Raw genomic sequence first — 143,020 nt, forward strand, 5'->3', positions numbered from 1 at the left:
GTGACAAGGTCAGATTTATTTTTTAGAGAGAGCATTCCAGATACTCTGTGCAGAATGGATTGAGGGGAACAAGATCGGGGATGGAGAGACCAATTCCATATTTTGTCTTCAAATAGTGATAGGGAGAGAGGGAAATGGTAGAGGAACTAGAAGAGGAACTTGACACCAAAGGCACACTTGGCCCTGATGATGCACCTGAAACACGCTGAGAGGAAAAGCAGGGCTGGGTTCAGGCTCTGAGGGGTCCCTAAAGGGAAAAGACCACACAGTTAGTTAGGAAGTTGACTACTGGCATACCTTCTTTTATTGAGCTTTGCTTAATCCAACTTCACAGGTTTTATATTTTTATAATCTGAAGGTAAGACCCTCCAGCCGCAAAAAGATTGGCGGCTGGTCTGAGACCGAACTCTTTTTATTGCGGTGGTCTGAGACCAAACCCGCATTATCTTCAAGGTCGGCCTGTATTAATTTAAGAGATTAAATCACAAGAAATTAGTGCAGCCTTGAAGAATGCGGTCCCTTTCTTCTATTTACCAGAACTGCTCGCCTAGAAATGCCTCCGGAGGCAGCTCGGCGTCCCCTCCTCGTGCAGAGCGCTCTACATCACAGGCACCCCCAGGATAAGGCCTTGGGGCGTAAATTTAGACAATTTCACCGCCTGGGCGGGTTGGGTTGTAATGGGAGGCAGGACCGGTGATCGGTGCCACTTCCCTCGGAAGTCCTGAGGCTGCGGTCGCTGACGCCGTGCGCTCCTGGGGCACCCACTGCACAGCGGGGAGGTGAGGGACTAGAGGTGCGAGGCGCAGCGTCCCCCGGCGCGCACTGTGTGCTGGAGCGCACTGCGTGAGGCGCGCGGTGCGGGCCGCCACCGGGACCACTCTTTTCTTCCGAGTTCACAAACTTGACCTCAAAAACACAAACCCTGTCTTTAGCATTTCTGGTTTTAGAAATAAACACCATCCAAGCATAAGCGGCCACAAAGTCGTAAAGTTTTATTTTTAAAAGAATAAGAGACTTGTAAAATTTGTTGCTTTTGAAGTAAAATAATTAACTTATGCAAAACAACATTAATTATACGAAAGCGCGAGGCGTGGAATTCTGTCCCCGAGGGGAAGGCTGTCTTGGAGACTTCTGGAGCGGGGAGAGCGGCACCTGGGGCTTCGGGGCACGCGGGGCGGGGACACAAGGGCAAGGGACGCGGCACCTGGCGGCGCGCGAGGCGGAAACACGCAGTGCGGGAGGCGGGGCGCGGCATGTGGGGGCGCGCGGGTGGAGACGCGCTTCTTGGGGACGATGGGTGCCCCAGGCGGGAGTGCCGGGCGCTCTAGTGGGCGAACCGAGCTGGACGTGGGGCGGGCCGTGCGTAGCACGCGCGAGGCGGGAGCGCGCAGTGCGTGCGGGGGCGCGCGGAGCGGGGGTGAGGCGTCGCCAATCCCAGACAAAGGGCGCCGCGTAAATCATGTGGTACCGGGAGGAAGTCGGCTTGTTGTCTTTCCTCCCGCAGCGATCCGGGGTGAAGCTATGCGCGGAGAGCCCCGCGGGGGCGGCCAGCACCGATGAGACCAGAGGCCCCGGCAGCGCCGCAGCGCCTCCGGCCCAATGGCGCCTCCGCACTGGGACCCCCTCCGAAACGACTCGCTGCCGCCCACGCTGACCCCCGCTGTGTCCCCATACGTGAAGCTCGGCCTCACTAGCGTCTATACTGCGTTCTACTCGCTCCTCTTCGTGTTCATCTACTTGCAGCTCTGGCGGGTGTTGCGCTATGGCCACAAGCGGCTCAGCTACCAGAGCGTCTTCCTCTTCCTTTGCCTCTTCTGGGCCTCCCTGCGGACTGTCCTCTTCTCCTTCTACTTCAGGGACTTCGTGGCAGCCAACGCACTCAGTCCCTTCGTTTTCTGGCTGCTCTACTGCTTCCCTGTGTGCCTGCAATTCTTCACCCTCACACTGATGAATTTGTATTTCACGCAGGTGAGTTGGACGGGCAGCAGGCACCCGGAGAGGGCTCACCTGGCAGGTGGCCCCGCGCAGCGCTTGGGGCGGAGGCGATGGCGGTGCGAGGCCGGTCGCGGAATCCTGGTAATAAGAGTGAGGGAAAATGGCACTGATTCTGGGGTCTTGTGAGCCTGTCCTACCCCGTCTGCAGGCATTTCTCTCAGGTAATGCCTTGCCATCCCCAGAAGAGGTGGAGGACAGTGAGGCTTGGAGGCCACCAGTGAGTTTCTGCCCGCCCAACACGAACCAGTGACTATGGGGCCTCCTCTGCGCCGGGCGCGCAGCATCTTCCTGCTCCGGTCTGGATAGGTACTGACGGCACGTGTGCCCACTGGGAGACTTGAACCATAGGACCCTTAACCTCTCCCCCTAGTCTGTAAAGGTCATCCATCGCACGTTTGAACGAGACTGACTTTTTTGAGTGGTGTCAGGTGGGACTGTCATTATTGGGGTGAGACGTTTGGAACCTCCCGCCGCCGCGGAGCCCCACTGAGGTACAATTTACTAACTCACCAGGAGTGCTAAAGAGTTGTTCTGGGTGACACCCAGCTCCCTGAATTGCTGCAGCAGGGGTCAGGCCCCAAGCACAAGCCTAACGGTTATTGGGGCACTTTTACAGGAATCATTTTATGGGGAGTACTGTTAATAAGCCAATGGGGGAACATGCATTAATAAAAATAGAGTAATTATAAAGTACTTTGCAAATACTGTGGTAAACACTTCTGATTCGCGTTAGCTTTCCAAGCATTAGAATATCCGTTTTTACTAGGTGTTTGCCCGAGAGAAAGGTATCAAGCATGTCACCTGCTGATGGTAATTTAAGAGCTGTCTCATGGGCAGAGGCTTGGTGCAGGCAGGCATTCCATTTCTTTTAACAGAGCCTATTTCTCTAGAGAAAATGTCATCGATTGTGAAAAAGGATCCATTGCCCTGGAGTAGTGGGAGCCGCTAACTAAAAATACTTGTGGCTAAAAAATAGCATGGGTACTGTTTAGTAGAATGGATCCACACTAAAGTGTTCTTATTAGTCACATGTATCAGCATATTTTCCAGGCCTCGAATAATGTGTATTATCTTTCCAAATAACTACTTTTGAGCCTAAAGACCTGTTCAGGCAACCAGCTGCTCTACAGAGACTCCAGCCTTTTAATTGGATGAAAAGAGGTGGTTCTAGCATGACACAGGTAACAGGTGGGCTGATGTTACTTCAAGAACTGTAACAGCGCTCATATTGCACATTGAGCTCTTTATCTGTGTCCCTTTGTGAGGCTGCCATGGCTCTGGTAGTCACATGCAAATTCCACTGGATTGGGACAGGCTGTATGTTTTTTTGTGTGTGTGTGTGTGTTTGTTTTTTGCACCATCTGCTGGTTGGATAGTAAATGCTGAGCTCGGTAAGAGTGACCAGAGGGTTAAATGACTTGCTCAAGGTCAGAGTTAATACACAATGGATCTGTGGTCACCCGAGTCTGTGATATCTGAGCATGAGGGTTATTCCTTACGTTACAGTATTTGAAATCTCTTACTATAGAAAACAGTTTTTCCTCTAATGTGGTACCTGGTTCTTCAGGAGCCTACCACTGGGGTGAGGATGCAAAGTATACACATGACAGGGTTTGGTAGTAACTCCAGGTATTCCCAGGGGGTCAGCCAAGTTTTGGGAGACCTGAGTGGGACCTGTGTCCTCAGGAAGGAGGTACGTTTGCACCAGCTCCTGAGACCGGAGAGAGGGCATAGAATGAACTGGAAGGGTGTCTCGAAGGTAGAGGGAAGTCCTTTCTGTGGCTGTGACAGGCTTTACACCCCCCCAGCGCCTGTACCTTCCTGCTCACCTCCCTGATAGCCTGTCCGGGAAGGTACTGGCTTTCTCCCCCAAGCTCTGGAGATTGGAGGCAGCGTGCCCAACGTGCAGCCTGTGTGAACGGCTGTGAGGTGGCTGTGCATGCCCATCTGCCGTAGCAGCCATAGTCCATTCTGTCCAGGGCCTGAGGGCAGGATGTGTCCTGTGCTCTCGGCCTCTCCCCATTGTCAGCTTTGGAATCTGGCTCTTCTGTGGCAGGCCCAGGGAGGGGCTGGGTTGTTACAAGTGACTCTGTGTCTGTCCATCTCTGGGTCTTGCTCTGCCTGTAGGTAACTCTTCCATTTGACCATGTCTACATCATGGGGTCAGCTTCCTCCTGGCACCCTCCCTCTGCCTGTGTTTTCTTTTCATCCCAAACACTTCTTCACCTGTGTGGTAGGGCCACGCATGTGACTGGCTGCTGCCCACCCAGTGTCTCCTTTCAGCCTGCAACCTGCCCCTTTTTGTTCTCTGCCTGCCCAGGGACTCTGCCACCTGCAGATTCCAGGTAGAAGCAGGTGGCACCCTCCAAGCTCCTGGAACCTGCATGGCACAGGTTGGCCTCTGCCAGGACTTGCTTTCCACAACCTGCTTTGTTCTGATGTCTGTACCTGTTGAGCAGCACATTCCCAGCAGAGCAAGGATCTGTCTGGGGAGCGGACACCAGGCCTCCATTCTTCATGTGACCTGACATGAGGGCTGGCATCTCCCTCCTGAACACTGCTTTCCTGCCAATGGGCAGTGACTTCTCCTCCACTCTCCTCCTCAGACCGGCTATAAAGGTGGGGAGGTGGCGGTGGGTGGACTGGTTCTCCTCTCAACAGGCCTGCAAACGCGTGTGCGCGTGTGTGTATGTACACGTCTGGTTCAAAGGCTTACAGCTTCCCTAGAAACATGTCACATTGAGGACCTGTTGTTGCCACCTCTGGGCACTTGCACCAGTTCTGGGGACACTCGGCTCCCTGTTGCCCTAGTAGTGGTAGAGCCAAGGCTTGGACTGGCCTTTCCTCCAGGGCCTGTTTCTTCTAGCATTGTGTTGATGTGCCTCTTTGATGGAGTTTCAAGTGGGGCAAGAACCTGAGACCTGAATGTGAGGTGGTGACCATCAAGCTGTACAGTGGAGGCTTCTGTGCAGGGGCAGCCCCTGGGCGAGCAGGTCTGTCTGCAGAGCTGGTTGAAGGAGGTGGGTCATGATGTGCGTGGGCTCAGTGCCACCCAGGCAGCGTGTCCCCTGCTGTTTCTAGAATCACCGGTCTGGGCCTCAGGCTCTGGTTCCTGAGGTTGGTTGAATAGAGCTGGCTCAGCCTCTTTGTGCAGCCTTGTCTTGAGTCCTGTGACAGATTCTTGCCTTGTGGAGTTGTTGGAGGAAGGAAAAGAGAAGTGAGCCCTCCAACTGTCAGTGGTGTGACTGACGGACCCTAACATAGGCACTGGGGCCACACCACACTGTAGAGCAGGCATCCCCAAACTATGGCCCGCCTGGGGCCATTAATCTGGCCCCCTGCAGCACTTCCGGAAGGAGCACCTCTTTCATTGGTGGTCAGTGAGAGGAGCACTGTATGTGGCGGCCCTCCAACGGTCTGAGGGACAGTGAACTGGACCCCTGTGTAAAAAGTTTGGGGACCCCTGCTGTAGAGGGTGATCAGCAACCACAGGCAGTGTTGTGGGGATGCCGGGGGACATGGTAGTGTTGGAGCTTACCATAGGGCCTGGGTTAGGGCATGCCAGGGAAGGCCTGTGGCTCAGGAAGCAGACTTGGCAGCGGAAGGAGTAGGGACCTTGTGCACAGAGCTGGGTTCAAATCCCAGCCTGGTTCCCAGGGTGGCTCAATGGCCAGTACCCACCTTCCTCACCAGGAAAATGGCAACTGTGGTGCTCACGCTGGGCGAGGAGCAGGTGAAGGGGAAACTTTATGGTGTGTCCTCTTCTCCTCCTCCGGGTCAGGCCACCCCTTCCCCATCTGATGGCGGGAATTCAGGCTCCAGCACTGCACTGCAGTCCTGAGAGCCCTGCCTCTGTGCTCCGCCTTCACCAACCACTGTGTCATCAAAATGACTTACTGCCAAGCTGCCGCTTATGTTTTTGACATGGCAGTGATGCTAGCCTTCCCCTGGGGAGAGTGTGTGGGGGGGTCAGCCCCTCCCAGTGCAGTCCCTGAAACCGTGAGTGAACAGATAGGGAGACCAGCAATCAGCCTGAGGGCCTGGCGAAGTCCAGTGAGTTGGTCAAGGCCACCAGCCAGGCGGGCAGAGCCAGGCCGGGGCTGGCACCTTCCTGGCCACAACATACCCAACTTGAACTGCCAACCTAAGGTGACCAAGCATCATGAAGGTCCTCATCCCTGCTGACTGGGAACTGAGTGGCAGCTGACCATCTGCACCGCTGCCCTCTTCCCCCCCCCCCCCCCCACCGGAGAGGGGTGAGCACGTCTCGCTGTGGCTCATTCAGCAAGGATGTCTGTTGCACACCTGTTGTGCACTGGCCCAGGAGCTGTGATGGGGACTCTCTTAGGCAGGCCTCTTGGTGATTACGAAGAAACACATGAACCTCACCAGTCCTCAAGCGCTTGACTTTGAAGCTGGGACACCATGGTCACACAGGGGAAGGAATAGGCTCCTCCTTGCCTCTGTGCCACACCATGGCCTCCTGGCCAGGACACTGACCTCTTATGGTCATTCAGTGGGTTCACATTCACTAGAGCTATGTGTACAGGGTGTGGCAAAAGTAGGCTTACGGTTGTCTATATGGAAAATAATGCAATAATTAGTAAATACTAATACGAGGATGAACTCTTGTTTCACATATTCACAACTAGAAACCTACTTTTGCCCCACCCTGTACACATGTGCCTATATACATACCTCTGTGTGTGTACCTGTGTGCATGCTTCTGTGTGCGTATGTACCTGTGAGCACCTGTGTGCTTACCTCTGTGTGTATGTACCTGTGAGCACCTATGTGTATGTCTCTGTGTGCGTATGTACCTGTGTGTGTACCTGTGTACATGCCTCTGTGTGCGTATGTACCTGTAAGCACCTGTGTGCTTACCTCTGTGTGCGTATGTACCTGTGTGCATGCCTCTGTGTGCGTATGTACCTGTGAACACTTGTGTGTGTTCCTGTGTGACTATGTATGTGACTACACCTGTGTGATTTCTGTGTGCATGCCTATGCATGTGCCTCTGTGAGCACTGTGTACATGTGTGTATGAGTGTACACACACAGGACCCAAAGTTTTTTCTTAATTGGCATTCAGTCTGCCACCAACCACTAGCATGCCCAGGAAGTAGCTTCCCAGTTTTACTTCTAATTCTAAAGCCTTCTGGCTTACAGCCCACCTTTCCCAGACCTCTCCTCGGAGCACCAGCTTCTCTCTGCCCCACTGTTGCTGCTGCAGTGCCTGAGGGTCCCCTGCAAGCCTAAGGTGACCAAATACCATAAATGCCATCAGTGAGGTCATAGTTAGGCTCTTGGAGACAGTTAGACTTTCACTGTGTAACTGAAATCCATCCACTGACCACAAGGCCTTGATTTCTCACCAGCTGGCACTGCCCGCATCGCCCTTGGGCAGGAGCACCACCTGCTCTGGCCCTGCACACCCTGATACCTGCTGGGTTTTGCTCCCTGGACTTCCCTACTATCTGGGACTAGCGGGAGGCAGGGACAAAGCCCTTTCCCCCTGTGCTAAGGATGATTTAGTTCCTTGAGGGGTTTGCCGTGGTCGTTGGCAGAGGCGCGTCCCTACCAGGGTGCTGTGCTGTGTCCTCAAGGGCACAACCAAGGCTGCCAGTCCCAGGAGGGGATCATCCAGAGGTGAGAGATGGGCTGACCAGAGAACGTGACAAAATGGGGCCCTGGCGTCGTCCTGATCATGCTATGGTTGCAGGTTCAATCCCTAGTCAGGGCACATGCAAGAATCAGCTGATGAATGCATAAATAAGTGAAAAAACAAATCAATGTTTTTTTCTCTCTCTCTCAAATCAATTACTGTATTTTTTGCTCTGTAAGATGCACTTTCTTTTCCCCAGAAGTGGAGGGGGAAATGACCTTGCGTCTTATTAAGCGAAAAATACAGTATTTTATTAAATATTTTAACCATTTGGTTCAGAATTTTTTTTTTTTCTCCTTAAAACCCTAGGTGTGTCTTATGGTCAGGTGCGTCTTATGGAGCAAAAAATACGGTAATACGTCTTTAAAAATTTTGTAATTGAAGGCTACTTCTTTAAAACATCACTAAGATTCTTAGGTTTTTGGAAACAATATTTGATAGGCTTCTCCAGAGCAGCTTTTTCGGCTCCTGGTTTCCTTGTCCAGTGAGAGGAACAGTCTCTTCCTGGTTGTGGGGCCGCCTCTGCCCTGAAGGTGGGCTTTCTCGAGGCGGGAGTCGCTAGGCAGACAGACCAGACCGCCTGCACACAGGCATCATGGAGATCTGCGAAGGCTGTAAATCTTTTACTTTGTACATATCCTGTAACTAAAGTTTGAGGACAGAGAAAGTTTGCTGGTTTCTCTGGACAGTGGGTTGATTTCCCCAAATGTGGGCGCATGGGGCTTCCAGAAAGGACATTTGGTTGGAGTTGCATCAGGATTACAGGCCTGGGGAGCCACATATGGTCTCTGGTGCATATTTTTGTAACAGCTCTTTTTAAAACATGGAAAATGTTTTAAAGACCACAGTCGGTACAAAAACAGGCTGCAGGCTGGACTTGGTCCTCCAGACAAGATTAGGACAAACCAGCATTTGTCTTAGGCTGCCCCCACTTTGCTCTATGATTTTTTTCTGGGACAAGTTGGAAACAGGCTTTGGTGCCTAGTGTCGTGGTTAGAGTGTCATTCACTCAGTGAATGCACCTGATCTGTCACCTGCCTACAGGCGTTTGGGGTCAGAGACAGTAAGTTGAGATTTCTGCCCTGACGGGCCACTGGCTGTTGGGAAGGGCAGATGTGAGCAGAAACAAGAGTGCCATGGGCCACATGTCCCCCACAGCACACACAAGGAACCTCTCCCCTGCCTGCCAGGGGCTTGGGACATGCAGACCAGGGGCCTGGACGTCTTGATGGCGTCAGTGCCCCCTCACCCCCAATGGCAGACAAACTTGCAAAGCTCTGCAGCCAGCAGAACACTGGGTTAATGTCCACACATGATGAAACTAGTTCCTGGGCAGCACCCCCCCCCCCCCATACTTGCTCTCCCTGCTTCCCATACCTCAGAGTGCCAGAGGTCATGTGCCAGTCAGGTGATGTGATGGCTCCTTTGTCACACATGCCCTGAGGCAGAATGTGAGTCCCAGTGGGGCGCCCTACAGTCCTGTCCCCATGAGGTCCCTCCCAGTCCTCCTGCTTTCACAGAGTAACAGGTTTCCACTGGATACAGAGGTTTGTTTGTTTCACTCACTCTACAAGCCTGTTTTTTTCAATCGCAGTGAAATGCATATAATGTAAAATTAACCTTTTAATACGTACAACTTATTGGCATTTAGTATATTCACATTATTGTGCAACTACCACCTCTGTTTAGTTCCAGAATATTTTCATCACCCTTAAAAATAAACCCTGTCCCCCCCCCAGCACGCATTCCTCACTCCCCCTCACCCCAGCTCCTGGTAAGGACCAAGCTGCTTGTCTCCATGCATTTATTAATTCTGGGTGTTCCACGTCAAAGGAGTCATATAGCACAGGACCTTGTGATTATCTTCTCTCACTTAGCATATTGTCTCGAGGTCCATCCAGGTTGTTGTGTATGTCATCCTTTTCAAGGCAGAATAACATTTCAGTGTCATGTAAACCACAGGGTATTGGACCTGTCCAGCCCTTGTGACATTCAGGTTGCTTCATCACATGCTTCTGAGTGCCTGCCATTCTCTAGGTGCTGTGTAGACCAATTAAGGTCAGATATGGTTCCTGCCTTCATGGAACTTAGCTTTGAGCAGGGAAAACAGTATGTAATGTGTCCATTGTGCCATTGGCCAGTGTTACTTAGTGACAGTCCTTATAGTGGTGATGAGAAGTGGGGATGTTTCTATTTGAAGGGCCAGGACTTAATTCATCCCTTCATCCTGTGTGAATCTCCCTCTAAGATGCATGTTTTAAAAAGAACCAGTGTCTGTTGATACTATTTAAACGTAAGTCAGGCTCCAGCCAGGGTATCTCACTCATCAGGTTAGAGCATCCTCCCAATATGCCAAGGTTGTAGGTTTGATCCCTGGTCAGGGCACAAACAAGAGTCAACCAAAGAATGCATAAATAAGTGGAACAACGAATTGGTGTTTCTTTAACTCTCTCTCCCTTTCTCTAAATCAATAAATAAAAATTTAAAAATAAAATAAATATAAGTCAAATCCATTTGCTCTGGTTTGTTCACACGGCTTCCTGGGGCCCAGAGCAGCATTAGAGTGGGGGCTGCAGTGGCTGGGAGGGGGCTGCTGACCCCCATCCCCACCCTTGGGGCTGTGCCAAGTGAGTGCAGCCCCTTCTCCCACAACAGCCAACCAACCTGCCTTTCACAGATTAGATGGCATGTGTGGTACACACCCAAGCCCCCTCTTCTTGGGGTGGAACATTCTCAGTTCCTCTCATTGTTTCTGATAGGATGTGGTTTGTCCCTCACCATCCTGGTCCCTATTTCCCAATGTCCTGCCCAGTGTCCCCAGTGAGTTGGGGGCAGTTGCAGAGGCAGAACAGAGAGCAGTTCTGTCACCACTTGCTTCCTCTGGGGCAAATATGGCAGTCTTCTCGGACAGGACACAAGGGATGTCCTCTAATACTCTCAGTCATCTTGTGCTGTCATAACGGGATACGGTAGCTGGGTATCTTCAGCAGCAGACGTACATCCCTCAGTTCTGGAGGCTGGAAGTCTGAGGTGAGTGCAGCATGGCTGGGCTCTGGTGAGGCCTCTTCCTCTTTGCAGACGGCTGACTTCTCCTATCCTCACATGGGGAGTGGGGGGAGACACTGCTCCTAGCAAGGGCAAGAGTTCTAAGAAACCTCAGATTTCTCCTCACTTTGGAGCCAGAAAGTTATTCTTTTGGGGAAAAGAAACAGAGACATGTTCAGTGCTTGCTAACTTTGCAGTTTTCACATAACTAACCACAGGGATCAGGGTGTGGTGCTGAGGTGACACACTGCACAAGCCCTTCCTTAATGGAGCCTTCATGCCAGACTGGCTGGTGACCCTCCAGCTAAGCCTCCTCAGCCTTGACAGCTTCTTCAAAGCTCATTTGGAACCATTGTGGCCGAGGCTCTAGCTCATAAACTGACCTGCACTTGTGGCAGGAGCAGTTCAGAAACTAATGGACGATGATGGTATGTCGTGTGGCCATAGCCCTGTCCATTCAGAAAAGCGAGACGGGAGAACCTGCGTGAGTCAGGTCCACACTGTCAGTCCACCTGTCAAAGGGATGGCAGGGGCAGGACTGTGCCTGTGTGACCTGGCTGTCCCTGGGCCACTGGCCCACTTAGGAGCGAGGCTGCAGCTGTGTCTGCCAGACCTCATGGTGACGACGCAGGCTGCCCTCTGGGAGGGGCTTCCTGGCATAAGGTTTCTGAAGTAGAAGCAGCTTTGCGAATAAGGTACTAACTGAGGTCCAGAGGTGAGAGAGTTCTTCAGAAGTGCAGGTTCATGGCCATCTGGCCAGATGTGCCCCCAAATTGAGATGCTCAGGTGACAACATGGATAAAAGCAGGGAAACTGAGGCCAGGGGTCTGTGCTGTTAGGTTGACTTTGGGAGCCTCAGGAATGAGGGGCACTTTCCCTGTCCCCTTGCCTCTCACAGGCTTAATGGTGCAGACCTAGCTCCAGGTGGCCCAGCTGGTAGGGCACTGATGAACAGATGCTTTTGGGAGCCCGTGGAGGGTGGAGGAGAGAGGGGGCCTGGAAATAGGAGGGGAGCCCACAGAAAGGGAAGAAGGTGGGGGAGATGGCCTCACTGTGGGCCTCTGACCCTCTGCTGTTTACTGAAAGCATGGAGAGTTGGGCTGACCAGGTGAGGTGAGCTCCCACCTCACGGGTCTCCCGGTCTGACTGGGGGTGAGACACACACAAGCATATGCATGCACATGCACACTCCCACCCACATGCCAGAGGGGGCTCTTCAGGCGCGGATCAGCTGGGCAGGACAGGACAGTGCTGGTCTCTGGAGGGCTGGAGAAGCTGAGGCTACCCCAGGGACACTGGGCTTCACAGAGCCCCAGAGGAGGGACAGTGTCATTGCTGGTCTGAGGCCACTGATGAGGAATTGTGCTTACGTACCGGTGGCTCTGTGTTACACGGGTCAGCGTGAAGCCAGGAAGTGAGCAGGACTTGTCCCATGAACCATGTGCTTGCCAGGTTCAAACACAGGAGGTGACATGGTGAAGACCTGACCTGGGAACCCAGGCACCTCCCTGGGTCCTGTCACCCCTGGACACAGAACACATGTGGCTTTAGGAGGCTGCCACCCAAGTCCTGGGGACCGCATGGGTTTCTGTGGCGCTAAGAACATGAACGGTCTTGCCCTGGCCAGATGCTCAGTAGGTTGAGCATTGTCCCTATATGCAGAGGTTGCTGATTCAATCCCCAGTTGGGACATGTACAGAAATAGATTGATGTTTCTGTCCCTCCAGACACACCCCTTCCTCTCTCTAAAATAAATCAATACATTTTTTTAAAAAGAGCAGACAGTGTGCGTACAGAGAGTGGACCTGGCTTGTTGTACACGGAGGAGTTTACACGTGGGTCTCAGATGAAAACCAGTCAGCTGACAAATGACTGTCACTGGGACACCAGGCTTTGGGTTTGCATAACTTACGCAATCTGTCAGGAAGTGAGCAGTACATGGGAGCAAATATCAAACATGTCAGTGGTGCCTAATTTTTTGAATATGGAGATTCCTTTTACAGTGAAGAAAGGGTCTGTGGTCACAGTTTAGCAGTTGTACACTTAGAATCACGGTTTGAGAACATACACAGGGCGACTGGCAGCAGCAGGGAGGCAGTATCTGCACATCCTAATTCACCTCACCCTCACAGAAAACCACGAGGTGGGTACTGTTACTCACCTCACTGCACAGATGAGGGGCCTGAGGCACAGAGGTCAGGCAGTGGCTCCAAAGTCACACAGCTGGTCACAGGTGGAGCCAGGACCCAAAGCCAGGTGAGCAAGTTCCAGAGTCCACACTCTTACTATCTCTAGATGTCCCTAGCCGTGGGTGGAAACAGCTGAGGCTTGTGCATGATGGGACACCAGGCCACAGTGAGCATGTGTGACCAAGAGCTCTGTTTCATTGTCCACATGTGACAAACACATCACAATGGGTGAGCAAACAAGTTGCAGAAGGGCATGGAAGCTGTGCAAGATGGGACTCCATGTTTGTGACACATGCACATATAGTGAGAGTGTAAGCCTGCCTGGTAGAAGACACCAAGTTTAAGTACTGGTGACCTGGGCAGAGGAGGCAGCATTAGACCCTCAGAGAGGCTTGCTGGGGGTTTGATGGTGCCCGTAGTGGTGTTACAGGCTGACTGAGCTGCATGGTGGGTACATGAGTATCTGCCATGTTATTTCTGTATGAACTTGACATATTTTATGATCAAGTTTAAAGCAGCCATACATTTGTAACATTTCAAATGAATTTACATACATAATAATTTTAAAATTGTGTGTGTGAAAGAGAGAATAGTTTCTTTTTTCTTATGTTGCCCAGTAGTCTCCCTTTTGTTACTAATTTCAGTGAAATGCTCTGTACTTCACTTGATTGCTTTTCCCCCATCTTCTTACACCCTCCCCTCTGGCAACCATCAGTGTGTTCTCTGTATCTGTTCTGGTCAGTTACTGTAATTTTTGGATTTCTCATCTGAGTAAAATCATATGGTATTTGTCTTTCTTTCTGACTTATTTCATTTAGCCCAGTACCCTCTAGGTCCATCTGTGTTGTCACAAATAGCAAGATTGCCGGGGTCCAGCCCCGGGGGGGATCCAGGGGTCCCACAGGAGGAGACGGCATCGGCGAAATCGAGTGAGAGAGCCGAATTCTTTTCTTTCTCTTTATTCTCTGGTTAGCATTTACTGTCAGTCATCTCTGCCAAATGCTAGTATAGCTCCCTTTTTATACACACACGCTGAGTTACAATTACATGGTGTTAATCATTGCTTCTGTTTCACTATGTTTACATGTTTCCAGATAACAGTTAATTTATATCTATAAACTACAAATCAGGTGGCAAATCACTCAAAGTACAATTAAAAAATAACTTGAATAGCGATAACAACATTGGTAAAAGCTTTTAAAGGATTAGTACTAACTAATAACTCAACTTTACTGTTGTTGTGAGTCAAGGGGCAGAGAGAGATTAACAGACGAAATCATTAAGGATTAGCAAAGGACCACCGCTTGCTCAGGCAAATGGCCTTGAGTTTATGCAGTGTCCTAACTTCTCACAAGATAACAAAAGGCTTGCCCATTAAGAAATTGACATAACATTAAGAGTAACTTTTACTTAAAGATATATAGAGTACACTCGCAAGATAGCTTAGTAGCAACATAATTTCAGAAGACATTAATTGCTATTGCTTCTATGGATTCCCCCACATTTCTCTCATTATCTGAAAAAATCTTGGGGAGTATACAAACCTCATGAGAGTGTCTCACTGAGAAAGCCCAGCAACTGCCTTCAGTCATAAAACAATTCTCTTAGCAAAACATTCTTTTCTTGCTGTGTTCCCATCCCAGGCCACGCAATGGGCCATTCCATAACACCTTTCCTAAGATTCTATTGTCTAGTCAAATTCTGTTTATTTACTATATTCACACACTAGTTAAGTTCTAACTATATTCTTTCTAACATGATTAATAAGAAATTCTCCTACAAACTTAACCCTTTACGAGGGATATCATAGCCAGCCTCTTATGTTTATGAGCCCAGTTCAAGGAGCTTACAGGTTTCTCTGTGGAACTCACACCCTCTGTCTCATTTCCAAAGAAATTACTACGAATCTACAGGGAAAGCACGGTACTATTATCCCTGTGCCACAAATAATAGCACACACCCAGAAAAAGGGGGGATATAAGGCCAGATCAATTTAAAAAGTCAAAGGGGGAAGTATCGTGCCTTTCCTTTGCGGTGACTTTGTCACCCCGCAGCCATTGGTCTTCACTGTGGTGACTTTGTCAACCAGCAGCCGTTGGTCTTCTCTGCTGTGACTTTGTCAATCAGCAGTTTTTGATCTTCTTCTGCTGTGACCTTGTCAGCCAGCAGTTGTAGGTCTTCTCCTGCTGTGACCTTGTCAGCCAGCAGTTGTTGATCGGCTCCCGACACAAGATGTCATTTTTTAATTTTCAGTGGCTAAGTAACGCTCCATTGTGTATATATATGATATCTTCACCCATTCTCCTGTCAATGGACACCTGGGTTGTTCCATATCTTGGCTGTTGTAAGTAACATGCTGGGCTCTTTGGACTTAGTCTGTGCTTGGTGCAGTTTCAGACCCGTCTGTTGTTCCCAGGGTCTCCCAGGGGCCTCAGCCCACAAGCTGAACCATGGCAGAGAGGGTCAAGCGTCCGGCTTTGGAGTTCAGAGCCTGTTAAGGAGGAAAGATTGTGAAGTGCCTAAGGGGACAGCACTTGAGGGAGCGGTGACCCGGGAGTGGGGACACAGACACGGGTCGCATTTTGTTGGGATGTTTGTAAAGCAAAGTGGCTACACAGAAGTCTTGAATAAAGTCCATGTGTGCATGCACAGGGCTTCACTTAGTTATCACAGACACTGCTTATTCGGACAGAGAGGTTACTTTTGTTAGTTTTCTGAAGGCACAGGAACACTGTCACCCCACCAAGAATGCTGTGGGCTCTCTGTTGGAAGCAGCCAATGGGACCTTAGGAAAAATGGCTGTGAGACAGCGGGTGCCAGCTCAAGTCAGTAGGAGAGAAACAAGCAGGCAGCAAGCAGTTCCAGGGTGGGTGACATCCAAGGACTGTGATTTATTAGGGGAGGGTGTAGAGGTCCCCATCTGCTTCTGGATCTTTCTGCTCAAATAAGTCACAAACTGACCTGTGGTGGCGCAGTGGATAAAGCGTTGACCTGGAAATGCTGAGGTCACCGGTTCGAAACCCTGGGCTTGCCTGGTCAAGGCACATATGGGAGTTGATGCTTCCTGCTCCTCCCCTTTCCCTCTCTCTGTTTCTCTCTCTCTCTCTCCTTCTCTCTCTCCTTTCTAAAATGAATAAATGAAATAAAAATAAAAATTAAAAAAAAAATAAGTCACAAAATGATCCCTGAACCTCCTGCGTCATCTGAAAGGCGGTGTGAAGGGCCTGGGGTCACTGAGGGCTCTGAGTGGGCCCGGCCTGCAGAGGAGGGAGCAGAGAGGGAACCAGTGGGCCCTGCAGCCTCACCTCAGGCCTGCCTGGAGCTCAGACCTGAACAAAATCTTGGAAAAGTCACCCAGCTGTCCTCTCATTGGTATTAGCTCTAGGTAGCGCTTCTGAAGCAGGAGGGATTTATGGTCTGGGGAAAATGCTTTCTTTCCATGAGGTGATAGGAGTTTCCCATGGAAGCTGCTGCTTTTCCCTGCAGTCATCTTCAGTCCGCTTCCTGTCCAGTCCTCTGTCCCTTCACCACCATGGGGGACCCTGGAAAATCCCTGGTGTTTGCACAGAAAGCCGATGTGGAAGCGAAGGGTGTGTGTGTGTGGGGGGAGCGAGGAGCCTGGACCCTCCTGTACTCACAATGGGTTCCTCATCACAGTTCCCTAAGAAGCAACTGGGCCTCTCCCTTCACACCAGGGTTCCAGCCCCAGCTCACCACCCCAGAGTGGGCGGTCCCCTCTTTCCTGTCTCAGTTTCCCGCTTGTCTGCCTTCCCCGCAAGGCCTCTCCACCACACCCTTGCCCCTGCCTCACTCTGCACTGCCGTTCTCCTCCACACACTGAGGTCTCACCGATCTTAAAAACAAGGTCCAGTGCCCTTGGAGAACCATTCGTTTTGCAAACTTGTTTTCAGAGAGCAGCTGATGTTCTAGAACTGACTACCCACTTCCTCCTGCCTGCAGCCCACTGTGGGCCCTCCTCTCCTCCAGACCTCCCCAGGAAGACCAGTGCCCAGCTCCCCAGGCTCATACCTGGATGTCCCGATTGTCCCCTACCCAGGCCCCTCTCTGCTGGAGTCTCTGGGGCCTGCCCACCTCCTCCTTTCCCTTCTCTCTCTTCCTCTGCATGAGCAAGACATAGCCACACTCCATCCAGTTCCCCACGTACCTGTGCCCTGTTCACCATCACTGACATTCACCCCCAGAAGAAATCTGGTGGTCTCCGCAGTCAATCTCTAGCCCAAGCCCAGCCCCCCCCCCCCCATCACATTCTGTCTTTGATTTGCCCAAACGTGCTCATTTGTTACCTCTCCCTTCCCTCCTGTCCCACCCTTCCCGTGTCTTAAAGCCTGATTCCTAATCCTGTTAACTCCACTGAGCTTCTGTTGGCTCTCTGACCCCGGCAGTACCCACTCTCACCTGACTTCAGGCTGCTCCTTCAGCTGGCCCTGCACCCAGCCTCTGTGCTGCAGGCACTGCCCCCCCCCCCCAGCTTGGTGGCTTCTCTCCACCCACCTCCTCTTCTCACCTCCCCTCACTTCCAAATACCTGTTCACCCTCCCCACATTTTATGACAACAATGTTAACACCTTTTCATACCTCCCCTCACCTCCAAACATCTCCTCACACCTCCAAAGACCTCCCCACAGCTCCTCACACCACCCCACACCTCTCCTTAACTTCGAAATACTTCACACCTCCCCTCACTTCCAAACACCTCTCCTCACCTCCAGTCACCTCACACTGCTGCCCCATGCCACATTACACCTCCTCATATCTCCACTAACTTCCAAACACCTCCCCATACCTCCCTTCACTTCAAACACCTCTCCTCACCTCCAGGCACCTCCCCTCACCTCCCCGGATCTCCTCAGACCACCTCATGCCTTCACTTTCCTCAGACTACTGGTATGCTATGTCTGGTTGTGAGTTTCTTGAGGTCAGGGACCAGCTTTTTCTTATTTTCACAATTCTTGGATGCAAATTTAGTGATTTTCAGTTGAACCATGGTGAACACCACTAATCAGAATGTGGGAACAATTGAATTTTTATCTGGCTTCATGTGTTCCTCAGGCCCTCTCTGGTTCTGTGGACCTGGTTTGGCACCGAGCAGGCAGAGCCAGGGCAGACTAGACTGGAGGAGCTGGGCAGCCCAATAAGTGATCCCAGGTCTTAGCCCAGGAATTTAGCTCCGGTTCTGGGCCCTAATCAGTCTTTTTTGTTGTTGGTAGGGGGGGTGGGTAGGTGAAGGGAGAGAGATGAGAAGCATCAATTCATAGTTCCAACACTTTGGTTGTTTATTGATTGCTTCTTATATGTGCCTTGACCAAGGGTGGGGCTTTAGCTGAGCCAGTGACCCCTCCCTCAAGCCAGCGACCTTGGGCTCAAGCCAGTGAGCCTGACATCTTGGGGCTGCACATGACTTCGTTCAGTCCACCTAAAATGGAACATGTGGATGGGGCGGGGCTGGGGCTGCAGAAGTCAGGGAACATCTTTTGTTTGTAAAGGAGAGTGGGGGGGAGGGGCTGCACTTCCATGGGGCGTATCACCTGCATGTGGGCTCAAATACAAATCTCAGTGTAGATGACCAGTAAAACTTACCTTTTTAAAATTTATTTTGCCGTTTTAACCATTTAAAATACCTTTATTTTAAAGCTGTAGGCACAGCCTAAAAAGCATTTAGCTTAGCGAACATTCTCACCCAGCAGACATCCGGCACCTGGGAAGACGGAGGGGATTCTGAGCAGTGATTCAGTTCTCAGTGTCAGCTTATTGTGTCCCCAACCCACCATGTTTCTGTCATTGCAGGTGATTTTCAAAGCCAAGTCAAAATATTCTCCAGAGTTACTCAAATACCGGTAAGTACGGGTGTTTTCCTGAGAAAAAAGGTGAAAAGGGGCTGCGAGAGCCGCCCGACAGCCACAGGGCTTTCTGGGTCTCACAGCATGTCTGCCTAGGATAGGAGCAAGGGTCCCTGGGCTCTTCACCAGAGAGAAAGGAGAGGGGGCTAAACCCGCAGCCCACAGCCCCGAGCCTGTGGGGGACGCTGGGAGTGCAGGCCTCAGCAGAAAGCAGTGGGTCCCTGATGCTGTGGCCAGGTGTCCCCTCCTGTCCCTCCCTGTCCCCTTCCCACCCTCTAGCGGTGCGGCTGTGGTGGAGCCTGTCCCCGTGTTCTACCTGGTCCCCTTGTGTATTCACCACCTGCCAGTAGGCTCTGTTCCCTAGAGCTCCAGGGCACAAGTACAGCTGCCATAACTCCCTCCATGTTCAGCAAATTGGTTTTGACCATTAAATATTCACCTGGGCAGAGAAGTAGGCTGAGTCCTAGAGAGGTAAACACTGTGACAATGAAGATGTCCTCAATAGCGGAAAAACTCACAGAATCAGGCCATGATGTGGTGGGCGCAAGGGTAGTCTGTGCTGGGGACCATGGGAGTCACTGAAATGTGGTGGCAGAAGTGAGGCCCATGCTGAGATGAAGAGGAGAGGCTCGCATCCAGAGGGAAGGCCTCATTTATGTGCAGAGGGGGCCTCTTTCCGAGGGTGCAGAGAGCTCTGTGACCCCCCAGTGAAGAAGCAGCAGCTGACAGAGGTCAGACTTGGGCAGGGGGAGGGAGACCAAGTGTCCAGAGACATGAGGTGGGTGCATTAGGGTGTCCTGATGACCCTGTCCAGGAGACCTGCACACAAGAGCAAACATTTCTGGAAGGGTGACTTTGGCTGATTACCTTCTTGAACGAAAATGGGAATTTCATTATTTTATTACTTTAAAAATATGCAAATATGTATACATATTTTATTTAAATATATCTTAACTTTATAAAGACTTTTTAGTTAAAATTCTGAAGGTGTATATTTTAATCCCCATTTTATATCCAAAGAAACTGAAGTTCAGAAAGTTATGTAACAGTATCAGCCAAGATCCAAACAAGGAAACTTCGTGGTGCCATATTGTTTTCCTCCTGACCTGGGCATCTCCCTTTACTGCTTTTTGGTTCCTGTTTCCATCAGACTATTCCGCTGGGACTCCATAGGCTGAGACTCTCGTCCCAAGGAGGGAGTTTAAAGTAGCAAGTCCAAGTAGACAGTCCCTCCTGTCTCTAAGTATCCTTTCCTTTGCCCTCTAGCCCCTGACCTGGCCAGCTGGAGGGGGTTGGAAGGCTAGGAACAGACAGTGAGTGAAGATGGGGGTGGGGAAAGAATGTTCTGATTGGATTGTGGGGCTGACCTTATCTTGGGAATGCTTGATGGAGGCTGGGGTAACTAGGTGAGAGAGCTTCTGAAAGTGAACCGTGAAAGTGTGGTCAAACAGGAAGACTTTTAAACATTTTCAACCCTTACACCTGGGGATGGGGTCTTTCAGGTGAGACAACATGGTGGGAGGGAACCAAAGTACAGACAGACAGGCTTGCTGGTGGGTGTGAAGGCTTTTATTGGGAGAGGGTTTGCAAAGTTGAAGGGAGAAGTACACCTGGAATCAGATGTTAGAGGTGAGATGTTTGGGCCAAGAAGGGTGTCTTGAAGCCAGGAGGCTAAGTTTTCAATGGGAGAAACCTGTTAACTCAGATCTGATCATTTAGTCACCAGGTGTAAAAAAAATCCTGGGCCCTGGCCTGTTGGCTTAGTAGTAGAGCATCCGCCCAATGTGTGTGGAAGTCCCAGGTTCGATTCCCGGCCAGGGCACACAGGAGAAGTGACCATCTGCTTCTCCACCCATTTCCCATCTCTCTCCTTCTCTCTCTCCCTCTCTCTCTTTCTCTCTCTTTCCTCCTTGCCCCTCTCTCCCTCGTTCCTCCTCCCACAGCTATGGCTCGAATGGTTCGAGCAAGTTGGCCCCATGGCCTCCCCTCGGGTGTCAGCAACAGAGCAACACCCGAGATGGGCAGAGCATCACCCCAGAGTGGGCTTGCTGGGTAAATCCGGCTGGGGGGCATGCAGGAGTCTGTCTCTCTGCCTCCCTGCCTCCCCCTTAATAATAAAAAAAAAAATTCTGAAAGTTCTCGGGTTTCTGCACATCTGTGGTTTCCTGTAATGCCTGCTTCTCTCTCGAGCCAGATTCCAGTGCAGCATGTCAGGCCACGATTGATCCCTTGAGAAACTTTGGCATGTCAGCTTCTAAATGGATCACAAGCCATGAGTCTCAAACTGGTTGAAACTCCCTGCCCAGCCTACCTTTTCACAGATATCCACCAGGTCTGAGATTTGGGGAATTGCTGCCTGTTTGATTCAGTTTTTCTGTTTCTTGGTCTATGTTTTTTTTTAAACAAGAATATGTTGATTTTATTGTTGCAACTGTTTTTCCTCCATTTTTGATTAAAAATAATAAAAAATATAATGAACCAGGCTTTGCTTTTCCTTTTCTGTGAGAACTCGAAGGATTTATTAACACTATCCCCTCATATTAGGAGGCAGCAAAGTACTGTCAGGTTGACCCAAGTCTGGTATTCCTGTCGTGATGCCTGAGGGTAACCGGGCAGGGCTATGGGCTGCCCAGGACTTGCCCAGCTCTGCTATTGAGAAACTATGTGAGTGTGTTATGAGTGTGATTAAAGAAGATCGTTCCATTTAGGAATCTGGAAATTATGGTGGAATTTGTGCTGTTGAGAAAACGAGTAGGAGCATGAGGAGCGAAGCGTGGACATGGTCTGAGGGGACTCTGGGCAGGCTGTTGGAATGTGGGTCTGGACCTAGGCACTGGTTGAGATGGCTTTTATAACCTGGTACAGAAACTGTCACTGGCATGACCAGGTGGTAGCAGAGTGTTGGACTGGGATTTAAAAGACACAGGTTCAAAACCCTGTGCTCGCTGGCTTGAGCACAGGCTTATCCAACTTGAGCGTAGGGTTGCTGGCTTGAGTGTGGGGTTGCTGGCTTGAGCGAGGGGTCACTGGCTTGAGCATGGGGTCATAAACATGACCCCATGGTTGCTGGCTTGAGCCCAAAGATTGCTGGCTTGAGCCCAAGGTCGCTGGCTTGAGCAAGGGGTCACTTGCTCTGCTGTAGCCCTCCAGTCAAGGCACATATGAGAAAGCAATCAATGAACAACTAAGGTGTCGCAATGAAGAATTGATGCTTCTCATCTCTTTCTCTTCCTGTCTCTGTCACTATCTGTCCCTCTCTCTGTCTCTCTGTCTCTGTCACAAAAAAAGAAGAAGAAGGAGAAGAAGAAGAAAGAAAAAGAAGAAAGAAGAAGAAAGAAGAAGTCACTGAAGGAAGAGGATGTGTAGGGAAGAGCCCAGACTGTGTTCATCACTTCGTCACTTTGAGGAAAGAGGAAGAGGAAGCAAGGCTGCAAGGACAGCCTCAGATGGGGAGGAGGGGCACTCAGAGATATTGGGGAGATGGCGCCCCGAGTTACACCTTTTGGGCTTGGGGTCTGAGAGGGAGGTCAGCAGAGGGCCTGTGGACCCCTATGGAGGAAGTAATTGTCTAGAATTTGCTGTTGATGGAAGGAGGGCCTCTGCAGGGTGAGGACAGAGAGGACAAAACCAGAGATGTGGGACCCCTGAATCCTCCAGCAGTCCTTTGAGGAGGAAAGGAGTGTCTGCATTTCACAAGTGAGGACGCACAGCCAAGTGGCCGAGATCTCACTGCATGTCCCACACCGTCTTCTCTGGCACACCAGGCAGATGATGGGAAGGGGGTGCTGGATGGCTGAGTTACCACGTGTGACAGTCTGCTCTGGGAAGGGCACAGGGTCCAGTTGAGCATTGTGCAGCCACCTGCTGGGTATGGGTTACACCCAGCCTCCTGGCCCGTCACCCTCTCTGCACTTCCCCAGTGTCGCAGAGGCCATATACTGCTTTCATCACAGGAAAGGGCGAATAAGAATTTCTCTCTGCTGCCGAGTTTAAAGCCACACCCGCGGGAGCCATCTGGGAAAGTGAGGTATGCGGAGGGCAGAGGGTGCTTTCAGAGGCTGCCAGTGCTGTGTACATGGGGGTGTCACACCATCCAGGGCCCATGTGCATCCCAAAGGCACAGCAGATAATAAAAAGAGGGCTTTCAAGAAACCAGAAAGCAGAATTTTGGTGATTCCAAAAACACCCTCCCTTGGTCTCTTTCTCTATGCCCCCGACTTCTCCATCTGTGAGAACATGGTTGAGGACAAATAACAAATGTAATAATTCCACGAGCCACAAATTGTGCTGACTGCCTTACGCATTCTCTGCCCGGCCCTCGCAGCAGCCCCACGTGAGTGGCACCGACCCCTTACTGAGTGTCTGTACAGAAGGAAGTGGAGGTGCCCAAGGTCTCGTGCAGAGTTCACATCCCCTGACTCTGACCGACCAACCCCCTTCCTGAAGGCACACGCAGGGCTTATGGGAGGTTTCAGGAAAAGAGGAAACATCCCCGTGTCGGATGTACAGTGTTTCGCCTGGCAGGAGGACCCTGATCTTAGCGATGGGAAGTGGGAAGCAGCATCCTGGACCTGATGGCTAGGGCAGGAGTCCTGTGCACCAGCTTGCCATTTTGGCACTGGGGACACAGTGGAGGTGGGGGCACCCTTCCTGAGCTCAGTCTGCTCAGGGAAATGGTGACACCCAGAGCTGAACAGCTATGCCCTGTGTACTTTGTAATGGGACCGCAGTGGGCTGTACAGAGGCCTATTGTCTGGGAAGAGCTTTGGGAGGTGGTGCAGGCAGTCCATGCAGAGGGACCAGCAGGGACCATGACAGTTGGTGAGAGAATGAGATGGATTAGAAGGGCCTTAACCAAGTGATGACTTTAGTAATGACTTCATATTGATATTTAGTTTTCAAAATAATCTGTTGCTGATTGAAAAGCTTTCATGTCATAACTACAGTTGAAGCTGATCTCTAAGATGGCTAAGCCTGCCTGTCCCACCGCATGGCATAGCCCCACAGGTGGTGGGTGGCTCAGCCCTTGGCTCCCCCACTGATCTTACCTCCTTTAGGGGTACCACCTGTCCAGGTCCCACCGGCTATGCTCCCTCTTCAGCTCTGGGGTCATTGTCTCTTGTCTGAAGTACCTTCATCCTGTCCAGGCTCCATTGTTCCTTTGCTTATCTACTTGTGGGCCCTCAGCCCCCTCAGTTCCTCTCCCACCCTGGCTGCCCCCTGCAGGCTAGCCCAGACCCGGTGTGGTCTCTGGCATTTCCGACTTTGTACAGATCATACCCTTCTCTCTCTCCCATGCGCTTTGTCCACCCCTCCCGGATCTGCCCAGTCACCCTGGGCTGCTGGGGCTCAGACCACTTCTCCATCTCGTTACCTCTACACCAGCCCAGGGCTGTGGAGGGAGCACCTCCATTCTCTGTCTCCACCTTGAAAGACGCAATTGCTCCAGTTCTGGCTATTTCCCCAAAAAGGGACAGTCTCACAGCAGCTGGGATTTAGTGTTTGCAGGGAAGAAGAGGGCCGCCCCTGTTAGAGACCCATCGTCCTGCGCCCGGTTCAGGTGCATGTGTTCATTTGGACTCGTTCCTCCCTCTTCCCCGCCTTCATCCTCTCAGACGTATCTATGGAGCTCCTCCTGGTGCTATGTGGACAGAGGGGTGATGGAAAGAGCCAATGTCTCCATCTTCCTGGAGCTCTCCATCTAGATAGGTGTGTGGTCAGACCGTGTCCACGTGCTGTAGTACCAGCTGTGAGCAGTCTGTGAAGTTCAAGTGCAGAGACCAGGAAGGCAGATGTCAGAGAGACCCGGTGATGTGCTGTGTGTGCATGGAAGGGGTGCAGGAGTCAGGAGAGGCTTCTGGGAAGAAGTAATATTTGAGCTACAGCCTGAAGGATTAGGAGTGAGGTTGGCAAAGTTCCTGTAATAGGATAACGGGTTTTGACAATGACCGGTAGGTGAGAGACTTTGCCCATGTATAGTAAATTATTAATTGCAAAACATAAAACCCCATTAAAGTTAGCTGAGGTATGTAAGAGGTTATTAGATGGCCCTGACACCTGAGCAGAAGGTAAAACTGCAGCTGCACCCCTCTCTCTCTGTATCCCACCCTCCTCCTTCGTCACATGGGCCCCTTTCAGTCCTGTGGTGTCTGTAGCTGGGACTAGAGTCAGGTTTTTGTGTCCTGGTCTGTGTTAGCTTTGAAATCACATCACTGTCAGGCTTCAAAAGCACTTCTAGTTAATTTTTTCTGCTTTTGGACTTGCAAGCATTCAACTGAAACCAGTCTGGTTTGGAGTCCAGCAAGCTTGACTGCTATTGGTGTGTCTGTTGGATGATGGCTACCCGAAGGAAACATGATGAATGTACAGGCTGCTGAGTGCCTTTTTAGGAAATTTGAGAAATCTTCATGCAGACCGTTAGGAAGTATGTGGCTCTGAGAAACTATAAATTCGAAGTGGTCAGTGACCAGGACAGCATGCAGCCTTGGGCAAGGTGTGGCAGCTTTTCCATCCCGCATCCTGTAGTAAGGGTCCCCAGGTACAAGTGAGCGCCACCTACCCAACTTCTACTTCATCAGTGACTTTGTTTGGGTGAAACCCATTATAAACATGTCACTTCTCAAAGACAACCTGTATGGTAGGTGTTATTTCATGTGTTTTCAGTTGATGAGACTGTGTGGCTTGTGCAGGTTAATTTTGCTCAAGTTCCCGGATTGCAGGGTAGGGAGCATATTCATTGAAACCAGCCCCTATGCCAAGCCCATGCTCTGTGCTCAGGATTAGTCCTGTATGCAGTGAGCAAACGTTCACATCTCCTTCAGTCTTCACACCACTTGGGGACCAGGAAGTGAGGCTGTCAGAGCTGCAGTACTTTTCCGATGGCACAGCTTGTAGTCAATCTGTCATCTGAGTCCTGGACAGTCCCACTCCCAAAGCCCATCTCTGAAATGTTTGCTAACTTTGGCACGTGCCGCTTCTAGCAGTTCACCAAAACTTACCAGTTTTCTTCTGGGTTGACCCAGAATAAGCAACCACCATGCAGGTATTAGTGCCTTACGCTGTGCCTGTCGCCCTTCCAGGCTACCCCTATACCTGGCCTCACTCATCATCAGTCTCATTTTCCTGTTGGTGAATCTAACCTGCGCAGTGCTGGTGAAGACAGGGAGCTGGGAGCGGAAGGCCATCGTGTCCGTGCGCGTGGCCATCAATGACACGCTTTTTGTGCTGTGTGCCATCTCGCTCTCCATCTGCCTCTACAAAATCTCCAAGATGTCCTTGACCAACATTTACTTGGAGTCCAAGGTAAGGGGGAAATGTGGCCAAGAGCCCTCTGTTCAGCTTGTTCTAAAAATAGTTTACTGGTTTGCAGACAGACTCAACAAACATCTTCTACACCTGACCTGCAAATGATTAGCCACACACACCCTGGTGGCTGAAATGTAGAGGTATATAAGTCACTGAACTTTGTACACAAGAAATTTTCTGTTTCAGTGGCTTGATGTGCCAGTGTGCAGAATTCCTGATTACAGATATGATGGTTTCACCTCTATTTTATAGGATGAGTGGGGTAGATTATGCTAAAAATGTTACTAAAAACACACACCTATGTTCACTGCATTTCAGGCACTTTTCTGAGCACTCACAGGTGTAAGCTCTCAACTGTGGGAGTCCGTCTTATCTCCACTTTATAGATAAGGGAACTGAGGCATAGAGGTCACTGGGCTACCCCAGGCATGTAGCTACTAGATGCAGAGCCCAGAGTCGGCTTTGGCAGTCACTGAAGGATCTGTCCTCTTCCCCCGGACTGCACTGCTATAGCCTTGGGTGCAGGCTCCCCCGATTGATGACGCCTAGGAGGGAGGTCTCCTTAGTGGTGGGAACTGCCTTGCAGTTCAAGGTGCTTTCCTTGTCGTTGGCTGTTCAGGGATGGAGCCGGTCCAGCTCTTGGCTTGCTCTCTCGTTCACTGCGATGCCTTACACCCAGAATATTTTCTCCTTTCCTTTCCCACAGTCACACACAGGAACTAATATGCTGCGTGGGCTGTGGTGCTGAGTGCTCGACCAGCCTGACCCCAGTTCTTCCTCCATCCACAAACCTAGCGGAGTATGGAAGGCAGGGAGCAGATGCCGGGCGCTTGCTGGCTCTGGGATCTCAGCCCTGGGTCACTCAGCCTCTGGCCTTGGTTCTCTCTAGTGGTTTCTGTGGCCCCTCTGCTCCTAGAATTCCATGGCTGCGTGTCCTGGGGTGTACCTCTGTCTGCCTCCTCTGCCCTGGGGCCCATCTGGCTGTGAGACACTCTGTCTCCCACTTTTGTGTCTCCCACAGTTTTGAGTCTTCAGTGGTTGGTAGATTCAAACCTGTGCCTCTAACTTTGTAATATAATATAAAGCCTTAATCAGAGCATCCTGTGAATTGGTAGAATTCTTGTAAAATCCTGAAAGTTAGTGCAGTAGACTAGTTTTTCATCTATAAAATTTTGATGAATTTCAAATTTGATTTTGCTTTAACTTTCTGTCATTCACATTGTCTCCCACATAGAGAGTCTAAGGTGTTTAAAACAGAATTGTGGTTTAGAGGAGGGTTTAGTTTTAAATTGTCACACACCACTGAGGTCACTCCCGTGGCAAAGAAACTAAGTGCACCTGGCAGAATTAAATACCTTGGATGTAGTTAGTGACTTCCAAATGCAAAACCCAAACATGAGTTTCAGTTTTCTTGTTAACTGTCTGTTTCTAGCTAGGGGTCCTTTAACTGACTGTGGAAATTGCACTTCACAGTTTGGTCATGAATCATGGCTCTCCCCCAAACTCCAAGCCCACAGTCATGTTGGACCTTTGTCCTCCCAGCCTGGAAGACTCTGGTTTTGAGAAAGCGCTCATTGCCCAGAGCCACTATCATGAGCACAGCTCTGTCCTGGCCCCTGGCCAGAGGCTGGGCACTGGGCTCCCAGGTCAAGAAGGTCCTCTTGGAGCTGCCTGTAGCACTTAGAGATTTAACAAGAAAGCCGTCTGACTTTCTTAGGAGCCTAGGCCTCAGGTAAATGGCCCACATTTAACCTGTTAAGGGTACTTTTGAATCAGCTCCCAGGCTTTATTTAAAGCATCTGTGTACATATCATTTGAAATTTTCGGAAGAGCTGTGGGATGTGAAGTCTGGACAGGGCTCTGAGGCAGGAGGGTTCTGACAGAGGTGGGGACACAGGTGGTATTCTGGGCAGAGCCTGGTACAGGCGTGCCCCTCAGGGCTCCCGCTTTTCCAGGGCTCCTCCGTGTGTCAAGTGACCACCATCGGTGTGACCATCATCCTGCTGTACACCTCCCGAGCCTGCTACAACCTGTTCATCCTGTCCTTTCCTCAGAGCAAGAACATCCACTCCTTCGATTACGACTGGTACAACGTGTCAGACCAGGTCAGTGGGCTCCGTGAGGCGGCACCTGGGGACGCCTCTGCTCTGCAGCATTTTCTGTGGTGGAAAGTGTGAAGCTCTTTGCTTTTGCAGTTAAATAGCTGGGTGACATTGGGAGACCCTTACCTGTGTGGTGTCTGCAGCCTCATCTGTAAATGTTCCAGCTCACATGTCTTCTCTGAAACCAGGACACACATGCACGTGTGCACATCACACACACACACACACACACACACAGCCTCCTTTCTCTTTTGTATCTTCTGGGGGCTCTTGTCAAGCAGCACTTAAATTTTTTAAGTGCTTCTTTCAGAATGTAAATGGTCTTATTGAAGGGTGGAATGTGCACAGGTGAAACATTATATTTAGGCTTCAGAAACTACCTGGAACTACAAAGTTATGATTTGTTTTAATGGAGTGTGAACGCTAATAGCATTTGAGGAAATCTAGATGCAAGTGACTGAGGACATTAAGAGTTAGTAAAAGCTCATTTTACCAGTGGTCTCAGTATGATGCTGTCTTTTTAATATATTCTGGGAATTCACAAATTACAAAGCAAATAAACAAAGGCTTATAAAAAAGCATCTGGCGTCCATGTTCACAAAATCTCAAAAAAGAATGAGTACAGTCAAAACTGAGATTTTCTAAGAGTAACAAATAAATAAGAACAAATATCAAACAAACAAAAAGAATGAGAATGATGCCTAACCAGGTGGTGGCGCAGTGGATAGAGCGTTGGACTGGGATGCAGAAGGACCCAGGTTCGAGACCCTGAGGTCGCCAGCTTGAGCGCGGGCTCATCTGGCTTGAGCAAAGAGCTCACCAGCTTGGACCCATGGCCCCTGGCTCCAGCAGGGGGTTACTCGGTCTGCTGAAGGCCCGCAGTCAAGGCACATGTGAGAAAGCAATCAATGAACAACTAAGAAGTCGCAACGCTCAACAAGAAACTGATGATTGATGCTTCTCATCTCTCTCCGTTCCTGTCTGTCTGTCCCTGTCTATCCCTGCCTCTGTTAAAAAAAATAAAAAAAAAAAGGAATGAGAATGAGTTTGTATTCTCTCATTTGACGATTCTTGTTTCTGGCCCTGGACAGAGTTCCAAGGGTACAAACGTGGACATATTACCTCCCACCGTGCTGGAGTGGACGCCCCCTGAGCCAGAGACACGCAGAAAAGCATTACCATAAAGAAATAGACCTTCTATAAAAAAGTCTCTCAGATCAGATTGCAAAAGCTCCTGCTCTCTTCCTGGAGAAATACTGAATACCTACCGTATACAGTTCACTTCTGAAGTCCCCATTGGGTCTCAGATCCTGGACCAAACTAGGACTATGGAGGAGAGAATGAAATGACCGTGGTAAAACCTGTGAGGAGGAGATGTCCTTCAGGGGAGGCACACGCAGGGTGTTTGGATTAGAAAGGATTAACACGACAACACGAATCACCACCCCTACTCCAGATCAGTACTGCAAACGCAGGATGGGACAAAGTGGAGAAGCACAGCTAAAGGTGTGCCTCACTTTGAGAATATCAAATATATAAAAACTGAAACTTTAAACAATGATAGAGACTTACTCATGATACAGAAAGGATTTTTTAGTGTAGTAAAATATAAAATTGACTTTCTTAACCTCCCATGAATGTGCAGCTCAGTGGTGGTGTTAAGTGCATCCCCATTGTTGTGCAGCTGTCACTGTCATCTCCACAACTTTCTCATTGTCCCAGATTGAAACTTTTAAGTCCATTCAACAAGGATTTGGTTTTAACAAAATAATTATTTCAATTTTTCTTTCAAGTAACAGGTTTTAACAAATTTAAAATATGATCACAACTTTTAAAATTCTTTTGTTTTTAGGGGTTTATTTATAGCTCTTTAAACCCATGTGTGGCAGCCAGTAAAATCCAGGAATAAAGCAAATGGCCCCCGTTACATGTGTAACTCGTGCAGAAGGGGAGCACCATGCTAGTTAGAGCCACAGTGCAAGAGGCAGGCTCTGTGGGTACATGGCCAGTCTGGCTGCTATTTGTATGATATGTACTGTGTGATAGGAAGTAAGAGGGTTCTATTTAGGCGATTGGCCCTTTGTGGCTTATTTTGGTGCACTTTCTTTGAAATGGTGGACTTCCTGGTAGAGTTGCCCAAATACACCTATGCACACACTTCTTACACACCTTTCACCTGCCCCCAGAAGAGAAACACTCCACATTGAGGCCACTGGCCAGCTTTCTGGTCCAAAACCCGACCTTCTGGACTCCGAGAACTGTTTTCTAAATGTCTTACTTGCAGTGCAAAAGAATGAGATAACATTTCTGTGAAGAGAAGTTTAAAAATGGATGTGTATAACCTAGGGGTAAGACTAAAATAAGTTCCAGGCTGCTCTCAAGAATTTGGGAGAAGGCAACATATTCTCCTTACTCCGTTGTTAAAGAAAAGAAACTCAGTAGCAATTTGAGACTCAAATCTGGACATAAGGAAGATTTTGTAGGGTGAAGTATTAAAACCCCAGATCTACGTCTGAACCATTAGTGTTATCTGTTTCTACTACCCAGTTTTAGGGGAGAGGGCTGCTCTGTAGCCGAGTTCGTCTCTGTTCGCGTTAGAAAGACAGGGTCCAGTTTATTCCCCCTGCCCTCAGTCTGCTGATGCGCCTCCTCCCTCTCACAGGCGGACCTGAAGAGCCAGCTGGGGGACGCCAGCTACATGGTGTTTGGAGTCGTCCTCTTCGTGTGGGAGCTCTTACCTACCACCTTAGTTGTTTACTTCTTCCGCGTTAGAAACTCGGCAAAGGACCTTGTAAGTAAACCATTTCATATTTGCAGAGAATATCGACTATTTCTGATCGTAAACATGCCATTAGAATTCTTTCTTAGATTTTCAGTAGAGAGCCTGTTCCATCCTTTTGTGATATAAAAACTTCCCATATTGAGACTTTTTCCTCCTTTGATTCTCTTTTGAGGGAAATGTGTTTTTCAGATTAGCTTTATCTTACAAGGGAAATGAAAGTAAGTTGCATCTCCAGGCCTGGAGAGAGTGATTAACTATTGTTTCTAATGCACCAACAACCTCATTCTATTTGAGCCTTGACTTGCTGTGAACCAAATCTGTTTGCCTCTATGTTAGCAAAGAAAAATAGAGAATGGTAAATTTAGTTCTTCACCCCTATCTTATGTGGAATGAGCTGATAGAGATTTAAAACCATTGTGAACAATGCTAAAGCCACTCCCCCAATCTGGTCACATTTCTGCTCAACCAACTTTAAATTCTTTATGAGAGCAGAACAGAAAATGCAAACTGCGGCCATGAGGAAGCTCTGCTCTATAAATTATTCCAACCACACTGACAAGTGGTAGAATTTTGAATCACTGGTGTATGAAACCCATGGAAAAAGATAAAGAATGGTTTTTGTCCAGTGTAGGCAAAATGTGGGTGGTAAGGAAAGCAGAAGTACAATAATCTGCTGTGTTTTGTTTTGTGTTCTTGTTCATCTCTTGCTAGTCACTAAGGAGCCAGGAATAAAAAAAATGTGAGACTGGAGTGGGTGGGCAGTGATGCCAACCTGACAGATGAGCCCTTCAGAGAGAATGGGCCCTTCTTTGAATGTTTGATAAAATTCTCTGTGAAGCCATCTGGTCCAGGAAAGCATTTCCTACATCTCAGGGTCTGTTTCTGTCCTTTTATTATTATTATCTGACCTCAGAGTGCATAAAGTCAGACCCTCAACACTTTTATCATTGGCTTCATACATTGCTTTCGGTTGTGTGGACATTTTAATAATGTTAATTCTTTCTGTCCATGAACACGGTATATATTTCCATTTGTTTGTATTTTCAATTTTTTTCTTAAGTGTGTTATAGTTTCCTGATTACATTCTTTAAGTGTATTCAGAAAACTGAATACAGGTCTTTTACCTCCTTGGTTAAATATATTCCTAGGTACTTTATACTTTTTGATGCAATTGTAAAGGGAATTGTTTTCTTAATTTCTCTTTCTGATAGTTTGTTATTATGTATAAAAATGCAACCAATTTCTGAATATTAATTTTGTATCCTGCTACTTTACTAAATTCACTTACTAGTTCAAATAGTTTTTTGGTGGAATCTTTAGGGTTCTTTATCATGTCATCAGCAAATAATGAATTTTACTTCTTCCTTTTAAATCTGGATTCCTTCTGTTTCTTCATGACTTCCAGTACCATGTTGAATAAGAGTGATGAAAGTGAACATCCCTGTCTTGTTCCTGATCTTGAGGAAAACAACTTAGTTTTTCCCTGGAGAACATGATGTTAGCTGTGTGTTATGGCCTTTAGTAGGGTTGAAGTATGGTCCCTCTATTCCCATTTTTCTGAGAGTTTTTATCATAAATGTATGTTCAATTTTGTCAAATGCTTTGTTGCATCTGTTGGTATCATCATACAATTTTTATCCTTCATTTTGCTTATGGGATATATCATGTTAATTAATTTGTGAATATTGTACCAACCTTGCATCCCAGGGACAAATCTCACTTGATCATGGTGTATGGTCTTTATAATGTATTGCTGAATTCGATTTGCTAATATTTGTTGAGGATTTTTGTATCTATGCTCATCAGGGATATTGGCCTATAATTTTCTTTTTTTGTTGTGTCTCTATCTGGTTTTGGTGTTAGGGTAATGTGGGCCTCTTAAAATGAGTTTGGGGGCCTTCCCACATCTTGAGTGTTTTGGAATATTTGAGAGGGTAGGTATTTTTTTCTTTTTTACATGGACAGAGAGAGAGAGTCAGAGAGAGGGATAGACAGGGACAGATGGACAGGAATGGAGAGAGATGAGAAGCATCAATCATCAGTTTTTTCATTGTGAGACCTTAATTGTTCATTGATTGCTTTCTCATATGTGCCTTGACCGCGGGCCTTCAGCAGACCAAGTAACCCCTTGCTCGAGCCAGCAACCTTAGGTCCAAGCTGATGAGCTTTTGCTCAAACCAGATGAGCCCGTGCTGAAGCTGGTGACCTGGGGTCTCGAACCTGGGTCCTCTGCATCCCAGTCTGACACTCTATCCACTGTGCCACCGCCTGGTCAGGCAAGAGGGTAGGTATTAATTACTCTTTCAATGGTAGGTAAAGTTCATCTCTGAAGCCATCTGATCCAGGGCTTTTGTTTGTTGGGAGTTTTTATATTAATTACTGCTTCAATTTCATTCGCAGGTATCAGTCTGTTCAGAGTTTCTGATTCTTCCAGATTTGGCCTTAGAAGATTGTATGTTTCTAGGAATTTATCTATTTCTTCCAGGTTGTTTATTTTGTTGGCATATAGTTGTTCATAGTATTTTGATCATCATTTTTGTGTTTAGGGTGTCATTTGTTACTTCTCTTTTTTTTTTTAACTGTTGATTTGAAATAGAGGAAGGCGGGGAGAGAGAGAGAGAGAGAAGCATCAGGTTGTTGTTCCATGTAGTTGTGCACCCATTGATTGCTTTTCATATGTGCCCTGTTTGGAGGTCATGCTGGCACCCTCAGGATCGAAACCAGCAACCTCAGTGCTCCAGGAGGATGCTCTATCCCCTGTGCCACTGGTCAAGACATCATTTCCTTTTCATTTCTGGTAGATTGCTTGTCTGTTTCATTTAGTGTTTTTTTCTGGAATTCTAGCCCATTCTTTGATTTAGGACATGTGTCCTTGTCTACTCGTTTTGGCCGTCTGTTTCTATGTATCAGGTAGATCTGCTTCATCTCTGTAGGTGACTTATGGGGCCCAGTGGCACAGTTCCACCAACCCCACCTGGTCACCCAAGCCCCGTGCTCTAGGAGTGCTTCCTGTGTAGACTGGCCTGTGTCCTCCTTTTGTAGTTGGGCCTCAGTAAATGCTGGCACGTCAGGGGTGGTATTGACCCTTGGGCAGGGTGTGAGGGCTGCCTGTGACTATAGCAGAGGAGCTGTTGTGCAGGGTTTGATCTCATGGAGGGGGAGTTCCTTTAGTGGGGCTCTTGTTAGTTATGGAGCCACTTGGGTGAGGTCTGAAGCCTGTTGGAAGGGGTTCTAGTGTGGGCAGAGGCTAGCTACCACTTATGCTGGGGCTTGGGGCTACTTGGTGAGGGTCACAGTGCGCACCAGGACTGGCCGTCATTCATGTGGGGTTTGTGGACCTTTGGGAGAATCTGCAGCATGAACCAGGACAGGCCACAGCTCTGTGGAGGGTCTGCTGCAGCCATTGGAAAAGGCTCTGTCCAGGTGAGTGGTTAGGTGGGGTGGGGTGATGTGGGGCAAGGCAAATGGTATAGCGGAAAGCAACAGACTTTTCCCCTGCATGCATGGGGCCAGCTGGCTGGGAGGAGAACTCAACAAAGGAACAACAGCGCCTGCCAAACATTTCTGTCCTGAGGGTCCCCGACACCAGCCCCTCTGTCCTTCACCCTCTTCCAGTGCGTCCTAGGCCCCCCTCAAGCTGCTGCCTCTGTGCTGGAGCTTGGAGTGAGTGAGTTAGTGTGTGAGCCCTGTTGAGCAGTGTCTCATTCTCCCATGGCCCTCCGTCTCTCTCAGATGTAATCTGCTGGTTTTCAAAGCCACATGTTACTGGCACCTCTTGCTGGCACGGATGCCCCAGGTGGGGTGCCGAGTGTGGAGTTTGAACCCCTTACTCCTCTTGGGGGGCCTCTCTAGGAGAGCTATTTTTCTTGTTTATTAATCACCACATATAGGTATGGGACCTGCTCAGACCATGTCTCCTGCCCTACCTGTCTCAATGTGGCGGCTTCTTCTTCTTTTTTTTTTTTTTTTTTTTTTTTTTTACAGGGACAGAGAGAGAGTCAGAGAGAGGGACAGATAGGGACAGACAGACAGGAACAGAGGGAGATGAGAAGCATCATCATTTTTTTGTTGCGACACCTTAGTTATACATTGATTGCTTTCTCATATGTGCCTTGACCGCGGGCCTTCAGAAAACTGAGTAACCCCTTGCTCAAGCCAGAGACCTTGGGTCCAAGCTGGTGAGCTTTTTTTTTTCCCCTCAAGCCAGATGAACCCGTGCTCAAGCTGGCGACCTTGGGGTCTTGAACCTGGGTCCTTCCGCATTCCAGTCCAATGCTCTATCCACTGTGCCACCACCTGGTCAGTCTGTGGCTTCTTCTTTATATCATTAGTTATAGGAGTTCTGTTCAGCTAGTCTTCAGGTGGTCCTCAGTGATGGTGGTGATTAATTTTGGTAGAATTTTTTGTTTTGTTTTGTTTTGTTTTGTTTTGTTTTAAGTGAGAGTAGGGGAGATAAAGAGATAGACTCCTGTGTATGCCTGGACCAGGATCCACCTGGTGACCCCCATCTAGGGCTGATGCTCTGCCCATCTGGGGCCATGCTTGCAACCAAGCCATTTTTAGTACCTGAGATGGAGGCTCCATGGAGCCATCCTCAGCACCTGGGTCAACATACTGGAACCAATCTAGCCATGGCTATGGGAGGAGAGGAGAGAGAAAAGAGACAAGGGGAAAGGGGAGGGGTGGAGAAGCAGATGGTCACCTCTCCTGTGTGCCCTGACCTGGAATAGAACCCAGGACTTCACACACTGGGTCAGTACTCTACCACTGAGCCAACCGGCCATGGCTTAATTTTGATAGTTTTGATGGGAGGAGGTGAGTTCAGTGTTTACACTGCCATTTTGACTCTGCCTCCTTTTAATACTCATTCTTAGATGAGGAAACAGAGGCTGTACATCGCATGGCTAGTAGGGGACAAGCCAGAATTCAAACCAAGCCAGTATGGCTCTTAAGCCCATGGTTTTAATTATTGTTCTACCCTGTGGCTTTCCTTGGCACAAACGTTATTAGGTTTGGAGAAGAAACTAAATTCCAAATATAGTACGTCCTCAATTAATACTTTTAATAGGTTTCTTTGACTTTAAGTGAAATGATATATAACAAAACCAGTTTTACAATTGGCTACTTGATATAAACAAGAGGTAAGGTCCTGTGTGTGGCCTCTCAGCAATGTTAGAATGAAATGTTATTCCAGGACCCACTATATGTATACCTCAGTAATGATCCTATTACTATCTATAATGTCTGTAATTGCTTGGAGAAAATATGGCCTAATATTCTTTTGGGGGGGAAGTTATAATTTAACTCACACATCGATTTTAAAAGAGCACAATACAGGTGGGGCTTTTCTTTTAAATGTTATCTACCAGATGGCCCAGGCCTGTTTGTTCAGTTAGAGCATCATGTCAAAACAACAAGGTTGCAGGTTCGATCCCTGGTCAGAGCACACATGGGAAGCAACCAGTGAAATGTACAACTAAGTGGAACAACAAATGAATGCTTCCCTTTCTCTCCTTCCCTACCTTTCCCTCTCCCTCTCTATCTCCTTCTCCCTTTTCTCTCCCTCTCTCTCCTCCTGTTCTTGTTCTGTCTCTCTAAGTGATCACTTTTTAAAAATATTATCTACCATTTATATCCATAATTCGTGGATACAAACAAGCCTTTACACTTGGTATATTCAAGTGTGCTGTCCACATCAAAATACCTGAGGTCCTTGGTGTACAATTTTCAGGCCATGTTCTGGACCAAGGTCAGAATCTCAGGTAAAGTTTGAGTATCTCCATATTTGTTTGTTTGTTTAAACAGCTTTGAGACATACTTCCCATACCATACAGTTCACCCATTACATGTGTACAGCCCAGTGGTTTCTTGTATACACAGATATGTGCAACTGTAACCAGGTTGTAGAACCTTTTTATCATCTCACAAAGATCATATATACCCTTTATCCATCACTCTCATCCCCTTCCCACCCCCCACTCCCCAGCCTACCCTTAGTCTACTCTCTGTATATAGATTTCTCATTCTCATATAAGTGGAGTCCTATTGTATGCAGTTTTTGGTGATGGCTTTTTTCACTTAGCATAATGTTTTCAGGGGTCATCCTTGGTGTAGCATGTATCAGGACTCCATTCCTTTTTATGGCTGAATAGTATTTCATTGTACAGATATATGATATCTTCTTTATCCATTCATTCATTGATGGACATTTGGGTTATTTCCATCTTTTGGCTATTGTGAATAATGCTGCCATAAACATTCATGTACAAGTTTCTGTGTGAACATATATCCTCATTTTTCTTGGGGATATATTTCAGAGTAAAATTACTAAGTCGTTTGGTAACTCTATGTTTAACTTTTTGAAAAATTGTCGGCCCTGGCTGGTTGGCTCAGTGGTAGAGCATCGGCCGATGTGTGAATGTCCCAGGTTCAATTTCCGGCCAGGGCACACAGAAGCAGAAGTGCCCGTCTGCTTCTCCACCCTTCCCCGTCTCCTTCCTCTTTATCTCTCTGTTCCCCTTCTGCAGCCAAGTCTCCATTGGAGCAAAGTTGGCCCAGGTACTGAGGATGGTTCCATGGTCTCCGCCTCAGGCGCTAGAATGGCTCCAGTTGCAATGGACCAACACCCCAGATGGGCAGAGCGTCACCCCCTGGTGGACATGCCGGATGGATCCTGGTCAAGCACATGCAGGAGTCTGTCTGCCTGCTGCTCACTTCATAAAAATACAAAAAAATAAAATAAAAATTGTCAATCTTGGTCCCACACAGAGTGCAGCATTTTCCATTCACTACAGTCATGTTTGAAAGTTCCAGTTCCTCCATATCTTTGCCAGCACTTGTTATCTGGCTCTGATGCCTGATTTCCTGGTGAGTGTGAAGTGCCAGCTCACTGTGGCTGCTGACTTGCCTTTCCCTGGTGACTGATGATGTCAGGCCACTTTTCACATGCTCATTGGCTTTCTTGGAGAAATGTCTCCTCAGATCCTTTGCTTATTTTTAAACTGAGTTGTCTGTTTATCAGTGAGTTGTAAGAGTTCTATATATATTGTAACTTTAAGTCCCTTGTCAGACGTGTGATTTGCAAATATTTTCTTCTATTCTTTGGCCTGTCTTTAAATTACTTGATGTTCTTTGAACCACAAAGGTTTTTAATTTTGATGAAGTCCAGTTTATCTGTTTTTTTCTTTTGTTGCTCATGCTTTGGGTGTTATATCTAAGAATTCTTTACCAGATTTTAGGTCTTGAAGATTTGCCCCGATGTTTTCTTCTAGGAGTTTTATGGTTTTTACTCTTACATTCAGGTCTATGGTCCATCCTGAGTTAACTTTTTATCTGAGCTACGGTCCAACCTCATTCTTTTGCATAGACGTTCTTGAACGGCTACAAATAAATTTTAAGGCATCACACCTTAGTTTAAGTTCCACTTGCTTCGCATATTTGATAGATCAGTCTTAGAAGAGCAAGAATTCATCTGTGGATCCCCTCACATAACAACTGTTCCACATCATTGGCTAACTTGTAAATAGACTGACTGCTAGTGGCGTGTCAAGGACATAGACCAATGCTGGTTTGTGGGGCTGGGTTTGCCACATCATGTAGTTCTGATCTGCTTACTCGAAACCCATCATTGGAAATTTTTTGAGGTGAACTCGGCATGGGGATGGGAACAGGATGATGTAAATTATAGAGGCACGGTATGCAAACTGGGTAAGAAACTTTTTCAAAACGGTTTCATTATTTGAAATGGTTGTGAATGCCCACATTATTATACAGGTTTATATCCAATTTGGGACCCTCTGGTTTGTCTAATTTGGGCGGTGTCTGGTTTTTTGTTAAGGGATTAATACTATGATAATTCAACATTGTAAGCAAAATTCTAAAAGAGGATTTTGTCTATACTGAGAAAAGAAATAGTCTATGGCCATGCCACCCTGAATGCACCCGATCTTGTCTGATCTCGAAAGCTAAGCAGGGTCGGGCCTGGTTAGTAACTGGATGGGAGAGAAAAGAAATAGTACCTCTCAAAAATAAAAGAGAAATGAATGCTGCAGCTGACCAGGCAGAAACTTTGTCCAGAGGGGCTGACACGTCTCCTGTGGGGGTCTTGTTCTCCTGTGTCTGATGTGAGACCAGTGTGGGAACATGTACTGAACCAGTATCTGTCTTTCTAGACCAACCCTGGAATGGTCCCCAGCTATGGATTCAACCCCAGATCCTATTTCTTTGACAACCCTCGGAGATACGATAGTGATGATGACCTTGCCTGGAGTATTGCCCCTCAGGGACTTCCGGGAAGGTAAGTCCCTTCCTCCTCCTCCTGCTCGGGGCCTGGTTACAGTTCCAGCTGGGAAAAATGTGTGGAGCCCCTGGAGCTGGAGGAGGATGGGAACAGGAGAGGTGGCACCCAGCATAAGGCTGAACACACTGTGTACCACACTGTAGACGCCCCCAGGACACGTGCTTCTGATGATGGTGACAGGGTTCCCTTCCCTTCCTCAGCCCTCTGATGCTTCAGCCACACGCTACTGCGAGAGATCACATCCCACTTTCAGCCTGTGCATGTGGGACTTGGAGGCCGGCAGGAGAGAGGAGGTCCTAGGAAAGGAAAGCCTCAGGCTGCATGTTTCTTACAAAGCTTACTATATGCAATCCTTTGTGAATTTAAAGAACTATCATTAACATTTTACCTAACCGCCCCCCAAAATAAAAAAAGAAAAGTTTTAGAAGACCTTAGAAAACCTTAAAAGCTCTGTGAAGAGAGCCCTAGTTTTAGGGACTGAGGAACTGAGGAAAAGCAGGAAGAATACATTGCTTTCTAAGTGGGTCAGGGAGCATAGATGCTGGTCAGATGAAATAAAAGATGGTGCTTAGGAAAAAGGAAGCAGACCAGTCCAAGCCAGCAGACATAGGGAGCATCAGTCACCTGGAAGTGAGCCAATAAACAGGGCTTCCTGACACCCAAACTTGTCCTAACCCACTTCCCTAAAACTGCTGCATGTCTTCTTGTCACCTGTATCTCTCTGTGTGTGCACTCTTCCCCCAGAGCACAGGGCTGAGGGAGTGCTCACTACCTACGCAGAGCAAGGTAAGACCTCCGTCCCCACACAGACAGGAAAATAACAACAATAATAATCGTATATCACTGAGTACTATATGTTAAGATACTGTTTTAAGCATTTTACAGGTATTAACTCAAAAAAAGCCCAACGAGGCAGTCACAGATAAAACTGAGGCACAGAAGTTACCTGCTTAAAGACGCACAGGTAGTGAATTATATGTACTCTACACTAAGATTCAGATACAGTTTGTTGCTAGAACATTTTGTTACACATTGTGATTGGTGTATGGTTCTAGTAATACTGTACTTGTGGGTTCTTTAGAAATCTTTAGAATTCAGTTGACTTTTGTGAGCAGACTTCTAGCCATTGCACATAGAACTAACTGTCTGGTGGAAAAATGGGCTTCAAGAAGCTGCCTGAAAAAATCTTGAGTCCCTGGCCTGGTGGCTCAGTGGGTAAAGCATCCTCCCAGCAAGCCAGAGGTTGTAGGTTCCATCGCTGCTCAGGACGCATACAGGAAGCAATCAGCAAGTATACAACGAAATGAAACAATGAGTTGATGCTTCTCTCTTCTCTCTGCCTTCCTCTCTCTCTTTTCTTCTCTTAAATCAATGGAAATACACACACAAAAAAACTTTGAATTGTTGGTAGTTTATACGAGATCCCAGTGCTATCTACGTACAGCAGGCATGTCATTAATAATAAGTACAATATTTCAAGTCACTGAAATACTTCTTTTTCTTTTTAAGTTTTGCTCCAGACTATTATGATTGGGGACAGCAAAGGAACAGCTTCCTGGCACAAGCAGGACCTTTAGCAGTAGACTCAGCTGTGGATCCTGACAGACCAAGCCACAGGTGGGCACCTGTCTTTGCTTCAAGCCCCGTCACTGCTGCCCTTGACATTCCCTTGCTCACCTGCTGTCTTGAGATATTGAATGCTTGGCATCTCCCTTATCCAGGCTTTTCCTTTCTCCTGCTTCGCCCTCGATGCCCTGACAACTGTCACTGCGGCTCATCTTCAGAAGAAGGTGGAATAGCTTTTCTAACCAGCCTCTGTTTCCACTGTCAACCTTGCAGGTTAAATCTTCTCCTTGGGCTTTAATTAGATATTTACTTTGAGGATGAGATCTTATTTAATATTGCTTATATTATGTGTATCTGTAGTTTTAAAGTCCTCAGTTTTGTTCTTTCTTTGTCCAGTTACCATAGTAGAGCTGACTGTCACGTGACATAAGCACAGAGTAGACTGTGGATTCAGGGACAGCGTCTTCTCTACCCTCCTTGGCTCTCTGCCCGCCTGCCAGTAATCTTTTCTCAGTGCTTAACTGTAGTAAGAGTATCTGACAGCTCTTTCTGGACAGTAAAGCACAGCTTTCTTGATAATCTGTCTTTTATGAAAGTTATATGCACTTTTATGTTTGCTTTTAATACTTATCACAATGTTAAGGCCCAATTTGATATCAATAATTTGAAAACTTAGCTATAAAACACTCAATTTTGATAAAATAAAACCATATATTGAATTGCGAGTCATTTTCAAAGAAAGTTATTTTTTTTTCTTTTCTTTTTTTTTTTTTTTTTTGTATTTTTCTGAAGCTGGAAACGGGGAGAGACAGTCAGACAGACTCCCACATGCGCCCGACCGGGATCCACCCGTCACGCCCACCAGGGGGCGACGCTCTGCCCACCAGGGGGCGATGCTCTGCCCCTCCAGGGCATCGCTCTGTTGTGACCAGAGCCACTCTAGAGCCTGGGGCAGAGGCCAAGGAGCTATCCCCAGCGCCCGGGCCATCTTTGCTCTAATGGAGCCTCGGCTGCGGGAGGGGAAGAAAGAGAGAGGAAGGAGAGGGGGAGGGGTAGAGAAGCAAATGGGTGCCTCTCCTGTGTGCCCTGGCCAGGAATCGAACCCAGGACTTCTGCACGCCAGGCCGACGCTCTACCACTGAGCCAACCGGCCAGGGCCTCTTTTTTTTTTTTTTTTTAACAGACAGAGCAAGAGTCAGAGAGAGGGATAGATAGGACAGAGAGACAGGAACCGAGAGAAATGAGGAGCATCAATCATCAGTTTTTCATTGTGGCACTTTAGTTGTTCATTGATTGCTTTCTCATATGTGCCTTAACCGTGGGCCTTCAGCAGACCGAGTAACCCCTTGCTCGAGCCAGTGACCTTGGGTCCAAGCTGGTGAGCTTTGCTCAAACCAGATGAGCCTGTGCTCAAGCTGGCAACCTCGGGGTCTCTATCCTGGGTCCTCCGCATCCCAGTCCAACGCTCTATCCATTGCACCAGCATCTAGTCAAGCTCAAAGAAAGTTATCTTAAAATAGCATATTACTCAATATAGAACAATCAACGTGGGTAGATTAGTGAGATAATGTTTGCCTACAGATATTTAGGAGTATTTAAGTTCAAGAAAAACTTAAGGCCAGACCAGGTGGTGGCTTAGTGGATAGACATCAGACTGGGACACAGAGGTTCCAGGTTCTAAACCTCAAGGTCTCCAACTTGAGCATGGGCTCATCCAGTTCGAATGTGGGATCGCCAGCTTGAGCCCAGGGTTGCTGGCTTGAGCAAGGGGCTACTGGCTCTGCTGCACCCCCTGGTCAAGGCACATACGAGAAGGCAATCAATGAACAAGTAATCAATGAACAACTAAGATGCCGCAGCGAAAAATTGATGCTTCTCCTCTCTCTCCTTCTGGTCTGTCCATCCCTATCTGTCCTTCTCTCTGACTCTCTGTCTCTATCAAAAAAAAAAAAGAAAGAAAAAAGGAAAACTTAAGGAATCTGCCTCATTTAAGTATTTAAGCATTACTAATATAGCACTTACTATATGCCAGTCACCATCCTGAATACCTTAAAAACAGTAGCCCATCTAGTGACCTTGTGAGGTAGGTATTGTCCCTTTTAAAGATGAAGAAACCGAAGCCCAGAGAAGTTACACATGACCCCAGCTTTGGACTCAGGTGCTCTGGCTACTGAGGATGTGCTTTTATCTCAGCGTAGTGTCCTCTCCTCTCGGTTTGTGAATTAGAGATCCAAAGTCCAACCTTTTGCTAAAAGACTCAGAATAAAGCATGCACACACACATACACAAATGTTACCAGTGTTTTGTAGCAAGATGTGTGATCAGGGTTTTACATGGAATAGTCATAAAATTTTAGAACTGGAGGTAATCTTAGAGATAGTTTAATAATCACAAAGCTGTCAGTAATTGGTGACATAGCATAATTTATAGTACTTTAGGGTTTAGTGGTGTTAAGATTGAATGCAAAGATTTTTTGTTGTTGTGTTAGATGCTTCTTTTCTAAGAAAGAGTGTCAATGTGGTATCCTATTTTGGTGGAGAGAATTGTGCCCAGGCAATTTGTTTTGCCTTATCTTTGACACCAATTTGTTCTACTTGTGATAAATGCAGAGGATGTGTCTGGTTCAACCAATATCCTATATCTGGCAAAATGATCCTTCAAAGATGTCATAGAAATGAAAGATATTCTCAGATCAGCAAACTCTGAGAAGTTATTACCACTAGAACTAACCTGCAAGAAATGCTCAAGCCTGACCAGGCCGTGGCACAGTGGATATAGTGTCAGACTGAGACACGGAGGACCCAGGTTCGAGACCCTGAGGTCACCAGCTTGAGTGCAGGCTCATCTGGTTCGAGCAAGGCTCACCAGCTTGAGCCCAAGGTCACTGGCTTGAGCAAGGGGTTACTCAATCTGCTGTAGCCCCCCAGTCAAGGCACATATGAGAAAGCAATCAATGAACAACTAAGGTGCCGCAATGAAGAATTGATGCTTCTCATCTCTCTCCCTTCCTGTCTGTCCTATCTGTCCCTCTCTCTGGCTCTCTCTGGCTCTGTCTCACACACACACACACACACACACACACACACACACACACACACACACACAAATGCTCAAGGGATTCCTGTGAGGTGAAATGTAGGGAAAATAGATAGTAACTTGAAGCCATTTAAGGATCCAATAAAGGTAAACACATGGCATTTATAAAAGCTAGTGTTATTATAACAGTGGTTTATAATTTCACTTTTTGTTTTTTTACAAAATTTAAGAGACTAATATGTTTTAAATACTTTTAAGTCTATGTTTTGGGATAAATACTGTTTAAAGATGTAATTTTGTGACATCAACGTGCAAAAGGGGTGAAGACAGCTGTAAAGGAGTAGAGGTTTTGTGTGCTGTTGAAGTAAAACTGGTATAAATTCAAGTTAAAGTGTGATAACTTTAGGATGCTAATTGTAATCCCTATGGTAACCACAAAGAAAATAGCTATAGAATACATGGACCCCAGCCAGGACTGCCAAGTCTCTGAAGGACTCGTTCTCCAGGTATGTGGCTGAGGCGGAGCACTGCTGATGTTTCCACACAGCCACTGCTTTGGTCAGTGCAGCAAGAGCAAGGAAAAGATCACATAGCAACTGTAACCAGGAAGAGAAACTTTCCTTTAGTGCCCTCTACTGACAAAGTTTAGCGTCATGTTCACTGTAAAAGGGAAGCTTATGCTAAAGTTCAGTCCATTAATGCAGAGCAGGCACTAAAGCAGGGGTCTCAAACTCAACTCAGCATGTGGGCCGCAGAGCAAGATCACAGCCGTTCGGCGGGCCGCACTAGGTCTACAAAAGGCAACTGTTACGCAACACTTTTCTCACTGCAGTTGAAAACAAAAAAAAATCAGTACAACAAGCACAATCGTACATGCAGTTTACTCAGTGTCACAAAACGACCAGAAACTGTAGTTCGCATCACAACTGCTGTTAACTAAGCTAATATCTAGCTAGGATGCTAGAGAAATGAAAAATACAAGTAGGCCCCTAGGCTTACTTAATTTTATCCAAAGTATTTTGAACTGCGTGGATTAGTCTGCGGGCCGCACAAAATTGTTCGGCGGGCCACAAGTTTGAGACCCCTGCACTAAAGGGTGAATTTGGAGCTGAGAGGCCATGTATGCATACCTGACAGCCCACCCCTTTGGCTACCCAGCTTCCACATACACCCTTCTACACACATTTGACTCTCAGACAAAAAACAAGACAACTCAATGGTTCTACCTAACAAGATATACCTACTCTTCTTACAAGAGAAAGAGTTCTCATCTTTCCCTTAAATGAGAAGACACATAGTCCCATAATTTACTGTAGCCATTGCTGGCTGTATTAATTAATCTTCAAATTTAGCCATGGCCCGATGGAATACTCTGTTACCTAAAGATTTCATTGTAATGTTAATCTCCAAAAAATCGCATACAAATAAAAAAGGAGGTAAGAGAATAAAATGGTTAGGTATGCCAATAAACACAGGCATATAACAAACCAAGAAAAAACTTGCCAAACTTTTATAGTCTTCAGTTCTGTAACTGGTCACCGAGCCATGGTTGGGATGTATGGCTATTCTTTCCACTGCTCAATCCATTTCTCAGCCACAACCTCAGTCCTTTATCTGGTAAAGTGACCTAAATCTTCATTCCCGAAAGATTGAATCCCCAATTGTCCTTCCTTTTATTTATTTATTTTCTATTAATTTTTTTCCCCCCAAAGTTAGAAGCGGGGAAGCAGTCAGACAGACTACCGCGTGTGCTCTACTGGGATCCACCCAGCATGCCCACCAGAGGGCGATACTCTGCCCATCTGGGGCGTTCCTCCATTGCGGCCAGAGCCATTCTAATGCCTGAGGCGGAGGCCACAGAGCCATCCTCAGTGCCCAAGCCAACTTTGCTCCAGTGGAGCCTTGGCTGCAAGAGGGGAAGAGAGAGACAGAGAGGAAGGAGAGGGGGAGGGGTGGAGAAGCAGATGGGCGCTTCTCCTGTGAGCCCTGGCTGGGAATTGAACCCAGGACTTTCACACGGTGGGCCAACGCTCTACCACTGAGCCAACCAGCCAGGGCTGGTTTTCTATTAATTTTTACTATTGGACATTAAAGTACTAAGAGATGACTCAGTGAATTTCCTTGGGTCTCAGACAGAATCCTTTTGTCTCTGTTGTGTAACCGCAGCCCAATTTACCCTGATAATCCACTCAGTCACCTCAGCCAGTCATCATACTGTCATAAGTGTGGTGGGTTGGTGTGATGTCTTGTGGAATGTCAAGATGACCAGGCTCTTTGCAGAGAGCCGGGCAATTAAGAAAGTTGCACTTTTGGCCCTATAATGGTCTACCAAGTGCCGGGGCCTATGCGCAGTTGCTCCCATAGAGATACTACACTAGGGACTGCAGCTGCAATTAGAGTCTTGCCACCTGACTCAGTTTAGGATGGTCCACAGTCATTCCCTAGAATCCACATGACTTCTGCACAGGCCAGACAGGTGAGAACAGAGACACTCCATCAGGGTCTTTCTAAACTCTTAAGCATCAAGGTAGGAGCGGCCTGGAAGGAATTCACAGATGAGAAGACCACGCCCACATGCAGTGTTATCAGTGGTGATGGCCACAGTGGTCACCAAGAACCAGTTATTTGGAAGACTTTCTTGCACCTCAGTGGCATTGCTAGACAGGTAGCACTGGAAAGCGCACCAGGAATTCGACAATTTCTCATAACATGCTTATGGATTGTGTAAAGAAATACAGATTACATGCCATTTACACTTGAGTAGTCACTGGCTTAATAACCATACTGAAGTGTACTGATTAATTGACTGATGTCAACTTAAAAGGTCTCCAGGACCCTGCAGCTTTTCCATGGTCAACAGAGCTACCATGATTGGGATGGAACTTGGGGTACAGAAAGACTCTTCTGCAGGTGTCAGAAAGACCACCCCAAATAGTCTTAAGCAAAAAGTAAAATATCAGCTTATTATTGTATCCTCATGCACAGTTCTGCACAATGGTGCTTCTCATTACAAAGCCATCCACCTGCATCATTTAAATAATGTGCAAATTATACAATTTACCTATGTAATAACATTACTTATTTTTCACTAAAGAATATGCAAAAGCTTACACAGAATTACGGAGGCTTCCAGTTTGCCCCATAAAAGCAGATTAATGCTGCTGAGATCAGTAAGTCTGCAAAATGAAAGGATGTGAGAGTCCTTCACATCTTCATACATGCCAAACTGTCATGAACCCTTTCTCAAGATCACACGTCTAATTCTTTTTTTTTTTTTTTTTTAGATTTTATTTACTCATTTTTATTAGAGAGAGAGTGGGGAGAGAGAAAGAGAGGGAGAGATAGAGAGAGAACAGGGGGAGGAGCAGGAAGCATCAACTCCCATACGTGCCTTGACCAGGCAAGCCCAGGGTTTTTTTTGAACCGGCGACCTCAGCATTCCAGGTCGACGCTTTATCCACTGCGCCACCACAGGTCAGGCACACGTCTAATTCTTCAAGTATATCTTAACCCCCTTCTGATCTACATGACACTGGGGGTTTTGGCAGCGATGCCAGAAGTTGGCGTTTCAAATGAATTTGTGTGAGGACTTTTCTGTCCTCACACAGATGATGTTTGAGTTAGAGGGAAAGCCAATAGATTTAGGTGTATTCCTAACATTTTTATGATTAAAAAGTCAGCTTTATACTGGTAGATATGCTTTTATTTTTTCAGTTTTAACTTGCAGATCCCTCTAAGAAATTGACAATTTTTAAGCATGTTTGGTAGCCTTCCTGAGATTCATAGTTTTTGCAAATGTAGCATCATAGTCTTTGAAAGGTCATAATGTTTTGAAGATATAAGGTATTCTGTGTTATAACTTGGAGGAAGAGGGTGGGTGGGGACAGGACTGGATTGGACAGAGCATAGGTGACTTACCCAAGGTTTACCATGCTGGTCAGCAGCTTCCAGGAATTTAAAAATTGCAATCTCCTGTGGACGGTTCTGTCTTAAAATGTAAAGGGCAAAGAATGGGAAAGTTAAGTATACAAATAAACAGCTTAGCTACTAAACATTAATGTCAGTGAGACATACAGTTTTAATGATAACATTTACAGGTCAAGGTAAGAATTCAAGAGAATGACCAATATTCCAATATTCTCTACCATAACAACCATGATTCTACCCTCCAACCTCTCCTGGGCTTCAGTGTTATTGTGTTACCCAACACTCAGCCCAGGGATCTGCAGGAAGTCATAACAGAAATCGGATGGAAGCCACCATGTTGTCCTCAGCTTACCAGGAGCCATGGAAATATACTCCTTTCTTGGCTCTTTCTTTGCCCATCATGAGTATCTTCTGATCTGGTATCATGGTTGGCTGAAAATTATTGAATGACCTGTCCTGGCCATAAAATTAGAAGCCCAGCCACACTTTCAGGGTTAAAACAATGCCCTTCGGCTCCCAAAGACTCTCTAGGCCAGGGGTCTCAAACTCAACTCAGCATGTGGGCCGCAGAGCAAGATCACAGCCGTTCGGCGGGCCGCACTAGGTCTACAAAAGGCAACTGTTACGCAACACTTTTCTCACTGCAGTTGAAAACAAAAAAAAATCAGTACAACAAGCACAATCGTACATGCAGTTTACTCAGTGTCACAAAACGACCAGAAACTGTAGTTCGCATCACAACTGCTGTTAACTAAGCTAATATCTAGCTAGGATGCTAGAGAAATGAAAAATACAAGTAGGCCCCTAGGCTTACTTAATTTTATCCAAAGTATTTTGAACTTCATGGATTAGTCTGCGGGCCGCACAAAATTGTTCGAGGGGCCGCATGCGGCCCGTGGGCCGCGAGTTTGAGACCCCTGCTCTAGGCACTCAGTGCTTTGTTACTCAAGGGCGCTAAAATAAATACGTCCGGCCTTGTTCTGGCCCTTAAGGACGAGATGAGGCAGGACTCAGGAGTGGTTTCCCCTTCTTGGAAAAACACCTGACCATCTGGTGCCAATTAGTTCAGTGTCTTGGAAACAAATTAGCCCAACTCAGGGTCTGTGTCTGGCCTTGGTGTTGATGTGCCTGTCATAGTTTGCTCAAGTGGAAGCATCTCCGATCCCACCATCTGTTCCTGTCCCGGGACTGGCAGAGAGCCCAGAGCTGGGGAAATGACAGTGATGCAATGTTAGGCCCTTGATACAGTGATATTCTAGATAGTAATGACTTGGGTATGGGGCCCTCCACCTGCTTTGCACCAGCAGACAGAGCTACGGAGTGCCAGGTAGAAAGGATTCTCACTTCCTGCTCTTCTGAAGAAAACCACTGGAGAGAGCTGGGCCTGGCTGCCCAGTCCCCAACCTGCTCAGCCCCACGACTCTCAGCGTGGCCTTGGACATCAGTCAGCCTGGGCACACATCGCCCTGAGGATGGCAGCTGGTCTCCAGGAGAACCAACCCTGTCATCTGAGGGCGAGAACTTTCAGTCCCATCACCCCCTCACCTTCCTGGGAGGGAAGAGGTCCTGGAGGCTGAAACGATTGCCAATAGCCAGAGGTTTCATCACTCATTCCTATGGAAGGAAGCCTCCATAAAATCCCGAGAAGACAGGGTTTGGAGAGCTTGCAGGTGGGTAGACATGAGGAGATTTGGGGAAAGTGGGGTGCCCAGGGCGCATGGAAGCCTGCTGGTGTCCTAGAATTGCTTGTTGGTGTGGGGAACCCAGTGCATGGATACAAACACACATACACACACAGATGTTTCCAGGTAAGAGAGAATAAATCTATAGCATTGCAGGATAATTATAGGAGTATAAACAAATAATGCTGAATAAATAACATGAATCCTTTCACATTCTTAAATCAGCCTGATACAAATATATGGAACTTACTTGCTAACTTTCCCCTAAGTACGGAAAGTAAACTAAACATGAATTCTTTTCTCTTTCACCCACATGTGAAGATGATTTTTGTCTAGGTGAATGTGGGAGGCACCAAAACAAGTTGTCCTTACAAAAAGTTGTAACTTATCAAACAATGAGCAAAAACTTCCCCAGCAGCAGCGGGCATCTCCTTTCAAAGGAATCACATGCTAAGTCATGCACCCTCGGTCCCTGTTCCCCTTCGATGCCGGTGGATGTGGAGTTGTCTTCCTTTATGGAGGCTCAGGTAGACTGTAGGTGCTACTGGACGGGCCTTGGTGGTGGGGCAGCCGAGACCAGGAGTCTAGACCTTTCCACAGACTGGCATAGAGCTAGGCTCAATGCCTTATTAGCAAAACTGAACTGCATTGGGTTATCTAACGCTAAGGTCCCTCCAGCACATTAAATGAATAATCTTTATGCGTGGAGTCTTTGTTCGGCAGGCTCTCATCTAGAATCGGCTGTTTATGCTTCCTTCTGAAGCTCCTAACATACCCTGGGGGAGGCTGCCTGTCCTCCCCCGGCAAGGACTTTGCACACACCCTAACCTCTCTCACAGCCCAGCCCATTGTGCCCTGGTATCAGCACGCCACCGTAGCAGCGCAGGTAGATTTCAGCCGCTGGAATGGTTATAGTTCAGACCCCAAACAGGAAATCCTCTTCCCATGAGGGGCAGTGAGAAGAGCGGTTTCTATTTGGGGTGAAGTTATAGCAGGGCACTGAGAATGAAGGAGTTAAGCTCACTGCTGAGCTGGACAGATGACTGGAGGGATAAGGACACCAGGATTCTGCTAAGTCCAAACTGACATCGTCATGTTGGAAATAGGCCACAGCTTTCATAGTCTCCCCCACTCCAATTCGGATTACAAGCCCTGGTCAGTTTAATCTTGCTAAACATCGTTATCATCTAATGCTCATGACCGTATTATTATGGTCGCCTCTGCTTTCACCATGAAGTCAAAATACCATAGCCTGGCTGGCCAGGATCCTCCAGGACATCTCACTGATTTATAACCTCCCGAAATTCTAGCATTCTAGAAATGACTGCATCCACACCCACCTTTGAGCATCTTACTTTGTAAAAGTATTCCACTTAATTCTTTCCATGAAATATGGTGAGACTTTGTTCTGGGTTGGGTCCTATTTGAAGGAAGAAGAAATTATCCAGGACAGAGACAGACAGCTGTCTCAGTTCTGACGTCACTTATAATTGGCTCAGAACATCCTCGTTTTGCTTTTGTAAACCATGCTCATTCATGACATTGTTATCCAACACCTGAGTCCCACATGATTACGTGTTTCTAACCTCTTTGCCTACTTCTAAGGCATGAAAGGTCTAACTTGCCTCAGGAGCCTTTGACTCAGAAGGTATATATCTGTTTCTGAGCCTTGGACTGACACTAACCAAGTACATACATGGTATATGGTAGTCATTGGTTCTGTGTGTATTTGTTATTTATGGCTGTGTAACAAATAACCCCCAAAGTTAGCAGATTACTGTTAGGTCAGCTGAAGGAGGGACACAGTAGGCCTGATGAGTTTTATAAGAAGTTTATGCATCTGCAAAACAGATGGGCTGAGACCCCAGTGCCATCAGCAGAGAGCTGCAAAGAGGCAGTGTCTGATATAGGGCTTTGTGCAGGCATTTGCTGGCATTTGTAGGGTTGGGTGCACCTGGACATACTCATATTAGCATATTTTGGTTTGTTGCCTTGGTTACAGACTGTCTCCCTTTTTCCCCAACCCTTATGTCCCTCCTGATGACCTTGTCCCAAGGCCATTTTCCAGAACCTTCCCAAGGTAAAGGGAGTTGCTTAAGAGGAGGGGGAGGTCGGGTGAGGGAAGTGTTTAATGAAGAAGCTTTCCTAGTGGGGGGTTGGGTGAAGGGAATTTGAGTTTAAAGGGGCTCTGGATTTAAAGGAGCCCTGAACCCAAACCTAACACAACAGGTTATACTTAAGGAATTACTATCTTAAACAGATTTTGAGGATCAGACATCTAGGAAGGAGTAGTTTACCTAGATGTTTCTGTCTCAGGCTTTGTCATGGGGTTGCCATCAAATAGCCAGAGCTGCAGTCGTGTGGTACGAACAATTCGCTCTCATGGTCACTGACTGATTACTGGTGGCCTCACTTCTTTGCAGGCTGCTAGGTGGAGGGGCTCGGTTCTTTGCCACATGGCTTTCTACAGAGCTGCCTAAGTGGCTTTGTGAGCCAGGAATGAGAGAGAGACAAAGAAACAGAGAAAATAGAACCTGTTGTATCTTTATAAATTAATATTGGAATCTATTGTACTTGCCCTCATTTCTGCTGGATCCTGTGGTCACAGGGAATGGGGGAGATACAGGGATTTTGTGGTCATCCTGGAGATTGGCTACCACACTGCTGTCACCCCCCAACCCCCACACACACCACCACCACCACCGTATTCTAACATCTTTGAAATTGGGATATACCTTACAATCTATTGGTTGTCATGGTTTAACCAGCAAAATTCCTATTTAGTGGTATATAAAATAATCAAGATATAATCTGATATTTTAATATATTAATATATTATATTTAATATAATAATCTTATTATAATAAGATTATAATCTGAAATTTTATTCAGGGAAATATAATATGCACCTTGAGGCTTTAAGTGACTTCTTGGGTCCTGGCTACTTGCCTTGACCAGTTTCTTATGGTCCCGTCTGACAGTCTAGTTGCCATCTGGCCAAATGCCACCCAACTCTTCCTCTGTGCCCTTGCCACCCTTTTGAAGTGCGCTCTTCATGGCTTAAATGACCACTGCTGGCACGGAGTCCTCCAGAAGCCTTCTCTGGCCATCCTAAAGCCTCGCACTCTCCCTTCCATAATCCTACAGCTCCTACATCCATTCATTCAGTGCTTATGATTTTGTGCCTTATAGTAATTGTTGAGCTTTCGTGTGTACATATTTTATGTACCCACCATGTACAGACACAATGTGCAATGAATGTCACTGTGTACCCACCATGTACACACACACTGTGCAGTAAATGACACTGTGTACCCACCATAGACACACACGAACTGTGCAGTGAATGTCAATGTGTACCCACCATGTACACACACACTGTGCAATGAATGTCACTGTGTGCCCACCATGTACACACACACTGTGCAGTGAATGTCAATGTGTACCCACCATGTACACACACAATGTGCAGTAAATATCACTGTGTGCCCGCCATGTACACAATGCAATGAATGTCAATGTGTACCCACTGTATACACTATACACATAATGTGCAGTAAATGTCACCGTGTATCCACTATGTACACACATGTGCAGTAAATGTCACTATGTACACACACTGCAGTAAATGTCACGTGTACCCACTATGTACACACACAATGTGCAGTAAATGTCACTGTGTACACACACAATGTGCAATGAATGTCAATGTGTACCCACTGTGTACATACAACGTGCAATAAATGTCACTGTGTACTTACTATGTACACAATGTGCAGAAATGTCACTGTCTACACACAATGTACAGTAAATGTCACTGTGTACCCACCATGTACACACAACATGCAGTAAATGTCACTGTGTACTCACTATCTACAAACACACTGCAATGAATGTCACTGTGTGCTCACCGTGTACACAATGTGCAATGAATGTCACTGTTTACCCACCATGTACACACAACGTGCAGTAAATGTCACTGTGTAATCACTATGTACACACACAATGTGCAGAAATGTCATTATGTACACACACACAATGTACAGTAAATGTCACTATGTACACACACACTGTGTGTGCCTGTTTTATTTTCTCAGGAGGCCCATGAAATGGCCTGACACAGGGTGGATGTGGTCCAGATCACGTATAAGTGGCAAGTGCTAAGCTTCTGATTAGACTTCTCAGGATTTAGAGTCAAATTCAGAATAGATGCCTGACCTGTGGTGGTGCAGGAAATAAAGCGTTGACCTGGAATGCTGAGGTCGCTGGTTCAAAGCCCATCTGGTCAAGGCACATCTGAGAGACAGCAACTACAAGTTGATACTTCCCGCTGCTCCCCCCCTGCACTTTCTCTCTCCTCTCTCTAAAATCAATAAATAAAATCTTGTTTAAAAATTCAGAATGGGCCTGACCTGTGGTGGCGCAGTGGATAAAGCGTCGACCTGGAATGCTGAGGTCACCGGTTCGAAACCTGCACTTGTCTGGTCAAGGCACATATGGGAGTTGATGCTTCCTGCTCCTCCCCCCTTTCTCTCTCTCTCTCTCCTCTCTAAAATGAATAAATAAAAATTAAAAATTCAGAATGAAGAAACTCAGGAATGCAATTTTATGGAAGTAGTGTGGATAAAAATATATATCACACTTTACATTAATTTAGGATAGAATATGACAGCAATAATAACATTCTTAAGCAAATTATATTATTATTCAAGGAAAATTTTTCATATCTGTGACTCAGTGGAAATTACAAGATATAAATACAGGCCCTGGCCGGTTGGCTCAGTGGTAGAGTGTCGGCCTGGCGTGCAGGAGTCCGGGTTTGATTCCCGGCCAGGGCACACAGGAGAAGTGCCCATCTGCTTCTCCACCCCTCCCCCTCTCCTTCCTCTCTGTCTCTCTCTTCCCCTCCCACAGCCAAGGCTCTGTTGGAGCAAAGTTGGCCCAGGCGCTGAGGATGGCTCTGTGGCCTCTGCCTCAGGAGCTAGAATGGCTCTGATTGTGGCAGAGCAACGCCCCAAGATGGGCAGAGCATTGCCCCCTGGTGGGCATGCCGGGTGGATCCCGGTCGGGCACATGCGGGAGTCTGTCTGACTGCCTCCCCATTTCCAACTTCAGAAAAAAAATATATATATAAATATAATATTTTGAAAATATAAATAGGTTATAATATTTATTTATAATGAATTATTTATTAAATTTGTTATTTTGTGTATTTGCAGAAATACCATATTTCCTTATGTATAAGACGCACCTTTTTTTGAAAAATTTGGAGTCTAAAAACTGGGTGTGTCTTATACAGTGGTTGTATAAGTGTGGCATTTCAAATGCCATAGATGGAACTGAGGAAGAGGCAATACATGAAGAGAGTGATTCGTCATCAGACACAGATGAGGACAAGCTAATGGATGGGAGTTTTGACAGTGATGAAGAGTTGTATGAATTTTATGATGAATAAAACTTGAGTTCAATAACTTTATGTAATACAGTTTTTTTCAAATTTCGGGCCCTAAAATTAAGGTGTGTCTTATACCTGGGGAAATACAGTATCTGCTCTTGCTGCCATTAGGATCACTCTTCATTAGCATTTCCATATGGTATATATAGCCTTTCCTGATTTTTATAATAAAGTGAAATGCTCTAAAAAATATTAATTTTAGATAGATTAGTACTTAATATGTCATGTTAAATTTTATTTATGAACTAAAGTTTAATTTCAGATTCTCTGAGTTTTTTCTGATAGAAAGGTGTAGGAATTTACATGAACAATAAAAAGAAACATATTCAATAGTGAATAAACTTTGTTTCTGTTAGAGGAAATAAAGTATATTATGTTGCAAGTACATGAATTTGTAACTGTAAATGGTTCTGTTTGGGCATTTTTGAGCCACAGTGGTACCAGGACTATGCCGTAATGTTTCTAGGCAGCTGTTTGTCAGTGGTTATACAATTCATTCTATTTGCAATATGATTCATTCTAAATGAAAAAGAAGTAATAGGGTTGTTTTTGTGTTTGTGCAAATGCATAGCACAAGTGCAGCTCTGAGTGTGTATGTTTAATATGTGTTTCATGTGATGATAGAGTGGTGCCAACAGCTAGAGGCAGAGAGGAGCTGTACTACAGGGCAGGGCGCCTGAGCAGAAGCTCTGTCCCCGTCCTGCAGAGGTGCAGAGGGGCGGCCCCTGTGACTGGGTGTGCAGTGAGAATATGGGCCAAGCAGAGAGTAACTGTGGGTCCTAGCGTGCCGCAGGCAATGTGACCACACATCTGGACAGGGCTTGGCTGGAATGAGCCAGTGGCAGGTGTCAACAAGATAGAGTGGCCTCTCGTTGATATGTTTTTCAGAGGGCACTGGGTTAAAGCTGAGTATTTGTCCAAATAATCTAAGAAGGATGGAATATAAAAGAAGGAAACATTGGAAATAAAAAAACAAAAGAACGAAGGGAGGGAAGGAGGGAGAGCAGGAAGGAGAGATACATGATATAATTGAAATGTTTTAATCAAATTTAGCAATTAAAAACATAATTTTATATAAATTTTAATATAAAAGTTTAATTCTTTTCATCTTTAATTTGGTATGTAATTTAACTACCAAACCTGTTTTTTTTGTTTTTTTTCTGAAGCTGGAAGCAGGGAGAGACAGTCAGACAGACTCCCGCATGCGCCCGACCGGGATCCACCCAGCACGCCCACCAGGGGCGACGCTCTGCCCACCAGGGGGCGATGCTCTGCCCATCCTGGGCGTCGCCATGTTGCGACCAGAGCCACTCTAGCGCCTGAGGCAGAGGCCACAGAGCCATCCCCAGCGCCCGGGCCATCTTTGCTCCAATGGAGCCTTGGCTGCGGGAGGGGAAGAGAGAGACAGAGAGGAAAACGCGGCGGAGGGGTGGAGAAGCAAATGGGCGCTTCTCCTGTGTGCCCTGGCCGGGAATCAAACCCGGGTCCTCCACACGCTAGGCCGACGCTCTACCGCTGAGCCAACCGGCCAGGGCCAAACCTGTTTTTTAATGGAAAATAAATTAACTAATGGGATACAATTTTGGAGTGCTGGTGTAGCCATGTAGAGAGCAGGTGTAGGATATTTAGATATATAGCAAATCTTAGGAATACTTTTTGAATTATTTCAATCCTATAATTAGAACAAATTTATAGCCAAACACTTGGTTTTTTTAGGTGTTTTTAATGGCAGAATTTTTGGACTCTTCACAAAACAGCAACAACAAATAAATATATATAAAAATGCACAACTGTACAAGAATATATGGTCAACTATTATCAGTTAAATATTCAAAGGCTAAGTGACAGGTCTCTGTTTCCAACAGTTCATCAAATTCCCAATTGCTCTGTTCTCCATGACACAAGTTCTAACATTTATTTGGATGTGACTTGTGTGCACTTTGTCACAGAGGCTGGAAGGGGGTGCCTGGTCTGTTTTTACTCACAAAAATAAGAGTTTTGTTAGGCTACAGGGTTAGGAATAAAAGACCAGTACTTAATGAAACTCTTGTAAGTGGTTTAATTTGTTGTCTTTTTATTCTCCAGGTTTAATTTAAACAAATTAATGGATTTTATCTTTCTACAGAAGGCAGTTAAAAAGTGGGGACAAAATGCATGAACTGCAATGAAAACTGATTAGAAATCCAGCCGAGAATATTGCTGAATTTGAGGATTTCCTTTCAATTACTCAGATCACTGACCACTTGGCTCCCCAGGGAAGACCCAGCCTGGCTCTCTGCTGGGTCTTGGTGGGAAACCTTTCTATCTGGATCTAAGTATAGGAAAATGGATCATCACCCTTACTCATACACCTTCAACAATTAACTAGAAATGAATCATAGACTGAAATATAATGCTAAAACCATAAAACTTCTAAAAATACCCCCATAGAACAAAATCTTCACATGCTTGAGCAAAGGTGGGTGGGGCCAGGTGGACTGCCTTGGGCTTCACCTTTCAATTTGGGAGGCAGGAAATAGGGGGGCCTGTTTTGGTCTTGGATCTATGCCATGGTGAACCAACTAGTCCTATATACCTGTCACCTTTCCCTGAGTTTGGCTTGTGTCTATTATCAGTCTGGGTTGGAACCCAGAAGAAGGATGAGTCATTGGCACCTCCCTGATCTCTAAGAGCACATGGGTCTAAAGTTCCTGAGTTTTCCCAGACTTGAGAATAACTCTAATAAAAGGCATCACACGGGTGGACAACAGGGTGTCGATAAAACACTCTGAGATCTCTAGACTCAGAAGGGACCACTAGCATAATTATTCTTCCTAAATATACATTCTGACTTGTTGCCAAGGGTGTGACTTTGGTTGTCTTGGATGTGTGTGTTTGAACATACACAGTGAATTACTGGATTGGTGGTGTGGGTAGGGAAATGGTCGTTTAACACAAGGGTCCTTTAACACTCTTTTGTGCCCTCTGTCTTCTTCCCCATTCTCCATGTCCCCTTTAGCTTGAGACAAGCAGAATGAGCTGGAATAAAGCTATCAAAGAACTCTAGTTAAACTCCGGGGGTGTCAGAAGAAACAGCCTAAGTCTCTGAAACATGAAACAGCTTAATGATATAACACCTAGTCTCTTGCACAGTGTGGGAAACACTAATTGTATCCATTTGGGACTGGGTTGCAGAGCATTTATCAAAGGAAGAGGACAGAAGTGAGGAAGAACAATTATGTTTAAGGGACAAATCAAAACAATCACTCAGCCACACTGAGCACAGAGCTTTGAGCACTGCTCCAAAAGGGATAAGATATAATCAACTGAGAGGCTGAAGTCGAGCAGTTCAGCAAAGTCCGAGAACATTTTTCCCAGGATGAATACAATGAAGTTCTTGGTGAGAGACATCAAAAAGGCGCTCTTGTGTCAGATCTCTTGTGAATCTGTAATGATTCAGTTACCAGAGCCCAATAATGGCCATTGAAGGACATTAAAACCCTACCTCGGGCCCTGGCCAGATGGTTCAGTGGTAGAGCATCAGCCTGGCGTGCAGGAGTCCTGGGTTCGATTTCCGGCCAGGGCACACAGGAGAAGCGCCCATCTGCTTCTCCACCCCTCCCCCTCTCCTTCCTCTCTGTCTCTCTCTTCCCCTCCTGCAGCCAAGGCTCCATTGGAGGAGCACAGTTGGCCCAGGCACTGAGGATGGCTCTATGACCTCTGCCTCAGGCGCTAGAATGCCTCTGGTTGCAACAGAGCAATGCCCTAGATGGGCAGAGCACCGCCCCTGGTGGGCATGCCGGGTGGATCCCCATCGGGCGCATGCAGGAGTCTGTCCGACTGCCTCCCCATGTCCATCTTCAGAAAAATACAAAACAAACAAACAAAAACCCTACCTCTGTTGGTCTTGTGACAGTTGTCATGACTGTCGTAATTTGTGACTGCCAACATCTTATGGACACTCTTCCTATGTTTGAGGAATTTCCCCCATTCTTCCTTTCCTCCCCGGAGGAGGAGCCAGAAATAAACTTTCCGCCCTACCTAGCAACTAACCAAAGGGAGGAGCTCCTTCCCAATCCACACAGCAGCTCCAGACAAAGACTAGACTCCAGACAGCAGTGTGAGGGGTGCCCTGTGTTCCTGCAAACAACTCGAGTGTTACACGCACAAGGCTGAATCTTTTAGGAGAGCAGTTCTGAGTTTAAACTCTCCTAATTAATTATACCCTTAAATGTATGCACAGTAACTCAGAGAAAAATTTTATTCAAGAGACTGTACAAAGATAAAACAAATCATGGCTGCATAGGTTAATGTGGTGGTGGTCTGCAATGTGTTAAAATTCAGCACAAAACACGTAGAGAGGAAGAGACAGCATGTGACTGGAGTGCACTAAGGAACAAGGGGAAGCGAGAACCTGAAGACCCTGAGCACATGTCTATGTTTGTGAGTAACAGATGTTTGTGTTCACATACCCCTAATAGGATCTGTGCACCACCTTGAACGTTTTTAAGTTGACGCCTCAAATTTTCATCATAAGCTTACATTTTTTTAAATTAGAGGTTGAAAATAACAAACATTTTAAAAAGTAAAATAAAAAAAAGGATTGACTTCATTGGAATACAATTTTCCAGATATGATTTTTTTTTCATTTAAAAAGAATGACCCCTGAGCTGGGTGGGAGCTGAGAAACACTCCCCTGCACTCTTCTCACTAACCCTGCTTTTGTTTAGCTACCATTTTATTTTTCTTTCTTTAGCGCACATTCCTTCAACTACAGTGCAAATTCCAGGATGACAGGGAGTTGTCTGTAGTGTTCACCACCCAATTACCAACACTCAGGCAGTGCCTAGTCTTAGGTGTCATTTCTGTAACCCTGCCGGCAGGAGTTTCGTTTCAGGGCTTGCGGCAGGTGACCACCCACAAAGGAATGTCAGATGTCACAATTCTGATGAAGTCATGGACGTTTGAAACTGCTGATGATTGAAAATGCACCAACATCCATAATTGGTGAAAAGTACCCCTGCGCCCAGCGATAGCGACAGCCAATCAGCAAATGCCCCGCTACCTTTTCTACTTCCCTACCCTTACCCTTAAAACGTGGTCTGAGCCTGACCTGTGGTGGCGCAGTGGATAAAGCGTCAACCTGGAAATGCTGAGGTTGCCGGTTCAAAACCCTGGGCTTGCCTGGTCAAGGCACATATGGGAGTTGATGCTTCCTGCTCCTCCCCGCCTTCTCCCCCCCTCTCCCTTCTAAAATGAATAAATTAAAAAAAAAAAAAAAAAAACGTGGTCTGAGTCTGTAACCGGGGCTGCTCTCCCTTACCAGACAGCCCAGCAGGGTTCCTTTCATTAAAGCCTGTTACACTGGTCTTTCGGACTCCAACTGATTCTATCACCTAGCACATAAGTGCTTAATTTTGTTGAATAAGTGAAAAGCAAACAAAAATGGATGCAGGTGCATGTGTGGATTTGATTTGATGGTGGGAAAATTGGCAAATTCCTGCATATTTTGCTCTTATTTTCTTAAATTGTGGCCCTAGGGCATGAGCAGTTAGTAGGGGAGAGTTGGGAAGAAGTAGGCAGTGTTTAGGGAAGTCTTGAATGCGTGAAAGGCTCATCTCCACTACCCGGAAGACAAAGCTGCTGGAGGGACAGGGAAATTGCAGCAATGCTGAGTATCCATTTGAGGTTTGTAATTGAATGTTTTTAAAGTCAGTAGATTGGGCCCTGGCTGATTGGCTCAGTGGTAGAGCGTTGGCCCGGCGTGTGTATGTCTTGGGTTCCGTTCCTGGTCAGGGCACACAGGAGAAGCACCCATCTGCTTCTTCACCACTCCCTCTCCCTTCTCTCCCTTTATCTTTTTCTCTCCCCCTTCTGCAGGCATGGCTCGATTGGAGCAAGTTGGCCCGGGTGCTGAGAAATGGCTTCATGGTCTCCACCTCAGGCACTGAGGGAGAGCTCAGTTGTTGAGCAATGTAGCAACGCCCCAGATGGGCAGAGCATCGCCCCCTAGTGGGTTTATTGGGAGATCCTGGTTGGGGCACATGTGGGAGTCTGTCTCTGCCTCATCTCCTCTCACTGAATTAATAATAATAATAATAATAATAATAATAAAGTCAATAGATTGGCTCAGTTGTATGCTGACTCCTGGGTTTCTGGCACATGCAGCTGGCATTTGGTGGAACCATTTGCCAAGAAACTACATGAAGGAGGATAAACAGGTCTTTTAGAAAAGAAAATGAATCAAGTTTTGAACGTGTGCTGAGTTTGGGACACTGGTGGGCCACCAAAGTGAAGTAGTACAGTAAGTAGTTGGTTACATGGTGGGGAGAGGCGTCGTGACTTCTAGAGAAGGAAGGGTTTCCCACACATGTTTGCTTGGCCTGCCCAGCATCCTCGTCCCCTTTCTTGGTCCCTTGGTTAAAAGTATGGGCAAGTTACCCCCTACACCTACTTCCGTCCCCTTTGGCATCCATTAACTTGTTCTCTGTACCTATGGATCTGTTCTGTTTAGCCTTTTTTATTTATATATTTTGTTTTTATATCCCACATATAAGTGAAATTGTAAGGTATTTGTCTTTCTTTATTTCATTTAACTAATACCTTCTAAATTTATCCATGTTGCAAATAACAAAATTATATTTTTTATTGCTGAGTAATATTTCATCTCATATATCATATTTATATACCACTTTCCTTTATCCAGTTGTCTATTAATGGATACCTAGGCTATTTCCATATCTTGGCTATTGTAAATACTCCTGCTTTGAACAGGGGGGTGCATATACGTATATTGTTTCGAGTTCATGTTTTACTTTCTTTGGATGAATACCCAGAAGTGGAATTGCTGGATCACATGGACATTCTAGTTTTAATTTTTTAAAGGAAATTCCATACTGTTTTTACCAAAGTGCACAAAGGTATCCTTTTTTACACATCCTCGCCAACACTTATATTCTTTTTTTTATATTTGTTTTTGTGGAGTTTTGTTTGTTTGTTCTTAAGTGGGAAGAAGGGAGATAGAGAAACAGACTCCCACTTGTACCCTGACTGGGATCTACCTGGCAACCCCTCTCTGGGGCTTATGCTTGAATCAGCTGAGCAAATTCTCAGTGCCCAGGGATGATGCTCAAACCAATCAAGCCACTGGCTGCAAGAGGGGAAGAGGGAGAGAAGGATGAGAGGGAGGGGAAGAGAAGCAGATGGTTGCTTCTCATGTGTGCCCTGACCAGGGATCAAACATGGGATATCTGCATGCTGGGCTGGTGGTCTATCTACTGAGCAAACCAGCCAGGTCCAGGGTGTTTTTGTTTTTGTTTTTTTGATAATAGGTGTGAGGTGATACCTAGTATTGTAAGAGGTGAAGTGGTACCACATTGAGATATTCACTTACAGCATTCATTGGATTGATAAAAATCACACACCAAACTACCACCCCAAGGGCAAAGGCTATTTCAATTTATGTTTTAGTTTGTAAACATTTAAATATTATTCCCTGCCCCCAAATATCCTTTAAATTCCCCCACTAGAATGGAATGGGGTCAGCAGTAGAGAAATGTCCCTCACCATTACTGCCCATGGAACTTAGTAAATTGGTGAAATCAGTCTGGGAAGTCCTGGCAAAAGAGTAAAAGGCAGCCTGACACAGAATACTGCTTGGCGTGCATTTCCAATCAATTCCTTTCCCTGGTGAAGGAAGAAGAGAAGAGGAGCACAGGGTCTCACCAAACTGGCAGAATAAGCACAGAGCTTCCTCTCACCACCTCCTGGGTTCCAGGCTCTGCAGCATTCTGTGAGCTTTGCCTGAAGTAACAAATATTGAGAGTCATACAATACTGCACAGAGCAACTTCAAAGTACTGCACGCTGAAAAGGGCCAGGTTGTAGAGAACAGCAATAGGCCAGGGGCAACCTTTGCTAAAAGAGAATATTGTACTAAATGTGCAGTGAAGTGCTCTTTTTGTTATGAAGAAACTGGGGCTCAGAGAGATAGAAGAACTAGCTCAGAATCGCACAGGGGGTAGGTCAGAATCTGGTCTGTTTCTAGGGTTGTGTTCTTCACCACCACAGTAGCTCTTATCAGATGCCTGATCAGTGGTGGCGCAGTGACTAAGCATTGACCTGGAATGCAGAGATTGCTGGTTCAACACCCCAGGCTTGCCCTGTCGAGGCACATACAAGAAGCAACTTCTATGGGTTGAGGCTTCCTGTTCCTCCCTCCTCTCTCTTTTTCCTCTCTAAAATCAGTCAATAAATTTTAAGGGATAAAAGGTGATTCATGCACAGAATAAGTGTATAACGCTGTTTTCCTTGAATATTCCTTATTCGCATCTATGCCTGGCAAAATTTTTAATACTGGCCAGTTTGACTCGCAACAGCCACCCAGTTAAAACACTAAAGTTATCACTGTCCACGGACCACTAGTGTTGTCAGAACTACCCAGGAAGCTTGTTAAAAGTGCAGATGCCTGAGCCCCACTCCAGATCTGGAGGTTTTCTGAGCATTGGCCCAAGAATTTACTTCTAGGTTTCTTAAAATTGTTCTTGGAATCCCCAGGTGAGTATCAAGTCCTCCTTAGTAAATTGTGTATGCTGTTCTGCCGTCCCCAGAGGCCCAACCAGGTCCTGAGAAGATACTGATTTCCCCATCAGGTCAGAGGGATGCTACCAGACAACTAATCTAACAGCTTGGGAAATATGAGTGGTCTTGTGCTGGCCCGCCTGCCAGGACAAACCTCCTCCAGAGCCCTCCCCTTCACATTTACCTCCTACCAGTTCCCAACAGTACTCATCTCTAATGAGTCCTGACTTGGTCCTACCTGCCATGCAACTTCTAGCAATTGAGGAGTGAGCAAAGGTGCTGTGGTTCTCAATCAGGATATGCAGTTTCTCAATGGTAGCTGCCCTAGGTGAGCTACCTCCTGGGCACATCCCCTCTACAAGAGCCTCAGCAAACAAATGTCCCGTTTTTGCCTATTATAGGCTAGCAACTGGGATTCTCCTCTTAAAGAAGGTTATCTCTCATTGTAGGAAGTTCTAGGCCACACTGGATCAAGGGTGCCTGAAATATGGTTTCTTCCTATGGGCTTAATCATGCCAGCAACAGAGTTTTCTGTTTCCTCCTCTGAGTAGCATCATATTGTGGTTTAATAACACTTCTCACAGTGTTGGCCATGTTTTTCACTTGGGCTGCTGCTGTGCTCAGATTTTATACTTTCATGGTGGCAGCATTATCATTGTTTTCCTTTTAGACAGGAGATGTTTTTGATTGGGTTGCCATTGTCTATTATATCATTCTGTCATGAAATTGTTTTTAATTTTGTATGTAAATAGGCCCATCATTCCCACTCCGTGAGGCCATTCAGGACCCTCACTTTGCCTTGGGGTACCTTTAATATCTCTCCCAGAGTCACTCTGAAATGTGATGAGCTTGTCCTTACATTCATCGCAGCTATAAGTCCAGAGCCCAACATGAAGCCCTACAGTGGAGCAAAACCCGTGTCCACTACCTGTGGGACCTTGGGGAGGCCCCTGAACCTCTTAGTCTCTTGAGTCCTCAGTTCTGAGTTATGAATTGGCATTTGAAGCAGAACAAGTTCAAGAAGAGCTTGCTTTTGCTTTTATTCTTCTCAAATGAAATGCCTTCCTTCTCCTTTTTCACGGGTCCAAATCTCCCTTGTCCTTCAGGCCACCACCATTGGAGCCTTCCTTGATTCCCCAGTTCACACAAATCTCTGCCTCTCCAACTGTTAGGTTCTTAGGGTCAGTGCCATAAACTTAGCTGTTTTAGGCTAATCTTACTTCTCATGCTCATCTCAGAATGGAATTCTCTTGCCTTCCTCTGGCCCCTAGGGCTGTGTCAGTTCATAGATATGCTCCATGGGTGTGGCTACTTGACTAGGGCGTGGGTGCCGAGGGCCAGGTGTGAGGACACAAGCAGGGTGCCTCTCTGCCTCCAGCCTGCTATCCACAAAACCTCGAGGGCTTCAAGTCCCAGATTCCATGAGTGACCTCACTGGGTAGTGATGATGCCATGGTTTTCATGGCAGGGTAACTACCAAGGGGACCTTCCCAACCACTCTCTTAACAGACGCCAGTCTTTTTGGTTGCGAGACAGAGACAGAGAGAGATGATTGAGGAGATCATATATATTCAATGAGACCTGTCATCTGTCCCCTGGGAATGCAGCACAGCAGGTAGTCCTAGCTTGGGCATCTGCACAGGGAGTATTAGTACACACACAACCTCACCTGCCTGCCACATAATCTTCATTCTTGTCCACCACCCCTGAGAACGACTCTAGCTACACATATCCCAGCGCCCTGGGCCCTCAGGGACCCACAGTGATCCTGCTAGCTGCTGAGGGCTGTGCTGTGCCATGTCATTCCTGGGCAAGTGTTCAGAAAGTCTCATCTTTACCAATGTAGCCTTCCAGTTTGGGCTATAAGGTAGTTCCATTTAGGCCCTTTACTAGTGGGCCTCTTTGCAAAAGTCAAGTACATTTTGTTAACAAATGACAATGGCATTTGTTTGAGGAAGACTTGTAGAGCGCTGCTCATGACCCTCTCCCTCAGACCTCATCACGGTCACTGTGCTGTCACACAGACATCCACATGGGTGTCCTCAGACACTTCCAGACTGAGCTGCTGAGTGCGAGGGAAAGGCTGGGCTCAACCCACGGGAGGAACAAGGGCCAAGGGGAGTGATGGAGTGACCCTGGGACCAGAGGGCTGAGGAATCGGTATCCCAGAAGGTTGGGTTGGTGTAAGCCTGGACTTGGGATCCAGAATCTGGCTCTGAACCTCCTGGTCTCTCTGCCTCAGTGTGAATCAGTATGAATCAGGCCTGAGATAAGTTGCCAAGGTGGGAGGGGTTCTGAAACCAATTTATACTAAATTGTTGTTTTCTAAAACTTGGAAGGCATTTCCGTAAAGCCTCGGAAGTGACAGGACGTGAGAAGTCTTTTCTCTGATGGGGAGAGAAGGAGGGGACCTGACTGCAATTATTTTCAGGTTCTTTCTCTGGGAAGGGGAAGATTTTATGGTCTCCTGCTGTTGCCCTGGGTCCCACAGAATCGCTTCTGCAGCCCACAACCCTTCTCTGCGGACTCAGAGAAGTGATGGCTAAGGCTGTGTCTTGGATGCCAAGCAGATTAGAAGGCTTCAGCAAGGACCTGGGAGACACATGAGAGAGGGGATGTCCTGCCAGGACAGTGACAGCTCAAAGGGACTGATCAGTTCTGATTTTCATTCTAACAGCTGGGGCTCCCACATTTCTGTCTACACCTGGTCACTACTGCATTGCCTATCAAAGGTGTGGGAAAACACAGGTGGGTTGGCACAGGGAGACATACTGCCTGGTCGGTGGGCACCTGTGCTGTGGGGACCCTCCTTTGGCCACTGCACCAGAGGAAAAAAGAAACAAACCAGCCTCAAGATAAGCACTACAGAGACATCCCACTATGGAGAAATTGGACAAAGACCTCGGCTACATCAGCCCCCAAATTCGACAACTATAGCAGGGGAATAAGAGGCTGACCCCACAGTAGCTTGCTGGCTTGCTGGCCAAGCCCTCTGCAGAGAGAGGACAAACAAACAGCCTAAGACAGGTCATGCCTCTTCCTTCAGGGACCTCCACTGCCCACCTTGGAGATTAGAACTCCATTGACCATCTCTGATCCTTGCTGAGATCGAGGCTGACTTGTGGTTACGCAGAGTCAGATGGCTTGGCATTTCCCAAACACGAGGCAAACAGCCTGAGAGTCACCTAGGTCTCTCAGGATAATTAAAAATTCCCAGCTCCCAGTCCTACTGAATGCCTTTCAGGGTTGGGTCTGGACACAGGCACCTTGCGAAACTTCCCATAGCTACCAGTGTATAGAAAATATAAGGGACAGAGGGACATGTGAAGTGACACTGTTGGGTAAACAAGTATGTTTAAGTTTGCTCACTAGTATTTTGCATTGGTGCAAGACAGCTCCGTGTGTGTGTGTGTGTGTGTGTGTGTGTGAGATCTGTGTAAGGCTGTGGTGCTTGCCCTCAGGATAGCAGATTGCAAATTACAGATTGCCTGCCTCCATGGGGAGGGGCGATTGTTTGCTGTTGCTTGCTGGAGGAGGAGTTTATCCCCCCCTAGCCTGTTTTAACTAAGGAGCTAGGGTGAGAGAGAGTGAGAGAGTGCTGAGGGGGTTGGGGAGCCCTGAGATTCCACCCAGCCTGTTTGGCTGGGTGGCTGGGAACTGCTGAGACTGGTGGGGGCCTGTGAGTCCAGGTGAGTCTGGAGAGAGAGAGAGAGGAAAGTAGTCTTCCCTGCCTGTTTGCTCATCCACCAGTACGAGACTTGAATAAATGGAATGGCCCACCATTTTCTGGCTCTGCAGTGCCTTTACCTTCTGCCTGAATCCAATGGGAACCTGAATGGCCTTGGCAGTGGCCACTGGACTTAAAGACACAATGGGATACAGTCAGTGTAAGGCCGGTGGTTTACTACTCTTGAGGCAGCTATGAGTATTCTACTTATTAGTGCAGAGACCAACTGCCCCTGGAGGAAAGACATGACTGACACACAAGCTAGTTGCAAGAATCACACAGGCAATTTATTACTCATAAAGCCTTTCGGCGTGCCTGGGCACAGCTTAAGGGGGCCCTGTCAACATGCTCCTCTCTGCTGTCCTTGGTCAGAGGGGCGTGTCCACGTCCCATGTTGGAGTCTGGGCGACTACCATAGCAGGGGGTCCCTCAGCTTTAGTACCTTTTCTGGCCAACACCTTCTAACAGGTGTCCATCTACAGGATTATCACCTCAAATCGCCTTTCTGGGAGTTCCTTGCAGGGAGCACTTTTTATGTTAATCTACCGAAATGTCACATCAAGCCACTCTTAAGATGTTCCTAGGGAAGTTTCTTGTTTATGTTAACCTACGGAGTTATGACATCAAACCACTTTTTATATAAAACCACACACACACACTAACTCGGTCCTGTGTGAAAAGCAGAGTCTGCCTATCTTATCTGTAAACACTAGATTAATTCCTGTCCAGATGTCATAGCCTTATTCATTTTCCTTAATTGCTCTTAATATTATATCCTAACTTATTTCTATATATCTTCCATATTTTTCTATATTTCTATATCAGGGGTCCCCAAACTTTTTACACAGGGGGCCAGTTTACTGTCCCTCAGACCATTGGAGGGCCGGGCTATAAAAAAAAAACTATGAACAAATCCCTATGCACACTGCACATACCTTATTTTAAAGTAAAAAAACATAACGGGAACAAATACAATATTTAAAATAAAGAACAAGTAAATTTAAATCAACAAACTGACCAGTATTTCAATGGGAACTATGGGCCTGCTTTTGGCTAATGAGATGGTCAATGTCCAGTTCCATGTTTGTCACTGCTAGCCAGAACAAGTGATATGACGCACTTCCAGAGCCGTGAGGCATGCATCCCGCATCACCGGAAGTAGTACTGTACGTGAGTGATGGTACGCTTTGCTGCGCTGCCACATACAGTGCTCCCCCCACTGACCACCAATGAAAGACCTTCCGGAAGTGCGGTGGGGTCCGGAAAAATGGCCTCGGGGCCGCATGCGACCCGTGGGCTGTAGTTTGGGGACCCCTGTTCTATATATTTAATTACTATAACATTATATTACTGTAACACTGAGATTTCAAATGGGCAGCTGCTCTGAGCATGCCAGGCTGGAGCTGGCCTAGCAGAGCCCCTGGTGTTCAGTCCCCAGAGGTAGATTTAATGGCGGGCACATGCCCTGGGCTCCGACTTCTGAAAGGCCCCAAAAAACCCCACTTTTTTTTATATTTTTCCGAAGTTCTAAATGAGGAGGCAGAGAGACAGACTCCCACATGTGCTCAACCAACCGGGATCCACCCAGCAAGCCCACTAAAGGGTGATGCTCTGCCCATCTGGGCCATTGTTCCATTGCAACCAGAGCCATTCTAGCACCTGAGGCAGAGGCCATGGACTCATCCTCAGCGCCCGGCCCAACTTTGCTCCAGTGGAGCCTTGGCTGTGGAAGGGGAAGAGAGAAATAGAGAGAAAGGAGAGGGGGAAGGGTAGAGAAGCAGATGGGCACTTCTCTTGTGTACCCACGCCAGGAATCAACCCCAGGACATCCACACACCAGCTGAGCCAACTGGCCAAGAAGCCACAAAACCCAACTTCACATTTTTTTCTAATGACACCAAGTTTGGTTTCATATGTGCAATTTTAACATTAATAGTACATAATATTTTTTATTTATTTGAAAATATGGTTAAACATGTATTTTTATTTTTCATTTATTTTTTTTTTTTTACAGAGACAGAGAGTCAGAGAGAGGGATAGACAGGGACAGACAGACAGGAACGGAGAGAGATGAGAAGCATCAATCATTAGTAATAGATACGTGAATTCCAAACTGCCCTCTTGATGTTCCGCTTATCTGTCAGACCTCACCCTTACTGGACTATTGACCCTGAGACAGAGGAATTCCAAAAAGCTGAGAAGCTTCCCCAAGGAGGGGCTCCGGACACACCAGGACTTTTGATTCAACACCCACATGCTCGAAGCCCCCCAAGGAGGACCATTCCGGACATACCAGGACTTTTGCCTTAGTATCCCCTCAGGCTCTCCCAAACACTATATAACTCACCCCTAGTCTGTAACTGGTGCTCTTCTCCCCCAGGAGAAGTGCCCGGCAGGATTCCTTTCTTCCTTTCAATAAAGCCTGTTACTCTGGTCTTTCGGACTCCCATGGATTCCAACATTTGGTGCCGAAACCCGGGACAGGGTACTAACTGCCTGGACGATCCCTCTTTGCCGTCCAAACTTACAACCAGGGAAGCAATGGGCAGCGGCTGCTCGTCCCGGGCTTACTCCCGGATTCTGTTTGGACGTGTAATTGTGGGTTGATTGGCCGGCAGTCTAACCCTGTCCTGAACCCCTGCTGGACCAGAAGGTAAGGAGTTTCTCCCTTCCCCTTCCCCGGTTGGCCTCTAAATTTCTCTCTAAAAATACCCCTTTCTGGTCGGACGGTTTTCTCTGATACGCCTCACGTTTTGAGGGGTTTGACTCAGTCTCAGTGGACTGCACGGAAGACTAGGTGCCTAGCCAAACCTCTCCACTCTCTCGGACTTCTCGTCCTCGGAGCTCCCTGACAGGTGGTGACGACCTCTATCAGGGACGACTCCCCCACACGGAGATTCTCTCCTCTTGAGACAGTGACAAAAGGCGGGGACGCCCCCTCTTGCTCACCTGTCTCCACTCTGGGCTCTTCAGGGTCTAAGCCTTCCGACCAGACCCCTCTAGGATGTCTCATAAAAATCCTCGCCAAATTCGGTCTCTCAGACCTCAAACCAAAGAAATTAATCTTCTTCTCTAACACGGCATGGCCTCAGTACAGACTAGACAATGACTCCCATTGGCCTGAAAACAGGACATTCGATTATAATATCCTAAGAGATCTTGACAATTTTGCCACCGGACGGGGAGGGCATCAGAAGTTCCTTACGTGCAGGCTTTCTTCTCCTTTCTCTCCTGTCCTTAATTTCTGTACTTTCTGTTCTACACGCAGGCCGGTTTTGGCCAAAGAAACCTCACCTAAAACCTCTGCTCCTAATCTTTCCTTCTCCTGCCTGACCCCCGGGGCACCCCTCTCTCGGGACCCCTCTCTAGTCTCTCAGCAAATCTTTTTGCTGGAGTCTCTTCCCTTCAGAAAGCCTCTTTCCTTCACTAAATCCTGTTTTCTCATTCATCAGTCTCTCTTTCTCCTCCCCTGCTGGCCAGGGGCCTCTCCCTTCTCCACTGTGTTCTTCGTCCTCTCCCCCCTCCAAAGAAGCAAGCTGTGGCTCTGGCTGCAGTGCCTGTCTCATCTCTGACCTCTCTTCCCTCCTTACAAACTGCAGTTCTGTCTGTCTCCTCTCCGACCCCTCCTCCTTCCTTACAAACTGTGACTGTGCCTCTTTCCTCCTTGCCCTCTCCTCTCTCCTCAGAGCTCTAAATCCTTTTGACTCCTCTGACCATGTGGCGCCACACCAATACTTTAACCTCCTTCTCTCCTCCTGCAGATTCTGACTTTCCTTCTTTCCATCCAGCTGCTCACACTGTCCATCCGTCTGCCTTCTCTCTTCCTCCCCTCTATGCTGGCAACTCCCTGCCATCTTGAAAAACTTAAAAAGCAGAATTATATTAAGCTATGTAAGTAATCCGTCTTGTCTCTTTGTCAGAAAATATCTCTAGTATAATTTGAATTGAAACAACTAAAGCGCACTCATTTAAATTTCTTAATTCATAATATGTGAAGTCTTTGTTTAATGTGTAACTGTGTCTGTTTCTAAGGCCTTAAACCAATAATTACCCACCTCATAAACCAGGTTTACTCATCCCCATGGAATCTCCCTGCAATACCCCCACCCTTCCTCTTTTGAAACCTTCAGGGGCTTATTGCCTTATACAAGCCTTACACCTAATCAATGAGGCAGTAATTCCCCTCCATCCAGTAGTCCCTAATCTCTGTAAATTACTGTCACACATTTTCTCAAACACCACTCATTCACAATCCTAGCCCTCAAGAATGCCTTCTTTACCATTCCTCTACACCCTGACTCTTACTTTCTGTTTGCCTTTACCCAGACACTAATGCAGCCCAGCAATTTACCTGGATTGTCTTACCCCAGGGGATCAGAAACAGCCCACACCTGTTTTGGCAGGCACTAGCTCAGGATTTAGCAGCACGCAATCTCAAAACTAGTACTCTCTTACAATATGTAAATAACCTACTCCTCTGCAGCCCCTCCCTGCCTGCCTCAAGGAGACTCACCACCTCCCTTCATAACTTCCTCGCTATGAAGTGTTATCCTGTCTTCTCTGCTAAGGCTCAACTTTATTCTCAATCCCTAGTCTATCTAGGCATTATTTTAACTCCCACCACCTGAAGTCTCACCCTAGATCAAACTCAGACCCTCCACAGTCTCCAACCACCTACTACCACAGATCAAATCTTTACTCAGACTAATAGGCTTCTTTAAACACTGAATTCCCAATTTTGCTCTTAGTCAAGCCCCTCAGTGAGATCTTCTGAGCATGGCTTTTAAGGTCTATAATGACCAAAGAAGTAACAGAAAAGGCAAATAAGGCCCAAAAGAAGTCAGGAAATACCAGCTTTTGGCTCCAGCGCCCTAAGGAGTTTCATAGTATTCCATCAGCGCCCTATTCCAGAGTGGAAAGAAAGGTCATTGAACTGAAGCCTGCCAGGCTTCCCGGCCCCACCAGTGACACACCTGTGCTGTGGAAAGAGGGACACAAGAAAGTAAGCTGCCCCCTTGCTCCATGGAGGGAGGGTTCAGTCTCTTCTAGCCCTGCTCCAGCTACCTGTGACCTGACCTTGCCCAGTGTGCTGGGAATTGCCACTGAAGGCCCAAGGACATTGTTCGTTCACGAACCTAAGGTATTTCTTCCAAGTAGCAGATAAGCTAATCTCATTTCTTGTAAACACAAGGGCCATCTACTATGCCTTGCTTGAATATTTAAGTTTTATTTATCCCTCAAAGATCTCTACTGTGGGTATTGACAGTCTGATTTTATTGCTTTATTTAATGTTTAGTATCTCCTTTGTTCCTCTTATCTCAATGCCCCATGCCTATTATAGGCTGGGACCTGCTGGTAATTCCAGCTATAGGTCACTAGGACTTGAACTCTAACTGCAAAGTGTGGAAATGTAACACCCTTTCCCTAAGTACTTGCAGGTTTTATAGGTCACTCAGCAAACTGTTCAAACACTGTCCAAGAGGCACTTCCAGCATTACATCATCCAAGGACTGACTTTCACATGGTCAGGTCCACACACCGTAATCCTGACAACTCACTCCCACTGCACCTTTCAACCTACCTCACCAAATCAGGAACTTTCTACTCGTGTGGGACCAACACCTATCTGCATCTCCATACTAATTAGACAAAAACCTGTACCCTAATCTATCTCACCCTAAATATCAACCTAATCCCACCCCATGAGCCTCTTCCAGTTCCTGATACACTATCCATCAATGTAAGGACCAAACGAGCTATACAGGTAATCTCTCCTCTTATTGCTTTAGAAATCTCTATAAAAGTAGATCTAGGGACAGGGGACTAGCCACACTACCCTGTCTTATTCCTATTCTCTCTCTCTCTCTGAAGCCCAGCGAATTTGTAAACATGGAATCAGTGGTTTCACACAAACTGGGAGTCTTACTATTGCCTTTCATTAGTTCACTCACTCTCCTATTTACTTTTCTAACTTTTAAACCCTGCCTCTTACGTTTGTTCACTAGTTTCTTACAGAACCACATGCAGACCTTAGCCAATCAGACAACTGGAAAAATCTACTTAACCCTACACATCAACCCTGAAACCTGCCCTCGTGAAACAGAAAAATATCTTTCAACCCCTACAGGTCCCCTAACCCTAAAGCTCTCCTGTATCCCTGAAGAACTAGGAGAATGAATAGCATTCACCTCTTAATGCTTTTCAGTCTTTTTACCCTTCACATAGTAAGAGGACAAGATCACTGGGTCTTCTTGGCTGAAGAAGAGCCTACAAACAAGCATGAAACATTTCCTTTAGCTCAAGCTAACTACTCTCTCCAGGGCTGCCAGGAAAAAATATCTCTAACTTTACCATGGAAGAACTTTCACACACACACCCCCTATACAACCCTCCTTATCTCTGCATTGCTAATCTCCAAATACCTGCCTCTTTCTTTATTAAATTCCTACAGGCCGGGATGAGAGAAATCTCTAGGATTACCTACAATCAAATGCTTTTACACTCCTATTCCCCAGTACCCCAAGGAGAACTTCATGAGGGAAATATCAAATAGGTAGGGATGACAGCAGGAAGAAGCCGCCCCTCAGCCCGAGAAGTTCCCTCCTGAATGTTCTCCAAACTCCCCCTTCCTTTTCAACCACACATACGCAGTCCTTCTAAAAACTTACACCAACAGGTTCCCTGTCTCCTAAAATCTCCATATGTCCTTCCATTCAAGAGGAACCAGACCAGCATGTCTCATGAGACTCATCCAGGAGACCATGGATCACCATGTCACTCTGTCCACTCGGCACTAGCAGCAAGCAACTAATAATTATTACCTCGCAAAACTTTTTTACTTCCTCACTCAGGTTTTCAGAGACATCGCCTGGTTCAGACCTCACAGCATGGAAATTGGCAAGGTTCCCTTCTCAAGTTCTCTCCAGAGAAGCAATAATTTTCCAATTTTTTCTCCTCTTTCTCCTCATTACCGCTTACCATATATTATAAAATTAATAACTGCCTTTCTTTTATATGTAACCACAGAGTCGAGAAATGATAGCTACATGAATTCCAAACTGCCCTCTTGATGTTCCGCTTATCTGTCAGACCTCACCCTTACTGGACTATTGACCCTGAGACAGAGGAATTCCAAAAAGCTGAGAAGCTTCCCCAAGGAGGGGCTCCGGACACACCAGGACTTTTGATTCAACACCCACATGCTCGAAGCCCCCCAAGGAGGACCATTCCGGACATACCAGGACTTTTGCCTCAGTATCCCCTCAGGGTCTCCCAAACACTATATAACTCGCCCCTAGTCTGTAACTGGTGCTCTTCTCCCCCAGGAGAAGTGCCCGGCAGGGTTCCTTTCTTCCTTTCAATAAAGCCTGTTACTCTGGTCTTTCGTACTCCCATGGATTCCAACAATTAGTTTTTCGTTGCGTGTTGTGACACCTTAGTTGTTCATTGATTGCTTTCTCATATGTGCCTTGACCGCGAGCCTTCAGCAGACCAAGTAACCCCTTGCTCGAGCCAGTGACCTTGGGTCCAAGCTGGTGAGCTTTTGCTCAAACCAGATGAACCCGCACTCAAGCTGGCAACCTTGGGGTCTCGAACCTGGGTCCTCTGCATCCCAGTCCGATGCTCTATCCACTTCACCACCACCTGGTCAGGCTCTCCCTCTCTCTCTCTCTCTCTTTTTTTTTAAGGGGTTCAATATTTTCATCTGTGCCTGGGGCCTCAACAGACCTTAATCTGCCTCTGTCAGTCTCCTAGAGGGAACAAGAAAGAAAAGTCTGCCCTCTGTGATCCAAGTAGGATCTAGGAGCCAAGAGAAGATGCAGAGTGCTTTAGAGGGGGACACTGAGTGTCCCAGTAAAGCCTGAGCTCTACACAGATGGGGGTCCGGATTTGACTTCCCTGCACTGTGGGACACTCCTGCTTATCAGCAGTTTACCCGCTGGGCTCCTGTCATGAGTCATTGCCAGCGGCTATCAACACAAACTAGGAGGCTTCTTGACACTGAAAGAAGCAGCTGGGTTCCCCAGGGAGCCTGCAGTCTGGGTCTCAGAGCAGAACAGGGGACGTAGGATTTTCTGCTCCCTGGGAAGTGTCAACCAGCAACCTTCTTTCCCCTAGGGCTCACCTGCTTTCTCATTCCCAGCCTGACTGCCCCCACAGGGATGATACCTGGTCAATAACATAATTTTTACTGAAATTAAATTGTTCAATATGAGGTCCCAACCTCTCTATTTCCTGAAGTTCATTCTCATGTACCTGGTCCTGTAAGACCTCCTGCCTCCGAAGAGGACCCTTGGGTGCAGCTTCTATTTGGCTCCTGCAGGGACACCTGTGCTGATTGTGGCAGGACTCAGGCTGAACGCAATGAGGAGTGAGGACAACCCTGTGGGGGGTGTGTGTGTGTGTGTGTGTGTGTGTGTGTGTGTAGAGGCAGGACTGAGAAAATGCTGTTGTCATGTAGAAAGACACTCTTTCATCTATGGATTTGCTCAACAAATATGCATTGAGCACCTGTGCTTGTCACTTGGGATATTTCGGTGACTGAGGTGATTGAGGCCTCTCCCCGTCAAAGCATCCACAAAGAAAAAGAAGAGACAGACAAGGCACCAATAGAATTTCAAATAATTATGATTCTTAGAAAGAAAAACAAAGTAAGATAGGGGATAGAGTGATGAGGAGGTGCTAGGTCATACAAGGTGGTCAGCAGAGTCTCCTTTGAGGATCAGAATTTTCAGTGGAGACATGAGGGAGGGGCCACATAAGAGTGGGAGGAAGAGTATTCCTGGGAAAGACATGGAAAATGCAAAGGCCCTGAGGTCGAAATGGGGACGGCCTGTCCAGGACCAGCAGAAAGGCCCGTGTGGAGGGGAAGAAAGAGAAAGAACGAAGATGTGACGGGAGAAGTAGGTGTGGACCAGACTCTAGTGGGCCTTGTCAACCATGGTGAGGACTGTGGCTTTTCTTTTTCATTTTTTTTATTTTTTTATTTATTCATTTTTAGAGAGGAGAGAGAGAGGGTGAGGGAGAGAGAGAGAGAGAGAGAGAGAGAGAGAGAGAGAGGAGAAAGAGACAGAGAGAGAGAAGGGGGAGGAGCTGGAAGCATCAACTCCCATATGTGCCTTGACCAGGCAAGCCCAGGGTTTCGAACCGGCGACCTCAGCATTTCCAGGTTGACGCTTTATCCACTGCACCACCACAAGTCAGGCTAAAATTTTTTTTATTTATTTTAGTGAGGAGAGAGAGAAAGAAGGTAGGGAGGAGCAGGAAGCATCAACTCCCATATGTGCCTTGACCAGGTAAGCCTGGGGTTTTGAACCATGGCTTTTCTTAAATGTGATGGGAGTCACGGATGGGTTTAGAACAGGGTAATGAAGTGGTCTAATGTAGACACTGCAAAGACCACTCTGACTGCTGTGGGCCCACAGTGAGGGGCTGGCTGTCACCAGTGGAATTTCTCAGCAGTTATTAAGGAAATGGTTGGTCCTCGGAGTGGAGGAGTGTCCCAGTAGAGCCCAAGTTCTATGTAGATAAGGCGTCCCTGATTTGATTTTCCAGTGCAGTGGGACACCCCTGCTTATCAGCAGGGCTGGCAGCCTCTTCGAGACTATTCTTAAGGCGGCTATGAGGATGCTACTGATCAGTGCCGACACTAACTGCCCCTGGAGGAAAAGCATGAGACCGACACACAAAGTTAGTTGCAAGAATCACACAGGCAATTTATTACAAACAAATCCTTTTGGCGTGCCTGGGTACAGCTTACAGGTGCCCCGTCGCGTGCTCCTCTCCGCGGTCTTTGGTCAGAGCTCAGAACGGTGTGGAGACAGTGCATGTTCACGTTGGAGTCTGGGCGACTACCACAGCAGGGGGCCCCTCAGCTTTAGTACCCTTTCTGGCCAACACCTTCTAACAGGTGTCAATCTACAGGATTATCACCTCAAACCACCTTTTTGGGAGTTCCTTGCAGGGAATCCCCTCTATGTCAATCTACTGAAATGTTACATCAAACCACTTTTTAAGATGTTATAACTTCACACACATACTAACTGGGCCCTGCTCGAAAGTTAGTCTGTTTATCACAGCTGCACACACTATATTAATTCCTATCCAGATGACATAACTTTATTTCCTTAATTAATTTTAATATATCTTAATTACTTTTATATATCTTCCATATTTTTTTATATTTCTATATATTTAATTACTATAACAGGGAGGGGGTACATCAAGACAAGAAAGAGCACAGGCTTTTGGACTGTGTCCCAGGCCTACCTCCCTCAGCAGCCCAGGGCAGAAGGGGACACTGTCAGCAGCTTGTGGCCCTCAGGCCTGGGTGAAATCACTCACCCTGGGGACAGCACACTTGTCCTCAGAGGCCACAGCAGGAAGACTGTTGTTGCTTCTCCCCTGACAGAGACCCTCAAGGTCAGGGAAGGTGGTCACACAGGAAGTTTCCTGAACCTTGGTTAGAGGAAAGAGGCACACGCACTGGGGCTCCCGATGTTCCCACTGAGCCTCAGTTCACCCACAAAGACAGCTAATGCCTCTCCTGCAGTGACCACCCCCACTGCCCACCCAGGAAACTAGAACCTTAGTGTCCGTCTCTGATCCTTACTGAGACCGAGGCTGACTTGTGGTTACGCAGAGTCAGATGGCTTGGCATTTCCCAAACACGAGGCAAACAGACTCAGACTCACCTAGAAATCTAAGGATAATTAGAGACTCACAGCTCCCGGTTCTACTGAGTGCATTTTCAGGGTCTGGTCTGGACACAGGCACTTTCAAAAGCTTCCCAGAGCTACCAGCGTACAGGAAATACAAGGGACAGAGGGACATGTGAAGTGACAATATGGGAGGCAGTCAGCAAGTTCCAAAACAAAACTAAAGGACAAAGGAGGTGATTGTTTTCACAGTTAATGTGCAGGGAAGAACTTCTCAGGATGGCAGAGCCTACACACTGTGCTCCCCACCCCCTTCCCCGCCAGCACCACATTAGAGTTACAGCTGACACAGAGCAAGCCCCCAGGACAGCCTGACAGCTAGCTAACACCAGTCCCACAGAAGTAAGGGTTTCAGGAGCCGCAGTGATACTGGTGTGCGGGTTGGACATTCGGAAGGGGCAGGTCTTACACTCACAGTGTGGCAGGTAAGAACTTGTGGTGAGAGAAGTCTGGGGTGCACTGGGCCCCTCTCCAGGAGCCAGGAGTTCTAGTTCCATGTGATGCTCCTCTGCCCAGGGTCCCAGTGCCAGGAAAGAAAATCCCAGTGACCTCTCTCGGTGACCAGCGGCAGGGAAGGCGGCTGAGTTAAAGGGAGGGCTGCTTGCTGGAGCCCCAGGTTCTCCTTAAGGGGCCGGTGCACAGATTTACCCACTGACAGACTGCCCTGCTCTGAGCTCCTGTGCTGGGGCAGGAGATTGCATAGCGCCTGGGACGCAGGAATAACTAACTGCACTGTCTGCCTCCAAGGCAAGGGCTGGAGGGGCAGCTTCTCCCAGACAGAAGTGTGGTTGAAGCCATTGTGTTTTCATTGACCCTTCTCTCAACCAGCTTGTAAACCTATCGATTCCTTTCTGTGTAGATAGTTTAAATGCTTGAATCAAAGACTAGTTACCATCAAAACACATATAGATAAAGAAATGATGGTGTTAATATATGATGGAATATTACCCGGCCATAAAAAAGAATTGTATCTTGCCATTTATGACATGTTGGATGGGTTTGGAGGGTATTATGCTAAGTGACATAAGTCAGAGAGAGAGAAATACTATATAATTCACTTATATGTGGAATCTAAAAGACAAAAAAACAAAACAAAAACAAACTCATAGATACAGAGAAGTAATTGATGGTTTCTAGACGAAAGGGGGATTGGGAAGATAGGTTCAAAGGTGAAGGAATTAAAAATTAAGAAAATGCCAGTTATAAAATTAGTCAAAAATATGTAAAGTGCATCACATGGATTATACTAAATAATACTGTTATAACTATGTATCATGTCAGATGAATGTTAGTCTGATGGGAAGATTACTTTGTTAGATACATAAATGTCTAATCACTGGATTTTACACCTGAAACTAATAAAACATTGTATGTCAATTGTAATTGAAAAATAAAGAGTTATTTTTAAAATATTGCAAGGAAGAGGAAGAGCACCCCACTGATTAACAGATATAAACACAAAATGTAGTGTGGGTGGGGGTGCTCTCTATAATTCAAATCAATTATTTAAAAATCAGACAGGGAAATTTGAACATGATAGGTAATTTATGATATTAAATAAGTATTGTCGACTTTACAAGGTACCATAATAGTATGGTAGTACTGTAAAGTGATTTATCTGCATTTATTTTTATTTTGTTGGACATATTAATTTTGAGTATACAGCATATTGATTTGATATTTGTATATATTGTGAAATGATGACCACAGTAACTCTAGTCAACGTCTGTGACCACACACAGTTACCATATTTTTTTTTTTTTTCTGACAGAGACAGAGAGACAGAGAAAGGGCCAGACAAGACAGGAAGGGAGAGATGAGAAGCATCAATTCTTCATTGCGGCACCTTCGTTGTTCAATGATTGCTTTCTCATATGTGCCTTGATTGGGGGGGGGGTCTTCAGCAGAGCGAGTGACCCCTTGTTCAAGCAAGCGACCTTGGGCTCAAGCCAGCAACCTTTAGGCTCAAACTAGCAACCATGGGATCATGTCTATAATCTCACACTCAAGCCAGTGACCCTGCGCTCAAGCTGAAAACCTCAGGATTTTGAACCTGGGTCCTTTGCGTCCTAGTCCAACACTCTATCCACTGCGCCACCACCTAGTAAGGCATGATGAAAACTTTTTTTATATTAACCTTTGTTTCAAACTTTATTCCCAGGCTTCTTCAGCTTAATTAGCTGCAAAGAATGATTTAAGTATAAGCAAAAACTGAAAAGAGCTGCAGTGTCCAAGGGGCTTAAAAATATTAAGATTTTTATCTAGATTTTATCAGATCCATAAACAAAATTTGAAAAAGCAGTCATAATATAAAATAGCAGCTCCCAGTAACTTCTTCAAGTTTATCTGCTTCAGACGTTGGCTCAATTCAGTTTGCTTCATTCTTGGAAGCCTCATCAAAATTCTCCACAAGATCTGGAACTTCATCATCATCCTCCTCTCCAGTAGCAAGTGGTGCTTTTCCATCTACAGATTGTTTGGGTAGAGCTTCAGCCAGTCTCCTTAAACTAGTCATACTGTCTGCACCAAGCTGGTTTAAGATGCTGGGTAGCGTTTCTGTCAGCTGCTTTGTCTCAGCATGGCTTATAATGTTGAAAGTGTTCGCTGCCAGAGATGCCTGAACTTTAGGGTGTTAAAGTGGATCACTGTTCCTTGGTTTGTGAACATATTTACTTCTTTAATATCAGAGATATTGTTTACCCCCAACTTCTTTAAGGAGAACTGAAGATTTTTATCATCTGCTATAGTTCTGTGAACCACCTTCTTCTATGAGTAGTTCCTTTCCCACCAATGAGCACTTGTGCCTGCAGTTTGGTGAGTTTCTCTTGGTTCATGATAGTTTCTTTCATCTTATTGGAGAGGAAATGAGGTGTGCGGGGGACTAGGGTTGGCGCTAAGGGGGTCTTGGGCAGACCAGCTGACAATAAACTCACACATGCAGGGATGCAAGATGGCAGCTAGAGGGAGGCAAGAAGTGATGCAAGGGCCATGATGAGAACTTTTAAGATTTACTCTCTTACTAATTCTAGTCACCTTGTTGTACATTACATCGCCATTTTATAACTGGATGTTTTACCTGTTAACCCCTCACTCATTTCGCCTACCCCCACCTTCTGGCAACCACCAATCAGTTCTCTGTATCTATGAGCTCATTTTTGGTTTTTCATTTTTAAAGTCCATATATAACTGATATCATGTGGTATTTGTCTTTTTCTTTCTGATTTATATCTCTTAGCACAATGACCCCAAGATTTATTCTTGTCGTCACAATTGGCAAGATTTCCTTCTTTTTATGGCTGAATAATATTGCATTGTGTAATGACATCTTCCTTATCCATTTGTTTACTGATAGATACCTAGGTTGCTTACATATCTTGGCTATTGTAAATAATGCAATGAACATTTTAGGGTGCATATATCTTTTCAAATTATTTTTTTGTTCTCTTTGGATAAATACTCACAAATGGAATTGCTGGGTCATGTGAAGGACATGGACTTGAAGTTTGTGCACCTGGGTTTACACTTGTCAGTCATTAACAGTGTGATTTTATGCTAAAAGCCAGACCTCTTAGACCTAATATGCTTATTATAATTGCTGAGTTTGTTAGGTGTGATGATGGCATTGCAATTGTGTAAGGAAAATGTCTTTTTATTTCCTTATTATTAGTAGTATTTATTATTTTGAGAGAGACACACACAGACAAGGACAGACAGGAAGGGAAAGAGATGAGAAACATCAGCTCATAGTTGCAGTACTTTAGCTGTTCATTCATTGCTTTCTCTTACATTCCTTGTCTGGGGGTTCCAGCTGAGCCAGTGACCCCTTGCTCAAGCCAGCGACCTTGGGCTCAAGCCAGCAACCCTGGGCTTTAGGCCAGCAACCATGGAGTCATGTCTATGATCCCATGCTCAAGCCAGCAACCTCAGGGTTTCAAAACTGAGTCCTCAGTGTCCCAGGTTGACGCTCCATCCATTGCGCCACTGCCTGGTCAGGCGTCTTTCCTTATTATTATTAGACATGTAAACCAAGGCTTTTGGGGAGCAGGAAATGATGTGATGTTTGGGATTTACTTTGAAATATATTCTAGCCAGAAAAGGAGGTGGCAGTGTTTAGTGTTGTGGTAGGAGGGGGCCAGGTGACAGAGGTACAGCAAAATGCTTGATGATGGTTGAAGCAGAGTGATGAGTCCATGAGCAGGGGGGTGGGGGGGTGTTACCCTTGTGTTTTCCAAACTTTCACATATGTTGGGAATTTTTCATAGTAACAGTGAATAAACAACAAACAGCGAGGCTTCATTTCCCATGTCCAAACAAACATAACACGGACATAGGATGAACTCTTCATGATCGCATCTCCCGCACTTTATTTCGATTCTCGGGGTAGATCCCAGTTCTCATCCCTCATCCTCTCTACACACTGGCAGGGAGTATTCTCTTTAACAAGGCTTGCCAGGCCCAGCACTAGGGAGAATATTGTTTCGGATTCTATACTCACATTTTTAAAGGGACCAGTTTCCTCTTTGGAGTAACTTGAATACAGGAGTTTGATTTTAAGGTATTGCCTTCCTGTTTCTTGCTCCTTTGGGGAGCTGTTAATGCATTTTTCCAAGGGGAAAACAGCAATGGCAGAACAGTCTAACCCCATCTAGAAAAGCATGAAGGAAAAACGTGCAGAGTGAAGGGCTTGAAGTGAGGTTTGTGTTTGAGCTATCAGTCTAAAGGAGAGAAAAGGAGGTGAGTTATCACCACTTATGGTATTCACTGCTCACGGGAGGAACTGTGGGAGAAAGAGCAAGGTAAGAGAAAGAGAAAGAGAACCAGGGAATAACATTTGTATGAGTGCAGGGAGAAAGTCTGAGATATTGGGAGTCGGGGGTGATGGCACCAATCCTGGCCACAAACACAAAAATGTGCCCATTTCTAGCTTGGATTACAAACAAATGCATACGCATACCTCCTTGTCTTCTGTGTTTTGTCTAAGCAGGTAGTGAGGGGCTCCATTAAGACCCTGGAAGACCCAAAGCTGTGCTCAGAGGCTACCCACCCAGGAAGTGAGCCCAAAGTTGACCACCTTCCTTCCTTACAGCTCAGGTACTGAGGCCATGATGCGAAGCTCCCCCTGAGGGCGCAGTCCCCCGCAAGCCTCAGCGCCCTGGAGGCGGCCTCGGGGTAGCGCGTGTGGACGGACGGGAGGAATGAGCTCGCCATGTGCCCAAGCCCGCAAGACCGGCCTGAGAACCAGAGGGCCCAGGTCCGGTCATAGCAGTTCCTGCGGCGAAGCAATCTCGGGAGAAGACCCTGGAAAAGACTGCAGACAGGTTTCTCCCACGGTAAACGGTTCGGTGGAGAGGGCGCCCCGCTGGCCCCTGGCCGGGTCCGCCAGACTCTGCGGGGTCTCCTGAGAGCTGGGCCATCCAGCAGGAGCGTGCGGGCTGCAGTGCCGCCCTCCGCCGCATGGGGGCAGCGCCGCCTGCCGGCGCGACGGCGGCGGTCCCCGCGCCCCTCTTGGTGGCGCAGGCGGGGGTCACCCGCGGCGCCCTCGCTCATTGGCCACGGCGCGCGCTGCCATGTTGGCGGAAGCGGTCCCTCCTGTGCCGTGGAAATTGGTCGTGGCTGCGGCCGCCCGGTTGGTGGGCGAGGCTCCCGCTTCTTCCCCTCGCTCGTGTGTCGGTGCTGAGAGGCGGCCAGCAGGATGGAGAGGAGAATGAACCTGCCCAAGGGGCCGGACACGGTGTGCTTCGACAAGGACGAGTTCATGAAGGTGCGCGCCGGGCGCCGCTCTCCGGAGCCGGGCCCTGGGCCGCCGCTGTCCTCTGCCCTCCAGGGCCTCTCCTCGGCCGGGACCTCGCTGCCCTGCGCAGGGAGTCTGTCGGCCTCCGGTTTGGCAGGTGCAGCCTGGAGAAAGCACTTATGCGGAATCGTGCTGGTCGAGTCAAAGGCCGGAAAGTTTCGAGCTCAGTGTTAGACTCCCCTGTTGTTTCGACCCTGTCCGTGCAGCGTGGTCACATTGCCCGTCTCCTGACCGGACCAGGGCCTGGTGACCAGTGTCTGGCACCTGGAGCTCAGGGATTAGGTACTGAACAAACCTCTGAACCCATGTTCCTAGCATCGGGTCAGAAAAAGAGGCACATAGTCCAGAGTTTTTGCCCAACGTTCATAGAAAGCTTCTGCAGTGGGGTGATTAAACAGTTGGAATATTTTTTTTACCGATTTTGCTGTAGTACAACACGCCATCCTCCTTTTCCAGAGTTGCCCCCCTTCTCAGGATAAGGTGAGCAGGGAGCTGGTGTGCAGGTAATTATAGGACATAAACTTCTAGAATAGAAATATAAACGGAAAACGTTTGACGATAAGGCTGGTCAGGTGCAGCCTTGACTGTGTCCAAGATTTGAAGCAGAGCCTGGAGGATGTCTGCCTAGATACCTGGTGTATGCCTCCGGTCTGCACTTAAACCATAAAAATATGTATGTTTAATTTCTAAGGGTTGGGATTTTTGATACTATTTAGTAGCTGGTTTCAATGTTAAAATTAAAAGCTTGGCTCTACTGTAGACACCTAAAATTTTGAACATGGGAATTTAAATGTCTTGTTCTGTTTTTTTGATGAATTTCAGTCATCATGTTTTTTCCTTTTTCTAGCTTGTCTTCTTGATATTTGCATTCTAATCACATCTCCAAAACTCTGGTTTTTAAAAGGTGTTTATACCTGGATTCTCTCCACTGTGGCCATATTGTTTTTAATACGCAGGCTTTCTAGGCCCAGGAATAATAAATACTCTTGTCCTTGTGCAGTGATGCTCCTGCCAAACCACTGTAGGAACAGTGCAGCTGAAGTGGGATGTCTGAAGGCCTACAGGGTGAACTCACTGATACAGAAACGCTTTGTTCCACTCCCTGGCTAGTTGTTGTCCTGAGGTGCGGTAGAAAGAGAGATCTAGGGATTCGTGATGGTGAGAGGTGTGCTGAGAAAAAGAAAGCACTCACAGAAATCAGGGCCCTTGTTTTGACTTCAAGGATATTGGTGTACAGAAAACACTTCATTTTGTCCTTCTGTTGACTTCTTCAGTCTTCCTTTGGGCACAATACCAGTATCTTTTCTGATTCATATCTTTCTCACTCTGAGCTGACAGGATGCCTTTGGTAAAAGCAGATTCAGAAAGTAGAAATCTCAGAATAAAAGTTCTAAAATAGAACTTAGAGGTGGGGAGAGGAAGGATGCGGGAAGTGGCTGGAATGCCAGCAACTTCATATTCTCGCATGGTTCTTAAACCTCAGAACATGCCATGCCATACTGATTATGGCGCTAATAAAGGTGCCCACTTCCTATGTAGAAAAAAAATAAATAGGGCAGCTGTTCTGTGTAAAATGTTGACTTTCTAGGTGGGGCTTGGAGATAAAGGCTAATGGCAACTTGTGTTTCCTTCTAAGAGATGTTTTACAAGTTATATAAAGTTCCATGGCAGAAAGGAGGGTGGAGAGCTTGCTGTTGGGATGATATTTCTTCATTTTTGTCTCATTCAACACATTTTGCAATTGAACAGGTTTTAAGCCCGTGGGAAAGTTAGGGAATACCAGATTTGCATTAGGAGAGTTGAAATTACTTGAAGTCCAGTGGTTGGACTGGAAACTGTCATTAATCTGACAAACATGATGAGGACCTGGTAGGGCAATGATAGCAATTGCTTATTTAATAAATAGGCATTCATTGATCATCTACTATGTGTCAGCCAACAATCTAGACATGACGGTACAAGAATAGATATGATATGGTTTTGGCTCTTGAACATGGTATTAGGAAAAACGTGGGTGCCAGAAATTGCACCTAGAACAAAGTGGTTGGAGTATGGAAGAATGGCCAGGGATGAGACTAGAAAGATAGATAGGTTGGTTGCAGTTGTCTGGGCCTTGTCACTACACTGAGGGGTTTGTGCTTGATGCAGTATTCATTGTGGAGATATAGTCAGGTTTAAAGTGGGCAATTATATGACTATATCTGTTGCATTGGAGCTGACAGGTGGCAGGAGGCTACTTAAAAAAGTTATGTCAGTGGTTCTTATGAGATCTAATGAGAAATACAGGGGAGGGGGACAGGTTTGTGAAAGATGTGGGCGATCAAAAGGCAGGAGTGACAGATAGAAGAATCACTTGGAGCAGAAATTGTGGTGACTTCACATTGTTAGCTTTGTCAACTCTAAAACAGTACAAAAGTCCTTAAAGGTTGACAGCAAACTAAGAGATGAAATAGGACATAAGATATTCGTAGTAGGAAAAAGAAAATGGCTTGCTAAGGTGAACTAGACCCGTTTACCTAGATGAGTTGTTGAAGTCTCAGTGTATGACTTTATCTCCTGTTTTATAGGAAAAATAGAGGCCATCAAGTGGGAATGCCTTCATCTGGCTGATAACTATGTCATTCTCGTATTTATACCCATTCTTTCTCCTTTTCACCTAGTGTGTAGGAGGCTTGCCTTCCTCTTCAGGCTAACTCTTCCACCCAGGCTTGGAGCCCATGCCTTCTCAGGAGTCTGATACTGTCCTTCTCTGTGCTACTTCCCATTGGTTTTCCAACACACTCCTATTTCAGTCTCTTCTACTTGATCCTCCTGCCTCTTAGTTACTACCCTGTCACTATTTTCAATGTCACAGCCAAATGCTCAAGAGTTCTCTTTACTTTCTCACCTTTCACTTTTAAACTCATTCCATTCTGTCTTCTGGCCTCATCATTCCACTAAACAGTTCTCACTACAGTCAACTAGATGTAAGTCAGTAGAACAGACCTTTTTCTGTCTCCTTACTTAACCACTCAGCAGACTAAAGGCTCTCTTCATTGCTTTCTGGTTTTCTTCTTACCCTCCCCATCTCTCCCTGTTGTGTATAATCATCCTCCTCCTCATAACCTTTAAATGGCTGGTTATGGGCTCAGTCACATGTCTCTTCTTTCCCTAGATGATACTTGCAGCTGCAGTGACCACCTGTAGACAGGTGTCACAGATTCATATCTCTGTCCCTAAAAGTCTCCAGAGTCCCATATATTGAACTTCTCCTTGACATCTCTTCTTGGATATCTCTTTGTCACTCACGTTCCAAACTCATGTTCACAGCAGAATCTGTGAGCACTTTCTTCCCTTCTCCCCTCCAAAACCCACTCTCTGGTATTACCCATTTCCATAACTGCTTTACATCTGTCCAGTTGTGAGTCAGGAAACTGGGAATCGAGTCCTCTCTCCATCACCTTTCCCAGGTCCAATCTGTTATCAAGTCCTGCAGATTTCACTTCCTGAATATGTTGTGAGTCCATCTCCTTCTTTCCATCTCTGCTTCTCCTGCCTTCCAGGTTATCTCACGCCATCTATTGTCATGGCTTCTAAACTAGTCTTCTTGCCTCTTCTTGCCCTTTTCTAGACCAAAGTCTACCTTGGGGCAGCGTGCTCTTCTCAGAATGCCCATCTGATGTGTGCGACTCAGTCCGCCTGGTCATGAGAAGACACTTCCCAAAACATTTGAAAGTGTTCATAGCAGTGCCTGTCATCACTGGATAGTTTTTGTTGGTGGACGGTTTGTTTCTGTGCTGAGCCAAAACCTGGCTCCATTGACCTTCTGTTCATCAGCTTCTTTCCTGAGCCTCAATCTCTTAGTGGCTGGTGGGTACCCTGGGCAGGTATTGTCATAGACAGATGAAAAGGGAGTGAGCAGCTGTTCAGATGTGTGCAGTGCTGGTCAAAGAGCAGTGGCCTGGAGCCACTTCAGTCCCAGTTTCAGCTCTGCAACTCCCTAGTGTGTGACTTTGGGCCAGTCTCTGGCCTCTTGGACTCCAGTGTTCTTGTTAGTATAACAGGATGGCACTTGTCTAAATAATCTTTGTGGTATCTTTCAGCTCTTAATATTTTATATTTCTGTGAAAAAAGACATTAGTTAGTTTTTCTGGTTTACAGATATAAAGAATCTGAGGCCCAGAGGTATCATGACTTCTCCCAAGGTTATACAGCTAGTTGGGGCAAATCATGTCCCTTATCTGCTCTTAGGCAGCAGTCCTGGGAAAATAGTCAGGTTTAAAGTGGGAAATTATATGATTATATCTGAAAATAATGTGACACTTTGCTTTCCAGAGGCCACAGATGGGAACTTTGGGAAATGGGGTAATTGGAATATCATCAAAAATAGCCCAAAATGTGGCACAGAGGCCATATACCAAAGCTCCTGCATTTCACCAATAGGGATGAGCTGGAGGGTCATTTGTGACCTTAGCAGAAATTCTACCATATCCAGAGATCTGGACTCTTGGGTTGTAGGTTAGACCAAGTACATATGGTGAGAGTGAGAAGATGATGTGTGTATTTAAGGCAGACTCATTGATAAGAGCTGCAAGAAAGAGTAGCTCACAACAGGAATGGAGAGAAGAGATGGCAGGCAACCAGCATTGGGAAGCGGCTCTGTGGCATTGCTGGTTCCCCGGGCACCTGGCACTTCCGCAGAAGTCCACACTGTAACCCCAAGTCTTGACGAAAAGCTTGAATTCTGTGCAACAGTTTCAGATAGACATAATATTTTTGAGACTGGCTGCCACAAAAAATTCTAATTAGCTATACATACATTGAACTTAGTCTACATTTCATTTTATAGAAGAATTTATTTATGTGAAACACATTTTTTGGTATGAGGTAAGTAACTTTGGACATAAGGTTTATTTGATTGGCACTGAGTGAAAAGAGGTTCTTTGCAAAAAGAGGTTTTTGTTGTTCTTGCTTTTGATTTTCTAGTTTACTTCTTGCAATATTATAAAACTTATTTGATTACAATGTTGAACTTATTGCCCTTTGAGTTATTATTTGTAACATTGATAGCATAAGCATTATGTGAATATATCTTTCTTATTTTATTAGTTTTATAGCATTCACATCAAATTTCTTTAAACATTTAAAATTCTACCATACATTAATCATGAACTGGGTTTAGGCTTTATTTTTAAAATGATGCTTATCTGCAGCCCAAGTTGAGAACTTCAGACCTAGATCATTCCACTAAATAGCTCAAGAAATTACATTTCAAAGGTAAAACACCACATAGATTGTGGTTGGTGTTAAATTGGGGGAAAAGGAGAGAGAAAGAGAAGAAATAGCTGGAACAGTATATTTAGGTCACCAGATATACTCCTTACAAAAATTAGGGGATGTTTCAAAATGAATATGCAGCTATAAAATAATCCCCTAATTTTTGTGAGCCGTGTATTTGTTAGATCAGTGAATACATTTGCAGAATATAGGGGTTTTTTTTTTGCCTTTTCATAAATGTACCAGACACAGGGATAATATATAACATAAGAAAGGAGTTAGATATAAAACTGATGACTCCATTAGGACATAAATTTCATAGAATTTAAGCGATGGGATTTAAAATCCCTTTAGGATAGTTTGCCCATAGATAGTGGAAAGAACTCTTGAGTATACATTTTTTATTCTCAAGCTTGAATTATTGGGTAACCACATGAAAATTGAGAATGAGCTTTGGCTGACACAAGTGCCATAATAACAGTGGCTGAACTGAATTTGAGGGGGAGGGGCTGGTGGTGCTGGAGGGGAAACTTTTTGCACACGTGCTGTTCCTTCAGACAGGAACACACTGTTCCTGCAGTTCTCCCACCGCAGCCCCTTTGTGTCTTTGGGATCTTAGCTCAGATGTCACTCTTCTGTAAGGTTCTCCATGGTCGTTGGAGTTAAAGCACCTCAATGTCCCATTGTATTTTCAGTTTAGGCTTTATCACTGTTCATTGGTCTCAGACTGTTTCATGTTTATTTTCTCATTTCCCCATTAGAATATATGCTGCCTGAGAGCAAGAATGTTCTTTCTTTGTCATAGATCGATGCCTGAGTCGCATATTAAAATTTAAATAATACGTACTGAATATAAAAGGCAATTTATTCATCTCTTTTGTCCATTTGTTGGTAAGAATGGTTCAAAACACACACAAGCTCATACTAATCTCTTGTGTTTTTCAACCCTCATTTTATTGTTTGCACAGTTTAGCATTTACTATTTTGCATTTGTTTTTGTCTCAGTGAAGTTGAGCATGTTTTTAGGGCAGAGGTCATACTTTAAACTTGCATCCCTTCTTATTATATCCCTCCCATAATCATTAATCCAGTCCGGTGATGCCTGGGGGCACTTCCGTTCTGTCACAGCTCTACACAGTGATTTTACCATTCCTGTGTTTGAGGCATGTTCTGCGTCAGGGCACTGAGCAGAAGGCAGCTCAGATGACTGGTCTGAAAGTTCTAAGAAATTCTCACAGTGCTGAAGATGTTCATGTTGGGGTCTTAGGTAAGTTTAAAGTGATGAAAATGTTTTTGCTGTCACTGCTACGCTAGTTGCTGATTTTAAATTGCCTGTGACTGGTCTGTTTTGCTGGTTTATTTCTCTGTATTTCAACATCTCTTGTTATTTCACAACTTGTTGCCTTTTGGGGGATTTGTAATTTACCTGGTTCAAACAGGAGAAACCTCTGAGTCTAAAGAGAAACTGTTTTTCTCCTACTTTCCAGCTGGATTCCTTCCAGCCTTTTAGACATAGGAGGAAATGTGTTTTAATTAAACAAAAAAAATGTCTTTTAAAATGCTTTTTAATTAAAATAACATTTTCAAAAGTGTAACACATTCAGGAAAAGAAAATGCATTTACCTTAGATTTTTGTTGTTGTTGTTGTTAAATGTTTTTAAGAGCAGTTTTATAGAAAAATTGAGCAGAAAGCACAGAGTTCCCATTTACCCCTTCCTTCATGGTTTCTACTGTTGATGTTGTTGTTACTGTTATTATTATTATTTTGACAGAGACAGAGAGAGGGTCAGATAGGGATAGACAGACAAGGAGAGAGATGAGAAGCATCAATTCTTCCTTGCACCTCCTTAGTTGTTAAATGATTGCTTTCTCATATGTGCCTTGACCAGGGAGCTACAGCAGAGCGAGTGACCCCTTGCTCAAGCCAGCGACCTTGGGCTCAAGCCAGTGACCATGGGTCATGTCTATGATCCCACACTCAAGCCAGTGACCCCGCGCTTAAGCTGGTGAGCCTGTACTGAAGCTGGATGAGCTTACACTCAAGCTGGCAACCTTGGGGTTTTGAACCTGTGTCCTCTGCTCCCAGTCCAATGTTCTATCCACTGCACCACCGCCTGGTCAGGCTGTTATTATTTTTATTATTATGGTTTATTCATTACAGCTGATGAACCAACATTGATACAGTGTTATTAACTGAAGTCCATAGTTTACATTAGGTCTCATTCTTGGTGTGGTACATTCTGTGGGTTTTGGCAAAGCATAATGTCCTGTACCTACCCTTACAATGCCTACAAACCCCGCACTCCACCTGTTCACTTTTCTGCACCCCCAATAGATCATGCTTTTGGTGGTGTATCTAAATGGCCGTTGCCAAACTTAAGGGCATTTAGATTTTCTCCTATGTTATCTTCTAGAAGTTTTGCGTTTTACATTTAGGTCTATTTTGAGTTAATTTTTTAGACCTTTCTGTGTCTTTGTTCATTTTTTGCACGTGGATGGCCATTTGTTCAGGACCATTTGTTGAAGACTGTGTTTTCTTTTCTGAATTATCTGCGTAATTGTGTGGATCTCTCCCCTTCCATTGCCTTGTCTCTTTGATGAGCACCACTCTGTTATGAATCACTGTAGCTTTCATACAGCGACTTTAGTTGCCTTTTCATCAGTGTTACTTTAGTCTTTAATGTAGCTGAACATTTATTTGTTGATATTTAAGTTTTTGTTGAGATGTAATTCGCATAACAAAATTCCCTATTTAAAAGTGTGTAACCTATTGGTGTTTAGTGTATTTACTGTGTTGTATGTCCATCACTACTAATTCCAGAACATTCATCACCCCAGAAAGAAACCTTGTACCTGTTAGTTCTAGTTCTTCCCTCTCCCCATCCTCTGGCAACCACTAATATACTTTCTGTCTCTGTGGATTTGCCTGTTCTGGAACATCTCAGATAAATGGAATCCGATAGTATGTGGCCTGTGTCTGGCATCCTTCACTTAGTGTAATGTTTCAAGGTTCATCCAAGTTGTAGAATGTAACAGCACTTGATTCCTTTTTATGGCTGCCCATTGTGTGGGCATACCACATTTTGTTTACCCATTCATCAATCACTGCGTATTCCAGTTGATTTTGCTTTGGCTGTGAGGCATATTCATGTACATGTTTTTGCATGAACATCTATTTTTAGTTCTGCCAGATGTGGAATTCCTGGGTAATTTTACATTTAATTTTTAAGGACCTGCCAGACTTTTCCACAGCAGCTGTGGAAAACACTTTCTCACCAGATGAGGGTTTCAGTTACTCCCAGATCTTTACCAATACCTATTTTTTGTTTTGTTTTATTTTTATTTTTATTGTGGGTGTGAAGTGGTATCTACTGTGATTAAATTTACATGTCCCTAATGGTTAATGATGTTCAGCATCTGTTTATGGCTTATTGGCCAGTAGTATGTTTTCCTTGGAATAATGTCTGTTCAAATCCTTTGCTCATTTTTTTTTTTATAATAATTTTATTTTTTTAATGGGGTGACATCAATAAATCAGGATACATATATTCAAAGATAACAAGTCCAGGTTATCTTGTCATTCAATTATGTTGCATACCCATCACCCAAAGTCAGATTGTCCTCTGTCACCTTCTATCTTGTTTTCTTTGTGCCCCTCCCCCTCCCCCTTTCCCTCTCCCATTCCCCCCTCCCCCCCCTAACCACCACACTCTTATCAATGTCTCTTTGCTCATTTTTTAATTGGGTTATTTGTCTATGTATGGTTGAGTTATAAGAGTCCTTTGTATATTCTGGATGTTAGATCTTGTCAGATATGTGATTTGAAAATATTTTCTCCCATAGTAGTTTTTTCACTTAAAGTATTCTTGATGCACAAAAGTTTTTATTTTTATCATACTCAATTTATATATTGTTATTTGTGTTTTTTGGGTCATATCTAAGAAATTGTTGTCTAATCCTAGGTCATGCAGATTTTCACCTATTTTCTTCTGAGAGTCTTATAATTTTAGCTTTTATATTTAAGTCATTGATACATTTTGAGTTAAATTTTTGTGTATAGTGTGAGGTTGTCCTTCACATTTAAATCACTTGTCCCAGCATCATTTGATGAAAAGAATGACTCCTACCATTTGCAACATCATGGATTGCCTTTGAGGGCGATTTGCTAGGTGAAGTAAGTCAGGTAGAGAAAGACAAATACCTTATGATCTGAGTTATATGTGGAATCTAAAAATCAAAACAAAAAATCACACTCATGGGTACAGAGCACAGATTGGTTGTTGCCAGAGGCGGAGGGTGGACGGTGGGGTGAAATGGGTGAGGGGAGCCAAATGGTACAAACTTCCAGTTAATTGGATAAATAAGTCCAGGGGTGTAATTGCAGCATGCTGATTATAGTTAACAGTCCTGTATTATGTCTTTGGAGCTGGCTACGGGAGTAAATCTTAAAGGATCTTATCACAAGAAAAAAGTTTGTACCCTGAGTGGTGATGGATGTTACTGTGGTGCTCACATCACCTGAAACTAATGTAATGTCATATGTCAATTATATCCCAATTTTTAAAAATTAATTTGTATTTTAAAAAGAGAGACCCCCCCCAAAATCTGGAAGGATGTGAATCACAGTGTTTAATAGTTAAAAAAAAAAAGTAGTAATAGTGCTTATCCGCAGAGCATCAGAGTGTGGGTGATTTTTTATTCTGTTATGTAATCACTTCTTTGAAAGTTTTATGTTGGACATTTGTTACTTTTCAGATTAAGGGGAGAAGCTGTTTCTATTTTAAGATCCTATTTACAATGTCTAATTTGGAAAAGTAAAATCCCTTGTAGAATTTAGGCAACAGGAGAGAACGCTGTCGGTCAGGGCCCTGCCTGACACCAAATAGAGAGCGCAGGCACCTCACACTGTCCTGTGCACTCACAGGTGCCTTTCCCTGTGACCCGTAGCCTGCTGAATGCGTGAATGGTGTTTCTTCTTTTCTCATTTTATTTATACATGTAAACGTGGTTTCATTGCAGTAATTTTGCTCTTCTGGTTTTATTTTCAGGAAGACTTCGATGTGGATCATTTTGTTTCAGACTGTAGGAAGCGTGTCCAGTTGGAGGAACTGAGAGACGACTTGGAACTCTACTATAAACTTCTGAAGACGGCCATGGTCGAGCTCATCAACAAGGATTATGCAGACTTTGTCAACCTTTCCACAAACTTGGTAAACCTTAAGCCCGCACTTACACCAGTCAGTATAGTTACACCCACACCCACACTTTCTCAACTCAGATTTATTCTTCAAAGTGTGCTGAGTATTATAGAAACTTTTCAGTTGATTTTTCCCTCAGAAGCTTGAAGAAATTACTAATCTCATTAATTAATCAAAGAACTAAACTTTCTTGGTGCATATTTTTGTTTTTATTTTTCCCATTTAAGACTCTTCTAGCTTGATTATTTTTCATTTACTTATTAAGTATAATCATATATAGAGTTATATTTTTATGTTATATATCTCCATAACATATACAGTGAAAAATAAAGGATAATAATATCAAAGTGCTTGTTTTTGTTAGTTGTCAAGTGATTACTATGAAATCTCACTGGTTTAGACTATTTGCAAGAGTAAACATCAGCTCTGCTTAAGGAAATGTCTAGTTTACTTTCAGGCACATGTGCTGACTAGAACTGGGTTGAGGGACATTGGCCAGTATTGCCCTGTAGAAGGCTTGGTTTTATGAAAATATGAGAATGGTTTATAATGAGCATCTCAGTTGTTTATAAAAGTCATTTAGAAATGCTTGAGTTTTAATACTTGCAAAAAAGTTGTCTTGTTCATATTTTATTTTGTTTTTAAATATATTTGTGTAAAGAAGTACAGGAAGTAGTCATCTCCATGGGGATTTCAAGAAGCATTAATTAATGAGTCATATTTGCTTTGGGGAAAATCTACCACTAAGATAAATGTTTCAGTATGATGAGAAAGCCCCCCAAATTTTATTTCCCTTTTATTTAATTTGGATTTTTCTCAAAGGTTATAATAATGTTTAGAAAAGATAGAGCCCATCCACTAGATGCAATTTATATCAACTGGTAATTTGCCTCCTATTAAAATGTTCAAATTCACTGAAAATTCCATCCAAAGGCAAACTGTGCATAAGGAAGCTTTCATTTATGGTGACTTCCCTTTATTGTTTCATATATATCAACAGGGTTTTTTTCATATTCTGTGAGCAATATTTATGGCAAAATAACTTCTGTTATTTAGCTAGTTAGCAGTATCTAGTTATACAGAAAAGCATCTAGTTATACCAAAAGAATACCTATGTCTGGTGCTGCTTTGATCACTTCGGTGCTACTCCTGCTCTGACGTGTTTGTGCCAACATGATTTTCCCTTTAGGTTGGTGTGGACAAAGCCCTCAACCAGCTTTCTGTGCCTTTGGGACAATTACGAGAGGAATTTTTGGTAAGTGTTTAGATTATTTTGAGCAGTCTGCCATGAAGCATGTTCTGCTTGTTTGCCTTCTCCAGGAATTCCTTTTATCTGTTAGGCTGTGAGTGGTCCATGACTAGCCCCCACCTTCCAAAAAGGTGTAAATGAGTCTCTATTTTTGCACGTGATCTTCACAACCTGAAGAGCATGTTTGATTTGGAGATGACAGATTCTTGAAATAGAAAACTTTAAAGTGTCGGGGGAGGGGAAAAAAGCTCTTTCAAAACTCAACTTGTTAATGTCACCTCACTCATATATAAGTAGTCTCCAACTTACAAATGGCTCATGTTTTTAAATGTGCAATAATTTTACGAGTGTCCTCCCGTCAGTGTTTGCATGTGGTGATGCTCCCAGACCAGGCCCCTGACTCTCCTGTTCTCTGATCCAGATCATCCTTTCTCTGCCCTGACCGTCTGCGACATTCACTGTATATGTATTAGTATTCTTTGGGCCATTGATCCTGTGTGATCTTAGTTTATATGTCATTTTACCCAAAAACTCAGCAGCAGTTGTGTCTGAAACGTCGTATTTTTATCAATATCTGTATAATAGTTGTCTTTAGATACTGGAATTGAATGAAATATGTAAATTTAATAATTTAATCCAGTTCTGTGGAATTGAATTAAATATGTAAATTTCATAATGTTACCAAAGAGTTTCTGCAGTACATTTTCTTTATTTTTTTAAAGAGCCTCAGGTCGTCTGTCAGTGAAGGAATTCGAGCAGTAGATGAACGATTGTCTAAACAAGAGGACATCAGGGAGAAAAAGGTGAAGTGTCACTGTTAGACGTGGACTTGGGATGGCATCTTGGCGTCCCGGTGCTTTCGGGCATGTGATCTGCTTTCCTCCTGCAGGGGCATCTGCGGAGGAAACGGGAGGTCTTGCTCATCCTTAGGGTCAGTAGCTGAGCGTTCCGAGTGAGGGTCACGCCTGGTCTGATTAAGAGGGCTGTGGTAATTTGTGAATTTTATTTTAAAGCCAAAAAATTATATAGTTTCCTTATGTTTTAATTTATTCATGGTATCATTAACATTTTTAAAGAAATCTGTAGGTTTCATAGGCTACATGCCAGCTCAAAGCCCTCTCCTCCTGTCCTCTCATTTTTTTTATTGCTATGAAATTGTTTTTTTTAAAGCTTTTTCGCACGTGTGTATGTGTGTGTGTGTGTGTGTGTGTGTGTGTGTGTGTGTGTGTGTGTATACACATTATAATGTAATGGTATCTATTTGAAATGAGAAGGACAGAATTTTAGAGGTACTTGTGTGGACACAAAATTAAAATTTCCTTTTTCTCTAGAACAAGAAATAGTAATACAGCAACTGCATTATTCCATACGTAGGTGGGACATAAAAGTGAAACTAAGAGACATTGATAAGAGTGTGGTGGTTACGGGGGAAAGAGAGAGGGAAAGGGGGAGGGGGAGGGGCACAAAGAAAACAAGATAGAAGGTGACAGAGGACAATCTGACTTTGGGTGATGGGTATGCAACATAATTGAACGACAAGATAACCTGGACTTGTTATCTTTGAATATATGTATACTGATTTATTGATGTTACCCCATTAAAAAAATAAAATTATTTAAAAAAAAAAAGAAATAGTAATAACTGACATCAGTGAAGCACTTTACAGTTTAAGAGGCATATAAATTTTCAGCACTCCTACAGAGAAGGTATTCATATTTTAGAGATTAGGAAGTGAGTGGGCTTTCTAAAGGAAATTCTTTCTACATAGTACCGCAGGTTTATTATTTTAGAAAGGTAGTGTGCGGTACTCTCATCCTGCTATGTTCTGCTACGTTTATTACTTATTTTGTCCCCCCCCCCCCAGTTAAATATACCTCTTCGTGTGCTGCCTTTACTTTTTAGTGAACCTGTGTTTTAACTTTATTTTCTGATTTATTTATAATCATAATGATAAGTGGCAGAGTTGGAATTAAAATTCAAGACTGCTGACGCTAGCCTGGTATGCCTGGTGTTTTCTAAATTTATTGATTAGTATTTATATTTTAAATGTTAAGGAGACAAGCCTGTTTTAGAGACCTTGAGCTTGTCCTGAGCTTGTTCTTGAGATGTCCTGAGCTCTTGTCTAAAGATTTTGAGAATTGAATGCATTTCTAAGAAAGGTTATAAACTTCTCACATGAGAACAGGAATTCTTCATGTTTTATTCATTCAGGTCCCGCTATCTAGAAGAATGTCTAGTTTATATTAGGTAGTCAGCAACTGTTTGTTGAAAGAATGACCTTGTATCTTTTTTGTTCTTTTTAGGATGAGAGTTTTTATAATGTTCCTTAAGGCTTTGATAAATTTGTAGTTTAATAATGTATTTAGTGAATTGACACATTAAAACATAAACAAAAGGGTGATTAAAAAAATGTAATGCCAGCAGAGGGTTCACTTAAGATGGGGAAAAGAAGGAAGAAATAAGCAGAGTGTGAGAGAGCAGAGAGGTCCCGGTTCTTTTCATTATAAACTTGCAATAGAGCATTGAAATATACTTGTAGAAAGCCAGAATTAAGATGGGCATTTTTGGGTATTCGTGTTACACAGATGTTGAAAATACAGGATGCTACAAATATTCTAAGTTGACTTTTAAGCTTTGTATGTTTTTGTATTAAGCACGGGGAAATAAAATAGTTAAGGTTAAACATCATAATTGTATTTTGCTTAATTTTAATTTTTATAGATGTGTGTGTTCAGGCTTATACAAGTTATTCGATCAGTTGAGAAAATTGAAAAGATCTTAAATTCTCAAAGTTCTAAGGAAACATCTGCCCTGGAAGAACACAGGTAAGTATTTGTTACTAAATAGCACATCAGTGAATACTTCACACCTAGTCTGGGTTTTTTTGTTGTTGTTTTTTAGTTAGAACTCATTTCTGAAAAAGAAAGTCCAAGTCTTTTGCTTTAAGCGATTTTGAATATAGCTCAGGAAAAGTTTATAAATGTCATTATGAACTTTCATGGTTTTAGGTCACAGTTTGAACACATCACCTTTCAGGGAATCAGAAGCAATGTGCTCTTTTTTGTTGTGTGTGTGTGTGACAGAGAGAGGGATAGATAGGGACAGACAGACAGGAAGGGAGAGAGATGAGAAGCATCATCTCTTTGTTGTAGCCCCTTAGTTGTTCAGTGATTGCTTTGTCATATGTGCCTTGACCTGGGGATAGGGGTGGGGGGCACTACAGCAGAGCAAGTGACCCCTTGCTCGAGCCAGCGACCTTGAAGTTCAAGCTGGTGAGCTGTGCTCAAACCAGATGAGCCTGCGCTCAAGCTGGCAACCTTGAGGTTTTGAACCTGGGTCCTCTGTGTTGCAGTGCAATGCTCTGTCCACTGTGCCACTGTCTGGTCAGGTAGAAGCAGTGTGCTCTTAGTGCAGACTTTTATCTGTGGAATTGTCTTACCTAATGATCTTCAAGGTATGGAACAGCATTCACCTCTCTTTGATTTTTTTAGACATGCTGAGAGTGTTACCATCAGTGTCCCTTGACTAACATTGTATCATTAAGAAACAGTATGGTACTCTTAGTTCAAATTTATAATCAGGAAAGAAAAAGCTTAGGAAATAAGAAAAAGATGATCATTTCCTTAGTTGTCCTGTGACTATCTCATTACCTTCCTAGGCTGAGTGTTAAGTCAGCCAAGCTGATGAGTGACTCAGAGCTGCGTTGAGGAGATCGTGGCGGCAGCGGTGGGAAGCGCCATGGCGCAGGGGAGGAGCTCGGGTTTCTGCTGTCCATCCCCTCTGGGCAGCCTGGGTCAGGGCCCTTCACGCCCTCATCTGTGACTTAGGCTAATGACTCTACCTGCATGGTTGTCTGACAGTGATTGAGGTGCTGTCTGCAAGCTCCTGGCATCTGGTAGCCTTCATATGTGTCTCATTTGAGTCTAACATGAGCTTCTCTGAAAGTTACACCGGAAGTTACGTTTTCATGAGTGATATTGTATAATCTGCCGCAAATCAAACAAAGCCCAGTTGAATATACTTGGAGTTCAAAGTCTTGGTCACACTATAAATGCATGTTGGATTTCTTCTCAAAATTTAAGATTTGGAAGGGACCATAGAGACAGTGTGCTCCATATATCTTGTTATATACTGTATTGCCCCATGTATAAGATGCACCTTTTTTGAGAAATTTGGGGGTCTAAAAACTGTGCGTCTTATACAGTGGTTGTAGATTTTTTTTTACCTACATTTCCCACTTTTTCATGCTTGTTTTGAGCTCATTGTTGAAGACAGTGATTCGTCATCAGACACAGATGAGGACAAGCTAATGGATGGGAGTTTTGATAGTAGTGAGGAATTGTATGAATTTTATAGTGAATAAAACTTGAGTTCAATAACTTTATGCAATGTTTTTTTTTAAATTTCGGGCCCCAAAATTAAGATGCGTTGTATATGTAGGAGTCTCTTATACGTGGCAAAATACAGTAGATTAAGAAATGAAGCTATCCAAAAGGGAAGTGATTTTTTTTTTTTTTGGTGACAGAGGCACAGGTAGGGACAGACAGACAAGAAGGAAGAGAGATGAGAAGTATCAACTCTTTGTTGCCACACCTTAGTTGTTCATTGATTGCTTCTCATATGTGCCTTGACTGGGGGGCTACAGCAGAGCAAGTGACCCCTTGCTCAAGCCAGTGACATTGCATTCAAGCTGGTGAGCTTTGCTCAAACCAGATGAGTCCACGCTCAAGCTGGCAACCTTGGGGTTTCGAACCTGGGTCCTCCATATCCCAGTCTGATGCTTATCCACTGTGCCACCACCTGGTCAGGCGAAAGTGATTCTTATGTCCTGGGTTTCTACCTCCTTTCATAACCAAGATGACCAGATGGGCGGTCAGTACCTACCACGCTTGTCTCTTTAGCCCACGCACCATGCCCCTACCCCTTAGCTTTTCTTGTCAGTCACCTTAGTGTCCGTCTGAGCAGTCCAGGAGTCGGCAGGTCTGCACTGCTGTGCCCCCTGTTGCACTGACAGCGCCTTCCAGCTGTGTCCTCACTCGGCGCCCATGGCGCTGCCTCCCGGCCTTCTTTCCATCTTTGCCCTCCTGCTCTGCTCTGCCCTCTGACAGAAACACCTCAGTGATTACCATCTCTCTGAAGCTGTTCCTTGGCAGTGTTCCATCTTTAACATGCTAGACACTATACTCTTTCTGGCTCAGGACCACCTTTGACAACCTCTTTGTTAATTCAGATCTGCAACTTTGAGCTGTAGAGAAGGGAAAGCCAGGGCAGCCTAGCTGAACAATGGATACGCCATGTCAGAAACATTTAGATAACTTATAAATAATAAATCGCATTAGGTTGTTCAGGAAAGAGGGATTAACCTTTTGTGTTGTTCCTGTTGGGCAGTTACTGGCCCTCTGAACTAGTTTGATGCTACAAAGGCAGGCCGGGTCCTGCTGGTCTCAGTGTGGCTTTCACGGCTCCTTAGGATACACTTGGGTCCCTCCCTGCCTGATTGGTCCTTATCAGATGCAGGATGCCTCAGAAAAGCCCAGCAGGTGCTTCTGTGCTTTATGTTTTTCTTCTTTTGCTATTTAACTTCCTTTTGAGTAGGAGTGATGCTTTCTAATGTGTTTTAGAAGAAAGAAGGGCATTTATTAGACCGTGGAAGATGCACAGATGAATGTCCTCTCACTAGGACCCAGAGCCTGCAAATGGACTGCTCAGCCATTTGGTAAAGTAGATATAAAGGAAGCTGTTCTGAGATATTTCATTTATTGCCTCTAGAAGGCCACTTTTATTTTCTGGAGGAGACAACAGTATTTGGTATCTGAGAGGTATTCGAGGTATTTTAAAAAGGTGTGAATAATAGGAAAGGGCAAGAGGAGGAAAGAGAGGTTAAAGGTGAGGCAGGCTTGAATGGGAGAGCCTGGAGAAGGTGCTGGAAACAGGTAATTAATTGCATGCACACTGACCAGACAGCTGCTTCCTGTCTGGGCTCTGCGCCCCAGCCAGGCAGCACCAGTGGCCTGTGTAACTTCCCCACTGCACCTGCACGTGCTGCACATGTGGCTCGTGCTGGGAAGAAGGCACGAAGGGTGCTTTAGCTTTCACCTTGTGATGGGGGAGGACACTGAAGAATGTAACACAGCGGGTGCTCAGGTAGCACTGTTGCTAACCATGTGATGTCTCCTCTTGGAAAATTAAACACTTTAGCAGTTAAATTTCTTTCATTGTCTCTACTAGCCCACTTTTGACTGGACAGATTTTGGAGAGAATTGCTACAGAATTTAACCAGTTACAGTTCCATGCCGTTCAGAGCAAAGGCATGCCTCTTTTGGACAAAGTGAGACCAGTAAGTGTTGGATTAGATTTTTACATTGGGTATTTAGGAATTTGCTAAATAATTTTGGTTTAACCTGGTAATTGTCGATCTACAGGATTTGGGAGCTAGCTTTGAGTTTTACTTTTAGTTTTTGTGGTTTGGACCCCACTTCCTGCATGTCCTGCATTATAGAGTCTTTGTAAAGACACAGACATGTTCTCTGAATTGTAAGAGTAAAATTAATTCTGAATTTCATGTAACAACACCTTATATGTGGTAGTCAGTTAATTTATCCAAAGCCCTTGACTGCTTTAAATTCATGTTGTGGAGTTCCTTCATAACTTAAGAGGAAAATAATGTGGGTTTTTTTTCTCGTTCTGTAATTCTATATAAACTCTTCATTGATGATGCAAAGGTTTACTTATAAAGAGATTGTGAAGAGGAGGAGAATTTCATCGTTAATCTTCAGGAAATGTTCATCTTTTCATTTTACATGTAGTATAAGGTTTGTTCCATGTGCATTTGAATCTGTAGGACTTGTTCCCATGGGAGCCTTGCTCATGTGCCCTCTCCCTTGCAGCGGATAGCCGGCATCACGGCCATGTTACAGCAGTCCCTGGAAGGCCTCCTGTTAGAAGGGCTCCAGATGTCTGACGTGAACATCATACGGCACTGCCTGCGGACTTACGCCACGATCGACAAGACCCGGGACGCGGAGGCATTAGTTGGCCAAGTACTAGTGAAGCCATACATGGACCAGGTGTGTGCTTCTCAGGGGCTGTCTTCCACAGACTTTCGTAGAACATGTCCTCTGTCTTTGCTACATCACTGGATGTGAGGGACAGATCCGAAATCCTCCTGTGAGGAATCTCGTATTTACTGCAGCGTCAGTTGTAGGAAAGGATTGGTCCCTGTTGATTATAATCAGCTTGCCAGGAATCGCCTCACTCTGTTATATTTTCTCACAATGCTGTAGCCCAGAGGCCATCTTAATTTATTTGGGGTGAGAGTCTGGCCTAGGAAGAAGGTTTGTATCAAAACATTTGTAGGTCAGTTTTGTGGTATGTAAATCATACATCAATAAAATTGTTAAACAGCATTGTTGAACGACTAGTCTCGTGGGCGGACTAGAACTGTCCAGCAGAGGGCAGCACCACACTGCGGTGTGTGGTGAGCCTGCAGAGAACTCTGCACATGGGAACTCAGATGTGGCCCAAGTCTTCAAAACTATGGAGGAGCTGGCCGGACAAGAAAGGTGGAAGGGTGGGAGTATTCAAAGATAAAGGACTTTTACAGGTAGACTGCAGAGTAATACCTATAATCCAGAGTGTGGCTATTCAGTATTCTTACCTACTGGGATACAGGTACGTGTAGGAAGTGTATTCTGCTCTTGAGCATTCCAGGCGGAATATAGGGTGTGCTGGATGAAGGTGCCAGTCCTTGGCAGTTTCCTGACATACAAAAATGGCAGAAGTGACAAAGCCCATCCTCAGTGTGAGCACACTTCCTTCCAGACACCTGTCAGGGTGGGTGTCCTTTTCGTCCAGTGAGTACAAAGCTTCTCTATTCACCTCAACTTCAGGATCACAGTCTTCCACTTTAAAAGGGGAAAATTGAATCCCATTGATAATGAAATTTAAGGATTAATTTCAGTAATCCTCAGGGTTACTGAGACTTTCCGTCCATGAGTTCCCTCTTTGTATCATGTTGTATTTCATAGCTGTCTCGATGGAGGTGAAAAGACAAATTATTTACATTTTACTGATAAGTGAAAATACTTATTACTAATATTTGCCTTTGTTCTCATTGAACTGAATCTGGTGTGCTCAATTAAAGACATATTTGAAGTTTCAGTGGCATATTAAATGAACCACGGCCACAATTTTAATTTTATTTAAATTTATATGCCTATCATCTTATTCACCTCTTGACGCATAACCTTACTACAAAAAATAAAGTAATAAAGTAAAATAAAATGGGTTGTCTTCCATCTTTCTCTGTCTCAAACCTTCCCGTAAGCTGAGTGGTGGTGGAAGAAAAGGCCTAGGCAGTGAGAAGCTGCTGTCATTTACATTCAGGCTCAGCAGGAAAGCAGGTGGAGGTGCCTGGTTTCTCAGCCTCGGGCCAGTCTGTGACCAGCCTGTGTCCCCGCATGGTCAGAACTGTGCACCCTCATCCCAGGAACTAGTTCTGAGCACAGCTATTATTTACCTACCCTTTAGAAAACATGTCAGTTGGGAGGGAAGGGGAGGTTTTCTTCTCTTAGTGCTATACAGTTCATACTTCTCTTTTAGGTGCTTTCTTTTAATGCTTTTCCTTCTAATAGGTGATTGTAGAGCAGATTGTCGACTCTCATCCCAATGGCCTTCGGATCATGTATAATAAACTCCTGGAGTTCGTTCCTCACCATTGCCGCCTTCTTAAAGAGGTCACTGGTGGAGTCATCTCAAGGTACGTGACTACTGTGCTGAGCGCACCTGTGAGCTAGCGCACTGCTGACACGAGCCATCTTGTGTCCGCTGGCCTAGGGCCCCTTGGAGGGAGCATGGGTTCGGTTCTGCACCACCGTGGTAAATGTCACGATAAAGTGAGTCATATCCATCTTTTGGTTTCCTGGTGCAGGTGCATGTAAAAGTTACGTTACACTATCCTGTAATTTGTTAAGTGTGCAACAGCTTTATTTCTAAAACAATGTACCTACCTTAATTAAATACTTTTATTACTAAAAACAGTGAATCTTAAATCTTTTTGAAGGTAGAGGGTTTTGCCTTCAGTTTGTAGAAGTCCTGAGGCACGATGAAGTGAAGTACAAAGCAGCGAGGTACACCGTTACAGTTCACCATTATCACAGTGCTGTGAGGGGCGCCCTTTGCCTCACTCTACAGATAAACCCCAGTAGAGGTGCTGAGGGACGGTTACCACGCCTCCCTGAAGCCAGAGCCCACTCTTTTCTCTTGACCCTCTTCCCTACATTAGTTTGAAGTCAGTTCTGGGTTCCTTCCAGTCTAATGACATAATCTGTCTAGAAATTAGTATTTCTAGTTACATTCAACAAGTTTTATACTAATTGTGATTGAAGCCATTTTCTGTTTTCCCTCCTCCTTGACTTCCCGATTCTGTTTCACAAACATCCCATTACCTTCCACCACTGCCATTGTTTTTATCTCAGCGTAGTGTCCTCTCCTCTCGGTTTGTGAATTAGAGATCCAAAGTCCAACCTTTTGCTAAAAGACTCAGAATAAAGTATGCACACACACATACACACAAATGTTACCAGTGTTTTGTAGCGAGATGTGTGATCAGGGTTTTACATGGAATAGTTATAGAATTTTAGAACTGGAGGTAATCTTAGAGATAGTTTAATCACAAAGCTGTCAGTAATTGGTGACTTAGCATAATTTACAATACTTTAGGGCAGTGGTTCTCAAAGTGTGTGCCAGTGCACACTTGTGTGCCCTATGGTATTCCAGAGAAATATGTGCCTGTTGAGGACCAAAAAACCAACAGGGTTTTGGGAGTTTAAATTTTTGGGGGACAGAGGTGTGGGGAATTGGCTGTAAGCTGACAGTCTGCCCAACCCCCCACCTCACTTGCCTGATTAGAGTGCAAAAAGCTGTTAAGCTGTGGTGCTGGATTGTCTACACTACACCCCATGTTCCCCGGAAAGACTGGAGGCAAGTTTCTTCTATCCTTTGTTTGGTGTAAAGTTAAGATGATATGTATGGTGGGGGTTTTGTGCACTCAACATAATTAAGAGTAAAAAGAGAGGAATTCTTCAATGTATTGAGGAGGAAATGAGAGTTTGCCTTTCAAATACATGCCCAAACATTAAAGAAATCACTAGGACACATCAGACTCATGTTTCTCATAAACACCAGAATGAAAATACTTAACACATTCGCTCCGGGACCTGCTGAATTTACTAAATCTTACCAATAATGTATCTATATATATAAAAAGATAACTTTGTTGTCGTTTTTTTATTTTTTAACTCCCTTGTTTTACGAATTCTAAAAAGCATAACTCAAAAAATGTAACAAAATTTTTTTAATATCAGAATAAATTTAATTTTGTCGTATTTATTTCATTTAATTACCATAAAAGCACGCTTGACTTAATTATTATAACAACTTTCTCAGAAATTTGTATATAGTGTGCCTACAATTATTTGTAGGATTTTAAATGTGCCTTGACTTCAAAAAGTTTGAGAACCACTGCTTTAGGGTTTAGTGGTGTTAAGGTTGAATGCAAAGATTTTTTTTTCTTGTATTAGATGCTTCTTTTCTAAGAAAGAGTATCAATGTGGTATCCTATTTTAGGGGAGAGAATTGTACCCAAGCAATTTGATGTGGTAGTTTTTGCCTTATCCTTGACACCAGCTCATTCTACTGTGTGATAGATGTAGAGGTGTATCTGGTTCAAGGAGTGAGATAGATATTAGAGCCAATAGGGTAATCAATGAACAACTAAAGTGAAGCAACTACAAGTTGATGCTTCTCTTTCTCCTTCTGCTCTTTTCTCCCTCTCTCCCTCTTCTTGTCTCTCTCTTAAAACAAACAAAATCTATTAAAAAAAAAGAGATATTTGGGCCAAATGAATGGACAATATTTTAAAAAGGGTTGAAATAAGTTTTAGGCTGAGGAACTTTTAGTAGAAACATCACAATGGGATTTTGCTTTCTGTGAGTCGAAGGTTATGGTGTATTTGACTGCAATTTTGCTTTTACCTTACAGTGAAAAGGGCAATACTGTTCCTGGATATGACTTTTTGGTGAATTCTGTCTGGCCAGAAATAGTACGAGGATTAGAAGAGAACTTGCCCACACTTTTTAATCCTGGAAATCCTGATGCATTTCATGAGGTACCTTTCCCTCCTTTGTCTTGACTCTTGAAGATGTTAACTTGAGGCTTTATGATAGAATCAATTGGAGTCTGAAAGACCAGTGGAACAGGCTTTAATGAAAGGAAACCTGCCGGTCTGTCTCGTAAGGGAGATCGGCCTCCAGGGTCCGGCCCTGGCTCCATGGCTCGTCCCATCCTAATTATCTAACAGGTAGGGTTAAATAGGGGATTTTAGGGTGGGGGCTGGTAGTCATTAAGGAAAAATCTTTCAGCGATTTATCTAAGATTAACTGTAAGTAAACTAGGGGACCTTCCAAACCCGAGTCAGTCACCTGGATGCTCAGGGGGTAGTGTCCTGGAACATCCAGTTTGTCAGTGTCCCTTTGTCCACTTAAGGAAAGAGGGGGTCATGGCCCCCACCTGCAACCCTGTCACTTTAGAATAATCATTTTCTCTTCTGCACATTCTTGGGTCTATGGTTGATTAAAAATCAAAATTTCAGTTGCTGAGTGAGCCTTTACCTTTACATACACACATTGCTTTATTCATGTAACAGACCCCAGTACTTTTGCGAATGAGACTATTTGAATTTTAGAATGTAAACTTCATTCTAGACACAATTGTGATTAGGTATGTAAGTTATTTTCTAATTTTTAAGAAAAAAATCTTAGAAATATTAAAAGCCCTTCTCTTTGAAGTTGTCCATGAAAAATTAAGTTTATGTGTATCTACTATGTAATTATGAAGGAAAATACAATTTACTGAATGGATTTTAAAGTATAGTATAAAATTATTTTATATAATTTAAAAGATTATGAGGCCCTAATATTTAGTGTTTTTTTGTGTGTTCTCATTTAAAAGATTTTATGGTTTAGATTTAAAAAATAAGTTCCTATGTTTATTTGTAGTGTCATGTTTTATTTATTTATTTATTTTTGTATTTTTCTGAAGCTGGAAACGGGGAGAGACAGTCAGACAGACTCCCGCATGTGCCCGACTGGGATCCACCTGGCACGCCCACCAGGGGCTACGCTCTGCCCACCAGGGGGCGATGCTCTGCCCCTCCGGGGCGTCGCTCTGCCGCGACCAGAGCCACTCTAGCGCCTGGGGCAGAAGCCGAGGAGCCATCCCCAGCGCCCGGGCCATCTTTGCTCCAATGGAGCCTCGCTGCGGGAGGGGAAGAGAGAGACAGAGAGGAAGGAGGGGGGGTGGTGGAGAAGCAAATGGGTGCCTCTCCTATGTGCCCTGGCCGGGAATCGAACCCGGGTCCCCCGCACGCCAGGCCGACGCTCTCCCGCCTAGCCAACCGGCCAGGGCTGTAGTGTCATGTTTTAAAAGCAGTATACAGTGCCGTGGTGAAGAGTAAAGACTCTTGGGCCAGTGGCCTATATTTCAGGCTCAGCTCCCCTGCTCACCAGCTTCTTGGTCCCTCTCTTCCTTCTCCTTCTCTGGATTTTGATTTTTTTTATTCAATATGATGATCTTTGTCATTTAAATAAGTGATTTATTCAATTTATAATGACTGTAATTACTGATACTTTTGGGTCTTACTTATTTGTCCCACTTTTCTTCCTTCTTTATCCACCTCCTTTGTATGGGTTTTAGTGGTTGGGGCTTTGTTTTCTCCTTCATTCTGTGCTTTCCCCTCTACTAATTTGGAAATTCTTCCCTTTATTTCTGTGTAGGTTAAATAACCTTGGTGGTTACAGATCTGAAGTTACTGGTTGGTGTTCTTCAGCCTCCTGAGCAGCATAGGCTACTTAGAGCACTTTAGTGCTATTCACCCTGTTTCATAGCATATATGATTGTTTCTAGGGTCTTATTTCTATTTTGATTTCTGTAGCCCAAAAAATAGACATGATTTTTATTGTTTTACATGGTCATTATCCTCTCAGAATTATCATTTTCACAGCCACAAATGTATCATTTCTTTTGCATACTGTTCCTTCTTGGATGGTAGACCTACCTTCTTGAATCATTTTCTTCTTCCTGAAATTCATGTTAGAAGACATTTTAGTACAGATCTTTTAGTAATTATCTTCATTTTTTATAATAAAACTTTAATTTGTGTTTGAAAAGGACAATAAGGATTGCTTTTATATTTGAAAAGTAGTTTTGTTGGAAATAGAATTATCTGAGCTTTAAACATTGTCTTTTGACTTTTCTTAATGAAATTAGCTGTTAACCTAATTGTTACTTCTTTGTGGTTAATGCCATTTTTCCTCTGGCTGCTTTTAAAATCTCATCTGTGACTTTGGTGTGCTGTTTTATTATAATATGTCTAGTATAAGCTTCTTTTATTTATTATATTTGGGATTTGTTGGGTTTTCTGAATCTGAGGATTGGTGTTTTTTTATAAATTCTGGGACATTTTCCCTGGCCAGTTGGCTCAGTGGTAGAGTGTTGGCCTGGCGTGTGGATGTCCTGGGTTCAAATCCCAGTCAGGGCACACAGGAAAAGCAACCATCTGCTTCTCCACCCCCCCCTTCTCTCTCTCTCTCTCTCTCTCTCTCTCTCTCTCTCTTTTTCTCTTTCTCTCTCTTTTTTCCTCTTGCAGCCATGACTCAGTTGGTTCAAGCAAGTTGACCTCAGGCACTGAGGATGGCTCTGTGGCTTCTACCTTAGACACACAAAAAAATGGAGCAGTGGCCCAAGATGGGGAGAACACTACCTCCTAGTGGGCTTGCCAGGTTAATTCTGGTCGGGGCTCATGTGGGAGTCTGTCTCTGCCTCCCCTCCTCTCTCTAAAAAAATAAATAAATTCTGGGACATTTTCTTTTGATTGTGCTTCTCTCCCATTCTTCTGTTATTTCCTTCTAGAGCTCTTGGTTAGACCTCTTTTTATCCTTTGTGTTTTCTAAATGTGCTTTTATATTTTTCATCTCTTTATCTCTGTGCTGCACTCTGGAAACTATCTCAGGACCTGTCTTATAGTTCACTAATTCCTTCTTCAGTTATGTCTCAACTGTTTCTTCATCTGTACATTGCTTCCAATTTTAATTGTCCTGATTTTTATTTCTAGAAGTTCTCTTTGCTTTACATAAACTGTCTGGTGAATTTGATTGTTTTTAAAGTGTAGAGAGGCACAAGGGAAGTGTGGTTGATCCCAGGGCCTGGTACACTTCAAAACAAATTATTATCCTAGAAATACCACTTTTCTGTTCTCTTGGCTAATTGTCCCATGTGATAGTACGTTGACATTTTTGTGATTTTAAAAGTAGGAATTTTAAAAATAGATACCAGATGCAGAGTGAAATAATGGTCTTAAGCGACCCTTTACATTTTGCTGTACTCCCTAGAGAATCATATTGATCATGTTAGGCGAGATGTTTCAGCTCAGAAGTGAAGCTTTCTGATAGGACTTTGACTTTAGAATTCTAAACCAGTACTTAATGCTTGTGGGCTTAGTTTCCAGCAAGCATCTACCTATTTTTTTTAAGAACTGCTTTCAGCCTTTAGCTTTAATGTGGCATGCTTCCTGGAAGAGGGAAATATTCTTGTATTGTTAGCATCCACTATATGGAGAGGTACAGTTTCATCCTAAAAGAGATGAGTAATACTTTTCTTTGCCTCAGCTCCACATACCTGACCATACTCAGGGGATTCCATTAAGTGCTGCTCAGAACCAATGGAAAGAAATGTAAAACCTGTAGTGTTTAGTGCACTAAAATTCCTGTCCAAGCACAGACATCTGCGTATTTAGGCAAATGGTTTGGTGATCAGAACGGAGCCCCTGCTGACTGAGAAGCCTATGGGAAGTCCCTCAGTGCTCATCCTAGAGCCTGGGGGTCTGGGGGTCTGGGGGCCTGGGGAATAGCATACTCTTTACAGCAGCTGCAGTTCTGCTGTACTGACTGACCAGGGCTCTGCTTCCCCTGTGTCCTAGCTTTGTCTTTGGGCAGATTCTCTCTGAGCCTTAACAGAAGAGGAAACATCTCTGTAAAATGGGCGGGGGGATAATAATAGTAGTTATTTTATAGGGTAGTTTTGTGGGTTAGATCATACAGGTTTAAGCACAGTATGTAGATGGTGATTGATAAATGTTAGCTGCTGAATGGTGCTGTTAGATTCCCATCAGTTTTTGTGCTGTCTCATCCATAAAAATGATGTAATTATTTGCATGGTTTGATTCTTTCATTTTAAAAATTTTCCACTTCTGGAGAGGTGGTGAAAGTTATACTAAATCTACCATTTCATCCAACTCCAGTGGACTGGGTTAGGGCATCCTAGAATATGAACTGTCCTAAAGAGCACTGGATTTAGAGTGCCTAGGCTTCTGAATGCACTTGTCACAGAAAACCATGGGCATGCCACAGAACCACCTTGGGCAGTGCTGGTCTTTAAGTGGGCACCTTGAAGGACTCAAATGTTAGGGTTCCTCTCAGCTCTAGAAGCTGCGGTTCTGTGTGCTGACGTTCAGTATCTTGATCAGTTTTCAGTATATGCTCCCCATTCTGCTTGGCTTGCTTACAGTGATAATGCCACCTCTGTGTTCTTATTTTAGAAATACAGCATCAGTATGGATTTTGTATGGACATTTGAACGGCAGTGTGGGTCGCAGGCCAGTGTGAGAAGACTGAGAGCACATCCTGCCTATCACAGCTTCAATAATAAGTGGAACTTGCCTGTTTACTTTCAGATAAGGTCAGCGATTTATTCCCCTCCTGCCTTCACCTTTCTAAAATAGAACTTGAATACCAGATAAGGATCTTGTCCCCAATTAACAGTCCTTTCTTTGTGATCATTGTACTGTTCTTTGGGACACAAAATTTAAAGTGGAAGTGTATGAGAAATATCATGATTGTCAAAATTACGGCTTGCATGACAAAAAGATAAGATTTCTTTTTCAGTAATCAGGACTGAGATCACTAGACCTAGAGGGAGCTGGACGCCAAGCCCAGCTCCACTCCCATGCATTCTCACTCATGTGGGAGAGACAGAGCAGGAGTCAGACGGCAGCTGTCTCGCCCTGTCCCATCACCAACCTCCTGTGCTGGGGCTGCCTCTCATCACTTGCTCACCTGTATAACATTTTCCTTCGACAGGAGTGGGGAGAGGCAGAGTGCTAAGTGTTTTTGGCAGCTGATTCTGTGTACCAGTTTATGAGAGTCCTGGTTATTGTCTTGGCTTTCCTTATGACCTTTGAGACATTTGTTCTCTTTGCTCTGGAGAACAGTGCCACTTTTCTTCCAGATTTTATGATGCTGTCACCCATGCCAGTAAGTGGTTCTATACACTACTTGAGGAGCTTCATGATAAACCCATAACAACATGTGTTCCAGTAGGAAAGTAGATGATAATAGCCATCTTTCTGGGTTCTCTTGAATGAGGTCACGGTAATTTCCTCTATAGAATGGCATACAATTAGAGCATTTTAGTAAAAATGCTCTTTAAAGAATCATAGGCTTTTTGTTTTAAGTTTTTGCATGCTTTTGTGAATTATAATGCAGTTCTTTTCTCCCGAGTTCTGAGGAAAAATTACAGAGAGGGAACTATATTGAGAATCAGGTACTTTGATTATAATTGCTTGCCATGGTTGAGAACGTATGTAATCATCTTTGATAATGAAATCACAGTTTTCAGAATGTTAGTAAGGTGCCCTGTCACATACGTACAATACTGTGTTGTATGCTTAATTATGCTGGGTTACGTTATTATGTAGCTTGTCTTTTGGTAGGAAATTGAGAATTTGTTAATCTAAGGTATTCATGGATGCATTGGAAATATATGATAATGAGGATCAAGCCAGGGTAAGAGCCCTTTTGATACATGAGCAGAATTTAAAATACCAAAGTGTCATCTTACAGGATAAGACTACCACTGAGAAATAATGTTTAAATGTGACCGTTTCTTTCAAAGTCCAAGTTCGGAGTTAGGTTGCTTTAGGTGCCATCACAGCACATCCTCTTGCCTGCTGCTTGCAAACTCCTGTTTTCTGGTCGTTTTGCTGGAGCTCCCCCAGCTGTTGTTCCCAGCCCACACTGGGCCCTGCCAAGCCGGGCTCCACAGGTCCTCCAGAGCTGGTGATTGAGCCAGAAGGGTGTTGATACTGAGCCAGTTGCCTGACCTTTTTACCTTCATCAGAGTTTAACCTTAAGCATTCACAGGGATGGTTAACTTTTCTTTATAAACTGTTTTATTTAAAATTAATGAAATTTTTAAAAATCAGATTTCAGATATGGAACTTGCTCTCAATACATTTGTTTTTGCATTTAAAAAATGAACTCAAATAATACTTTGTAGGATTCTCCTATTGACTTTTATCAGGCATTGGTTGTTTACCCTGAATTATGACAAAAGTTCTTTCAAATATGGCTGGGGTCAGAGTTGCATTGTGATCTGATTCACTGGAGGGACATTTGAAGGAAGCCTGAAACGTTCCAGTGGGGCGGGAATGTTTAGATGTGTCGCTAAGGAGAATTATTCCTACCCTACTCTCAGTAGTATGCGTATGCGCCTGTTCCTCCTGATTTCTGGATGGCTTTGAGCTGACTGCTTGTCAGATTCACCCCATATGACAGTGTCACATGTTATATGACCGCTTCCTCACAGTGCTGTTCAGATTGTTTTTAGTTTTTCCCTGCTATAAACCACACTGTGCTGGCTATCAGGCCTGCTTTGTGCTGGTGGTCGCTTCCTGTTTTGTGTAAATCGTGAGAAAGGTGGAGATAGGGTGTTGAGGTTGCGGTGTTGGTGCTGGTTTGCTCTTCCGGCTGCTGACTTGTCCTGTATTGTCCTTGTTCTCAGTCAGGGTCACTGCTTCCATTTACTGCCACCTAGGGCTCGTCTCCAGTGCTCTGTTTTCTGTGTATCACTTGTTCCTTCTTGGCTTCTCACTTGCCACTTGGGGAGCTGGCTTTTCAGAGCTTCACGAGGCAGTTGGAGAGTCCTTTCCTTTTGAGGAGCGGATAGAGCTGTGGGAACCAGCCCGCTCCAGGGTCCCGCTGGTCTTCGCGGCCCTGCTCCCGGCCGCACTGTGCCCTCATGAAGGGCAGGGCCGCTGCTTGTTGTCTGAAGTGCTGTTTCTTTTACTGTTCAGTTTCCTTGAATTCAGTCTTTGAACTGTTTTATGTGTACTATCAAGAAAACACAAAATTGGCAATTAGGTAAGTTGATCTTTAAGCACGTGTCAGAATTTATTGCCATCAAAGGAACTAACTAGCAGGTGACCAAAGAATGCGCTGGTCAGAGGGTATGAAGATGGAAGGGGTATATGCTTGGGGAACAATACTGCACAGCAACTAGTTAAAAAATAGTCACTCTACAAAACGATGTTCCAGTCAACAACAGACTGCTTGTACCACAGTTGCCCTGCAGTATTATAATGGACCTACATTTCCTGTAAGAAATGGAAGGGTATGTGGTTCAGGAGGAATTTCTTTCTCTGATGGGGAACTATCTATGGGGCATGGACTAGATTCCCTCTTGCCCATAGCTCGTCAGCCCTAGTGCATGGATGACATCCCCCTCCTTCAGCCACAGATCTGTTTCAGCACAGAGGAGCCTGTCCCCCTAGCAGTGCACACTTAGAGGGTGACAGCCTCCCAGACCTAGCCAGTGGTCTTCGGAGGACACTGCTGCCCATCGTTTGTTGAGGACCTAAGACCCTATACAAGAACACAGGTCCACAGGGCTACTTTAACAAGGGTGCCAAGTGCCACTTCTGCTTCAGTAAAGGCTTTCTTAGCATGTGGGGCCAGCCTGATCACCCCTCCCCCCCCCCTCAGCCTCCCACTACCAACATCTCTCACCAGAGTGGGACATTTGTGACAGTTGATGAACCTATGTTGGCACATCATTATCACCCAACACCAGAATAGTGGTTATATGAAGTTTGTGTGCGGGGAGCTAGAAGAGCAGCTCTGAATCTGATAGCACATATTTGGACCATTTTTCACTGCAGTTGTAGGAATTTCAGAGGTATAGTTCTGAGAGGACATTGCCTTTTTTCTCCATCTCCTGCATCATAATCTTATTCCTCTTGGTCTTCCATGCTCCCTCTGCTCCCCTCTTATAAGGAGCATGTGACAGCACCCAGATAACCCAAGATCTTGTCCTCACTTCAAGATCTCCCATATAATCCCATCTACAAAGGCCCCTGTCCCATGTGAGGGCACAGTCACAGGTTCCAGGGATTAGGACCTAGGTATTTTGGGGTGTTTTCAGCCTCCCACCTTGGCCTACAGGTGGAAGTTCCTGGTATTTCGGAATAAAGGAGGATAGGGAAAGGCATCCAGCAGGAGCAAAAACACTAATTTGTGGTCTTGTTTTGTCCCAGATTTAGAGAAATAGCGGGATCCTTAGAAGCAGCACTTACAGATGTCCTGGAAGATGCGCCAGGTAACATCTTTAAAGTGATCATGACAGGATGTTATTGAATGAGTTTGTTGAGCTCACCAACTCACCTAGACCCTAGTACCCTCTCATACAGTGAGTTAAACCTTAAAGACTTCTGTTTTGTTTTGTTCTTTATGGGGTTTTTTGTTTGTTTTTTAGAGAGGGAGGGAGGGAGGGAGGGACAGGAAGGGAGATGAGAGCATCAATTCTTTGTTGTGGCACCTTAGTTGTTCATTGATTGCTTCCTCATGTGTGCCTTGATCAGGTGGGCTCCAGCTGAGCCAGTGACCTCTTGCTTAAGCCAGTGACCTTGGGCTCAAGCCAGTGAATTTTGGGCTCAAGCCAGCAACCATGAGGTCGTGTCTGTGATCCCATGCTTAAGCTGGTGAGCCTGCACTCAAGCTGGACGAGTCCGTGCTCAAGCCAGTGACCTCAGAGTTTCAAACCTGGTTCCTCTGTGTCCCAGACTGATGCTCTGTGCACTATACCACTGCCTGGTCAGGCAAGACTTCTTTTTTTTTGAGACAAAAAAAGAGGCTTTGTAAGCGAGGCTGGTGAGAATTAAAGATACAGTAAATAAAATCAGATTGTTTGGTTTATACAGTTTTTTTGCTTTATAGAGATGGTAAGAGGATGCTTTAAGAATATAGGAAGCAGACCTCATTTTTGTTCCTGAATATTACATGTCAAGGGGACATAGCCCCTGGTGTGCTTAAGTGATCAGCCCTTTTTATAACAAATTGGCTATGAGCTGCTTTCCTCCGGGATCAGGATAGCCCTTCCTTCCCTGGTGACTCACAGCTGGGGCATAGATCTCCGGAGTGCTGGCACTAGTCCTGGGACATCAGACAGGTGGCAGTGGTCAGTATGCAGACTGTCCAGGCATGCTTGCATCCCTGCAGCCTTGTCAGTCTGTGTCATGTTATAGTCATTCCTAGTGGCCACTCACACAACACGTGGCTGTTTTTGTAGCCACACAGGTCTCTAGGCAGCTGTACTTATATTTCTGCGCTTTATGTGTAGCTAAGTCTGAGCTGCACTCTTCGAGCCTGACAGTTTTCATCTGTCTTTGCCAAAAACGCTCATGTGTAATTCACTTTCTCTATATAAACAGCATATTCAGGTTGGGGAGAGAAGAGTAGACAAATGAGACAGGGCAGATTCAGAACCAAAGTTTAAACCCTTACAAGTGATTGCCACTTGGACTCATGCTTGTTAATTTGATATAAAGTACCTATGAAGTTATTTCTGAATGCCATGTATGTTTAATATTTATCAAACACCTGGGAGATGGAATCATGTATAATTAGAAAGCATCACTGTGAGACCTGAGGTAATAATGTGGGTTATGGTCATTTATGTCACCTCCACTCACAGCTCCGCTGGCCATAGAGTCCTTCAGAATGCCACCTTCTTCAGACGTGCATTATACATTTAAAATATGAGACTGTGGCCCTTATTGGCTAGGACTCCTTCCACGGGTGTTTTTTCTCCAGCTGGAAGTTCCTACTGCCTGTTGGCGTCTCATAGAACGTGGAGCAGCCTGCAGAGGTGCTGGTCCGAGCACATGTTCCTGCCAGCGCTGGTGCACCGTCTGTGGAGGCTCACGCTGCAGGTGCTGGCGCGCTATTCCGTGTTTGTGAACGAGGTGAGGCTGGCCGCCTGGCTCGGCCGTATGTGAGGCTGGTGAGAATTAAAGATACAGTAAGCTAAATGCTCTAAGATTATAAAAGGCCACATTGTCATGAGAAGTTAGTTGGAAGGATAGTAGGCTCACTTCTCTGCCCGCGTCCAGCTGTCCAGGCTTTCTGTTCGCTCACAGTGCGGCCTGTAGGGTTCATCAGGTCGCAGTCAGGAATCTGTCTTGTTGGAAAGTGCACACTGATAGGTTTCTCTCCTGTCCTCAGAACCAGCATCTCTGAGGTGCCTTGACCATTCAATGTATCATTCTCTTCATGATGCCGTATAATACTGCTCTGTGCTTTTCCCTAACAATACACTGTGCAAAGAACGCTTTTGTTTGTATTATCTGAAGCATAATGAGATGAGTTTTGATTTTTAATATTATATTATATTGATACTATAATTATATTATAATGATAAACTTATTAAGTAAACAAAGTGAATTATTTACCCAATATAGTTAGCTAATTTTAAAAAACCTGTGATGTTTCAGAAATTAATTTGCTTTTGAGTTAGGTACCTGCTATTTGATGTTTGCATATTACTCTTCAGCTAATTTAGAAATTAGACACAATTTCACAGAGAATAACATCAGGCCTTGAGGTGTGTTCTTGTTTCTCTCTGAGTCCTTCACACCTGTCTGGTGAGATGATATGGTGTGCTTTCATTAGTAGACGCTTCCTGAGACTTTGTAGACAATTAGCATTTTATGGTGACTTGTTGGCCCATATCTATAAATAAATGCTCATATGTCTCTTGCTAGTGGAAAAGTATTTAATCATTGAAACCCTTTTTCAGCTTTTACTCAGGCCCATCTCTAATGAAAGTGCCAAGGATATTAAAAAACTTTTGGTAACTAGTAGCAAGGACCCTTCTGTTACCCAAGGAAATAATGAAGATCAAGAAAGTGGCCCTTCTGAAACAAAGCCTGTCGCCTCCATTTCCAGCACTCAGCTTGTCTATGTGGTTGCAGACCTGGACAGGCTGCAGGAGCAGGTAAGCCTGTGTCCCAGAACTCCACGTGCTCAGTGCAGTGTTTTCTCAGAGAGCATGTGCGAAGACATGACACCATCTGCCCATGGGCTTAGACTTGTGGGGCCCCACGGTACCTCAAGGGAGCATCCCGTTCATCTCCCTTCGGGTGTTTCTCCAACTCCCTCAACAGCTGTGCTGTCTCCCTCCTTCCAGTTTGGCCTCGTGCTGTCTTAACCTGGAGCCTCTGCTATGCTATTTAGGAGTGATGTTCCAGGCTCAGTGCAAGTCATGTTTTTATCCGCTCAGCCTCTGTGCAGGCATAGTCTTTTGTGGATTGAATTTTAATTATTTCTCATTCACGTACACAAATATTTCTTGGTAACATTTACTCTTCAGCTCTATTTGGAGAGTACTGAACTGTTGTTTTCCTGTGTTTTCTGGGTATGTCCTGTGTTTTTACCATTAAGAGAACTTTGTGGGATAAATTTGTTTGTAAGTGCTCTGTTATATAATTGTGCTCTTCTGAAGTTTAAATATTTTGTGGTGCTTAAATACATTTGTTTTGAGCAAAAAACGTTTTTTTTTTCTGAGGTTTTTTGGTACTGGGGAGAGCTACAGAATAGAAGATGATGTTTATTCTCTGGGTCTGTTAACAGCCATGAAACTACTGTTTCCCATGTTTGGTTCTTTTCTTGTTAGTTTTCATTAAGAATTTTGCTTTCTCCTGATCTGTGGTGGCGCAGTGGTTAAAGCATCGACCTGGAACGCTGAGGTCACCGGTTCGAAACCCTGGGCTTGTCCTGTCAAGGCACATATGGGAGTTGATGCTTCCTGCTCCTCCCCCTTCTCTCTCTCTCTCTCTCTCTCTCTCTCACCTCTCTAAAATGAGTAAATAAAATCTTTAAAAAAATTTTTTTTGCTTTCTTATGAAAGTTCCTGAATTTAGTTTCAGTATTCATTAACACTGTCCTAGAGCTTGTAGATGCCAATAGAATTGCTTTTTTCTTTGACTTAAAAAAGCGACGGAAAATGTAAAATGCCTATTTGTTTCAGCTTCCAGAACTCTTGGAAACAATCAAGCCAAAACTTGAAATGATTGGCTTTAAGAATTGTTCTTCTATCTCAGGTAAAAACAAATCTTCAGACTTAGCAAATCTTTGAATAAGAAATAATTTAAAATAAAACTTTAGAGACTGTGGGAAATATTTCAACTACTATTCTCTTCAGCTGTTAGTCCTTAGTTGTCTGCATATTCTGTCTGTGATTATAACTTCCCAATGAGAAATTTTGTTTTATTTCGATCATTTAATCTCTTGTATTATCGTACGCTCTCTAAATACTGTGATAGCACTTAGAGTAAATTCGCATCTGGACCTGGGGGGAGTGACTAAGCTCAGTCTGTGTGTCAGCAGCAGCCCTGGAGGACTCCCAGCAGTCCTTGTCGACCTGCGTGCCTGCCCTGAGTGGCAGGATCATCCAGGACTTAAGCGAGTCTTGCTTCAGTTACCTGAAAAGCGCCCTGGAGGTCCCTCGGCTTTACCGAAGAACCAATAAGGTCAGCGCCATTCACTGCGGAGAAGTGGAGGGTGAGGAATATAGAGTAGGAAAGCCAGGAGGGAGGGAGGGGTCGAGCAGGAGACTGAGATAGGCTCGCAGGAGAAGCCAGAGATGACTCACCTGTCTCATTTATAGAGGTCCTATTTGTGGGATGCTATCCATGTGGGTGGGCAAGTGCTTTGGTAGTGGACTTGAAGTCCTACAGTCTGTGGGGTAATCTTTTCCTCCTATCTTGTATTTGAAAAAATCAGAATGTCCTGTTCCCTTTCCTCTGTTATTGGAAGCACTGCTTTCCTCTGCTCCTCTACGGACACGGTTTGGAAAGCTGTAGTAAGAAGTTCAGCATTTAAAATAACTGCTGACAGCATTCTCCTGTCCTCTGACTATGGAGTGGAGATTGGGGGATTCATTTTTACCGGTGCTTTAGTTTTCCCTGTTGAACTGTCATTTTCATATGTTTGCATTTACTTCATTCTTGCCAGATTTCACTTAATTTTCCCTTTGGTTTTTTTTCTTCCCAGTTGTAGAGTTGGGTTTTAAGCAGTTTACAACTAAAATTATTCTCAGTAATTGTAAAAATCTGCTAAGACATTGTGCAGTTTTGGAAAATTTCCGGACTTCCTACAGACATAGCTGATTTGGCGCCTGCCTCTCTGTTGGGTGACACTGGTATCACTCTGCCCACCCGGCACGGAGTCCTGGGTGTAGTGAGTGGCTCTTCATTGCTGAGCTGAGGTTGAACTCACCTGTGTGGCTGGTCTTTTCCTCTTAAAATCTGCGGCACACAGTGGTTATCATGTCTAGGTACCTTGTCACCTGATTTTCTTTTTCTTGTCTGACTTGAAGCTCCCACTTAGAAGACAGACCTATTTAATGTTGCTGAATACATTTTTCTTTTAGTAATCTACTACTTTCCCTAGCTGTTCAATAGGATGTTATACTTGTTGAGTGCTTCCCTTGTGGGGCAGAGACTGTGCTATACATCAGACATGCTCTCTCGTTAGTCCTCCTCTAGAGTGAGAGCTAGTGTACTTATCTACAAAGAAACCAAAATTAGCAAAATCAAATCACCACCCTAGATTCTGCTGCTTGGACGGCTGTCTGGTGACCAGCAGCAGTTACTATTCCTGGTGGGAGTTTGTTAGAAATATCTCCCCTATCCACACATAGAATCACACCCAAGTTTACAGGCTGGCTGGGTGGCAGGTGTGGACAGGAAGTGATGGGAAGCTGCTGTCAGTGCCTGGCACAGCACGAGTGCAGTCAGCTCCAGACGTCTCCCCCTTGCTGCCTCTTCCTGACACCCTCTCATTCTCCAGATGTCTTCCTGTGGACCAATGGTTTTCAACCTTGTTACACTTGGGGACCGGTGAAAATAGAATTATTTCAGGGACACTGAGTATAAGTGAATTCAGCTGAGATCATTGGTCTATAATCTTCATACAATCTGGTGGTTAACTCTCAGACCCACATGCAATTTCTGGCGGCCGGTCTGTAGACTATCAGTTGAAAACACTGCGTAGACTACGCCAGTGTTGCTTTTTGGAAGGAATGGGGGTTGTATGTGTCTCAAAACTGGTGCCTTGCTAGTGTCTTTTGAACTTGAGGCATGAATAGCTTTTCTCCCTGTGCGTCTTTCACCCCTAAACGGGGTTCCAGGAGGTGCCAACGACAGCTTCCTTGTATGTGGACAGCGCTCTGAAACCGCTTCGCCAGCTTCAGAGCGGGCACCGTGACAGGCTCAGACATGCGGTAATGCAGCAGTGGTTGGAAGGCGCACTCTCGGAGAGCACCCACAAGTAAGTGATAGGCTATTCTGACATTCTTAGAAAAGCCCCGAGTCAGAGGTCACTGAGACCACTAGAGGGTGATGGGTAGTGAGCTAGTTAGAACATCAGATATCTTCGTCACTGGACAAGGCAGGGGGGCTCAGTTCCTGCTCATCTGTCTGGACGGTTGAGCTGTGTTTGCTACAACTTCCCCCACAAGGCTCTACCTGGACCTTAGCCAGCCTGGCAGGGGTTCACACTGTCCTGGCATCTTCCAGGTTACACCTTTGAGGGGTCCAGGTGTATTCTAACCATCCCCCACCTGGGCGCCAGCCTCTTACTGTCCTTAACGCCATCTCATGCAGGCATCATTCTAGGTCCAGTCACCTTGACCTTTCTCTCTTTGACTCTATCAGTCCAAAATGGCATCAATTGTGCCAGAGAATCGGAGGACTTCCCATGGGGGGATCATCATAATCAAGGACGAGAAAAATAATTACACCTGATAGAGGAGCGGTGTCTAAAACCCTACAGCCCATGAAAATACAAGGAGGTCAGCCCTGGCCGATTGGGTCAACGGTAGAGCGTCGGCCCAGCGTGTGGAAGTCCTGGGTTCGATTCCTGGCCAGGGCACACAGAAGCGCCCATCTGCTTCTCCACCCCTCCCCCTCTCCTTCCTCTCTGTCTCTCTTTTCCCCTCCCACAGCCAAGGCTCCACTGGAGCAAAGTTAGCCCAGGCGCTGAGGACGGCTCCATGGCCTCCACCTCAGGCACTAGAATGGCTCTGGTTGTAATGGAGCAACACCCCAGAGGAGCCGAGCATCACCCGCTGGTGGGCATGCCGGGTGGATCCCGGTCGGGCACATGCAGGAGTCTTAACTGCCTCCCCACTTCTCACTTTGAAAAAATACAAAAAAAGAAAGAAAGAAAGAAGATACAAGATCTTCTGAATCACTGTGGTTGAATGTTTTTTCATGTCTAATTCGTTTTCCCCAAATGCCAACATTGAGTTAGTTATGCCAAAGAGTCTTGTTTTTTAGTTTTTTTATTGAGTTTTGCTTCATTATTTATTTTGCCCTAGTATTTTATTTTAATTACTGATGAATTAAGTGACATCTATGGGTTAATTCAGCACATCAAAATGAATTATACTATTGTTCTATGGGCACGTGTATTTTAAATGCCAGGTAATCAGCCTGTAAAGAAAGTTTTTAAATGTAACTCATTTATAACTTGGACAGTATATTGAGAATATTTTGAAGGCAGTTTTAACATTTTAAAATGTTTTTGCTCTGTAACAGATGAACATTTCCTAGACTTAATTGTAAGTGAACTTGTTATTTGCATTTGGGTAATGAGTTCAGATGTTCACTTAATATGAGACAGACAGGCAGTTCATGACTTTCCCTTAGTATCCAGGATTCACATTAGAAACAGAACCAGGTGCGTGTTTCCTGAGTTCTGAGGGAACACAGCGCTAGGGAATACAGGCCTTGTTTTTCTTTTAACCCTAAGACACATTATTTACCAAGGCTGACTTGTTATTGGAATTGAATTTTTGTCTTAAAAAACTTTGTGTTTTTTGGTCCAGAGCACCAGTTAGTGTATTTGGAATTACCTGCAAACACCTATTTCACCTGTAAACATGTCTTGTGCCCCAGGTACTATGAAACCGTGTCCGACGTCCTGCACTCTGTGAAGAAGATGGAGGAGAGCCTGAAAAGGCTAAAACAAGCCCGAAAAACCACCCCTGCCAACCCCGGTGGGTCTAGTGGTGGCGGCATGAGTGACGATGACAAAATCAGGTTGCAGCTGGCCTTGGACGTTGAGTACTTAGGGGAGCAGGTAACCGCAAGCCATCCCAGATCCAGGGGCTCTGAAACTGAATTCTGAGGGTCCCCAGTGGTTCCTGTGAGCCTAGAGCTGCCACTGAGGGGCCACAGAGGCTGTTCCTCATGCTGGAAAAAGGGGTCAGGGCCCTAAATACTTGAAGTCAGAATACTTGTACCTTGGAATTATGAGAAGAAAAGATAGAAGAATACTGAATGTTGACTCTTTGAAATGCAGTGGTTTGAACTTCTGTGCAGTTGACATTTGCTCGGTCACCAGTGCTCCTGTCTGCAAAGCTGCTGCTGTGGCGCTCACAGAGCTTGTGTCCTTTTGGTCCCCTGCCTGGAATCAGTGCCAAATCATGGTCTTTTGGTACATTAGTTAGTTTGGCTTAGAATAACTAGAAAAGCATTCACTTGTTGATTTACATAGGATAGAACTTGAGAAGCCATCTGAACATAAGTTTGTGGGTTTTCTGTCAAACATGTTTTAGAGTCATGCATGTGGCTGATGTGCATGTAATCATGGAGGGGTAGAGAAGGGTCACATGCGAGGCCTTTCATTCTGAGTCAGGGGTGACTTCCTTGAGTAGCATAAAACTTTTAGATGTTCAGCAAATGGTTTTCTGCACTAGTTAGGTTTTCTTCATAAAGAAAAGTCCTCACAGTAGATCCTCAAGGGAGACCTGTTTTTTAGAGAAGAAGTGAAACTGGAATGTCTCCATCAGAAGATGCTTGCTTTTCTAGATCCATAAGAACTTTTTCCACATCAGGGTTGTCACTGACAATCTACATTTTTCAGCTTTGAGGCAAATTTGGAGATATATCCTAGCAAAAGCTCATTGCCATGTTTCTTTATTTCACAAGAGAAGCTTAGTCTTTTTATGAGGAAGAAAGTTTGTCATAAAAGCACGAAGAACAAATAAGCTAAAGAAGTAAAGGAGGTTAGGAATGAAGACAAGGAAAGAAAAAGGCCATCCTCATCCTGGTCCCCAGAACAGGCCACAGCAGGAACAAGTGCTAACTGCATGGCCCCGACTCCCCATTCTCACTGCGTGTGACAAGCAGAGATGCAATGAGCCTTTTCTTGGTTACCAGAATAATCCACAGTGGTTGTTATGCCAAAGTAGTTTCCATTAATCAGATTCTGAGAAAAGGTTGTTGATGATCTGTTAAGAAATTAAGAAAGGCCAGTCCTTTATTTATTTATTTTTTTTATTAAATTTAATGCAGTGACATTGATAAATCAGGGTACATATGTTGACAGAAAACATCTCCAGATTATTTTGACATTTGATTATGCTGTATACCCCTCTCCCAAAGTCAAATTGTCTTGTCTTCTGTCACCTTCTATCTGGTTTTCTTTGTGCCCCTCCCCTCCCCCACCCCCTCTCTCCTTCCTCGCCCCATCCCCCCTCCCACCCCCATTGCCACCACATTCTTGTTCATGTCTCTGCATCTCATTTTTATGTCCCATCTATGTATGGATTCATATAGTTCTTAGTTTTTTCTGATTTACTTATTTCACTCCATATAATGTTATCAAGGTCCATCCATGTTACTGTAAATCAGGGGTCTCAAACTCAACTCAGCATGTGGGCCACAGAGCAAGATCACAGCCCTTTGTCGGGCCGCACTAGGTCTACAAAAGGCAACTGTTACACAACACTTTTCTCACTGCAGTTGAAAACAAAAAAAAATCAGTACAACAAGCACAATCGTACATGCAGTTTACTCAGTGTCACAAAACGACCAGAAACTGTAGTTCGCATCACAACTGCTGTTAACTAAGCTAATATCTAGCTAGGATGCTAGAGAAATGAAAAATACAAGTAGGCCCCTAGGCTTACTTAATTTTATCCAAAATATTTTGAACTTCGTGGATTAGTCTGCGGGCCGCGCACAAAATTGTTCGGCGGGCCGCGAGTTTGAGACCCCTGCTGTAAATGATCCGATGTCATCATTTCCTATGGCTGAGTAGTATTCCATAGTATATATGTACCAAAGCTTTTTAATCCACTCGTCCTCTGACGGACCTGTGGGCTGTTTCCAGATTTTTGCTATTGTGAACAATGCTGCCACAAACATGAGGGTGCATTTCTCCTTTTGGAGCCGTTCTATGGTGTTCTTGGGGTATATTCCTAAAAGTGGGATAGCTGGGTCAAAAGGCAGTTCGATTTTCAGTTTTTTGAGGAATCTCCATACTGTTTTCCACAGTGGCTGCACCAGTCTGCATTCCCACCAGCAGTGCAGGAGGGTTCCCTTTTCTCCACATCCTCGCTAGCACTTATTCTGTGTTGTTTTGTTGATGAGCGCCATTCTGGCTGGTGTGAGGTGATATCTCATTGTGGTTTTAATTTGCATTTCTCTAATGATTAGTGATGTTGAGCATTTTTTCATATGCCTATTGGCCATCTGTATGTCCTCTTTGGAGAAGTGTCTATTCATTTCTTTCTCCCATATTTTGATTGTATTGTTTGTCTTCCTGGTGTTGAGATTTACAAGTTCTTTATAAATTTTGGTTATTAACCCCTTATCAGACGTATTGTCAAATATGTTCTCCCATTGTGTAGTTTGTCTTTTTATTCTGTTCTTATTGTCTTTAGCTGTGCAGAAGCTTTTTAGTTTGATATAGTCCCAATTTGTTTATCCTGTCTTTTATTTCACTTCCCCGTGGAGATAAATCAGCAAATATATTGCTGCGAGAGATGTCGGAGAGCTTACTGCCTATGTTTTCTTCTAAGATGCTTATGGTTTCACGGCCTACATTTAAGTCCTTTATCCATTTTGAGTTTATTTTTGTGAGTGGTGTAAGCTGGTGATCTAGTTTCATTTTTTTGCAGGTAGCTGTCCAATGTTTCCAACACCATTTGTTAAAGAGGCTGTCTTTACTCCATTGTATTTCCTTACCTCCTTTGTCAAATATCAGTTGTCCATAGAGCTGTGGGTTTATTTCTGGGTTCTCTGTTCTGTTCCATTGATCTATATGCCTGTTCTTATGCCAGTACCAGGCTGTTTTGACTACAATGGCCTTGTAGTATAACTTGATATCAGGAAGTGTGATACCTCCCACTTTATTCTTCTTTTTTAAGAATGCTGAGGCTATTCGTGTTCTTTTTTGGTTCCATATAAATTTTTGAAATATGTGATCTATATCTTTGAAGTATGTCATTGGTATTTTAATTAGTATTGCATTGAATTTATAGATTGCTTTGGGTAATATAGACATTTTAATGATGTTTATTCTTCCTAACCATGAGCACGGTATATGCTTCCACTTGTTTGTATCTTCCTTGATTTCTTTTATCAATGCTTTGTAATTTTCCGAGTACAAGTCTTTAGTCTCCTTGGTTAAGTTTACTCCTAGGTACTTAATTTTTTTGGTTGTAATAGTGAAGGGGATTGTTTCCTTAATTTCTCTTTCTGACTGTTCATTGTTGGCATATAAAAATACCTCTGATTACTGAGTATTGATTTTATATCCTGCCACTTTGCTGAATTCATTTATCAGGTCCAGTAGTTTTTTGGCTGAGACTTTAGGGTTTTCTATATACAATATCATATCATCTGCAAATAATGAGTTTTACTTCTTCTTTTCCAACTTGAATGCCATTTATTTCTTCTTCTTGTCTGATTGCTGTGGCTAGGACTTCCAGGACTATGTTAAATAAGAGTGGTGAAAGGGGGCACCCCTGCCTTGTTCCTGATCTTAAGGGTATTGCTTTTAATTTTTTCCCATTGAGTATGATGTTGGCTGTGGGTTTCTCATAGATGGCTTTTATCATGTTGAGGTATGTCCCCTGTATTCCCACCTTGCTGAGAGTTTTGATCATGAATGGGTGCTGGATTTTATCAAATGCTTTTTCTGCATCTATTGAAATTATCATATGGTTTTTCTCCTTCTTTTTGTTTATGTGATGAATCACATTGATTGATTTGTGAATATTATACCAGCCTTGCCTCCCCAGAATAAATCCCACTTGATCATGGTATATGATTTTTTCCATATATTTCTGGATCCGGTTTGCTAATATTTTGTTGAGGAATTTGGCATCTATACTTATCAGAGATATTGGCCTATAATTTTCTTTCTTTGTGTTGTCTTTGCCTGGTTTTGGAATCAGAATTATGCTCGCCTCATGAAGGAGCTTGGAAGTCTTCCTTTTTCTTGAATTTTTTGAAATAGTTTGAGGAGGATAGGAGTTAGTTCTTCTTTGAATACTTGGTAGAATTCAGTTGTGAAGCCATCAGGTCCCAGACTTTTCTTTTTTGGGAGTTTTTTGATAACTGTTTCTATCTCATTTGGTGTAATCGGTCTGTTTAGGTTTTCTGATTCTTCCAGATTGATTTTTGGAAGATTGTATGTTTCAGGGAATTTGTCCATTTTATCTAGGTTGTCTAGTTTTTTGGCATACAGTTTTTCATAGTATTTTCTTACAATATTTTGTATTTCTGTTGTGTCAGTTGTTATTTCTCCACTCTCATTTCTAATCTTATTTATTTGAGTCCTCTCTCTCTCTCTTTTTCTTGGTGATTCTAGTTAAAGGTTCATCAATCCTGTTTACCTTTTCAAAGAACTAGCTCCTAGTTTCATTGATCCTTTGTATTGTTTTTTTAGCCTCTATGTCATTTATTTCTGCTCTGATCTTTATTATTTCCTTCCTTCTACTACATTTGGGCTTTACTTGTTGTTCTTTTTCTAGTTCTTTTTTTTTTTTTTTTTTTGTATTTTTTTTTCTAAAGCTGGAAACGGGGAGAGACAGTCAGACAGACTCCCGCATGCGCCCGACCGGGATCCACCCGGCATGCCCACCAGGGGCGACGCTCTGCCCACCAGGGGGCGATGCTCTGCCCCTCCGGGGCGTCGCTCTGCCGCAACCAGAGCCACTCTAGCGCCTGGGGCTGAGGCCAAGGAGCCATCCCCAGCGCCCGGGCCATCTTTGCTCCAATGGAACCTTGGCTGCGGGAGGGGAAGAGAGAGACAGAGAGGAAGGAGGGGGGTGGGGGTGGAGAAGCAAATGGGCGCTTCTCCTATGTGCCCTGGCCGGGAATCGAACCCGGGTCCCCTGCACGCCAGGCCGACGCTCTACCGCTGAGCCAACCAGCCAGGGCCTTTCTAGTTCTTTTAAATGCAGGGTTAAGTTGTTTATTTGAGCTTTTTCTAGCTTCTTAAAGTGTGCCTGTGGTGCTATGAACTTCCCTCTCAGTACTGCTTTTTCTGTGTCCCATAAATTTTGAGTTGTTGTATGCTCATTGTCATTCGTTTCTAGGACTTTTTTTTATTTCTTCTTTGATCTCATTCTTAATCCATTCGTTATTTAACAACCTGCTATTTAGTTTCCATGTGTTTGAGAATTTTTTAGCTTTTCTGTTGTGGTTCATTTCTAGTTTCATGCCGTTGTGATCGGAGAAAGTGCTTGATATGATTTCAATCTTCTTAAATTTGTTGAGACTGCTTTTGTGCCCTAACATGTGGTCTATCCTAGAGAATGTACTATGAGCACTTGAAAAGAATGTATATTCTGCTGCTTTAGGGTGAAAAGGTCTGAAGATATCTATTAAATCGAGTTGATCTAGTGTGTACAATAAGTCTGCTGTTTCTTTGTTAATTTTCTTTCTTGAGGATCTATCTAGTGATGTTAGTGGGGTATTGAAATCCCCTACTGTTATAGTATTGCTGTTGATCTCGCCCTTTAAATCCATCAAAGTCTGCTTTATATATTTAGGTGCTCCTATATTAGGTGCATAGATATTTATAATAGTTATATCTTCCTGTTGGATTACTCCCTTTATCATTATGTAGTGGCCTTCTTTATCTCTTACTATATCCTTTGTTTTAAAGTCCAATTTATCTGATATAAGTATTGCTACTCCAGCTTTTTTTTCATTTCCATTTGCATGAAATGTTTTTTTCCATCCTTTTACCTTCAATCTATGTGTATCTTTTGTTTTAAGGTGTGTCTCTTGTAGACAGCATATGTACGGGTCCTGTTTTCTTATCCACGCAGCTACCCTATGTCTTTTGATTGGATCATTTAATCCATTTACATTTAAGGTTATTATTGATATGTAGTTGTTTATTGCCATTTTATTCTTTAAAGCTGTATTCCTTTTTTGCTATATTCTTTTCCCACTTGGATCTGTTTACAACAGGCCCCTTAACATTTCCTGCAGCATTGGTTTGGTTGTAATGAATTCCTGAGTTGTTTTTTGTCTGGGAAGCTTTTTATTTCTCTTTCGATTTTAAATGATAGGCTTGCTGGATAAAGTAGTCTTGGTTGTAGGTTCTTGTTCTGCATTACTTTGAATATTTCTTGCCATTCCCTTCTGGCCTCAAGTGTTTCTGTTGAGAAGTCGGATGTCATCCTTATGGGAGCTCCTTTGTAGGTGATAGCTTTTTTTTCTCTTGCAGCTTTTAATATTTTCTCTTTATTGCTTAGCTTTGGTATTTTAATTATGATGTGTCTTGGTGTAGGTTTCTTTGGGTTTCTCTTTAATGGAGTCCTCTGTGCTTCTTGAACTTGTGAGAGTTTCTCCTGCATTAATTTAGGGAAGTTTTCAGCTATGATATGATTGAACAAAGTCTCTATCCCTTGTTCTTTTTCTTCTTCTTCAGGAACCCCTATGATGAGGATGTTATTTCTCTTCATGTTGCATCAGAGCTCTCTAAGAGTTTCCTCAGTCTTTTTGAGTCTGTTTTCTTTTTTCTTCTCTGTTTTCATGCCTTCATTCCAGTTGTCCTCCAACTTGCTGATTCGATCCTCAGCTCTATCTGTTCTGTTTTTAATTCCTTCCATTGTGGTCTTTATTTCTGATATTGTATTTGTCATCTCCGACTGATTCTTTTTTTATACTTGCTATTTCTTTATTTAGGTGTTCATAATGACCATCCATTGTTGTTCTAAGATCCCTAAGCATGCTTACAATCATTATTTTGAACTCCGCATCTGGAAGTTTGATTATTTCCATATCACTCAGTTCATCTCCTGAAGGTTTCATTTGGATTGCACTTTTTTGTCTTCTCATTGTTGGTGTTTTGTTTGTAGAGTTGGTTGAGTCTAGGCTTGGTGTTGTCTGCCTCCAGTTTTCAGTTGTGTTATTTCTACGTCTTCTTGGGTTGGTATCAGCTATTATTTGTGACCACTGTGTGTATTTCTTGCCCTCTGTGTACAACCTCTGTTCCCCTTCTCCTTCTCTCTGCACAAACTCCACACGAACTGGCTTCTCATTCAGCACTCTGCCATCTTGGCTGCTTCTCTTCTCCTCCACATGGCCTTTCTCTGCTCTCTCAGGCCAGTCCTTTTTTAAAAATTCTCCACTTAAAAAACAATTCACTTTATTATTTCTTTAGTGTGAATTTCTTTGCCAGTCCTCAAAAGAGGCTTTTGTCCTGTTAGATACTGATTGGATGGACAACGTAATTGAACACACTGGCTGCTTAGAATGCCAGGTGTGAAACCCCAAAAAGTAAAGTTTTACAATAAGTAAATCCTCTGCTCTAAAAGGAAAAATATATTCTGCCATTCTTTAAGGAACCATCTTTTTCTTATTTAGTAGAGGGTGGGGGTGAATCTTATTTTTTCATGAGGGTCTTTTTTTCACATTCAGCTTAAATCACAGTTAATTTGTTCTCATGGCCTTTGCAGATACAAAAGCTGGGCCTGCAAACAAAGGACATCAAAAGCTTCCCTGCGCTCGCAGAGCTTGTCACCTCTGCCAGAGACTCAGCCACAGCAGAGCAGCCTTAGGCATCTGGGGCCACAGAGAGAGGAGAGCCGGCCTGGCTGGCCCGCTGCAGACAGAGCGCGTTCTCACCAGACTCTGACCTCTGCAGCAAAGTGCTTCCACCACCCACTGGCTGCATATGGCGCCGGCCACACACAGTACCGCCCGTCCTGCCCATTTGGGTCGTCTCACCCAAAACAGAACATAGAAGCCTTTTTCCGTTGTATGGAAGAAGATAGTTTTTAAGACATTTGAAACTTTCTACTCTAGTTTACAGAGCAAATTATTTTATTTTTATTGTCGATCTTAGTGAGGAAGAGCTGATTTCTAAAATATGACTAAAGCAAGGATATATGTATTAATATAGACAGAGTCCCTGGCTGCAGCGGAGTAGGCGCACCATGGAAACGCCCTTCTCAGGGACTGCAATGTATCGGTTCCAAGAGGCTGGAAACGCTGTTCCCCTTTTCCCCCAGGTGTTAAGAACAGTGCTTCTCACGTGCTGTCACCAGCCCTCTGTCAAGCTGGAACCAGTTGGGAGGACCTATTTTCTAAATAAAAGATGTGTCTGCCACCAAGAGCGTGCGTGTGCGTACTTGTTCTCTGTGAATTCTCCTGTTAGTATGCAGGGTCTCATGAAGAGGAGCCGCAAAGGAATGAGGCAGCAACAATACTGCAAGTGGAGGACCCCAATCTCTCCAGGGTTGAGGTGCCTTAGAGATCAGTTATCCAATTTATTAAGCAGAAATAGGACATCATGTGTGAGAAACTAACAAGCAGAATACAGTGTAAAATTTTATTATTTAGTTTTGCAAAACTGATTAGATTGCTTTTGCCCTTTCTGAGACATAACACCACACCATCTGCTGTCTGACTCCAGACCCGCAGAAAGCTCCAGCAGGGCCCAGCATTGCATCCTTGAGTCTTCTTTGGATGCGGCTGCCTTCAGTCATGTATGCTTGGTCTCAACCTTCACTTCCCCAGGATGGGACCAGAAAGTCACTCGGTGCTTTGGCTTTCCTCCAGCATTCTCCTTTGTTGAATACTCCTTTATTTGCCCTGCGATGACTCACTTACTTCTGGGACTACGCCTCTCTCCTGTCCATTCTACAATAGAAACATCCTCTAGACAAATGGGAGGTCATCCATGGAAGGGTAAAAAACACCCCTCGCTGTAGAAGCCAGCAGCCTCTGTCCCTCCTGAGCTAATCCTGGTTGCAAAGCAGAAGAGGGGCAATCCTGGGAGGAGGCGTTCAGAGCATGTAGTTGATTTGCTAGCCCGCACCTCACCTGTATACGGTGCTTGGCGGAGGCACCTGCCCTCTGTGTGATATTACAGGAAAGCGGGTGCACGTCTTCCTCAGCTTTGTGTTTCTTAGCATCTCCGCTGCCTCTCCGTTCCAAGTTTGATTGGAAGGAGACAATGGAATAAGTAACAGGGAATTAAGCAGATCTGGGAGTTCGCAGGAGGGATATTTTCAGAGCAGTGTTGAGGCTGAGCTAGAGGAGGGAGTTGGAGCCTGAAAGATGAGCCCAGAGCAGCAGTATGGGCACCAGGGCTCCATGGTCCTGCCCACTCACACAGCTGAGGGCAGCTCCAGGTGACAGCTCCCTTCTCGGTCCCTGTGGACAGCACCTGCTCCAGTCTTGGCAGTGGAGGCCCCTCCCTGAATGAATAAGTGTCTGACCTTGCAGTTAGTATTAGGAAGTTGGGCCAGAGAAACAGAACCATGTGAGTGAGAGGGCAGGAGGCTTTATTGCAAGGGTTTGACTTCACCCAACTGGGAGCTGGTTCAGTTGTCCTTGCAAGACTGCTGCTGCTTTGGTGCGGCAGGGGGCAGTGTGGAAGGAGAGGTGGGCGTGAAGTCCAAGGATGCAGGGACCGAGTGGAACCGCATCTGCATCTTGCTGCTTCCAGGTCTCCAGAGTTCAGTTACAGGTGACTTGTACAAGTTGTGCCTTGAAGCAGTGTACACACCTGGCCCAGGACTGGAGGAAGCTGACGGAAGAAGACCTGCAGCCCACCGTCTCCTGTGACCTGCACCTTCGGAACACTGCAGATTGGCCAACAGGAACCTTGAACAAGCCTGGGAGGAAGTCGGGGAGCACACTCCCCGCCTCACCAGGTGACCCAGGACAGTCCTACCTCAGTAGCCACATGGCTGCACTTGTCCCTCCAGCTCAGCCTTAGCCAGAAACAGACTCGGCTATCCCGTCTTCCTGGTAGCTCTGCCTTTCTCATCTGTTTCACAACAGGGAAGAGAGGAGTGTAAGTAATTAGCCCTTTACTACACTATTATTCCCATTTTGGTTTTTTTTAATTTTTATTTTATTTATTTATTTTTTTTCAGGGACAGAGAGAGAGAGAGAGAGAGAGGGATAGACAGGAACAGACAGGAACAGAGAGAGATGAGAAGTATCAATCATCAGTTTTTCATTGGGAGACCTTAGTTGTTCATTGATTGCTTACTCATATGTGCCATGACCGCGGGTCTTCAGCAGACCGAGTAATCCCTTGCTCGAGCCAGTGACCTTGGGTCCAAGCTGGTGAGCTTTTTGCTCAAACCAGATAAGCCTGTGCTCAAGCTGGTGACCTCAGTCGGGGTCTCGAACCTGGGTCCTCTGCATCCCAGTCCGACGCTCTATCCACTGCGCCACCACCTGGTCAGGCATTATTCCCATTTTGTAGATGAGGAAACAGAAATTTAGGAGTTGAGATAACTAATAATGGAATTTAAACCCAGGCAGTAGTTCCAGAGCCCAGTTTAGTCACTGCTAGGTAACCCTCCCTGATGTGAGTGTCGGAACAGAGAAGCTGATCTAAGATTGGGACCCAAGTTGAATTTTTTTTGACATGTCAAGCCTGAGGCGCAGCCTTGATTCAGTAACCACGGTTCTAAGCTTATTTGACAATCGCAGCACCCTTAATGCCAGCCATAATGTCTGTATTTAGGCATAAGAAACCAGGATCTTTACTTAAAAAGCAAAATGTTCCACAACGTTTATCCCTGGCTTCCTCAGAACCTCTCCTCTATTTAATGTGTCTAATTATTTACCTGTGCTTTGGAGAATTGTAATCTAATAAAATTTTATGATAAAGTAATACTTTTTTATTACTGTACAACTAATTTTGAAAACATAGGCTCAAACAGAGGTTGGAAGCACAAGAGTTTATGTTTGCCAGTGTCTGTGCTGGTGCCAGGGAACAAAGTGGGAGTATGCCCCTGTCATTTCAGACAGGGTAACGTGGTTCCTATTCTGTGTGTCACATGACGTCCCTGGGTCTCCAGACCAGCACCTGGTCATCAAACACACAAATCTTGGTGCCCCAAACTTAGAACTGTTCCCACTATAAACATATAATGCAAAGCGTTTGAAGATTGTAAAACCCATGCTGCCAAATGAGAAACAATGGTCCTCCAGTCTTCTAAACTCAGAAACGGATGTGGGATCTGATGTCTTTCCTTGATGGGCCATCGGAAGCCTCCTGGGGCTACCGGGGCTCCTGGTCTTGTGCCACAGAATCTAGGACTGGAGGTGTTTGTAGTTGCTGAATAATTCTCTATTGGATACACACTTTGCATCCCAGGAAGACTTGGAATTCAGTGAAAGAATGTTTAAGAAAAAAACCCCTAGAATTAATACTTTTGTGTTAGGTAATCTGCAGAATGTTGGTGTTTTGTATCCTTGTATAGTCCTGACCCAGATTCCCATTTGTGGAAGAGCTCGGGCACAGAGACCAGTGCTGGGCTGGCAGCATTTTACCCCTAGCAACTGGCCAAGCCCAGGCAGCCTGCTAGGTAGAGAAACAAATGTTCTCTCCTTTTAGCTGCACCGTGGCAGTGATGTCTTGTGTCATTAAGGGCAACTTCAGGATGACATCATAGGTGGTGACTCAGGCTCCCTGCTGTATCCCCACGCCCAGCACAAAGCTGTGCCCTCAGCTGGTACCTTTTGAGTGTACAATTCCAAGAGTGAAGTGTAGTGTAAAGGGTGGACTCTGGCTGATGATAGATGATGTATTGTACACTCTGATGCCCCTTGGCCCCACACATGTACAATATTAGATTACAGTTCTCCAAAGCATAGCTAAATAAATAGGGGAGGCCATGACTAACATCCCTCACTAGAGTGGGACATTTGTGACAGTTGATGACCCTACAGTGACACATTGTCATAACCCATCATAAAAATATTTGTTGAATGAAGTCTATATGCGGGGTGGTTGGAAGAGCAGCTCTGAATCTGATAGTCAACACATATTTGGACTGTTTTTCATTTGCAGTTGTTGTGGTGTTGCCAATGGAAATAGTGTTCTTTTACAGAGTCGCAGGGAAAGCATTCCAAAGGACTCAGGTGTGGGAGATTGTGGCTTGGTAAGGTTTAATGGAGTTGAAGTAGAGGGCTGCCCACAGGTTCCCAATGTCTCATCTCCCTCTGTCCCACCATAGAAAAAGTCCAGCCTAGTCCTCAGTAGGTGCAATACAAAGATTAGTGTCCAGATGTTCTGTGTCATGGTTCAATCCAGTTTGTCCCTGTCCTTACCTGACCAGCATAGGTGCTGTCCACTTGTAGCTGTGCCACTGCTGAGCCCCAGGAGGCCATTAGAGGTGCATGGCTGCTTAAAGATTGTAGCAAATAAATGGAATGAGCTTGTATTTCCAAAGGAGAGAGGGAAGAGAGAGTCTCTTTGTTAAGTTTGTGTTTATATTATTTCAGGTTGGGAAGGACTAGCTTTTCTTCAAAACCAGTCAGCTTCATAATCTTCTGTAGGCTTCTATGAGTTCCACTAACCATGCAGATCTTTCTTCTAGGTTAGATGGACAGCCTCAGTTTCTGCCATCTTGGTTTCTACTGTGCATACCTCAACGTGGAAGCACAAGAGCACCTCCCACTGTGGTCTGGGGATGGAGCAGTTATACCCCAGGGAGGTTGAAAAACTGGTCCTTCCTCCCTAAATGGGGGATGCAGAGGGTTAATCCCCTTAGTGGGACAATGCCCTGGGGTGTTTGAAACTGTGAATGCTATAGCCTCCTAGTAAATGGGATGCTGTAACTTCCTGCTGAAGCAGTCTTTCCAGTTTTCTTTTTTTTGTATTTTTCTGAAGCTGGAAACCAGGAGGCAGTCAGACAGACTCCCGCATGCGCCCGACTGGGATCCACCCGGCACACCCACCAGGGGGCAATGCTCTGCCCATCCGGGGCATCGCTCTGTCGCGACCAGAGCCACTCTAGCGCCTGGGGCAGAGGCCAAGGAGCCATCCCCAGCGCCCGGGCCATCTTTTGCTCCAATGGAGCCTCGGCTGCAGGAGGGGAAGAGAGAGATAGAGAGGAAGGAGAGGGGGAGGGGTGGAGAAGCAGATAGGCGCCTCTCCTGTGTGCCCTGGCTGGGAATCGAACCCGGGACTCCTGCACGCCAGGCAGACGCTCTACCACTGAGCCAACCAGCCAGGGCCTCTTTCTAGTTTTATTAACTTACTACAGTGTGTCCGTAAAGTCATGGTGCACTTTTGACCGGTCACAGGAAAGCAATAAAAGACAACAGAAATGTGAAATCTGCACCAAATAAAAGGAAAACTCTCAGTTTCATACCTATTCAGTGCAGTTCGATGTGGGCTCATGCACAGATTTTTTAGGGCTCCTTAGGTAGCTGTCCCGTATAGCCTCTACAGACTCGTCACTGACTGATGGCCTACCAGAATGGGGTTTCTCCACCAAACTGCCGGTTTCCTTCAACTGCTTATCCCACCAAGTAATGTTATTCCTAGGTGGTGGCGCTTCGTTATAAACGTGCCGATATTCACGTTGCACTTTGGTCACGGGATCGAATTTAGTGAGCCACAGAACACACTGAACTTTCCTCTGTACCGTCCACATCTTGACTGGCATGGCCGTGGGCTGCTCTGCTGTATACATGGTGTTACGTCATCATCTGCACATGCGCACATGCTGCCACATATCCTACAGAAACTAGGAGGGTTTTCCTTTTATTTGGTGCAGATTTCACATTTCTATCGTCTTTTGTTGCTTTCCTGTGACCGGTCAGAAGTGCACCATGACTTTACGGACACACTGTATTTTATTCCCTCTTCCCTAGTTTATAATGTTCAATGCCTGACTCCCTCGGCTTCCTTCCCTTATGATATTAATATTTAGCTGTCACCGCTAACAGTAGGAATACCAAAATATACTTCTGTTTGGACATCATCTTTTCTCCCTGTCTTCTGCATCATAATCTTGTTCCTCGCTGTCTTCCATGCTCCCTCTGCCTTCCTCTTACAAGGAACATCTGATTGCACACAGATAACTCAGGACCTGTCCTCACCTCAAGGTCTCTCATTTAATCCCATCTGCAAAGGCCCCTGCGCTGTATAAGGTCATAGTGCCAGGTTCCAGGGATTAGGATCTGGGTATCTTTGGGAGCCCTTATCCATGTACCCACGGTGACCCACAGTAAACACCTCTGTTCCTGCAGTACATTTTGGAACAGGACTTCTAGACAAGACAGGTCATGATCCTGTTATGGGCTGAGATCATAACGGTGTTTACTCATTCATTCATTCAAGCATTTCCCATTTTATAAAGGGTCTGGGCAGAGAGGTAAAGGAACTTGCTCTGGGTCACTCAGCAGTAAGTTTTGGCACTGGGCTTCCTGCCAGCCCGTTCTTCTCTGGAACCCGCCTCTGAGCACTCGCCACTGCCCTGATGTGTCTGGCAGGGCAGAGCACAAACCTTGTCAGACCTGGTCACACCCACAGAAGTGGGAAGGAACATCTGTCCCCCTAACGCCAAAGCTAGGGAGTTAGGTTCCAGTCTAGAGGTGTGGGTGGGAATGGGAAGGCAAAGTCATTGCTGCTTTGTGTGATTCTGGGCCTCAGAGGAGGAAACCTGTCCCATACACACTCTGGTCGAACTTCATGCCTTGAGGCAGTTGAGGCTTGGGCACGAGGGTGCAGGTCAGTTACTGCACAAGGAGAACAGGGCCCCTTCTGCCCAAGCTGATGAGACCACATACAGAAAACCATATTCTGGTCACCTCTGCAAGGGGCCATCCCCACTCCCACCCCAGGTGCCTCCTAGCCCCAACCCCGTGTCATGTGCTCCTCAGCTCTTACTGGGAGCTGCTGCATTACCTTGCCTGCTGGGTTACTCAATCCTTAGGGAAGGGAGGAGAAAGTGTGTCCCGTGCCTCAGCTGCATCCTCAATCCTCACTGAGCAGCTGGGCCTGCCAGTGCCCACCCCCACCTCAGGCTTTGCCTGAGATTTGCAGGTAGGGGCCTCATCCCACTGAGAACAGGCAGGAACGCTGAACAGATGGAAATGGTCAGATGGAAAGATTTCTCTCTCTTCTGCTTCCCAGGCACAATGAGTGACAGCCGGACCCTGTGCCCTGGGAATGAAGCACCCGTCAGCCTCATTCTTGCATGGGGGGGGGGGGGTACACAGGGCTTCCCCCAGGCCTGCCTGCCTGTCACACATATGGTCACTGCTATTAGGAAGGAAGGGTCCAGAAAAAGATACCATCTTCAACATCTTCAAATGATGTCTAAGTACAAGCCCATGCCTCCCATGGAAATGCCATCCAAAATACGGCTCAGAGTCCTAAAACGCATGTTGGTTTGTGTGGCTGTTCTGCTAAGTGAAAGAGAATTTAACATTTTTGCTTATTGTTACAAGACATTTATTAATAACACAGGAAAATTAGCCATGATGCTACTTTCTAACATACATTTAGATGCATACGTTTTCCAAAAATCACAAGTAATGTGGGCAAGAGAAACTGAGAAACCAAGAACAAGTTAGGCTTTATGGACACTGCAAGGCAGGTCATGGGCTCACGTTCAATAAGCTACGTATAGACCCAGGGCAGTGAAAAACGTCTTAATTTTAAAACCCTACTCTGTTTTCAATTCAAAAGGAAACAGGTCTATGAAAACTTTTTCCGGATCAGTTGTCTTGTGTTGAGCACTGGTTCTCAGCTTCCCCCACACTCCCCAAGATAAACCTGAGCCTGGAGGCTCTCGCCCATGGTTCTGCTGCTCGTGTGCACAATGCCGCGTTGACCAAGGAGAAACGGCTGCTTTCCAGCTCCACACTGACTAATCAGAAGGAAAGTGGAAGACAGTGGTGACTAATTAGTGCTGGTGTGCTTGTTGCTCTCGTCCATGGTGGCCATGTGTCAATGGCAGGCTGGCCTCACACTGCGCTCAGCGGGTTGGCCACTCTGCCCAGGAAGTGGAGGGCAGTGGAATCTTGATCATAGATGGCAAACAGGAATGGACGGTTCAGGGTCACCTCCATGGCCTCGAGTCCAGCCGGCTGCTGGGCAGCCTCTGTGGGCTGCTCTCCCTTGTCTGCTTTGAGTTCAAATAGAATGCTGTTCAGCACCTGCAAAGCAGCAAACACTGGGATCGCTTCTGTGAGCTCTGCAGGCCCGAGGACAACTGGGCAGAGCTGTCTGCTGGGAGACACCCCTAGCCTAGCCTATCTAGATGATGTATGGTGCCTGCATGCCCTCATCGACTCTCACTCATCACAACAACATGAGGGCTCCTTCCCAAACTGTCCCTCAGACCCACCTGCTTCCATCTTCCCCCTGCTGTCCCGGGCAGAGCCCCTGCCCCTCTGCCATGGCCCATCAGTGCTTGGGTCATCCCCTCATTGAGCACAGAGCACTCCTGCCCTCTTAACAGTGTTCTCAAGGCCAGGACTGGGGATGACCCTATTTCTCCCCAGCACTGGGCACAGAGCCCAGAGCACGCCAGCCCCTTCTCATTGATGAGGTGCATTGTCCACTGAGGGGCATTTCCCTGAAGCCAGGAGCTGTATGACAGGGCGGGCCCTGGGCTTGGGGGGCACAGAGCCCCCTGGCCCCGACCCTGCTGCAGGATTTGGAGAGGAACCCAGGCTAGCTCAGGCATGGGGTGGGGAAGGCTTTTCTGCCTTCCACCTGTCTCTAGAAAGCCCCAGAAAGCTCTAGTCATGTCTCTCCCACCTTGGGCACTCACCTGGCCATGCTCTCCTCTCCCTACTGCCCTACCCCGCCTTCCAGAAGCTTCCTTTATGTCTCTTCCATGTACACCACCCACCCGGGAACACACAGACCCAAGGCAGGCATGGGCCTCACAGTACCTGTCTGACTCTGAGGTTGGCATCGCTGATTTTCCCCAGGTTCGCCTCGGCGCCCAGCAGGGTGGGCAGTTTGGCCTGGGCCAGCAGGTCCTGCAGGTTGTAGGACCCTCGTAACACCAGCTGCGGCATGGTCAGGTGGATGGTCCTGCAGAGGTGACCCATATTTAGAAAAGGTTTGCCAAAGACGTGGGAAGCCAGATGGCACATGTGTCTGCTGGAGGAGACATTTTCCCTCACCCAGCTAGCTCATCTTGGGAAAACTTTCTGCAACAAATTTTTATGTCCCTTGAAAACTGTGAGAAAGATGCACAACATTTAACAGCAGTACTCTCCGGATGGTTGTCTGAATCCTCCGCTCTTTGTTCTGTGTTGGGTGAGCTGCAGTCAAGGTGACTTGGATAAAATGCTACTTTCAAAAATAATGCATTGGGTCTGACTAGCCACCATCTGGTGGTGTTCAGGATGGAGAGACTCCCATGGAGGGAGTGGGGAGGAGGAATGCATTGTCAGCCTCCAGACAGCATAGGCTGACTCCCTGGGAAGCCCTGCTCCCTTCAGCGTCCCCAGAGCCCTGCTGTTGCCAGTGACATCCCAGAACCTCACAAGAGCTGTCACATACCCTTGGCCAAAAGCCAAAAGATGGAGATGACCCAAGTTTCCCCTGAAAGACAAATGGACAAGCAAAATGTCGTCTATAAATACAACGGAGTATTAGTCTTAGAAAGGAAGGAAATTCTTACCCTTGCTACAACGTGAATGAACCTTGTGGACTTATGCAAAGAGAAATAAGCCAGTCACAAAAGGAGAGATACTGTATATTCCACTTATGTGAGGCACTTAGAGGAGTTAAGTTCACAGACACAGAAAGGAAAACGCTGGGTACCTGGGGTTGGGGGCCGGGGGGAGAGGGGACTGGTGTTCAATGGAGACAGAGTTTCAGTTCAGGAAGATGGAAAGATTAGAGATGATGATGGTGATGGTTGTACCACAATGTGAATGTGCTTAATGCCACTGAACTGTACACTTAAAAATGATTGAAATGGGGCCTCGCTGTGCATCTCGGTTGGATAGAACATCGTCCTGATATGGCAAGGTTGCAAATTCAATCCACGGTCAGGGCACATACACGAATCAACCAATGATGCATAAGTAAGTGGAAAACAAATCAATGTTTCTCTCTCTTTCTCTTTCTCCTTTCCACTGTCTCTATCCAGTCAATAAAAACATCACCAAAATGCTAAATTTGATTATGTGATTACCACAATAAAAAATAACTTTAAAAAAAGAGCTGACCCAAGGAGACCCCTGTGCCTTTAGTACAGACTCTGGACCTGGCCTGTGGGCCAAGTCTGCTGCCCCAAAGGAGAGGGATTGCTTTATTCTCACCACCATTGGGAAGAGGAATGAACAACCTGAGCAGCAGACCGGGGGGTCTGGAGTCAAGGGCAGCCCCTGAGGAAGGCTCGCCCCAGTTCACTCAGAGGGTCCAAAACCCTCCTGGGAAGTCAGCCCCCAAGAAGCTCTTAGCTCAAGCTGCAGGTGTCTGGGTTGGTGTCAGAAAGGCCCTTCACTTGATCAATGGGCAAACTGAAATGTGCTCTGCACCCCCTCAAAACCAGGGGTGAATATAAGCCCAAGGACAGTCACCTCCCCCGCACCCAGAAAGACAGTAAATCAGTGCATGGAGCCCTGGGCCAGCAAATGGGTGGAGAGATGAGGGTGGGTGCACGACCCTCTGCTCTGGAGCCACAGAAGCTCCTGTGGACTGTCCCCGCTTTGTGTCCAGGGCTTGGCCCACACCAGCGCCTGTGTGCCCCCCCCACACCCCCACAGCTGGGAGGTTGACCGGTTCCCCAGGGGCCGTACCGGGGAGACAGGTTCTTGGTCCATGTCAGGAAGTCATGCTGGAAGGTGAAGGCCTCGACCTCCTGCAGGGCTGAGGCACAGTGGGGCTGAATCAGCAGCAGGCCGACATTCTCGCTGAGGGGCACCCGGGTCATGGAGAGGTTGTTCTGGACGTTGCTCCAGTGATGGAAGGTACCCATGCCCGAGAGCATGGGGACGGACACAGAGGTGGTATTGTCCACCCAGAACTCCTGGAGCCCTGCCAGCAGGGAGAACCCCTTCATCTGTCCTGGAGACCCAGACAGAGACAAGGGAAGAGTCAGCCGGGCCCAGGCAGACAGGTAGGCTCAGGGAGGGCTGCCTGTCGAGCTGGGGGGCAGACTCCAGAGGCCTGGCTCCTGCCTGCCCTGCCCCAACACAGCCCAGCCCAGGCCAGTGCATAGGCCAAGGGCCCGTCAGAGTCTCCTCCTGAAAAATCCAGCCACCATGGGTTCACTAAGGAAATGCTAACTGCCAGTGGGGACAGAGCGGCCAGGCACCAGCCTGAGACTGTACATCTGACCCTTTCCTTAAGCTCATCTTACTAGAGCTTAAGGAAACCTAACCTACTAGTAACTAAGGGGGCAAACTGACCCCTGAACTGTCCTGGCCTGAGCCCTGTGGTCTGGCATGCTTCCGTTTGTTTGTTTGAATAAGCTTACTTTTTACAGCAGTTTTAGGATGACAGAAAAATCAGAAGGCAGGTACAAAGATTTCCCATGGACCTGCTAGCCCCGCACACACACAGCCTCCCTCACTATCAAACTACCACCCTCACCCCTGCAACACTGATGAACCTGCAGTGACATATCGTTGTTGCCCGGAGTCCAGTTTACATCAGGGTTCGCTCTGGGTGTGGTACCTTCTGTGGGTCTGAACAAATGTGTCCACCATCACAGTATCATTAAGGATCGTTTCACTGCCCCAAACATCCCTGGTGCCTGCTCGTGTTTTAATCTGCCAACAGCGCCAGGTGTGACAGAGGCTGCTGGTGTCCACACGTGTCCTTTCTCCCTGTCTCAGTCATAGAGTGAGAGCTGGGCACTCCCCTCCGGGAATGAAGGCTACAGTTCTCAGGAGCCCCTGCCCTGGGTACAGACACACAGCATAGGTGTAACCAGGGGACTTGAGCTCATGTGCTCCGTGCACCCTCTGTGATGGGTCTGGAGCAGGGCTGAACCCTATGTCCCCGCCCAGCAGCAAGGCTGGTGGCAGGCAAGTTGCAGAGCTGAGCTAGAGGCAAACTCTTGTTGCGGGCACTGTCACTTGGGGTCTCACCATGACAGGCTGGCAGTCAAGATTCTATCCTGATGCCCCACCTGGCACACTTCCTCCCCCTGAGTCCTCCCCTTTGCCTTGAGAGGCCCATTTTGTGCTGTTTCTAAGGAGAAGAGTGAAGTTGAGGAAGAGTCAGCCCCTGGGCACCTGGCACTGGGGAGTCTGAGTAGAGGTGGTTTAAAAAGAGTCCTCTGCCCTGGCCGGTTGACTCAGGGTAGAGCATTGGCCCAGTATGTGGATGTCCCAGGTTCGATTCCCAGTCAAGGCACACAGGAAAAGTGACCATCTACTTCTCCACTCT

General features: G+C 45.3%; 3 protein-coding genes, 1 non-coding gene and 1 pseudogene across 12 annotated transcripts in view; 2 read left to right on the forward strand and 3 right to left on the reverse strand.

The window, feature by feature from the left end:
• The first annotated feature begins 1,253 nt into the window (after window positions 1-1,253).
• Window positions 1,254-74,244, forward strand: GPR137B (G protein-coupled receptor 137B). 7 transcript variants are annotated; one of them, XM_066382738.1, is made up of 8 exons: window positions 1,254-1,968; window positions 18,699-18,748; window positions 25,831-26,053; window positions 28,012-28,161; window positions 30,821-30,949; window positions 39,112-39,236; window positions 40,749-40,856; window positions 69,205-69,310. In XM_066382738.1, exons 1-8 carry the CDS (start codon window positions 1,600-1,602, stop codon window positions 69,293-69,295), a joined length of 1,245 nt encoding a protein of 414 aa, XP_066238835.1. In that variant the 5' UTR covers window positions 1,254-1,599; the 3' UTR covers window positions 69,296-69,310. The 7 variants fall into 7 exon arrangements, with proteins under 7 accessions (XP_066238835.1, XP_066238844.1, XP_066238882.1 ...); XM_066382747.1 differs by lacking the exon at window positions 69,205-69,310 and adding an exon at window positions 59,768-59,997; XM_066382785.1 differs by lacking the exon at window positions 69,205-69,310 and adding an exon at window positions 74,217-74,244 and having other exon boundaries at window positions 1,255-1,968.
• Window positions 45,824-45,899, reverse strand: TRNAG-ACC (transfer RNA glycine (anticodon ACC)). The gene has a single exon. It is a non-coding gene; the product is annotated as a tRNA-Gly (tRNA).
• Window positions 74,245-80,058: 5,814 nt separating the features above from the next.
• On the reverse strand, window positions 80,059-80,763 carry LOC136389109 (transcription factor BTF3 pseudogene; annotated as a pseudogene).
• A 2,723-nt stretch (window positions 80,764-83,486) lies between these two features.
• On the forward strand, window positions 83,487-130,998 carry COG2 (component of oligomeric golgi complex 2). Of its 3 annotated transcripts, none has more exons than XM_066382800.1 (18): window positions 83,487-83,669; window positions 94,004-94,165; window positions 95,343-95,408; window positions 96,125-96,205; window positions 98,124-98,227; window positions 101,631-101,739; window positions 102,290-102,469; window positions 104,036-104,160; window positions 106,443-106,569; window positions 111,055-111,194; window positions 114,829-114,890; window positions 116,384-116,535; window positions 117,369-117,566; window positions 118,599-118,671; window positions 118,958-119,100; window positions 120,762-120,901; window positions 122,533-122,716; window positions 130,347-130,998. In XM_066382800.1, exons 1-18 carry the CDS (start codon window positions 83,601-83,603, stop codon window positions 130,446-130,448), a joined length of 2,217 nt encoding a protein of 738 aa, XP_066238897.1. In that variant the 5' UTR covers window positions 83,487-83,600; the 3' UTR covers window positions 130,449-130,998. The 3 variants fall into 3 exon arrangements, with proteins under 3 accessions (XP_066238897.1, XP_066238908.1, XP_066238915.1); XM_066382811.1 differs by having other exon boundaries at window positions 83,657-83,796; XM_066382818.1 differs by lacking the exons at window positions 83,487-83,669; window positions 96,125-96,205; window positions 98,124-98,227 and having other exon boundaries at window positions 94,007-94,165.
• Window positions 130,999-138,082: 7,084 nt separating this feature from the next.
• AGT (angiotensinogen) overlaps window positions 138,083-143,020 on the reverse strand; it is a 9,100-nt gene continuing 4,162 nt past the window's right edge. The window contains exons 2-4 of the mRNA XM_066382831.1: window positions 141,424-141,691; window positions 139,558-139,702; window positions 138,083-138,813 (exon numbers count right to left, since the gene is read on the reverse strand). Coding sequence (XP_066238928.1) covers window positions 138,622-138,813; window positions 139,558-139,702; window positions 141,424-141,691 — 605 coding nt within the window. The 3' untranslated portion in view covers window positions 138,083-138,621. The remainder of the gene's footprint in view (window positions 138,814-139,557; window positions 139,703-141,423; window positions 141,692-143,020) is intronic.

This window comes from Saccopteryx leptura, chromosome 1, assembly GCF_036850995.1.
Source record: "Saccopteryx leptura isolate mSacLep1 chromosome 1, mSacLep1_pri_phased_curated, whole genome shotgun sequence".
Lineage (NCBI taxonomy): Eukaryota > Metazoa > Chordata > Mammalia > Chiroptera > Emballonuridae > Saccopteryx > Saccopteryx leptura.

Bases quoted from the DNA above. Each gene is read 5' to 3' on its own strand.
- GPR137B (XM_066382738.1), top strand. From the start codon at position 1,600: ATGGCGCCTCCGCACTGGGACCCCCTCCGAAACGACTCGCTGCCGCCC. The intron at 28,162-30,820 runs GTCAGTGGGCTC...TCCCTCTCACAG, and splicing joins GGTACAACGTGTCAGACCAG to GCGGACCTGAAGAGCCAGCT. The intron at 40,857-69,204 runs GTGGGCACCTGT...TTTTTTTTACAG, and splicing joins CCTGACAGACCAAGCCACAG to AGACAGAGAGTCAGAGAGAG.
- COG2 (XM_066382800.1), top strand. From the start codon at position 83,601: ATGGAGAGGAGAATGAACCTGCCCAAGGGGCCGGACACGGTGTGCTTC. The intron at 101,740-102,289 runs GTAAGTGTTGGA...TCTCCCTTGCAG, and splicing joins TTTTGGACAAAGTGAGACCA to CGGATAGCCGGCATCACGGC. The intron at 119,101-120,761 runs GTCAGCGCCATT...ACGGGGTTCCAG, and splicing joins TTTACCGAAGAACCAATAAG to GAGGTGCCAACGACAGCTTC.